Raw genomic sequence first — 144,179 nt, 5'->3', positions numbered from 1 at the left:
CATCCATGTTCATAATGTTGCATGTCAGAGACGTATAGTGTATATGAATAACATATAGTCAATAAATAGAAATATTCTTTCACCAATAGAGTTAATGATGGGCCATCTATTGATGGAAAAAAAATGTCTTAACTAAATGTAAGTGACTTTGGGACACTCTTGAATACTTTTATGCTTCCACTTTGTTTTGTCTTCTTGTTTGCTGCAGGGACCAGTCAAATGACCATTTTACACAACATATCTATATTAGTTCACTCCCAAGCTACAATTTATAGCAATCCAATTAGTTCTCTTGATGAAAAAAAAATTGTTAAAAAGAGAAAACTTTTCTGACATCTGAGTCAGTTCTTTTATATTATCCCAAGAGGCCACATTCCAATTTCCCTTTGACATAGTCTTATAGGTATGATATAAATATGCAAATATGGTGGTCTGTGAACCAACCATTTCATTATTCATGCTTTTTTTTTTTTTTTCAACATCTTCTGTTGAGGAAAGCACATGCAGCTTCTCACAGCCTCCTTTCACAGCCCACTAAAGAGAATTTGCTGGGTTATTTGTGAGAAAATTTTCAAGCCTGCTGTGTGTACTTAAGCACCCTGGGAATTTCACTAGTCATAGTTGAAAAGTGCAAAACCTGTCAATCAGAGTGTATTTATCAGTTTCACTTCTTTGTCCAAGGTTGATTCTGTTAGAGGAAGATAAAGATTTTATGATGAGACAAAAAAAATCCAAAATTTATGGAAAATTTTGCACTCTGTCTCAAAGTTTCCATGCTACTGACATGCAACATAAAATAAATTTATGCATAGCCCACAACAAAAAAGGCACATATGACCCATTATCTTTATATTTCCAGAAAACATATCTCTACCAATTTTCCCTTCTTTACACAATTTTTTTCAAGATAGGTTTGAGAGTATTTATGTTTAAATATGATATCCCATCTGCCTAATGGAAATTTCCATTTAAAAGGCCACCACTTCATTCTGCTGTTGTAGCACTTCTTACTGAGTGATTTGGCTTCCTCCCCAAGTCTGAACTTTACGTCTTCTTAATAGAGGTAATAAGTCTTTCATTAAACTATTCAGCTGGTCCTATCCCAATTCTTACTATACTCATTTATTTCTGTCTTTTTACTCTATCATATTATTATCTGCCCATCTCTCTCACTGAATGCTTGCATTTGTAACTACAAAGAGCTTGTATTTTTTCTTCCAGCCATAACAGAGTGATTTGTTGCCCTGACATTCTCATCCTTCCAATTTTTCTTCTACATTTATTAGAAATAAAACTAAAACTTATTCGGGAAGGACATTAGTGTTTGCACCTGCTGACAGTAGGTTTTATTGGGATGTATAATACTATTTCTTCCCCAAATTTTTCAACAATCTGAAAGGAAAAAAAGCTTTTCTCAAACATCCTTCAGCAACATATACTCTACCTTATTTTAATTAAAACATTTCACATCTAGACAGAAAAGATATTAGCATTCTCTTCCAGTATGCTTTTTCCAACTGCCTAGCAGAGAAGGTAAATTGAAAACCACTAACCTACTTCTTCAAGAGAAAGACACTCAGCAATAATGTTTTCAAGAGCAGTCAGACAGATAGTGGTTGCGGATACAATGCTTTCCTCCCCCTCATGAACCACATGGTCTTTTGAAGTTGTCTTGAAAATGACTGGCTCCTACAACTCCACCACATCTACAACAAAATCAAAACCTGGTGAATTTATCCACACTAAGAAGCAACGGAGATCTTCAGAAGATCCAATTTTCCTGAAAAAAAAAAAAAAAGCATTTTTTAAGTACTTTTTGGAAACTTATTTGAGGGGTGGAGTTTTGGAAACAATCCTTAACGAACTAAGTAAGGTTAGTGTATTTAAATCTGTGTAAATCAGTCGATTATTGGGACTTTAAAGAACACTGCAAAATTTAGCTACTTTGTGGAAAAAAAGGTTTTTGTTTGTTGTTTTTGTTGTTGTTTGTGTGTGTGTGTGTGTGTGTGTGTGTCCTTGTATTAGACAGTAAAATGTGTCCTAAGTCGTCATTTTAGAACCGACAACTATGAGGACTTCTTAGATGTTCCTTTCTGTAGCAATATTTTCTCATGGCTGAAACACGTCAAAAGCCAAAAGTCTAAACTCTTACATTATAAATCTATAAATTCAATTCAATATAAATCTATAAATTCAACTAAGTTCCTTTCAGTACCATACATGTAAGTTATACAACTCAGACAAATAAACATTGATGTAAGTATTCAAAAATAACTTTAAAGGATAGGATCATAGAGATTACAAAGAATGTGGGAGAAAAGAACAAAAGCTGTATAGTCAAAAGGAAAAAATATTCAGCATCTTTTGGGGAAAAAAAAAAAAACAAAACACAATGTAAAATGGTGGTCGATTCAAAAGAATCACACATTGAAGATAGGAAGTGAGAATGAACTACTCTTGTCCTAAGCAATGAAATATTACAAGTTATATTAAAGATATTTCTGTCTAGGCATAAATAATTAGTACAGGGTAAAATAATACTTATTTTTCAACTATCATAATATTATTTGGAATTAAATCTCAGAACTACAAAAATATTAATTCATCTTCAATTTCCTTTCAGACTTCTTTAGCTAGGGCCTCCTTGACTGACATTTCAGTTAATTGTTTCTGTTAAGTACAGTACAACAAGAACAATTGCATATTTTTTCAGCAAACATATGTGACATAGTTTTGGAGAATACATCAGTGTATTCTACCAAACTGCCGTATTTTACTCTGAAGCTCCAGGATGAAAATATTTATTTCTGTAATCATGTCAATTCATTATTTTTCATTAACTATCTCTTCTCTTCCCACCTCCTCTGTCTCTCCCTTTTCCCACATCCACATTACCTGCATGGTATTGAATCTGTAGTCCAGGAGAACGGGGAACAAGTGTCTTTAAATGACATTCACAGTTTTCTGACTGAATGCAAGTGCTGTAGATGCTATGGGAGTAATTTGCACTTCCAGTTTAGCTAAATGATCGCTCTCTGTTTCGTTATCAAAATCCCTGCAAAGTTAAGAAAGATACAATCTTTCAGATTTAAATAAGCAGATTTAAAGAGCAAATAAACTCAGAACACCAGATGCTTTTCTGCTAGGATATTTTCTGCTGCTTTAGATCTCTTACCTGATGAACAGGAATGATACCAAAAGTGAAGATGTTGCTGTTTGAGGACCATTGGGATCACCACTGGGATCATAAAGAATTTGGGCCACCCTCTCACATCCCAGTAAAAAAATAATATTCCAGACTTCACAGCAAATAAATATTATTTAATCTCCTTCCTGCTGACGAGTTTGATACCACAGCAGTGACATCAATACAGAGGTGACTAGGGAGGTCCTGCTGTGTCGTTCTCATATGAAAATGAAATGAATGGAAATGAAAACAATTTCATTATATGTGTTAGTTGTTGGCCAATGTTTTGAAGCTTCCAAGGGGCAGAACCTCTTCCATATGCATGAAAACATTCATCATTTACTTAGATTCTTGAAGGTTGTATCAGACAAAGCATGATTACGTGGTTTGCCTAGAAAAGTTGCAGAAAATGAATTCAGAATAATACAATACATCTGAAATGAACCAACTAAAATCTGGAAGTTCTGAAAAAGCTGTTGTCACTGATAAAAATGATTAGACTACCATTTCAGAAAGCTTGGCCATAGTCAACAAGTTGATGATATCAGGCAGTTTTTAGTCTAACCGTGTACATCATAATGGGTGTATTCAAACTCATATTTCATAATTGAGCAACAAAACAAGATAAAGTTTTTACTGATACTCAGCAAAATGAAGGGCTATGCAAGTTTATATATCACTGCTGGAATAATTGACTGTCTGATCCAATTTCCATTAAATAAAAAAGGTAGTCAAATCAGGGTTCTATATTTCAGTAAAAAATGTTTTCAATTGTCATGGCCAATATGCAAACCAGAAAGAACTAAGCTGTATTTTTATGTTCCAGTTTGAGGGCTAAAATTATGTTTTCTTTTCTTTTTAAAGAAGCAAGTTCAACCTGGAGACAATTCCACACAGTTATCTCAACAGGTCATTCATTGTGAAACAAAAAACAAAACAAAACAAAACAAACAAAAAAACAATACCACATATAATAAATCCCTGTAAGAGTCCTTTTTCAACTGTCCAGTTCTTAGTTTAGTGTTTGATTCAAATAAAGCTTTATTATTAGCAAGAGTACTTCAGAGCTCTTCATTGCAAAATACCTTTGTTTTTAAACAAAAAAGTTGTGGCCTGTCACAAATACAGTTAGACTGTTGTATTTTTCGGCAAACATCTAAAGACTCTTTCACCAGGTCTTGCAAAGTCAAATATGCATTTTATGGCAGGATATTGTGACCTGTGCAGTTATCTAAGTGTGACTTTGCACCCTCCTCTTTTGTTTTCTTAAAATTGTCTGATGTAGGCACAAACACACTGGAACATATTATGCAAAAAGCAGAGCCCAAACTTCCTCTAATATGAAATTTTCAGGGAAATAGATATATTTCACTATATATTAGATTGGATTTTATAACTGCCAGGAAACTCCTCTTACCCTGAAAGTGAAAGCAGAACTTCATACGTAGAATAGACGATTTTATATTGTAAAACACATTATATTCTAATGGTGTAGACAGGGATATAATTTTCTTAAAATACAGAGAACATAAAAATATTTTTCTATAGAAACAATTCATATGCTCTACATGTATTTAATGAACATTGAAATGGAGGTTCAGAAAAGGTGAAACCCTTTTGGATTTGGATAATGAACAATTCTTGGATAATTCTTTGGATAATGAACAAAGTCTTGGTGAATGTATTTAACAAGTGGTAAAAACATCATGATTTTCAAAGAATCTTAAAAGGGTACAGACCTCTTCTGGTAGGGAAGCCACTTCCACTGGGTCCTTTGCTCATCCTGTATTTAATAAATGTGCAACTGTCAGGCTTGTCTACTCATGACAATCTGATGAATGTATCCTTTAGACAAGGAGGCTAGCAATTAAAAAATCTGTTCTCCTTTAGACCTTCATTTTAAAAATATTAAATAAAACAACAAACAAAATTAAACTTAGTATCCAAAGGTAATATCTTGTAAGAAATCCCTATGCTAAATCCTCTCCTATGGCATCATAAACAGTCTTCAAGGCATTTTAAAGGCATACTTGACATCTAAGACACCAGTTTATGGTCTCTGATGACAAATGTACATGGTGACCACTGACTCAGAAAGCTGGAGTTCAAAATATCTTTCAGAACACAATAAACAATACATATATTATTATAATCTCAAGAATCAGGTTTTCTATATGTGTATGTGCAAACTGTATGTATAGAAACAAAGATGTATCACATATCATGTTAGGAAAAATTGCACTGGTAGTAAACAAGTAAACAAAGACTGTTTCTGAATACAAGTGTGATGTCTTCTGAAAGCTGCTGGTTTAGATATCCCAGACTGACACCCCAAACTGCCATAAACCTTTAACCTTAAACAAATTCTATACAGGTTCTCTTACTGGGAAAAAAAAAAAAAAAAAAAAGTTAATTTGAGCTTTGTGAGACTGAATTAATTGTTTGTGAAGCACTCCAACATTCTAACACTCTAGAGGAAATGAATAATTCTACCTTACAGCAGTGTTTGAATAATGTGAAGCAAATAAGGCCATGGGGTATACAGTGAACAGCGAAGAGGCAAATATAATATACAACTGCTCACTGTTGGAGTGCCATCTATTCTCTGTGCTTAATGAGGCAGGGTCCCTATGTAATCACAGTGTCACAGTGTACTCAGCAAAAAAGGGCTGAATTAAGGTTTCCTGGGCAATCTTAATTCTGAAATTTCATATCTTTTGGGTACTTGACACTGCAACCTTAATAATGTTCTTTTGTGTGCAAGATTATTTGTGTTTTAAAGACATCAATCATTATAGCACCTAGGCAACACCTCATGAAGTACAAAGAGCAAATCCTTCATTACAGAGGAATTTGCTTGCTTTCATCTCTTCTTCCTCTAGAGGAAATAATCCACAGCACAGTGTTTCCCTCAGCATGTTTCCAGGAGCAACTCTGTCACTAGCAAGGCACCTGTAGAAAGCAGTCTGTTGCTGAAAGCTCCCTTAGATTTGAAGACAAGCTTATCTTTGGCAGCAATGTGCTCCAAAGGGAGAAACCCTTCACTGAAAATACTCTGCTTTCATTCCCAAGGCTGAAGCTTTTCTGAACTCCCGTGTCACAATCAAATGCAATAGCCATGCAAAGAAACCAGTGTAAGGGAGCAAGCTGGAGAAGCTGAATAGGAAGAGTGCGTAGGCACATCGTGATTTTAGGGTACTGCAATGAATCCAGCATTACATAAATAGTCACTTTACAGCAAATTATGATATAGCGTATTTTCTTCCATCCATGGTAGCAGCTGGATCACCAAACAACAAGAAGCTGTAGCCTTTGAAGAGCATTTAGCTTTTATTGGAATACATTATAATCCATTTCTGTGGTAGATAACCGTATGCCTTGCTTCCACGGAGACCTGTAGCAAAAATCTGACTGGTATGAACCAGGTAGGAAAAGTCATACACAGTTTCCTATGCTTTGGGAAGCCCCTTAGTACATCCCAAAATGTGTCTTCATAAATGCTAATCAGAATAGGCACTGAGAAAGATAGCTCTCCAGGCAGACCTGAGTCTATCTCAAATAAAGGACTTGGTCAAGAGGGTTTTGCAGTCAAGTTCAAAGCTGGGCTATGTGACAACTCTGGTTGAGGCTGGCTGGAAGGAGGAAAAGTTAAAGCCTTTTTGCTTTCAGTAGACCTGTGCCTGACACATAGCCACACATATACTAAACACACTGTGGGCAGATTAGAAAACAACACTCTTGCCCAGATGATCCTATAGGCTGATTATAACCTGTAATAGAGGAAGATTACTGAGAGGACTCATCTTTCTTTTTTCTTTTTTTTTTTTTTAGAAAGGCAGTGAGCAATACAGAAGAGTTCAGCTTAGTGCATTCAGTTTCATTTGATTTCTTACAGAAAAGGCATTATGACATGGAGATCACCGGGTTACTTCCTATTACTGCTCCACCAGGACCTGAAGACTATGAAGTCCCCCATACCCTCATTTTGAAATAGTGTTTTCTCCCTGAAAGAAATTATTGTCTATCTGCAAAACTGTCTTTCTCTTATCAGCCTCCAGTATAACTGTTTCAGGATGTATAGAACTGGGGTTTTGAGGAAGGTATTTTAGACATGTGAACATATCCTCTTTTATAATTTGCTTTTTGCTCTTCAATTTCTATGAAGTGTTTAGAACCAGTCAGTGACTTCCTCCCCATATATAATAACATAGGCTATTTGGAAGGATTATCGGCAAAGCAAGAACAATTTTTATATACTGTTATTTACTACTTCATAGTGAATTATAAATAATAATAATAATAAAAAATAGAATTTATTTTCCTTTTTACTACTTCACTTTTACATTTGGGATACCAAAATGGAAGTGTAAGAATTAATATTATTTCACCTTCTACTTCCTTTTTTCTCCATCTCTTTAAGGAATGACTGCTGCAACTTGATATCTCAGGAGAATTGTATGGTGGTCTCTTTATCAAAGACTGACTCTGATGTGTCTACTGAAAACCAAAGAGAAAGATATTAGTCTTTTCCCTTATTTAGGGCTAACGGAGCAATGGATTGGTCTTATTAATACAAGAAGCATTACAATGTAAGACCAGGTTTATTTTGTTATGCTGCTATTTAGCTTTTTGCTCCAAGTGGTGAATGTTTAAAACAGAAATGCAAGAAATATAAAGTAAATTTTGTTGTTTGCTTAGATATGCTTCAGGGAAAGCAAAACAAGACAAAATAGTCCCACCGCTGACAAAATATTTAATTCTATCATTGGCAATTAATTAAATCTTTCTCTGGGTAAGGCAAAAGATTCAAATTAGAGCCCATCTGGAGTCAAGAGAGGTGCTCCTGGAGAGTGAGAAGAAATTACTCAGAATCCACGTTGCCAATGTAGATTGAGGCTGAAGCTGGAATGAGGTTGATGATGAAAGGAAAGGGCTGCATAGTAAAGTAACCTCCCACACCTATAATGGGAAGTTCCCTATATCAGGTAGTGCTAGTGGGTGGGTGGGCAGAACAATGCCCACTCTTTTCTCTCACTGCCCTCTATGTCAATCTGTGCTGGATCTTCACAATACAGACTGCTGAGCTGCTCCTGGAACAATTCCAAGCATGCTTGCTGTGCATGTCTAGGAAGAGATTCACTTTATACACCTTGACTGAAGCTCTTAGATGGTACCATAAAATGCAGAAAGAATAAAAAAAGATGGCATGTATTCTTGTCAACATGCATTACACAAAAAATGTCTGTCCATTTGATCCAACAGGATTTCCCGACAATGCTAATCAGGCTGGCTACTGCACAGATGTCTTCTGAGAAAACTGGCATGAGTAGTCTATACAGGCTGATTGGGAAATAATTATTTACCTTTTCTTGTAACACAATGCAATACAATACAGTATAAAACATTTAAGAGTTACTCATCTAAATGAAAGACAGTCACCCTTGTTTCACCTTATGGTCAGTGGGAGCTCCTACAAAACAGTACATTTTGTCTGTCCTAAACAATTACATTAGGATAAGCTGTTTAGCCCTTGGGGAGTGTAAATTTTTTTCCATTAACTATATAAAAGAGAATTAGTGATGATTGTCTTAGACAATTAAAATAACTTTTAGGAGTATAAAAGAGGTCCATTCTTGTTTTCCTTATGAATAATCATGAAATCTGAAGCTACCAGGGTCCTAATGAGAGTCAATGGGATTTACCTTAGGTTTTACGTCTGCCACATTAGGACTAATCCATATGTAAATTGAAAATAATGACAGAGTATTAAACCTTGTTGAACATTTAGGGTGCTACAACTCTGGCTGAATAAAAAATGCTCTTGTAAATGTTTTCTGATGTAATTCTAATGTGAAATCTCATTCATGTGCAAAATAAGACTGCAACATTAAATGCAAAATATTAATTCATATTCTGCTGGCACACACACACACACACACAAAAGTTTAAATTAAGAGAAAATATAACTCAAGGAAAACCCTGTGTTTATTTATATATTTATTTATTTTCCTGGATGCTACTATTTCCTATTTCTGTCATAACAGTACTAAAAATTTCCATTATTATTACAGTCCTATGGAGCTAGGTACTGTATAAATTTAAGAAAACAAATTCTCTCATTTGCCAAAGTATAACCCTAAGGAGGAAATCAGAAGTATTACTGATTTTTTTCCTCACAGTCTCATCACAATAACTTTTTTTTTTAATTCAATCAGATAGATGTGAAAGACTAGATATAATAAATATTACATAGTCAATACTCTGATCCTTTTAATTAACAATTTGTAAAGTTCTGAGCATATTCTATGGCTGACTTTGAAGAAATTTTTCTTTCTGATTATGTCAAGGCAAATACTGGGAGGTGACAGCATATCTTTCACTTTTTTCCCTATCTTACTAAAAACAGAAAGTGGAGTAGAGAAACTACCACTTTGCAAGGTTAGTTTTGCAAGTTTTCTCTTTTCTTTGGTCACAGAACTACAGGATTACAGCTGAGCTTGGTTATAGAATTTAACAGCTTGCTGGTGAAACTGATGGAGCTTTCATGGTATATGAACTGAAAAGAAAATGAACAAGGTGCAAACAAGATCCTCCAGTTAATACAGAAGAGCTCTGCAGGTCCTGCACAACTTCCAGAACCTCAGTCTATATCTGGAAAAAACTCACAAGACATTGCATAGCAACTATTTCTCACTCCTATTTTTATTTGTTTCTTGGAACTAAAAGGATCAGAAGGAGAATAATAAAAACCAGCCATGTACTTGAGGTTAATACGATACTGACAGAGCTTAACTAAAATTACAGAAATCATAAATATCCTGTTGCATTTATCTTGGTAATTGTACATTAAAATCATATCATAATCATATTATAAACTTGTATTTTCCTATTAATTTTGAAATAAATCTTCATGTGTATTGTAAAACATACATTAAAAATTACCTCCTGAATTTGCTGGATTTTTTTAACCAGAAAACCTCTTTCCATCTTTACTCCATGGGTGAAGGAACAGGTTCTATTTAATATAAAGAAAATGCCTATCACAGATCTTCTAGCTGTCACATTGTTTTGTTTTTTTTTTTTTTTAAATTGCCTATTTCTCACATCGTCGTTGAAATACAATCACAAGCGATGGTTAAAACGTTGCAAAATGCACAGTAAGACAACAACAACAAAAAGCATTGCTCCATTTGGTTTCTGGTTTTGATTTTAAAAATAGAAAACATTATTAGTAGATGGAAAAGGTTTAATCCTAAATATAGCTTTCTTAAAATGTTAAGTAATAGTCGAAAGTGGCAAAAGTAGAGTTGTGTCTTCAACACAATTATTTAAAATAGTTTTGTTCCTCTCAGACACTCAGTATATAATCATCATGGCCTATTACATTTTCATTACTGGATGAATTCCCAAGACTTTCCACATGTATCAATGTTCAAATGTGTGTTCCTAAATCTAAGCTCAATGCTGCATGATGCAGAATATTTTGACCAGTCAAAGAACAAAAGGAAATCAGAAGAACAGTAATCTTTAACAAAGCAAGACACATTAAAAAGAATGAACCAACTTTGGCCTCATTAGACACACGCTTATAGTTCAGTTATGACTAGATGTTTTGCCATGTCACATCTAACAGTTATAGTATCATACACATACCACTAAGATTAGGTACCTAAATATTTATTTTTGTTAACTGGAGCACCAAAATGCATAATCCATTGGCCTTTATTTTGGCCATTCACTGTCTTCTTCCAAGATTGCTGACTACGATAATGGATAAGGAGAAGGTTGGTTGGTTGGCTTTGATTTATTTTTTTAACTTGGCTTATTTGACTTCAGTACTGCAGTAAGCAGTCTTTTAATGCTTGGCACTCTATCAAAAGTTGCAATTCCAGAAAAATGTCAAAACCCTATAGGCTCCGGCTGTGTGCATAGTCTTTTTTTTTTTTTTTCCAATAGCTGTTATGAATAAGGATGATCATCAGGTATGAGAAAATTCAATTGGAAAAGTACTGATGTTAGAGAAATATTTTTTCCATGTTGTAACATGAATTTAAAGATTCTTTACCTAAGTATTGAGTTACGCGTGAGTACGCTGTGAGACAGCTACCCTTGAGGCACAGTACAGCTGAAGGTGCAGAGGAATGAACTCACCAGAAGAGTCATGATTTACTGCTAACCACACCTACAGCATTTATAAAATGTTAGTGCAGCACATCTTTGTGTGGGAGAGAAAAAATACATCTAAGCAATGTTTTCTTTAAGAACTCTCATTTTCCATGGTTTATATCTTTGTTTCCACTGAGTTTGAATGTTTTTTGTTTGTTTGTTTGTTTGTTTGTTTTCCCAAATCAGAATTATCATGATATTTACAAACCAGCTGCTATGTACAACTCCTCCGGAGGAATTTTGTGGGAGGATTTCAAGTTCTTTCTTTATATACATGAAAGGAGTTCTAGTGTTTGTGGATAAGATAGAGTTGGAACTGCTTGCATCTAAAGTATTTTATTGTCTACAGAGAAAACCTGGATGGGTTTCTGTGTTTTGTTCCTCTCTCTCTCTTCTGCACTAGTGTTAATACATCTTCTTCATAACCAGTGTGAGACTCCAGTAATGTCAAAGGAGAATGTTTCATTCTGACTTTTAAGTCTACAGACAAATATGCTAGTAGAGATACTTTTGTCATGGTCTGTTTTGTGGGAGGAATAACAGACAACCAAGAGATCATATATGAAGAGCTATATCATTTTAGATAACCTTTTAAATAACTTCTAGAGGCTAGCAGCTTCTTATTGAATCATAGAATATCCTGAGCTGGAAGGGAGTTGCAAGGATCATTGAGTCCAACTCCTGGCTCCACACAGTACCACCCAAGAATCAGAACTTATGTCTAAGGGTGTTGTCCAGCAGGTTTGGTGCTCTGACCACTGCCCTGTGTAGCCTGTTCTTCTGTCTGACCACCCTCTTGGTGAAGAACCTTTCCCTAACATCCAGCCTGACCCTCCCCTGTCCCAGCTCCATGCTGTTCTCTTGGGTCCTGTCGCTGTCATCAGACAGCAGAGCTCAACGCTGCCCCTCCACTCCCCTCATGAGGAAGCTGGAGGCCACCATGAGGATTATTAACAGCTGAACAGATGAAATAATGATCAAGAAGAGGTGAAAGGATTCACTTTCTGCTCTATTCCTCAAAAAAAAAAAAAAAAAAAGAACACTTGTTTTTCAATGAATACCTCTGAAGTTTTGTCTGGAATTATCTATAAGTGGTGGGCCTTTTAAAAGAAAAAACCTTAGCATGAAAACAGATAGCTCAAGAGCATTTTTACTTACAGAGCAAGTTTGTTCCTCAGTCAAAAATAATCATTGTGTTTTAAAGGTATTCAGTGAGGATCTGTATGAACATGTTTACAAGTCGAGTCACACCCTGCTGCATGGGGTTTACAGCACACTTCCCTTGCTATGAATCACAGAAGGAAACAGTTTGAAAGTTTGGCCTGCTTTTTGCAGAGTGCAGTCCCAAAGCAGTTGAAAAAAAAATATGTACAAACTTTACCTGGGAACAACACAAGGAGGACATTTCCTTGCTTCTGTAATCTTCAGCTTAACAGGAAACATTGCCTTTGGGAGGCAGCTTTTCCAATTAGTAAATCCCAAGACAGATGTCACAGCATCATAAAGTGCCAATTAAGTACTCTATCAAGGGAAGAGTATCAGCAGATGACTGACCATCTACAGCAGAGGATGGAGAAAAGAGCTGAAAGATTAAAAATTAAATGTGAAAAAAATGACAGAGACAATTAATTAGGAATCACCCAGAATCTGATTTTTTTTGCCACTCTAGAGTTAGTCTGTAAGTACTCCACTTAGATGTCTGCTGGAATAGCTTTGAAGTTTAAACTTGTGTTATTGCTCAAATTCAGATATTTTGAGAAATAGATTTAAACCAAAACTCTTTATTCATTTGATTAATTGCCTGACATTTATGTTTATATCTTGAGTTTATGTATCTTTGAGCAGTAAATGATTCCACAGGTGAAAACCTCATTTTCATCCTAAATGTCCTCATCTTCTTGATTCCAAGAGAAAGAAATAAAATATCCCTGAAAAACCTGGCCAGGAGAGCTCTGCAAAGGGAACAGAATATGCCAATAAACACAACTGCAGATGACAAAATCAAAATCAGAGAGAGTTGACATGACTTGCACAGGGAAGATAAAAGGCCAAAAGCAGGATGGAGATTGGTTGTTGGTCTCCTGGTTCGGGTCAGTTTGTCTGATTCACAGTTGTGTGTAAAGCTTGGAACATTACCACAGAGAACAAATCCTTGAACTTACACTTTCAGGACAAAATATGAAATTCAATGAGGACAAACAAAAGCAAATAACCTCTGGCAATGATCCAGGCTGGGGCCTGCCTGCCTGTAGCTGCGCTGAAGAGCCGTGGGAGGCTGTGGTGGGCAGAAAGCTGAGCCAGAACCATCAGTGAGCCCTGGCAGTAGGGTTGACCAATAGCATCCAGGGCTGTGTTAACAGAAGCATGATCAGTAGATCAAGGCAAAGGTTTATACCCCTTTATTCAGCACTCATTAGGCCACATCTACAACATTGGATCCTCCCTCAATAAAAGACAAACATTGATAAACTGAAGTGATTTCAGTGGAGGCCAACAACATGGTCAGGGATGGAGCGCTTGGCCTGTGAGGAGAGGCTTAAGGAGTGGGGCTTCTACAGCCTGTAGAAGACACAACTCTGGAGGGGACCTAACACTAGCTCCCAGTGCCTACTGAGAAGTTACTGAGGAGACAGTCAGGCTCGTCACAGTGATGGATTGTGGGAGTATGAGAGAGCAAATTGAAAGTTGAAAGTTCAGAGTGGGTATAAGGAGAAACTATCACCATAAGGGCAGCCTGGAGCAGAGCAAGTTGCCCAGAGAAAGGTTGTGCAGGTTTTCAGACCTGCCTTGGTCTAGCCCTCAAGAGCCTGGCCTGATCCTATAGCTGACCCTGTTTTGACCAAGAGGCCAGACTAGAGACCTCATGAGGTCCCTTCACACGTGAATTACCATGTGATCCTATGACACTGACTGTGACTATTTATACCTTACGTGAACATTCTGTACTGGCAATAACACTCATAGCATGCAACATCCATTTTTTGTACAATATTCCCAAATGTGTTTTCATACCTACCCTTTCAGACTAACTGAAGTGAAAACATAAGCTTAAAAATATGAATTACTATCTGTTAACATTGTTCAAAAAAATGAATGTTTTCCAATGTTTAGTTTCAGAAAAAAATTCATAATAGGCATTGACTTCATGATTCCCAATAAACAATAACTTAAATCATTCCATTAATGACATTTTAAAGGTAGCCCTTTCATGTCACTTAGTACATTTGTTGGGTCTCTGCTTTAGAAAAACAACATTCTTTGTTGCAACCACAGTGAAAAACAAACTTACTGGCTGTCAGTAAAATCCAGTTACAAAACACACTGGGAATTGCTCCACATAATTATGGGTGCAATACTGCTAGTATATATTTCTGTAAGTGCTCAACTATGTCGGCACTGTTTGTGAGGACACGCCATTTCTAATGATTTTGTTGTTGTCATTTTTTCCAATTGAAGCAACACGTACAACACGTAAAAGTGGATGGCAAAATTCTCATTGACAGTTTGAACTGATGCTTCAAGGATAACATGGAATTTCTCGGACAGAAATGAAATTCATTCTCTGGCAGTCCAAAGCTACTTCTAATACTGAGGTCCGTTATCAGAGATAATCCCTTCAGAAGCTCATAGCTGGCAGAAAAGGGCTTGACTGTGTGCAACTCTGTACTAATTTCATACTTCTCAAGCTTCTACTTCCCAAAACTTGCCATTACAGTCCTTTTCAGAGATACAGCCCATGATACTGTGCATAAGCAAAGGCAAAAAGGTTCAAATCTGCTAGACAGAGATTCAGATACATCAATCCACAAATGATGTACTTCCAGTGTTCTTGTGACACAATGAAACTCTTTGCTACAAGCCATGATGAAAAGAGTGGCTCTCTACTAAATCTAGGATTTTGCAGGTATCTTCTCGCACATTTACTCAGCATAACTGCTTAATTTCCACCCTAATCAGACCACAGTGTAATCCTGTACAGAAAGGATTAGCAACAAACTATTGGTTTGAAATATATTTATGCATAATAGACACAAAAACTTAAACAAAAACTGAACATCTTCATGTGATTTCTTCCTTCGCTTTCTTTTTGCTTTTTTCTGGGTGTTCCAGAAAGATATTAATATTGGTATAAAGAGGGATTCATTGCTTGTATAAGTGACTGAAACACAAGGCTGTTTTTTTAACTGAGGCTTCTGTCTTTTCACTTGTTACTCCTATGTATTTCTTTGGCCTATTTGCAGTGGTCTTCTTATCAGACCACTGCATATACTATACTGCTTAAAACTTTATCTCTTCTGAGCTGACTCAAGTGCTAACATCTATCTACTTTTGTTCCTGTACTGCCAGCTAAATCAATAAAATCAGTGATGAATATGTAATTTTGGCTAAGGATAACAAACCTTGTTCCAAACTCCTTTAATTAGCCAGGATCGCAAAATCAGGGAACCTAAAAATGAAAAGGATGAGTCTTAAAATTGTTATTATTTCAAGTGATTCACCCCAGGTTCAACCTAATATTTGCATAACAATTTGTTCTTTTAATCAGTCCCCTTCAAGCCCCAGAAATAAATTCGTAAGTTAGTAAGTTTGCTTCTTTTCTACTCTCAAGAAGACAGCAGCGTGAAATATGTTTAAATTTAACTCCTTTCCTTATTTGCAAGCTATCACAATGACTAACTCATCTACATGTGAACAAAGCTGTCCTAACAAAGGGATTCGCTAAACTTGCAAGCAAGGACATGGTACATTTTCTGCAGTACCTAAAGGCAAGTACACCACACCTGTCACCCTATGCTGCGACTCTTTGAAGCTGCTCCCAAGTTGAGGAAGCGCTGAAAGAAATGCTGTCCCTGGTCTCTATATCCCAGAAGATGCAGATAAACAGCCAGCAGCTGCAGTTCAGAGAAAAACCCCAGGATAATAAATCTCCATATAGCTCCTGATAGTGATGACAGGCAGCGAACCATTGCGTACTTATCTGCAGACAGATGTAGCTCATGTTCCTGTATCCAGAGGCCCAAATGCTGTACCTGAAAATTAAAACACTGTAGGTTTTTATCTGCTTCCTACCCCAACTACTGGCAAGCACAGGATGCTGTCATGTAGAGTTTTCTCCCAGGCAGTATAAGATTAGAAAAAGAACAAAGGATCTTTGAATAGAGTTGTGTGAAAGTGTGTCAGATGCATAAGCATATTTTTATGTTTTACTCCGAGATTAACCTTCCATTTGACACTTCTATTGGCTCTGGTTATCAAAGTATACGTGCTCGCCTTCAGTTGCTGTCCTTAGCCTTCTTTCTGTTCCTTGTCATCCCTCTTATCTGTGTCTCCTCCGAACTTACAGCACTGTGTTTAACCAGGAAGTGATGGGGTGCTGATATAAAGATGCATGTGATAATCAAAACCCTGCTAGGTTCTTCTGTGGTGGGATGACATAGCACTCTACCTCAGCCTGCCTTCCTGCCAGCACTGCCTGGAAATAACCCTGGGATGTTCCCAGGAGTCCTGTTAGTTTAATCACATGCATCAAACATTTCATTTTGCAAGAAAACCAGCTGCAACTGTGCTGCTTAGCATTTTCCTCCTGGTAACCAAATATTTTATAATTAGAGATAAAATAGATCCTATAAAAGCGTTGGTTAATTAATAGGGGACAGATTTTTAGGTATCTGTTTATAATCCAAACCACTGAAATAGTGTTAAATGGCCAAGTCTATGCCTAAATGTGAGGCTATGCCTCCTTACATATGTTATTTTAAACACCTGATACAGCTTGTCATATATCAATGAATACACATGAAGAGGAAAGTTGTAATTTTAGCCACTGAGAGACAAGCCCCGTATAATAAGGAACAGGGTCTCCATCTGTAGACACTGAAACCCCTTAAGTGAGAGCAATAAGAAAGTTTAATTTTCATTGTTCCTGGGGAGATTGCTATGCCAGCGAAAGATCAGAAGGAACATTGACAACTGACAGTATTTTATTATTTGTGTTAACTACAGTAATTCTTGGAGGGATGGCAAAGTGCCAATGGATGCAAGACTCTGGGCAAAGAGATTGTCAGAAGCCATTGCCAGCCATTGCGAACCACCAGAAGCCACTGAAAAGCAGTGAAAGCCACTAGTGTGATCAGCATACACAAAGTCTTAAAGTCTTATGTTTTTGAACGATTTGAACTAGATTTTTGCCTAGAAAGCATTGGGAGATAAAGTATTTATGGCTGGTCTTACCAGTTTTGGGTTAATACAGTGTCAAAATATTTGTTTATTAAGTATTAACAATAGCGATATGCATATTTCATTAGAAGTCTCCCTCAAAGCTGTAAGGTAAGTTTCAAAGGAAACTCTCTTTCCTGGTGTCATACATGTAACACAGCCTTCAATAGAGATATTGCTAGAATGGGAAATCCCCTTAGGAAATGAGTCTGGAGAGATAAAACAAAGGTGAGTGATCAAAAAGGGATGAAAGGGAAGAAAAAAACGAAATGTCCCCTTTGCTTTTTAGATACATGTTGTGACTTTGTTCAAAGCAGCAGTCAACCAGTGATTCCTTAAACTTCTAAAAAGTCATATTTTTTGCCAAGACAAACATAAACACCCCAAAGTGAACCATATGTACGCGGAGACTTTTCACTTGGTGAAATATCACCAACATTTCATTTTGTGGAAACAGTCGTCTATGCTGTAGGTGACATGTAAAATTTGTACTTGTAAATCAGTTGAAAGCTGCACAAATATACTTGCATTGGTAGTGTGAGCAGTTCTGCTAGCATCAGCTGAGCTTCCTGGGGTGTGGAAGAGTCAGAGGTTGCTTCGATCAGAGAATTCTAGCAATTCTGTTTGCAACAGAGGTGACAACGATGATGTTATGTCCACCTGAAGTTCATATTCTCTTGAGAAAGAGATTCTTTAGCAAGAAACAGTACAGAGAAATCTGTCAGATCAGAGCCAGCTCCAGAAGACTCCAAAGGGACCTGCCACTGGCCAGAGGTGAGCCAGGGAGTGACACTGGTTATGCCTCTGGGAGAACAAATTTAAGAATGGGAAAAAAACTGCTATGCAACAGCAACTGGGAGAGAGTAGAGAGAAGCAGCCCTGCAGCCAACAAGGTCAGAGCAGCAGGAGGGCAGGAGGGGCTCCAGGCACGCAGCAGCAGTTCCCCTGCGGCCTGTGGAGAGGCCCCTGGTGGAGCAGGCTGTCCCCCTGCAGCCCAGGGGTCCCACACGGAGCAGATCTCCACGCTGCAGCCCGTGGAGGAGCCCCCGGTGGAGCAGGTGGATGTGGCCTGGAGGAGGCTGCGGCCCATGGAGAGCCCCCGCAGGAGCAGGCCCCGGGCCGGAGCTGCAGCCCGTGGAGAGGAGCCCACGCAGGAGCAGGGGGTCTGGGGGGAGCTGCCGCCCACATGTGGGGGACCCGTGCTGGAGCAGTTTGCTCCTGGGGGATGGACCCCATGGTACGGAGCCATGTGGGAGCAGTTCTCGAAGAGCTTCTGCCTGTGGGCAGCCCCCCAGGCTCAGTTCGGGAAGGACGGCATCCCGTGGGAGGGACCCCACGTGGAGCAGGGGCAGAGAGTGACAGTGAAGGAGCAGTGGAGACAAAGTGTCAGGGACTGTCCGCAGCCCCCATTGCCCCTTCCCTTGTGCTGCTGAGGGGGAAGAGGTAGGAGAGGGTGGATGGGGTCTGTTAGCAACAGGCAATAAATTACATTAATCTCCCTCACGCTGAGTTTGTTTTGCCTGTGACAGTACGTGGTGAGTGATTTCCCTTACCTTATCTCAAACCATGAGTTTTTTTCATTGTATTTTCTCTCCCTGTCCTTCTGAGGAGAGCAAGTGAGAGAGTGTCGTGGTCACGTTGAGCTGTCCATCGGTGTTAAACCAGCACAAGTATAGAGAAAGAATAAAGGACATCAGAGCCTGAAAATACTCAGAAGTTGTAAACAGAGAACATCTTTATCGGTACGGTGTTAGACTTCCCAAGAGACCAGGTCTCCAAAGCTTGATTCATATTCCCTGTTGACATTCTTCCAGCACTGAGGGCAAAGAGAAGGTGCATTTTAGCCCAGTAACTGTGTCTATGCATAATCCTAGAATCCTAGAATACTATAATGTTTGGGGTTGGAAGGGACCTTAAATATCATCTAGTTCCAACCCTCCTGCCATGGGCAGGGACATCTCCCAGTAGACGAGGTTCTTCAAAGTCCCCTCTGATATGGACGGAAGAAATTCTGTCAGATTAATCCACCAAAAGAAAATGTGGGAAAACATTAAGGAGAAAAAGAAAATTCACATTGCTTGGCATATTTAAAATTAACCGTGCTATTTTAACTGATAAAAACAGTTTTAAGGATCAATCCTACACTTCTGGAAGGTGACAGGATGACCTAATATTTTATTTCAGCTTGCACATTCTTTGACACTAATCTGTACTACTTTACACCAGTTTTACACGAGTCAGTATTACTCATTCTGAGACTGAGAGGAAAACTGAACAACCTGATCCTCTGATAACCCATTTGATAATACGAAGTTATGCATGTGACTTTCCAATTGCTTCTTTTCTGGATGAAAGGAAGATATTTCTTGTTAAAAGCTAGAAAGGTTGCTAAATGTGTGTAGCTTATATTACTATATCAAAAACAGATATCTGCACAAATGAATAAATAAATAAGTAAAGCTTGATGCCTTGAAAAATCAGGACACTGACCAAATCTAGGTCTCTCTGTTGTCAAATGAATGCTTGGCGCAGGTAGGGGAAATCAATATACTGGATGATGGGTGGTCCTATGTCCTGTCCTTCACCCTGTGTTTGACATAAGGAGGCTACATCACACTGTTGGCAAATGTGTCGGAAATTCAGCTGCACCTGCATTACAAACCCTGTATGAAACATGTCCATATGGAGCTTCAAGAATCAGGCAGAAATGTGACAAAGGGAAAGAAAGTAAAAACTTCAACTGTCCTTATATTCCACTATCTTTAGGTGACTTCTTATCCCTAAGGGTACTGTGGAAGTGACAAGTGTAATCTGCCCTAATAAAGCTCAGTCTGCCACAAATGGCTGCTTGAAGGGGCAGTGTAGAAATGCATGAATCAGACAAGGCCAGCTGAATGGCCAGCGGGAGTCAGAGCTAGCAGACTATTTTTCAGTTCTCATTTTTACCAGGAGTATGCTCTTTCAGGAGCAGTCAATTGCTGCTGGCAAAAAATAATAATAAAAAAAATAATAATAAAAAAGTTTGTATCATACAGTTTCGTCCTGTTTGTTTTTCTTTCTGTGAAATAGAGATAATTTCATGTTCTTCCTATATATATTAAGAAAACAACACTATTTACTCTAAAATTGTCTTAAATTAATATAATAATATTGTATATACAGCACAAATGAAAGATGAGTTCTCACTAAAGTATTAGAGCTAGCCCAAAGTTTTGTGGCATCCTATATTATAACACATGGCAAGTCAAAACATTTTTTCCTCATGCGTGTTTTCTTCCACATTTGCATTCCTACTTCAAATACACAAATTGCCTGGGGCTTTCCTCAGATGATGAGGACTCTTCAGCCATTTTAAGGATTTCTGTGGTCTGTGGAGACTTCCTACTTATGGCCAGAAATGAGAAAGAAGATGGAAATTGCACATTCAAACTTGGGAACTGAGAAGGGTGGAAGATGGCCAACCTTTGGTGCAATTTCCTGGTGTTGGAGAGTGAGAAATCGGACAGAGCAAGTGAAAACAGCATGCAGCTTCTGACTGAAAGGGACTCCTTTGAGGTCTAAAAGGATATATAAGTTTAGTGCTTTCTCCAGACAAGGATGCAACACCTGTTGAAAAGATCATATGTTAGAAAGTAAGAGAATTTAGTTTTATTTTCACATTGGCTCAGGAGATAAGGAAGCTTCATTTAACATCTGGGTCTGATCTCAGAGATACCAGGGATGTCTGCTCTGAAAAGAAACTTCAAGAGCAAATTGAACTGACAGAAATTGTAGCCACAACTATGCCATCTACCTGTATGGTAACAAGTTTTTTCTGATATTTTTCCTTCTCTTTGTCTCTGTTCAGTACAGTTGAGCAGAAATAAAAAAATAAAAATTAAAAAATAAAAAATAACACCCTTTGACTGTAAAAAAATGGAGAAACATTCCTCTTGGAATTTTGTTTCTAGAATTTGTTTCTGCTGAAAGATTAAAGTCTCAAGTTGGAGGGAAGGGCAAGATGAGAAAAATCATATTTCAGCTACTAGGATCTGAAAATATTTTCATGTTCTGAGTAAAACATAAAAATATTGACATTTTTGTAGATATTACTTTTTCAAAAAAAAAAAAAGGTTCAAAAATCATCTGAAGTCTTTCAAGTATTTCAGGATTTCAGGATTTTATTTCTGTTTGGTTTTTTTTTTTTTGAGCAGAAAGGGTTATTATTGATCACAACTTACATTATCTTCATTTATAAATCATATGATATGTTCTGCATTATAACTACAGATTTAAACCATTGGAAAAGTTCTATAACCTCATATTTCTCCCCCATTTTTAAATTGAGATGGTTATAAAGTACCTAAGCTAAGACATCAAGACATACATTTTCAGAAAAAATAAAAATAAAAATGAACCTAGCTTTCAGAACTAGTCATAAAATGAGTTGAAGTAATTTCTGACTAAAATTCAACCTATCTGAAATGTTCCTAAAATATGCCAACTGCTTTACTTGACAGGTGCCGGAGCATATTAAAAAAGTCAAAAGTAACTCTGAATGTTCACTTGTTATTACATTTTGAAGATGATTACAGCTCAGAGGCTTCCAAGTCCAGACGAAGAAAAGATGACAGTTTTCCAACCATTTGTTTTGAGTTGCTCTTGCTATACAAGGTAAGTGTGACTGTCACAATGTAATCATGAAAGTCTGCATAAACTGTCTTTGATTACCTCCCACAGATTAGATTAATACACTCTGTTCATGATGAGCACACTCATTTTTTCACTATGAACAATGCAATTACAAGATGATATCAGGAAGAAAGTACCAGGCTCATAATTATTTTTAACAGAAATACAGCATTTTTGTCAGGTATTAAAAAGAGCTGACTTTCTTACCATCTAACATCTGAGTAGTTTCTTGAGTAAAAACTGATTTTAAAAATAATTACCTGAGTTCAGGTTATATTATGTTATCAAACAAGGCAGACAGGTACAGGATTAAAAAAAAAAAACTGTGGAAAATCCATTTACACTTTATATTGTGTACGGAATTGTGCACAGTACTACAGTAGTAGATAAGGTGTTTTCCCTGCCCTACAGAGCCTTAACATAGCATACCAGAACATGGGACTAAAGCCCAAAATAAGTAAATGTGTGGGATTATTAATGTGGATTATAAAGGAGAGAGTTGGCTTGGAGATACGCATTTGGGGGAAGATTGCAGAGTGAGTGAGAAGAGGGTCTGATAAATGAAAGCAAAAAATGTATTCTAGCAGGATAGAAGGAAGGAAGCAAAGCAGATAAAAGGAGCAGGAAAATGAAAGGATTGGGAAGAACTGAAGGAACACGAGAAGGAAGATAAAAGCAGGGGCGAGGTGATGAGATATGCAAAAATCTACACAGACACTTCTAAAATTAAAAACACACCCTGGTGTGTACAAAACTCACCCACACCTTCTTTTCACGCACAGATCACTCTTATGCTACATGATAGTCCCATAGATATGCACTCCATTTCACAAGTATAAAGGCAAATAAAATCCATGTTCAATTAACTTCCAGTCTAAATCAGATAGAGCCCTCAGTTGAGTGTGATTTATATACACATTGAACTTATTACCATAAGACATCTCATTGATTACCGGTGGAGCTAGACACAGTCCTGAAGTTTGATATGTAAATAACTGCAGGTGGAGACCTCTGTGTTTATGTTTCCCACTTTATTTCCAATCTACTGCTATGCCTATTACTAAGAACCTAGCTTCCACTAAAAAAATAAAAGTGCACTGATGGTACCTACTACAATGCTGCACAGAAGCGTCATCATGTGAGTTCTTTGGTGAAAGATGTGCAGTGAGAAAGTCCAGGAGCAGTGTTTGGGAGACGCTGCTTTCGTGTATACTCAAGGCTGCAAATGTTAGTATTTGGGTGAGGGTTTTCTTTTTGTTTCATTTGGATTGGTGGTCAAACCTACTTTGCCCCCAGGGCTCACTGGTGGCTGGATAACAGTGGGTAAGAAATTACAGCAGTGGGCTTGGAGATCATATTTGAGATGTAACAGGACAAATGGTTTCAAAGCTTGAGTGTCGGGAAAGTTAACTACTGGAAAATGCTTTGAGAAAACCCATCATCCTGGCTGGGTAGATGTGCAGTAAAATCTGAGAAGGGATTTGAAGACTTATATGAATGAGAATGGTGCATGTTAACATAGACACGTATTCATATGATGTGTACAAACAGGGTGTACACAGAGAGACAAACATACATGTAGATGTAATAGTTAAAAAAGAGGGAGTGATAGCCATAACTAAGCACCTACACATTTTGATCCTAGGAACATTTCATCAGCTGCTTACATCTCTGAGACTTTCATTTTTACTGTTACTGCATGTGTTGTTTGCAGCAGGGTGAACTTGCACTGGAAAAGTTTATTATGACCTACTGCATGCATGCAATCTAACACAGCATGCGATTGCAGGAAGAGGTAATATCACTCCGAAAAAATCCTGCCCCATTTTGAATATCTATTTTTAGGCTCCCAGAATATAAATAGAGAGTGTGGGCCACAAAAATCTGTTCTTTTGTGACAAATAGTAATAATAAACCCTGTATATATTTGCAGTAAATCTGGAATAATTCCAGTGAAGTCAAAGTAGAATCTCTTAGTTTTTCGAGGTGAATTTCAGAAGCAGTGGTCCCGTAGTGCGTAGGCATGTCTCCTGTATTGGTCAGGATGGCCAACTTCTTTGCACTCAGGGCCACTCATTTTTCATGAATCTGATCAATACACACAGCACCTAATTAATCTAATAAACGTTGTCACACTTGTCCTGGCTTTGTACTTCTCTCCTAGCGATACAAATGCAGGAGTATCCTCAATGTTATTGGCCTGCTGACTCACAGCCAAATAAAATTGCCATGCTGCGTGAACCTGACCCTTGGACCACCTTGGACCATCAGCTCTGTAGCTGATGAGGAAGAGGAGATTGCTCACCGTGAAGAGCTGAGTCTTTCCTGCTTTCAATACAGACTGCTGCCTGTCTGCTGAAGCCCCAAATGTTTGCTGAAGCCTTTGCCATGGTCTGGTAAGGAAGGCTGGCTGCACTGCCTGCCTGTCCTGGGAAGTGTTATATCTGGAAACCCTTGGAGGCAAGTGCATTGGAGGACTGCAGTCCTTTCCTGCATGGAACAGGTGAGGATGGATGGTTAGTCCTTTCCATCTTTATTGACTCCATTTTCTCTGGATTTTTTGCTTCAGAGAGGGCTTAAAATGTAGTCAATCTGGCATATGTCTTTCATGCACTGAAAACAAGCATGTTAAAGATGCTGGTATTATGTACTGTTGCTATGTCTTCCCCAGCTTTAGGGCTTTTCTAGCAATTACAGGGAGGTGCCTATCATTTTGATTACAGGCACTGTCAGGTTTGCCACTTCCTCTTATTATGAGCTTCAGCTCTGTTACCCCAACAACAGTGGAGGAGATATAGGCAAAGGAGATAACATCACATGCTCGTTCCCTCTCCTATCGTCACAACCCAGATTTTCACAAGCAGTTTAGCTTGCTTAGAAGTGATGGTGGTAAATTTAGCAGGCCAGAGTAAGAACTGCAGCAGCAGCTGACATTAAGAGGGATTACTACAGGACCAAAAGGGCTCTTGTTTTAATCTTTGTCAGTACAGATTCACACACACAGTCTCAATGCTTGTTTAGAAGTTTTGAAAATGTCCAGAATACCTCTTTGGAGATCAAGAAGAAATATGTGTCAGATAATCTTATCTCCTAACAAGTAAGAGATGCAGAACCATGAGACATCTGTTCCAGAAATAGCAGAATTGGACTAATGACTGTCCACAGTGAAGAGTTTGGTAGTAGATGGTAGGAAAGGAGTGCTTCTGTCATAACATCTGTAAATATTTGCATATTTGTCTGGACAATTTAAGATTCAGGAAGCTGCTCCTCTTTGAGGAAATAATTTCTTGAAGGTTTTGTGGTATCTTTTTAGTGGTAGTGGTTACACCACTGAAAAAAATGACAAATGCATCTGAAAACCATTGGTGCTGCAGCCTGTACTGTCATCCTGCATATCCAACAGGTTTCATGTAAATGTTCACGGAGGGAAGTTTATAGGTTTCTTTAAGTAGTGTTTTGTCTGTCTATTACCCATCGCTTCTTTGTGCTCTGTTGGAAGGTTTGGCTAACATTGCATCATATTGCTCAAGTAACATCATGTTGCTGGGTTAGTGTCTAAAAGCATGTGAATTAAAAGCTGCAACAAAGTCTATTAAATATATATATATATATTATCCATAGGCAAATAATGTTCACTCTTACATGCTAATAAAGATTTCTTATGTGCCAACTTCATGAAATGGATTGTTTTGATGGAGGTCGCCGATTATTGGAATTCAGTAATTTTTACTTTCTGTGGACCTTTCTTTATGAATCAAAACTTCGATAAAACTTTTTGGTATGACAGAGTCTAGTTCCAGTTTATTTTTGTAGAACTAATACAGTTCTACACTTCTCAAGTTTATTGCCAGTTGAATTTTGCCAAAGAAAGCATCTTTTTATGGCTTTTAGTTTTTAAGGACAGTTATAGGTATATTGAGCAAAACTGTATAATACAATTAGCAGGAGAAAAATTATATATCCAGAGGACTTAAAAGAGAACTTGACAGATAATATATGTTCAGTTGGTATATGCAATTTCTATTTAACATCTTTTATTTTAACAACATACAAAAAATCATGTCTTCTGTTTCAAACCCAGAACAATTGTTATAAATGTAGATATTTGACAATTTACTATTTGAAACAGTATTAAAATGGTTGTCTTTATATCTAAGTCTACATATAGTAACTTCAGCTTAATAATTTTCAGTTTAAGTCTATTATTGGTGTATTTTACTTCTCTCCAAAATTTTTGTACAGTTTAAAACAGTAGAGTTCTGCTTCTGTTAGAGACTGAAGTCTTCAAAACATCAATGAAGACATTTTAATGCTTTCTGACTCTACGTGTGGGTACATAGCTGCTCTAAAACTTTCTCATATGTCTATTTGTTTTAAGCTGCAATTCTTTTCCTGAGTATAATAACTTCCACAACATCTCATACAAAAAATATATTTGTGTAATGCATCCTGGATGGCCTTTCTAACAACTATGAAATTGCTAGTGTCTAATTGGTCGACAGATCATTTTAACTGAAATGATCTGCTCACCAAAAGGTAACGTGTAAAGTTTATCTGAATTCATTCACTTTGCAGTGTTACAGGGCCATGACACACAACAATCTCTCTCTTTCTCTTGATTTTTCAATTGCAGGTAGTGACTCTGACTCTTCTCTCTACCACCGCCAAACTCCATTTTGTAACAGCTCCTGAGCAGTACTTGCATCAGTGTCATCCACATGCTAAATGAAAATATAACTTTAGGTATATTTCTTTATTTTTTTTCAGTGCTACATGAATTCAAGCTTCTGTTGTTTGTACGTGAATTGTTACCCCACTGTCTCCCTGGCATTGGTGGCTGTGGGAGAGAAATTCATGTGAGGGATACGTTTACACTGCACTTTTGTTTACACTGCTGCATATAGTGCAGAGATACCTGAATGAGGCTGCAAAATCCACCAGGAAAGCCATGTAAACAGATTATAAGTCAACCAACACACCCAGCTTCATGCTGCTGCCTGAGTGGCAATACCAATCTAAGTTGTGTAAAACTAGCTTGAATATGTCTTTTGAGCCTGCAGTGAGCCTTCTGAGTGAAGGCATTCAGTGCAGTCAGGTCTATCTTTAGAAGAAGTAAAAATAATTCAGGGACTAACATGCCCATGAAATTGGTGAAGTAACCAGAGATGCTCTGAGTGCAAACATGATGGGCACTGCTGAGGCTGCAGCCTCCCAAATAATAAGTTAAGCTTGATGGAAAAACACAAAGCAAGAGAAGGCATTAGGCCTTTTCACAGGTGCTGGACTCGAATTGCCTATCCCAATTTATTGGGAAATAAAGTAACAATCTCTATTATGTGATTCCCTAATTACAATGGGATTGATCTGACATTGCTGTCCAGATTAGTAGTTCTCAACAGATCTCAACTATTCCAAGTCAGTTACTACATCAGTTTGATCAGTGGATTAAATTACATAATCCTTTTTTAAAATATTTCATTTACATAGCTAATTTTTATTGTCAGGGTTTATAGCCACCTTATTACATGCAGCCATATATCTCTGTGCCTTTAACAAGCACAGACCCTCCTCCTTGACCAGTATCACTGTAAGTTACGGGTGTGTTCTGAATTAAATTCTTTGTCTAAGAAAATATTAACTAGAAGTTTTCCTTCTAGCTTATTTCATATTATTGAAATCACAAAACTTTCCGGAATGGTAGCTTCAGAGCCCAAAGAAAATGGTAGCTGTTTTTTTTCCGATTTCAGAGAAAACCTACGCCAACATTTGCTTGTGCCTGCTTGACATAATTCAGCCAAATAGCAGAATCAACTGGGAAACACTGTGCCTGCCAGAAGTATTCTTTCTCTGTTTTTTACTCCATGCAAATTTCACTTGCAGAATAAACGTATTTCTTAATGGATTAGCAATACCCAAACACAATTTCAGCCTAATACAAGCGGTAAAATCCATGTAAATTACTGCCACGCTAAAAATGAAGCACAGTAACTTTTAGCAGCACATTGTCACTGCATAGGTCATGCTTTGTAGATATAAGAAATCTCAGTCATCTTTTATGATCTGAGAAGAATAACTTCTCAGATTGTATCAAAGTGTCAGTAAATGGCACTTTTTATCACTTTTATCACCACTTATATACAGTTCTAAACTCCTAAAAACATCAAACACCCTTTGTACAATTTGCCGTTCAAATACCTTACATTTTAAAATCCTTGAGCTTAGATGAGCAGCTACATTTGCAATGTTTCTTTCAGTTTAAATTAAGCTTGCTTCCTAGTTTGTAATATTGGGCAAAAAGAGGATTTAAGCCTACTCAGTACTTACAAAAGAGAGCACAACCCAGGGAGGAAGCAAGGCTGAGATTTCACCATTCTTAATACCAGACGTGTGCATTACCACATCACTGAACAAGTCAGACTTGTCCTAGGTCGCACAGGGGTACACAATCCCATTGCAGGTAGCCACAAGACATGATGCGCTGATTCGGTCAGATTAATGTTTTTAATTTTGGCTTGATGCCGGCTACAGGAAGACTGTCAATAACATGTGGTGAGTATAAACATTAAATTCCATACAGCATTTAATCTGTTTACCAGACATTAGTGTTTGTTCATTCCTATGAAATCATAGTCAAATAAAACAAAGTTTCATAAATCTTTACTCTTAAGAATGGCTATTACACATGTTGACTTCATTTGTAGTTAATAAGTACATTGATCTTGCTTGGGCAGGTAATAATGTCTTTATTTCCTCATAGCCATATAAGAACTGAGTAAACTAAAAGGTCACAGAAATCAATTAACCTCAAACTGTTTTCAAAACAACAACTAATCTGTCTTTTAACACTGCAAAATCAACAGAAATAGATCACTGAATAAATGACAAAATATTCCTACGATATGTGAAGCTCTTTTTAATAGGAGCCCTACTTTAGCTTTTACCAGTTCCAGTGTAAATCAAAATATCTACCTGAAGCGGTATAAGAGGTCACTCTTGTTATGTGCACTGAGAATTGTAACCATTTTCCAAAACTCCCGAGTTCTCCAAAAGTTCACCTGGTAATAGGAAAAAAGCTTCATAGATAATGGGCAATGTCTAAGTGACTGAAAGTAGCGCCACCTGTTATCTGCTGACACGTCCATATAGGCACAGAGTTGTTTACTCCCTCTTATTGACTGAGCTCATCAGTTGCTAGTAATGAATTGTGTTATTGCTTCAATGCTTCACCCAATGCTTCACCCAGGCAAGAAACCTGGGGTGCCAGTGCTGAACAACACAACCCATCAGCAACACAAAATGCTCTTACAAGCCTGTGCGAGGCTCTTAGAGGTGAAATAAGCATTGTGCCACAACATTATGAATGTGATGGAATTGTACATCTACAGACCTGTACAGGCCTACATCTGTTATATAATCCTGTGAAACAGTATCTCTTAGACACCAGACCCAAGTGCATCAATTTAAAGAAGTTGACACTGGGAGGGAATCATTCACATGTAAATTGCATCCTAACCATTTTACCAAAAGCCTGTCAAAAGGATTGGATTGTAATAATCAACCTTGATCTCATGGGCTGAGAACTATGCACTGCATGGAGGTAGCTCTAGTGGCTCCAAATATTTTTCCAAGTTCTGTCTTGTCTACAGACTACCATTCTTGGGCAAAATGATTAATAAGAACAATGCTAAATTTCAACAACCTGTATTCTAGAAACAAACTCCAGGTTCCAGCACGTCACATCTGTCAACATCCAAGACACAATCAGTGTTTGTGACCCTGGCAAAGAATCAAGGTAGCTCTAATAGCTGTAACAGATTATAGGATGACAAGCAAGATCTCTGTGCCAATACTTACAAATGAAAAGAGTCAAAACAGAAAGAAAGCATTTTTCATGCTACAAAATGTGATACACTTCTGTAAGTCTGTGCTGGTTTAACACCGATGGACAGCTCAACGTGACCACGACACTCTCTCACTTGCTCTCCTCAGAAGGACAGGGAGAGAAAATACAATGAAAAAAACTCATGGCTTGAGATAAGGTATGGGAGATCACTCACCACGTACTGTCACAGGCAAAACAAACTCAGCATGGGGGAGATTAATGTAATTTATTGCCTGTTGCTAACAGACCCCATCCACCCTCTCCTACCTCCTCCCCCTAAGCAGCACAAGGGAAGGGGCAATGGGGGCTGCGGTCAGTCCCTGACACTTTGTCTCCGCTGCTCCTTCACAGTCACTCTCTGCCCCTGCTCCACGTGGGGTCCCTCCCACGGGATGCCGTCCTTCCTGAACTGAGCCTGTGGGGGCTGCCAACATGGCTCCATACTACGGGGTCCGTCCCCCAGGAGCAAACTGCTCCAGCACGGGTCCCCCACATGTGGGCGGCAGCTCCCCCCAGGCCCCCTGCTCCTGCGTGGGCTCCTCTCCACGGGCTGCAGCTCCGGCCCGGGGCCTGCTCCTGCGGGGGCTCTCCATGGGCCGCAGCCTCCTCCAGGCCACATCCACCTGCTCCACCGGGGGCTCCTCCACGGGCTGCAGCGTGGAGATCTGCTCCGTGTGGGACCCATGGGCTGCAGGGGGACAGCCTGCTCCACCAGGGGCCTCTCCACAGGCCGCAGGGGAACTTGTGCTGTGTGCCTGGAGCACCTCCTGCCCTCCTGCTGCACTGACCTTGGGGGCTGCAGGGCTGCTTCTCTCACATTTTCGCTCTCTTCTCTCTCCCAGCTGCTATTGCAGCAGCTTCCTTTCCTTTCTTATATCTGCTGTCACCGACATGCAGACATTGCTTATTGGCTTGTCTCTGGCCAGCAGTGGGTGCCTTTGGAGACAGCTGAAGCGGGGTCTGATCTGATGTGGCAGCTTTTGAGCTCCTCTCAAAGAGCCCATCCCTGCTTTCCCACCACTACCTTGCCATGTAAACCCAATACAAAAACAAAGCTGTTCACTAGCAGCACTAACTAAAGATGTAAAATTCTTCAGGTATTTTCAGCAAGATCCCATAAATTACTCTGCAATACATAGTAATACATTTCCTTTTCTTTATGTTTTCTGCACTGGACACTGCACTGAACTAGAGCTCAGACCACACTTGATAAAATCCTTAACAATGGCAAAGAAAAAAAAAAAAAAAAAACGTTGCTATTACACAACAACCCAGATATGCCATTAGCATGCTAACAATATCACTGTTTTTTATCAGTTCTAAGAGTGCATTTCAAACTGAAATAATAGCAATGATAAAAGCGATCCCATATGACTCTGAAGAAAAGCGCACTAAAACCTGATTGTGTATCATCACACACAGGCTTAGTGATTCGTTATTTAGAAATGTGTAAAAGGAAGTATAGTACAGGATATCTGTGGAAAAAGTATCACTCACAGTTTCCTTATGGTTAGTCCTCCTTTCCCTCCTACACATCTATATGGAGGAGCACAGGGAACTGAGGACAGGAACCAATCTTGCATGGCCTACATTACGTCAAACAAACACAGCAGTTAACTTTAGGGCACATTGGAGCTACTCAATTATTAATGCAATTTAGGAGCATGGATCTTAAATTGAAATGTAGAAAGAGATAAAGATGAGCTGAGCTTGGTTTCATCTTTCCCAAACATCATGCAATAGCGGCAGCTTTCCACACAAGACAAAGAAAGCTGTACTCCAAAAGGCATGTAGTGATGGGTTCAGAGAAGGCAGTCCTTGAAAGCAGGTAACCAAGTCCTTCCTAAGGCAGTGAGTTTTAGTACAGCCCCTCTCTTAGGCAGGTGCCAACAGCATGTAGTCACAAGTATGTGGGAGAAAGAAAAATTTGATTATTTTCTGTAGAAACTTGATACTGATAAAGGAAAACTTTAAATCAAAGGTAGACATACTAAACATCTGTAAAACTTGGTGGAAAATGCATTTGGGTAAGTGAAATAACAATGAGAAAGATACAAAATGTATGTTCGTACATCTAAACTGAATTTCATAAAAGATATGAAATGGTAAGACACGAGAAGAGTAGACATCAGTTTAATATGGTTACCAGTACAAGAAAATACAAAATTCTACCACCGCCAAAAACAAAAAGTAAAGCAAATAAAGGAAAGCAAAACTAGTAACACCTGAAAATGATAAAACTAAGGTTTTTAAGGTACCATAGTAAGAAGACACAGGGCTTTTTAACATAAACTTTAGCAGAGAAGAGATACAGAAATTTGAAATTGAGTGAAAATACTTTAATTCAGGCCCACGCTCATTCATTTAAGAGGAGAGAGAAAAGAGGTTTTCCTTGGTGCTTTCAGTTAAAATAATATGTTACTATCACTTTCCCTTGTAGTAACAGCTTTTCTGTGAATAAATTTGCGAAACAGAAGATCACTTCCAGCAAATCGTAAAAGCTGGCAAGTTACGGATGTCTTTCATAGCAATAAAATGTTCACGTCTCAAATTAATTGAGACTGTTCAGGTGCTAACATAATTAAGCATGTCTGTCTCAATTAAACTTTAGACTGGATTCAAGTTGGGACAGTAGTTATCAACAGATCATCTTTCAGATCAGTTACTTTAGTTTCCATTAAAGGCCACAAAAGCATTAAAAAATAGGTGTTGTGGTTAAACTCCATCTTAATTTATTCAAAAAGGATTCCCCCTTTACCTACCTATTTCTTTAACAGGAATTTCCTGATACACTACTTCAAGTTAAAAAATAAATAAAAATTAAAATTAAAAAAAAAAAAAAAGTTTGAGACATCTTTTTGTCTTTTTTCTCTTCTCATTAGCCAGTTTCCCATTCCTTAGTGTGACTAGGCTTTACTACTGTAAACACTAGTGCCAGTACATATCTTTCACAAATTCTAGACACTTTTGGCATTATCTCCATAAAGGTTGGTAACATAGTCATAAAAATGGAAAAACTGATTTAATGAAAAGCTTTTGTTTATTTCCTTCAGTGATCCAGTTTTAATTCCAAGTGAATTTTGAGCCTATTTTACCTAAGGACCAGTCTGTCTGTGATTACTCTATCAGTCCACCTGGTATCCTCCTCCCCTCTCCATTCCTTCAGTACTTTTAGTATATTGGCTAACTGCAAACAAGCCTGTAGATAACACCTTATTGAGTTGCTGTGAATTTTAGAAAAACCGGCTTCTGGGGAGGGAAAAGAAACCCACAGTAATTCTGTTTCTGAGTTAAAGCTTCACATGTCCTCTGTTTCCCTGCCTGAATGGCTAATCAGTCAGAAGGAAGATGTATTGATCTTGCCCTGACAGCATGCACATTATGGTGGAAACATGGGGCCTTGAGAAAGTAGCTAAGGTTATTGTGTTAGATGGAGTCTCACATGAGACAGATATGCACTAAAATAAATAAATAAATAAATAATTATCCACTAAAAAAATAAGAGTTGTAAGAAAAACCTTGTGGCACTGAGGTACTTGGTTTAGTGATGAGAATCAGTAGGTCACGTTAGTGGTTGGACTTCATGATCTTGAAAGTCTTTTCCAGACTAAATGATTCTACAGTTCTATGATTCTATGAAAATGACTCTAAAGAGTCATAAGAAAATTAGACAACTTGGTTTTGATTCATGGACAATGGAAAATTTACAAACATCATCTCAAGTTTAGTTCACAGACTGTCTGTGGAGCTCCGTTATCTACAGAGGCTCACTTTTCACTGTTGATACCTTCAACACCAAAACCAGAAGACTTAAGTATGGGACACTGTGGTTGAGTCAGCTGTCCTAAGACGTGTGATTCTAAAGTCTTTCTTAGAGGTCTCATAAACAGCTTTGGGTACAGACGTTGCCAATTGGCATATCCCCTTAAAAGACCCCAATTTCCATTGCTTCCAATTTGGTCAAATGTTAACTGCTTGGAAGGAAATATTAATTTCCTTGACAGGAATCTCTTCTTTTAGGTATCTTGTAGATCATTTTTTTACTTTTCCATCTCTGTGCTTGCATTGCCCAGTAGAGAAAGATGCCTCCCTGTGCTTTACCATGATTCTGTAGTTCTGAGCAGGCTTGCTTTTGTTCAGTTCACATGCCCCCTAGTCAGCTGGCAGGTCAAGCAGAAAGAAACTGTGAGTGGAAGCACATGGACTCTTTCAGAAATGGGAAGGAATTGGTGTTAGAACCCAAAGGAATTGGCAAGAAGGGATGAAAGAGGCAGAGGTATGGAGGAGGGCCGGACTTGGCTGTTCCACATGGCTGGAGCAAGAAGCCAGGGAACATTAATGGAAAATTCAGACCAGAAACGGAACAAGGCACATTGAGAGAAGGTAAATTTTACAGTACTCTGATCACATGTAATGATAGAGGTAGGCATGAATTCTGGGACTGGTAGAAAACTACGAGGAAGGACCACATGCTGCTGTGACATGATAGACGCAAGTGCGGGGTATCAGTCATGATTCAGGAGAGCTGGAAAAGATATTTCTATGGGAAGGTTACCCTGTGAATGGAGTGAGACAAGCGAGCTGGCTCCAAAACAAGGTAACTACTGCCATTAAATTACTGTGTGAGATAATTAGTCTATCCGAAAATTGAGGCTTGTTACTAGAGGTGTGTCACCATGCTGATATAAAGATACTACTTATCTTACACCACAGGATCTGTGCTTGTATTTCCTAATATGTATAACCTCATGTAGACATGTCGGCTCAAATGACACTATCTTGGGGTCTCTATAATCCACTCCATGCTATCAAAGGAATACCCCAAACTGTTAAAGTATACTCCCTTACAAAGCACCATTTTACTCTTCTGTCAATGAGTATTTGTGACACTCGGCATACCTCATCTCTCAGATGCAGAACTATAAATCCATATGCTATAGATCCAGTCTTGGTCTCTCCCTAGACTGAGACACAGCTACAATACTGTTATTAAAGTTGGTGCACTTGAGGATGATTAAAGCTGTGCTTTGAAGATTAAAAATAAATATAAATAAATAAATAAATAAATAAATAAAATCATGAATAGAATCATACTTTGAAAGTGGAGTATGAGATAACTGAAATTTGGCAGCCAAAATTAGGGAATGCTTTTGACTATTCTAACCTTAATTTTTGCATCTCAGTTTCCCAGTTATATAATGAGTGCCTATAATGGCACTTAATTGTGTTGAGAACCATACATCAGCTAATTTTATGAAGTACTCACATGCCATGGTGACAGCACAGCACAATCATCCATGAAGATATTAGTTAATTTTACATTCTATGCAGGATTTGCCTATTGGATGCTGAGTAAAATCTGATATCAAATATTGAAGGAAAAAGATAATAAGAAATATGGAGTAACTAACTCTTCACTGAATAAGGCAGAATTTCCCAAAGAGGAAAAAACAATATCTATATAATCACATAAATTAAAGCTGCCTGATAATGTATAAAAAGAGCAGAATCAAATTTATTTGCACAGGAATCCTTTATTTTTACATTCCTCAAATTTTAATTTCATTAAATTACATAATGGATGAAGTAGGATGAATGGACAAATAGACTTTTTAAAAACAATTTAAAATAACACTTTTCGATACAAAAAGATCCAAATGGTATCAAAAAGTTTTAAATGAGATTTGTTTTCCAATAGGATGCTCTTATGCATGTATGTGCATAACAATCTAACTTTCTGCATAAGGATAGAGTGAGTTTCCAAGAAAAGGAATGTTTTGCAGGTCATTCCAAAAAGAGTGAAATTATTTTGGACAGAAAGTAATAACCATCGCATGTTTAGCAATTTGCATTTCATAAGCAGAGTACACCACTTCAGTCTTAAATTTTCTAATCAAAACATTCCAGTTCATTCATTTTGTTTAAACCCTAGTTCTCTTCCTTGGAAAAGTCCTGCAAAACCAAGCAGCATAAAATCTAAACAACTTTCCTTCTGAAAGAAAAGAAACAGAATGAGCTGTTCATGCTGCTTAGTAAGGCTTATTCAAAACTCTGTGAGGTGACATAAAATGATGAAAGATAAGAAATAAAATCTGTATTGACTAGAAAATGGTTTTCACTGTATTTATGAGCATTTAATGTATGTATCTGTATTTAATGCAGATAAATGTGTAGTTCATACACATTCAGGCTTTAATATATTTACTTTCATCGTGTCATTTAATATCACAGAAATTCCATTGCAATTAGGGTACAACATGTGAAGCATAAAGCTTCCCAATGTAAACAAATACACAAAAATATTGTCCTTAAGTCACTACAATCTTTCCTGCATTACAATATTTGTTTCTCCTCTTAATAACTAATCCTAATCAGAAAAACATTATAGTCCAAGTATAAGCACCAGTATTTTCTGGACAAATGTGTTTGGACAAACCACCAATAGCTGCATTAATAAATTCAGCAGTTTTTCTTATGAATTAAATCATTCTTGTCATATGATGTCAAATTGTCCTTTTTTTTTCTCTTTCCACTAAATGTTCTATGCACTTCATTTTTCTATTAAATTCACTGATCTGAATATTTTAAGCTCTAACCTGAATATTTTAAGCTTAGTATGGATCATTTGTATTTCCAGCTCTACTTCCATTTATTGTGATGTCAGTAATTCATTGGAGTCATCTACTCAGTTCCACTGCAACAGCAGTCCTCAAGTTTGCCAGTTGCTCTTATACATTTCTCAGCATTCTGGTTAATGCATGTCCTGCTTATTAACAAAGTAGATTCAAGTAGTCTTTACAAGTTATAGCACTATGTTAATACTTTTATTTTACACTATGCTGAATTTAAACTTATATGAATCTCCTTTCTCCCCGTCTTCAGGTTTCCACCTGAAAATCCAGACCTTTCCACCTTTACATCCAGACAGTTTAAGAAATCTTTCAAGGCTTGTTCTAGGGATAGTGTGACTCCTGTGTGTCAGCTGACACCATAATGTTCTGTACTATCTATCTGGCAATGAACTTAGTAGAATTCAAACACATAGTCAGTCAAGCACTTCTTACCATAATGATCATAGATGTTGTGCTTGGCTTTCTGCAGTATCCAAACTGAAATAAAATCAAACCAAAATGTACTGACATGGTACCCAGCCTCACTATAATTTGCATTTTTGCAATTTATCAGGATATGGAAATGCTATCATGTGACAAGAATGGACAAACCAACAAGGGAGAGGAGAATGACAATTTAGTTTTTCAGAAATGGCAGGCTTTATTGGGAAACTGAATGTAAACAAGGAAAAGAGCAAAATACTAACGGTGAAAACTATTTTGTTGAGAAGGTATGTTACAACTCTGTGTGTACACATCTCAGGTAAGGGGATAAGGGAGATTACACAGCAGCCTATTAAGTCATTTGCCTATAAAATAGCCCTCAAGGAACACTTTTGTTCTTATCACATCTGCAATTAGTTGTATTGATATTTCTCCTTCATCCTTTTGTCTCTCTCTGTGTTACTTTTCACATAGACATTGGTCTCCCAGATTCAGTCCATGATTCTTCATGACAAACTTTCTGCTATGAATAATAAAGGAATTAAATGTTTAATGTTACTGCCAATTCTGAGGTTATTGATCAAAATCTAAGTACTGTTGTTTACTTGTCTTCCAAATCCAATCCACTATTCTTTTACTGCTTCCTGCTACTAGGATATATATCATAACAGCTGGACATGACCTTGTATTTGTTCTTCTTCCTGTAGGTGTGGACACGTTGCATGCTGGTTCATGATGTAGAAAGTCACTGGTACTGTATGTTTCTGAGGTCACCGGAAGCCTTCCTTACTCACTGCAGTTTATGCATCAGTCTTCTGATAAGAAAGATGGTGAAAGATCTTTTACCAGGGCCCACAGTGGCAGGACAAGGAGCAATGGTTTTAAACTCAAAGAGGGTAGATTTGTACTGGATATAATGGAGAATTTTTTTATTATGAGAATGGTGAGACACTGGAACAGGTTGCCCCATAAAGTTGTGGATGCCCCACCATTGGACTTGTTCAGTCAGATTGTATGGGGCTTTGAGCAACCTGATCTAATGAAAGATGTCCCTGTCCATGGCAGTAAGACTGGACTGGATAATCTTCAAAGGTCTCATCCAACCCAAACCATGATTTGATGATTCTTTTATGTGCTCTGTTCTTCAAAATTTTCTACTACATTTTTTCCCGTTTACTGAAGGCTTGAACTAAAGCTGATTGAAGGAAATCAAAATGGAAGCATTTTCTTTCATTTCACTGCAAATCAGACAGTAAATGAAAACTGAAATATAGCTGAGAGGACTAGATGCAACAGAGGACTTAAGTACCTAAAAACCTTTAATCCAAGCATCATGTGGTCTGTTAGAGGAGGAAATCAAAGCTTCTGGATGTTGATCGGGCTTATGAGTTAGGTGTGAATGTGCCCACAGGGGCAAAGATCTGTGTATGTAAAGGCATAGAATGACAGGCACCCCGGAGCTTTCAAATGGAAAAATAAGACCCTGTGGAGTCAGTTTAAATAACAGTTGAGTAGGGCTTATTAGATGAGCAATTTTCAGCACAGGTGCCTGAGGTCCCGTGTTAGTCATCAAGTCCCTTCTTAGAGTTGAAATCATTTTGGCTACTTCATTCAGAAGTTGCCTAGGCTTTGATAAAAAATGAAAGGATAGCATTTATTTCATTTTCAGAACTTTTTATGCTGCCTTATATTTTTTATGATATTCTGCTTCATTTTAGCTTGCCATACATTTATAGTTCTGCATAACTGAACTCCAGAAATTTTTCAGTTTGAAAACATTTTTTTTTTCTCTCTTTTCTGTGTAACAATTCCATTTTAAAACAAGTTTGATTCTTGGCAAAGGCAACTGCCAATTTCCACATTCAGAACCAGTCATTTTTACAGAATGACTCCTTAGTCTACAGATTTTTTGTCCTGAGTTGAATTACCCTTAATTATTTACTTACTAAATACGACTCAGTATAGGATTTTCACTTAAATATTAAGGCATTTGTTTGGTCAAAATAAATTGTAAGTACATGTCTGCTCCTCAGTGAATTTAAAATTATTGTTTGAATGCACCTTTGGACTTTTATCACAAAAGTTAACAATTTTCCATTTCAGATAGCTAAACGGACTTGAATCCATAAATGTTAGAACTTAGGAGTACGTTTTGCCCAAGATACTGTTTATGAATTTGACTATTTCACATTAACCTTCCAATATTGTATAGGGCTCAAAGTGTTCAAGTATTTCAAGGTTTGTTGCATAATAGTATCTTTTGCAGCTCTATCAATGTTAATGATAACATACAGAAACTTTTCACCTTGTCTGTCTGTATATATTTGACTTTTTTTTTTTTCTGACATGAGATGGTCCAAAGATAAGCCAGGAGTTGGACTTGATGATCCTTGTGAGTCCCTTCCACCTGAGGATATTCTATAACTCTCACAGTATTTACTGTAAATTTACAGTAAACTCTCACAGTATTTACTTTGATTGACTTGCAGTTTCCTAAGCGATAGTCATTCATAGTCCATTTACAAGGAATCCACCTAACACCATGGAATTAAGGTTTCAGACTGAAGCACGCATTTAAAAATAATACATATTTCTGGGCTTCAAGATTTCAAGACAGACCTTAAGAACATGTGCTACCTTAGGCTGAGTGTTGCCAGCAGATCAAGAGAGGTGACCCTTCCCCTCTACTCAGCACTCATGAGGCTGCACCTGGAGTCCTGTGACCAGTTCTGGGCTTCCCAGTAAAAGAGGCATGGACATACTGGAAAGAGTCCAACAAAGGGCTACCAAGGTGATTAAGGAACTGGAGCACCTTTCCTATGAGAAAAGGCTGTGAGAGCTGGGACTGTTCAGCCTGGAGAAGTCTTGGGAGGATCTTACCAAAAACCTGAAGGGAGGGAGCAGAGAACAGAGACAGGCTCTTTTTTTTGTGGTTCCCAGTGCCAGGGCAAGAGGTAATGGGCACAAACTGGAACAAAGGCATTCTGTCTGAAGGAAAAATTTCTTTATTTGCAGGTGACTGAGCACTGGCACAGGATGCCCAGGCAGTCTGTGGAGTCTCCTCCTTGGAGATCTTCCAAAGCTGCCTGGAAATGGGCCTGGGCATCCTGCTCTGGGTGGCCCTGCTTGATCAGGGGGTTGGACCAAATCACCTCCAGAGGTCCCTTCCCACCTCAGCCATTCTGTAATTCTTTGACAGAGCTAACCGATGACTCCAGTGTTGGGAATGAATAGTTTCCATTACTCTTGATGTTTCAACTCCAAAGACAATTTACATATCTGAGAAATTAGCCATTCTGCACTGATAATAACAATAGACACCATCAGGTAATAACATTATTTCATAATCTCACGCTATTACTTTACTCAATATCTCTCTCACTTGCTTCTCTTCAGAACTGGCAAGTCCATCAGTTTCCTTGTGGTAGCTTCTACAGTGCTCTTACATGCTGATAACAGAAAACTTTTATGCTGGAGAAACCTAAATTTTGCTTATCACCAGGTAATTCCAGTTAAAGACTGGGGACTTAATTTTAACACACAGCAGAGAGAAGCATAATGGAAAATTGCTTTTTATTGAAGTTTATGGACCACTTTATTATTATAGGCATGAAGTAAACTGTCAGAATTACAGTTGTTATAGGAAGGACAGTAAGTGTAGAATCACAGTATCACAGAAAGAATAGTTTGGAAAGTGTTTTTGGAAGTCCTCTAGTCCATACTCGTGCTCCAAGCCCATCTAACAAAAAATTTAGGAAAGGATGGCCAAGGCCTTGACAAGTCACGTTTTGAAAATCTCCACGGAGGCGGATCTCATGGTCTGTCCGGGAAGCACACGCTAGTGCGTAACCACCCTCCCAGAGAGGACTTCCTTCCAGTGCTCAATTAGAACTTCCTTTGCTGCAACACGGGAGCATTGCTTCTTGTCATCTCATTGTCACGGACAGCACTGCCAAGGAGCCATCACGATGTATTTGCTTCCTCCTACAACCTCACAGCAAGAGCTTTTAAAAACTGATATTGAAACAAGTGACTCTCTTTCTCGCTCTCTACTTGGAATTTCAGTTATGCTTGGGTTTTCAGCATACCTTACCAATCATCCTCAATTCCTGTATGTCCCTGAAAAAGCCGACAACTGAAGATGTGAGACTGCAAACTTGCCCAAATCTTTTGTTCTAACCACTTAATAGGCACTGTCAGAGACACGATGTTGAGTTAGATTGGCCTGGTGCAGCTACTCCTGTATTGGTAAGTTCTTTCTCACCCATACATCTCTAATTCAACTCAGAGCACTTGTTCACAATTTGTTCCTGGATTTGACGTTTGCTTCTGCTTCAGACCTGGAGAAGCTCAAGCATCCATAAGCTTGTATACTTTTTATAACAGTGTTCGCTGACCTGATGAAAGATTAATTCACCTACTTAAAACTCTGCATCACCTATATCCTTCCTTAATCATAGTCATGGTAACATTATTTCTACATTATTTTTGAGGACAGCTCGATAAAAGCAGAGTAAACAATGCTTATTTCATTAATTGCACATGTCAATTAGCAACCCTAATTGTAAAACAACAGATTTATGGGAAAGCAGTTGCTGAGCTTATGTGTGAGCATATATCATTCTTCTAATAAAAGAACCCTTACGGTAAGTCATTTGTGTTTTCTGAACAGGTATGTGGACAGTTAAGAAAACCTTGCCTGTAATGTTGGAATATTTTGGAAATTTTTTTCAGCTTATACAGTTGATTGAAATTTTCTTGGCTATAAATGCATTGACAGCTCAAGAATCTACCCAGAAAAGAATAAGCCTGCCCTTTGTAGCAGCTGTATTCAGACTTACAATGTTGTTGATCCATTTAAAGATTAATGGACCTTGCTACGTTGGTGAGACTTTTATATGATTTTATTATTTGATGTGGGTTGCTTTACTCCCTGGTTTATTCTTCGCTTCTACATCCGCCAGTATTACTATTGACGGCCAGAGACCTCCCAAGGGCATCTAGAAACCTTTATTCCATTCTGAATGTTTGCATTAGAAAAAAGTTACAATGAAAATGGGCTTGGGTTTACAAAGCTCACTAGGACCACAAGCAATCAAGTAAACACTATGGTAACATTGAAGGTTCCAAGCATCCACTGTAACCAGCACTGAGAGGAAAACTAGCTTCAGGCGCTTCTGGGATTGGAAGGAGACAAAGACCTTTCATCCTTTTGCCAACCTCACCTCCAAGCACAGAGGTGAATACTAGGCCAAAAGTGGGTCCTTGTAAGTGCCAACACAGGCCTGTCAAAGTGGTAATAGCTTTGAAAATAAGCCATGTGCAAATCGAGCAACAACTTATTCCCTCTAGCCCTATTTCATTTTTCTCTTTCTATGCATTTATTTACAGGGTTCACCTTTCTTCGCAGTCAGAAACAACAAAGGAGCTTACTTGTAAAATTTCTTGACTAGAAGATCCTTATGGCTAGAGAGTTCTTACATATTCTTGTATATGTCATATCCTTGTTTTGGGTCCCTGGCCATGGCCTAATGCAAGATTTGGGGCCACAGTTCACTAAAACATTAAGAACAAACAGCAGTGGAAAGCTCGCCATTCCTAAAGGAAATTATCCTCCCTTCCTATGAAGAGCTGAACACTCACAGAACCTGCACCGAGGTGACACAGCTTAAATGGGAAGACATATTTTCCATTACTAATGTATCAACGGAAAACTTTGGTGCCAAACTAGTGTCCTGAGTCTCAGGCTACCTTTTCACAATTTGATTCTTACTTATACACAATACCAAGTGGTATATAATAGCTTAGATATTATTAAAATATGTATTATACAAAATTCTCTGTAAGTTTCCCTTTTACTCAATTAATATAAAATTTTCATTGTTAGTTTCTGCATTACCCCAACTTATGTCTGGCTTCAAGAGACAAGTATATGTGTTCCTTGTTTCTAAAGACTTGAACCCAGATCGCAAAACACAGACATGATCTTGTCATTTTAACTCCAGCAGTACACAAGTTTTTGGGAAGTTGTGGTGAGAAAGACAGGCTAAGTCCAGTAACGAAGTTACTTCAGAAAGTTTAGTTTCCTGGTAAAGTGAGCAGGTGGAGAGACAGATATAAGAGAGGTTTCCAACTAACTGGAAAAAAGATATACATACATACATACACACACATATATATAGAGAGAGAGAGACTTTACTTTCTGTTCTATTTTGCATTGCTGTCTACTTGTAGAGGTAATAGTAAAGTAAGTAATAGTAAGGCAAAGGTGGATGTTAAAGTAAAGGCAAGTAATAAAAGGAAAAAAAAAATAAGAGCCACGTGAAGTATGTATGACAACCACATAGCTATCATCACCTGGGAGAAAAGATTACTAATATTTAGGCTGAATCACAAGGACACAGAAGACCTCAGAAAATATGAAGGTGTTGGTAAGCTTGAAGAAGTCCTAACTGGTAGGTACAAGAGCAGATCTCAGAGAAGTTTCCTTCTCTGTATTCAGCCCTGCTTTACAACAGAGATACACATTATGTGATGAACCACAACAGATGGCCTCAGGCACCAACTGCATTCCCAACCTGGAGAGTCCCAGTCTGTGTTCTTTCTCAGATGGAAGCTGTTTTACCACTTTGATCACCCCTCTTACCCTGCTCTTTAATCCTATCTGTAAGCTATATATACTAGGGGCAAAATATAAAGACCGATACATTTTTATTTATGTACTTGTGTCTCAGAAATAAAATATTTTGAATAATTTTATGCAGCTCTTACCACACATTTCTTACAGGAAACCCTCAGATTATCTTCACAGTTGAACTTCCTGAAGTAATTAAGTTTTTACAAGGCTTTGATACAGGACCTGACCTAGGACAAAAATCTGCCATACCATATATAACATATATATCTGGCCAAAATCTATGGGTTAGGAACCCTCTCTCAGTCATCCTTCGTGAAAGATCTTGAGTTTAATTCTTTGTACTGTGAAGTACTGACCATTTCTTGATAGAACCTCTAGGGGTGACTGGAAAACTAATTAGTGTTTGGACATTCCCAAGAACTTGCATTATGTCCCTATAACAAGTTATTGTATCCCTGACTAAGGAATATGATATCAAAAGAGTAGGTTATGATTATTTGATTTGGAAAAGTATATATTGAGAGTAGGATATCAACCTTTTCATACTCATTTGTATTCTTCTGTGTCATTTTTCTCTCCGCTGCTTTATGAAAGGTGGGAGTTTCTTATCAGTACAAATCAACCCTTATAAATACAGTACAGCTCATTTTATACCCATATATATGTCCATATCTGTAATTATACATTTTCTCTAAGGTTACTGTGCAAAGTCTCTTTTCTTATGCTTCAGATGAGATGGCCCTTGATTTTTAAATAGAATGAATCTTAAGGATTGTACTCTTTCTTCATCTATTTAAAATCTAATGAAGTTCAAATCCTAAACATCATGTATTGCATAAACATCTACTGCTCCAAATCAAAGCCCTCTTTAGTAAATCTAAATTAAATTATATTAAATATGCAGTAGGGATAACATATCATTCATATAAATATTTATCATTAGAAAGTACTCATATCCTAACCTTATGGGCTGGTGTCATTGTATGTGCAATTAAAATCTGCATTCAGCTAGACCCAGACAAGGCAAGATGTTCTGTCTTACACTTGACAACTGAAAACTGATGGAAGTCACAGAGATGACCATCCATCAGCACCATCATCAGAGTTCCTAGGTCACTTCAGACAATCAGTGTTCTTTTTGATTATATTCTCAACATGGTGATATCAGTAGTTTCTTGTCTCCCATGAAGCTACTTCTAGAACATTTTTTTGTAGTTTTCATGAATTGATGGGGTTCTAGTTACATGGTTACAATCAATAGGATGGAATTTTGTCTTGCCCAAAATTCTATTTCCAAAAACTGAAATGAAAGTCCATTTAGGCAGATGAAAGCCTGTCCACTTTCTGCAGTCCATTTTGCTCAAACTGCTGCAGCTCCACAGCCCTAGGAGTAAGGATGCTAAAAGGCACATCCCTACCTAGTCTTTTTAGAATCCAGTTTTATACCTGTTGTTCAAGAATTTGTCTTACTGTTTATTGAGCTTGCTGATAGCCGTCTCCCTTCATCACCTCCTGTGGATGCAAGACACAGAAGTTTGCTACCTGCTGAATTAAATTGTTCCTTATTTTAACAGTCGACTATAGGTAGCTGGTTTCTGAAACACATTATCCTAGCTGGATTTTATGAAATGTCAGGCCTTGTACAGCTATTGGAGGGCTTCCACTGAAATCTCAGGCAGCCCCTAACTGCATGGAAGAATCTGCATCAGCATTTGACATCCCCTTTTTCTATCATCTCTGTAAAGGCTTGCTCATGATTTATAAAGATATGTTTAAGATTCCTTCATCTCTTTTCTCATCATTCTGTTTACCCATCAATTTTAAAGTTAGCGTGGGGTAATGGCTATGTAGAGAGCGTGTGATTCTCCTTAGTAGAAACAGCAGTAGTAATAATGCCCTGTTATTACTGACATTATTGTTGTTGTTTTATACTGCATTGTTCATTTGTGTTGCATATGTGCATGTGTGTAGCTGAAGATCTCAATACCAGACCAGTTTCCCACTGAGCTGGACACTATAGAGGTACATAAATAAATAAAATAAAATAAAATAAAATAAAATAAAATAAAATAAAATAAAATTTTTCTTGTGCAGATGCTAAGGTTGAAAAAAAAAAGAAGTTATTTTTCATGTAGATTTCCTTATTTAGAAAGCTACTACTCCTTACTGTTTTTTGTTAAGCCTGTACTCAAGCACTGACTTCTAAAACTGAGACCCAGTGACACTTGTAAACTTCACGTAAAGTTTAACCAATAAATTTGAGATCAAAAGTCCTTTTGGGATTATCTGTTCACCTTCTTACCTTTCCTAAAATAATTTTAGAAAATAGATCTACTCTTTTAAAAATTTACATGGCCACCTCTTAATGGACAAGTTTCCACTGAAACATGTTCTTCTTCCTGACCACACATTTTCATGGGATAAAAAGCGCTTCATCAAAAATGCAGGGAAATACTTTTGGGGATGTAAGAAGGATTAAATCAATTAATCCAGGTGATCCTATGTCTGTAAACAGTAATTCAGAAGTATACTGACACCAGCTATTTCCGCTTGTGAATTGTATTGCCTGAATTCACTGTGTAACAAAAGTTACTGCCTGGCAGCCACCAGATACATACACAACCATGTATATTGTTGTGTAGACATTGTGTATTTTTACACATACACACACAGACATTCTTTTTTTTTTTTTTTTTTCCCTTACAGAAAAGCTGAAAAGTCCCAGTGGAACTGTGCTTAGCTCCAGAAACAGGACATACCCTGCACTTACAACTGGGCAGGGAAGGGTAGGTGTTTGTGTCTGAAGCCAGACTGGGCAGTGAAGGGTAGAAGTTTGTGTCTAAAGCGTGACTGGACAAATTATTACTGATCAAGTGTCGTGTGTGACACCTCATTGTCTGCTTGACAAACCCAGCATGCTTCAGCCAAGCATGGGCATGATACATTGATCCACTGGCAGTTACATGGTCGTGCTACGAGGATGGCCGTGCTTTGGAAGGGCCTGAGTGGGATTTGGATTGCAGTTGTGCTATGAGGATGGCCATGCTTTGGAAGGAATGGCCTTTCCGAGTGGGACCTCGATTGCAGCCGGGCAGAGGACAGCCGTGTTGGCATGCCTGGCCGGCTGCGCAGCACTGAGGGGGCTGCAGGAAGGCCCAGCAGGCATCACCACCAGAGTGGGGGGCTGTGGCGTTTCTCAACCAGAGACATGAAGCAGAAGAGCGTTTTAATGTAATATAGCTATGAAAAGCGGGCTCGTTCACATCACCTAGTGTACAGGTGTGGGTACAGCCAGGTATAGCTCCCTTGCCGTGACAATCTCCCTGCAGTTAACTTAGAAACTGCGACTCGAGGCAGAGGGGTGCGCTTTTTCCCCAACTCACCGTTCAGCTTTAGGCTTCATCTCCCAAGTGCACACTCCCAACAGACACACAGACACTCACACACACCCTCACACACCCACACACACCCCAGGGGCTGCCGGTGTGCGCGGCTCCGCGGGGCCGTGCCGAGCCGAGCCGTGCCGTGCCGGGGGCCCCGCCGCGCCCCTGGGAAGGCGCTGCCCTTCGCTCCGCGCTGGGGCCGGGCTTCCCCAGTTCAGACAAGTTCTCGCCCCGCTTCTCTGCGGCGGCGGCGGGTTGTGGTGCGACACCGTCCTGACATGTTGTAACTGGTTTCCACACCCACCGCGCCTCAGAGCGACGGACGGGAAGTACCTGCGAGGAGCCGTGCGCCGGCCGGCCCCGCTCCCCGCAGCCGCGATCGCAACGAGCCGCGACCCCCCGCCGGCAAGGAGCCGCTCCGGAGGCGAGTCCTGGGGCAGCCCGGCAGTAAGTGGCTCTCCCTCCCGCTGCCCCGACGGGGCCCGGCCCGGCCGCCCGGCCCCCCGCGGAGCCGAGCCCTTGGGGCGCCGCCTCGTGTCCCCCCCTCGCCCCGTAACCGCGAACGGGGGCACAAAATGGAGGCGGCGGCGGCACCTGAGGGAACGGTTGGGGATGGGGTCGGGGTGGCGGGGGGCTGGCGGCCCTCGGGGGCTTGCTCACACCCCTCCCGGCCACCCCGCGTCCCTCAGGGGGTTTGCGGTGTTCCCTCCCGGGGAGGTGGTGGCGGTGGCCGAAGGTGGCACCCGCGCGGTGTCCCCAAGGCTGAGGCGTGCCCGAGCACGTGGCGGCGCCCGCGGAGGCCGTTTGGGCTGGAAAGTGAACTTCTAGCCCCAAAAACGGGGCGAGCGGGGAGCCTTCGAGGGGTTCCCTTCGGGTCTGGTGCCCCCGAGTGAAACGATTAGCTGCTGCTGGCCGGTGTTGGAAATTATTGTCTGTGACTGATACGGTTCCTTGACACAGTGGAGAGCAGGCGTGGGAAAATCGCCTGTTTATTCCCTAAAAGCCTGGCCACAGCTGCCCCGGAGTGCCGGGGAGCCTTGCGAGATCCCTTTAGGGTGCCCCAAGGAGCACACAAGGGCGATGGCGACACGATGCCCCCCGTGGCTTAAATTCCCCTTTACCGAGGTGGCAAGATGGCAACTTTGTGCAGAAACTGGCCGAGTTTGAGCGGGCTTCTTTCAGGAAAGAGATAAGGGCGTCCCTAGGAGAGCACCACGGCCAGGGCCTTCCCGTGGACCGGCTGTGCGAGCCTGAGGGTAGAGCTGCTCCCCAGAGTTGCTGAATAGGAAATTTTTCAAATCCTGAGAATATTAGCAAGGCCGGGAAGTTGCTTGTCTTTAGCTCTAGCCTGGAGGACTGTGCTCCGGGAACCACCGCATAATACTGCATCATTTTCTTCAGCGGGCTCTCGTCATCTGTTGCTTTTGTGGAAGCTGGGATACTCTGTATCTTCCCATAAAAATACAAATATACTTTTCTTTAAAGCTTTTCTTCTTGCTGCATTCAAAATGGCAGATACACTGGATTGGAACTAACAGTTAAGCTTATTTCTCAGGGTATGAACAACAGCTTTCCTGGTAACATTTGTGGTCATGTATACAAAACCCTTTAGAGCATAGATGACATCTACAAAGGTGGGAAGATGGGTTTAATCGGGCTCCCCGGAAGCCTCCAGAGATGGGCCTCATTCTACACAACCTTGCTGATAGCCTTGTGTCTACCTGAGGAGGTTAAATACTGATCTTTGAGGAATCGAGTCGATTATGCAGAAATCATTTTACATGGGTGAAGAAGACATCAAAAATAAATATTTTAGAATTTTGTTTAAACCTCTGTCACTCCATCAAAGATTTTAGTGGTGTCATAGATGAATTTCTTACAAAATAGCTCTTGCCTCCCAAGGAGGAAAGTCCCTGTTTCAAGACCTCTAGAGCTTTTGTCAAATATACCTGAAGCCATAATTTTAATTTGAGAGTTTTCTTTTGTTTCTTCTCATGAATGTATCACATGCAGATATCCTTAATTCAAAAAACTAAAACTGGAATTATTTCATTTGTCTCATCTTCTGTGATTTATTTCCATGCTGACAGATTTAACATTTATTTTCTTAAATAAATGTATACAGCTTTAAACGTCTTTTATAAACAGCACTTGTAAATCAAAGATCAACATCAAAGATGTTCCCTGTAACATAACTATTCTTGTTTGGAAGACACTGCACTAATGTTGACTAAAGTCTCACCTTTCTGAGATGACGGTATATTTACACCTTGCTTTCAGCATATATTGTATGTTTAAGCCTACGTTATTGCATTTGATGCATGCCCCAATTAATTAGTTCACTGGTTTTAATAAAAAGTCAAACAATATACTGTACCATTACAAAAAAAAAAAAAAAGAAAAAGAAAATTACAATATTACAAAAAAATACAAATATATATATATATCAAAAGAACAAAACAAAAAAAAGGCACATGAGTCAGTGTATACACCTGTATGGACACACAGGCACATACATGCAATCATTTTTATTTGTTCATAACATTCAATATTTTATATTGCACAAGCTCACATACTAAATACAGTCCTGTTCCCTTACATTATTTTTCAAAGGAAAGAGAGAGAAGAAAAAGGGATTTAGAAAAGGTTTTGAAATAAACACTTAGCTGTCTTTCTCAACTATATATATGCAATAAGTGGCAAAACTCCTGTTCAAGGACTATATCCATTCTAAATTAATAATAATTTCAGAAATATCTCTCATTTGCCTTAGTAAAATCAGGATTCAGCCTTTAAAGTCATACTAAGACTGTTTTCTTACATTCTTTGGAGTGATCCTAGTCCTGGAAGGTCCTACAGCAAGGGGTATGTTAGGTTCTCAGGAAAGTTACTTATATTTGTGTTCAGGCTCTTCAGAAGAGCTCAGCTCAGTAACTTTTTGTACTTCTGGTAGTTTTTCACCATTCATCTAAATTTTCTTGAAAAGCTGTTCCTTGTGGTTGCCTTTCATGGCACACTGATATGAAGCTTTTAGTTGTACAATATTTTAAGAGTATGACCTTAGAAATGGTCTATTTTGGCTGTACTGCATGCTTGGTTCTCTGCCACAGTATACCATAGGTTGTCATCTGCAACAGAACAAAGTGTGCATGGAAACAGTCTTGTTCCCATTTGGTAACACTGTATTTCTATCTGTTAATGCAGTGAAGAATGAAGCCCTGAATATCTGTCACAGGAATACATATAGTTCTTGATCAGTGGAGAGCCATCAGATCCCTTTCACTTGCTGCTTTCCAGTTCACCACAAAGAGCTACTCTAGAATCAGCCAGAAACACTCCTTTCCCTGAGGCTCGAAAGCAATCCTATCTGGGAAGATCTATCCTGCTACTTGGCTGGGAGACAGGATTCAAATGGGATTATTTCATATGACATGCTGATGCCAGCCTCAGATCTGGATTTTTCTTTCCTTGTCTTTTTTTTTTTTTTTTTAACCTCTGACTTCCCAAGTTGCTCAGAAATCTCAGTTTCATTGAACATTTAATTGCATTTTAGAGTATCAGTAGTGTATGGAGATTTTGATTTTCCTTCCTGTAGGTTAATGTAGCTAACTTATATTTCCTTTCAAGAAGATTTAAAGTATTCCCAGCAGATTGTGGAAAATGAAGTTTGCAAAAATATCTGAAAGGTCTTGAAGTGAGAATTATGTTTATATGCCAGTAAATGAAACACCATGCGACTGTTCCTATTATACTGCTATACCAATAATTAGGCTTGCACGGAAACCCAGTGTTAACTTTCAAACAATACTTTGTATATGCTTATCATAATTATTCTGGCTTCACTGGCTGTTCTTCCTACTTCTGCTGTCTTTCTCCTAAGCTTTGCAATGATGCAAGCCCTATGCCCTAGCCCTGAGAGATGAAACACTGCTACCATGCATCATCTTTCTGTTTCACATGGCTGCGGTCATTCCATTCTCATGTACATCCCTCTTTCTCTGGCTTTCCTGCCCAGTGCAGAAAATCATTGCCGTTCAGGTTTTAGGCGAACAGTGGCTGCAGTTCCATAGGGTTGTACAGGCGTGAGGGAAGAGACATTGGCCATTTATCCTCTGTCGACCTTAAATCCCAAACTGACGTAGCAGGAACCAAGCCTTTCAATCCTTGTTAAATGAAATAAAAAGATGGTAAGAATGAATTTATAAATCATCAGCACTAAACAGCTTACTTATTATTAATGTTTTGAAAAAAAAAAAAAAGGTAAGATTAAAGCAGCCGCTCCTTTTGGCAGAAGGGATGAGCAGGGTGGAAACTAGACATCAGATTGCTGATTCAGAGGTTGATCCCAGATGTGGGAGGAGACATCATTCTGGAGTTCCTCATAACTCCCTGAAATGAGGAAGGTTGGTCCTGCTTGGGAGCAACAAGTGGATTAGATCAGCATGGGAGGACATATAGATAAGGAGAAGGGCCTGAATGACTGTGGTTTCAAAGAAGGCAGAGAAAAGGTATGTGTTGCATCAAAAATTAGGAAATATAATTGAGTTCTGAGGTGCCTCTCTCAACACTACTCTGTCAGTTATTACAAAGAGTTTTGAAACAGTACCTGTAGTCATGAATTGAAATATACTCCAGGTACGTATTGGTGTTACTGGTACCTTGTATTATGAGTTCTGCTGTAGCTTTTAGTACAAGAGCTTCACCAAGTCACTTAGTATCATATGTGTTTAGTATTGCCTTAAGTAGAGGAGGCTTTTTAACTAGCTCATTAATAGTCATTTGGGAGTGGTCATCCCCAAGGATTTTCTAAACATTTTTAAGTTCTTGGAAGGTGTTAGAAAAACTTACGGCAATATTCTAGCAAAGTATTTTGTATAGTATCTGTGTATGTGTCTCAGATTACTACAGATATTCTGATTGTTGTCTTACTTTCCTCTCCTTATAGGTATATTTCGTCAGCTCACGAATGGAAGTGTAAGAGGCTTTATACAAAATATATGTGAAAATGGAAACTTCATCTTTGCTGTCATCTCTACATGATGAATGCAGATCAGACAACTACATCGAACCTCATTACAAGGAATGGTACCGAGTAGCAATTGATGCTCTAATTGAAGGAGGTTTAGAAGCCTACAAAGAATTTCTTTCCAAAGAGAGATGTTCAGAGTTCCTTGCAGATGAGGAAATTGAATATATTTTGAACAATGTTCATAAACTTCCCCAAAACACAGTTTATTCCTCTAACCATGCCATTGATGACACCTCTTCCTCGGGAACCTACTGGCCTATTGAATCAGATGTGGAAGCTCCAAATCTTGACTTAGGTTGGCCCTACCTGATGCCTGGAATTTCTGGTGGCACAAACATTGATCTGCTTTTTCATCCTCCACGAGCACAGCCTTACACCATAAAGGAAACTATTCGCAAGATGATACGAGATGCGAGAAAGGTAAACATGAAAAATACTGTGGAAAAAAAAGGTAGCAATAATAATCTAGTTGGTGCCTTATCAGAAAATGTTTGGTTTTTTTCTCCCCTGGCAGGAAAAAAATATCTGGCTGCTAACAATTTAAACTGAAATCTTCTCCCAGACTGAGATCGGTCCCTTGCTATATCATATGCACCAATGTTATTAATCTCATTTACAAGGGATCAGGGATTAACTAGAGGGATTAATGAAGAGTAATTACCATTTTACTATAATGCTGACCAGTCCATGAGAAATTTGTAGATAATCAGCATACCTTTTCTTTGACCTCACTTGAATATACCTCAGATGACACAATTCTACCCAACTTCAGGATATATCCTAAGGTTTCTCTCCTGCGTCAGTGGGAATGAATATGTACAGTTGGAACATGCATCGGTTTGGTATGCTGGCCTGTTGTTACAAGAAAATAACAACTTTATGTATATGGGACTCATGTACCTTAAGGTTCTCAGCTTTTGTGACTTTGCATGCCAACTGTCATCATGGAAATTAGTCAGGAAAGTATTAGAGAGAGCTGGGAAGAAAAAAAAATAGATTTAGGAAACAATGAAATGAGTGTTAACTAGGTACCTTACCTTCATTTTTGGCTAATGCCTGATTTATAAGATATTTGAACACTTCTCCAAATGTACTTGTCTCTGCTTAGGGGCACTTCCATCCTGAGTTTCCTAAGACTTAGGCCTAGATGTACAAAGTGCCTCTTACTTCCTAGTGTCAAGTGTGTGCGTTTGGATTTTTGTTTTGTTTTGTTTTTAAAGCATGTAAGTGTGCAGTTCTGTTTGACCCTGCACCAAATTACCTCACTAAATAGATCTTACAAGGTTTCAGAAGTATTCCTAGCAAGTATGACACACTCTTCTTTCTTCAGCTTATTTCTGCATATGGGCTCTGTGAGGGTTTAACTCTGTGGGACATCCAGCTCAAGTGCCTCTGTAAACACTATAGTGACTTGAATGTCTGTGTAAATGGGTGTAATAGAGGTGGACTGACTTGGCCGTGGAAGGGAAGGACGTCTTTTTATGATGTCTCTTTTCTATTTAGATAAAGCATATAATTTGTTGCCACAATAGAGTTATCACTAGACCTTCTGTCGTGCAGTTTACAGCGCAGAATTAGTCTGCTCTCATCACAAGGAAGAGAAGAATTGCTTTTTCCCCTCTGTGTCCCTTTCTAAATAACAGTTGGTGTTTTCTGGTTTTGGATGTAGTAAGACTTGACTTTTAACCTTGACTTGGCTGGCATACTCTTATCTTTTTCAACGGCAGCTCCTGAGCTATGAATGTATCTATTGTAAGGGAAACAAGGAAAATGGAGTTAACTCCAGTGCCAAGGCTAGTTCAGTTTTGTTAGGTCTCAAAATGCCATAAAGAAATGTTGTTTCTAGTCAATTTTTACTGTTTTTCTGCCTATCTGTTTTGTTTATGTGCAAACCAGGCCCTCTCTGAGGGCTCTGTTGGCTCATGGTACTGTCTTGTTAAACATCATTTTAGGGAGTATAGTATGCCTTCTCTGAATTCAGTTAGGTAAAAAAATTAGGTGTGATTCTTACCCCTTTCTGAAAAAGAAGTTTAATGTATATTACATTAGCTCTCTGATACGCTGTGTCATTTCCACGTTACAAAGAGGATATAATGTATGTGTCACTGTCAAATCTGACAGCTGAAAGGCTTGTTTAGTTGATCAGTAAAACCTCAAGATCAACAACCATAACACTTTTGATACAGTGATATGGGTTAGTCGCTTCGGAAGCAGCAATTAAATCTAAAAGACGTTGTCTCTTCTGTCTGCAGATACAAGTGACATGCATAGAAGAGTTTAAAGGATTTCTAAGTAAGGTAAAATAAGGCATTTAAAACATGCCTACAGCAGGAAAACACTTTGTAAACAGGCTAACCTACTTCTCCTAAGCCACTTTTAAAAATATAGCTATATTAAACATGGTTCTTTGTTATGTAGCAGTGGAGATGTGTAGTCATATGAGAATATTCAAAGGAAATAGAAAAAGGTCACACATGAAAAAAAGAAACCTGTAAAGAATAAACAAGTTCTTCAGCAAATCACATTAAACCAATAAGCAAAATCTATGGGAATTTCAGCATACTTCTGTGGGAAAATAAAGAGGCTGTTGGAGATGGGAGTATTTGTACCACCTAACTTTAAGCACCAAACCTGCGTGCCTGGGTTCAGGCACTGATTTCCCTGGGCTACCCAAGCTTGGTGCAGTGGGAAACCAACTCCTACAAGGGCAAGTCAGAGAATGTTTCTGCACCAGTTTGCCCAATGAAGAAAACTATTTGATATGTTTATATGTATATACAAGCCCCAAAATTAATAGATGAGACTGAGCTAGTTGAAACCTAGATTCTTTTGAATATTTGAAGATATACAAGGATAAGATGACATTATTAGTGGACTTACTCTTGACCTCTTTCATGCTTGATGCATCACAGTGTCACTCCTTAAAATGATTATTACATATGTTAATTCTGACCTTAAGAAGACGTTGTAAACAACATTAGGCAACTTGCTGGCTGACAGCGATTTTTTCCTGACTAAAGAGGAAAATCATATGTAAGGCTTTGCTACACTAGGCTGAAAACGGTGATTATGAAAAAGTGTCAGAAGGAAATCTCGTCTCGTGTTTCTTAGATGTATAAGATGTAGAAAAACTATGCATATCACCTTCATGGTAAGTACAGTCGATATAATAATGGAGTTTTTCTTACAGAAAAGGGTCAATATTATTGAATCCTAGAAAATGAGCCTGCCACTTCAAGAAGATGAGCCCATGTTTGTGATGTGTGTTTGTGAACAACTAATAGGGGAGCTGTGTCGTACACAGGATGACATTACATTACAGTCTATGCTACAGCACTTCTGTGGGATAGGCACGCTGTCAGAGTGAGGTTAGCAGAGTGCCTTAGGTCAAACCTAACATGCCAACAAAATGGGTTTACTGTTGGTGTAACTAGACCTCATCTCCAAATGATAGAGCTTGCCAGCCGCCCTCCTCTGTCGACATAACTGGTGTTCATACGCGGAGGCTGTTCGGCATGACTGTGTCAGCTAGGGAAACAGGAGTCTTTTTCAGATGTTAATACAGCCGTGTGGGAAAAAAAAAAAACACTGCAAGGTCTGTCTGACCTTGATGATGGACAGACTTTTGCAAACAAACCGGTAGCCTTATTTCTTGTGTGTTTTGGAGGCTTCTGCCTTTAATCATTGGCAGGTTTCCGGCTTCTCTGAAGCTTGAGGTGCTCCTGCAGCCTGACTCATCCCAGCTGGGCTGTCTGAACCACAACTGATAATGTTTAGCAGTTTTTCCTGACAAGATTATTCATCTGGGAAATGGTATCAAGACGATTAGTCATCTGTGTCAGGTTAATGTGAATCTTCCTTCTCTCACTATAAAGTAACGCAGAAATTTCAGTAATGAAGTGTTTTTTCCCTGCATGACTTCTCATAAGAGATTCCTCAAAACTGTCAGTTGTGAGGCTTGTATATGGGTGCAACAAACATCCTGTACTGTCTCTCAAGCGTGATGGACAGGGTGAGGCAACGGGGAGAGGACAGGACAGAGCAATAAAGGGTCCTTCTGGCTCTGTTTTTCTCTCACTGCATTAACTGGATTCCCCTCTCCACCACTGAGACATTCCTACATAGTTTTAGAGAGAATGCATAGCTCTGAGTCTTTTAGATTGATATCCAAATAAGGATCAGCTCTTCCTGGAGAGAATTCAAACCTGTTTTGTAAAGAACCATGTTGTTTAGACAACCCAAGGGTTACTGCTTTGCAGCACAAGCCAGAAAACACTGAAAGACCTCCCTGACATACTTTGGGGATTTCTGATGGAGTGTTTTAAGTTGCTGGCTATTCAATAAACATGCAACCCAGCACTCATTTCATTTTATTCAAATAGACTAGCAGTCTTAAACCCAGGTTTATAAAATCAGTGATAGTTGTAAGACTTTTTAAAAAGTTATTCGCTAAGAAGGTTAAATGGAAATTTAGATAATGTATTACCATTTTAGAAAATCAAAAAAGGCAGATATTTTAGCTGAATTGCTCATGGTTGTGCTTTTTAATGGGAGAAATGTTTGCAAAACTTGGACCCTTGGGAAGGAATTAAGTTACACTGTAAAGGAGTGTAATTTGCTATTAAGTCTTGCTGGACCCGCTGCATGTAGGCCTTTAGTAAGTCACAGAGGACTTTTTTTGAGTTCTCATGAGAGAGAGCTATTGTACAAAATCTAAGTATGATTTCTGTGTTGTGTTATAGAGCCCCAGCCCAAGTCAAATAAACAAAAACAGTTGACTCATTTTATAACCATATAAAACGAAAAATATTTTCTTCTGGTTTCCTTTTGTTTTGTTTTGTTTTTCATTTGGTTTGGTTTGGTTTCTTTCAGGCAAGAGTGAGAGGTTGTGCATAACAGAAAAAATGATTATTCACAACTGATCTCCGTGTTTGATTAGATGTATAAATACAGTAATCATGATCTAGTACTAGCTGCATTCTAGTATGAAAGAAAATCAAGCTCTTTGCATGCCTACATGAAGAGTGATGCCTCTATACAGAAAGAACCTTGTAGAATATGGGTGTGGAAGACTGTTGTGCAATCATTTCTTACTCTCTCAACAATACTCTTTGCCAGCTATTTTAAATACAATTTGAACAGAGTCTGGAACAATGATAATGAATCGTGCTTGTGGCAATGCTTGTCTTAGCTCATTAATTGCAACAGTCCAAGCAGATGAGAGAGGGGCTACAATTTATTGTTCAGAAAAGCTAGAGAAATCTGCTGAATCCAGGGAGAGGACAGGTAAATGAAATAGCCATCCTACTCAAAAATGCTCTGTACTATTTTTAGAGCATCTGATAAATGATGGATATGTTTTTTAAGCTCTCAGTTGTAGATGTATAGGCAACATTTTCCCTGCTAAAATATTCTGCCACACAGCAGGTGCTTTTTGATTATGGTTCCATGCTGAAAGGTGCATTCAGCATTTGCTTCTTCTCACCTTCTGTTAAATGGTTTCCCCGTGTCTGAAAACCAGCATGGCAGTCACGTGTATAGTTTCCAGGTGAAACACGGTGGTTAGTCTTTGACAGATTTATTAGAGAGAGTGAGGTTGTGTCCCAGCTTTTCTAATCACATAGCGCAAATGCCATACACTGGACTAGGATGTGTCAAATTCTTTGTGCTCCTACTGTGTGATTTGGTGTCAATTTTTTATCTGCTCATGAGTAACCATGTCAGGTGTTTTACCTGCTTGGATTTGCCTTTGGAGTCTTCACCCTTTTTATTTACTTGTCCCCTTCACCCCTCACCATCCCACTCTCTGCATAAGCATAGTCATTCAAATGGTGATACATACAAAGAGAAGAGGCATCCATGGGACACATCTTGTCCTTTTATATGACTCTTCAGATTTCATAGGAGAAAAGTGCAAGGACTTAATTATCAAACTGTCCTTAAAATTAAAGGGCAGGGAAATTTTAATTTAATTGCCAACAGGAAATTGTCTTAATACGTCCTGAATTTTTAACGTATAGCAGAACTTTTATAAGTTTTCTGGAGAAGAGGTTGGAACAGTTTTGAGACGTGAAAGTTTAGGAGGGCAGGGATGTAAAAGAGCACAAATGATTAACAGAAGACCTGGGACTTCTGTTAAATGCATTTCTTACACATAGTTGCTCTACACATTATTCCCCCCTTTTTTTTCCCTTGGTGGCCCTCCCCATTCAGGAGAAGGATCTAAAGTTAAAGAGCAGACTAAGGCTGGGGCTAGCACAGGGAGGGGTAATCTGACAAAATAGTTTTCATCAGTTGTGTTGTTTTTACTCACAGGTTTCTGTCAGATCAAAGGTTTGCAAGACTATTTAGCAATATTTGACACATGCATTTTATATTTAAAGACACCATGAGTTTGAGTATTGCTATTTTTATGTCACCACTGTGCTAGTATGCTATGAAAATATTGGACATCTATCATGAATTTCAAAATGGAATAAAGAAAATTAAAGAACAGATCTTTTAGGCAGTTGTATTTATTAAGGTCTTTCATTCACATATATATAAGAAGTAAGCACATACATATGTTTCGTAGGAATATTTTTCATTAAAACCTGTTCTCTCATTGACATAAATCTTTGTCAGGCAAAACAAAAGAGTGCTATTAAAAAGTCATTCACACTTTTTGTGCATTCAGTAAAGTGTTCTTTACCATATTCAGCAATACTTCTGCACTACAATATGCTGAAGCAATTATGAGTAAAGATCTGGTATAAATACAAAACCGTTGATTTTGCCCAGGCAAAATGCTTCATCTAGTGCCCAGTCCAGTGTATTTGCATTTTCCCCCTCTTATTCTTGCTTTTCGAAAGAAGACTGATAATGTTGGAAGTGCTATTTTTGTTCTTCTGAATTCCTATCCTCAAGAGATCTGAGTTTTCTTAATTTTTTCAGCCAGAGAACAATCTTGCCTGAAGAACTCTAGGCTTAATCACTGCACATTCAGTATTGCCGTCGGCCTTTTTTGATCTCTTGCAGACTTAGCATAGCGTTTGATCTCTAATAGCTTTCCAACATAGCCAACGATGCTCTGAGGGATGGGGGACACATTTGGGGCAATTTTAATCTTTAAATTCATTTATCATGAATCAGAATTGGGAAACCAAAATATTCTACTACCCATGAATGGATTTTAAAGGAGCATATACAGACTCTGCCCTGCTGCAGGAGTATTTGTGTAATACAATACAACAGAAACTACACGGAGTGTGGAGAACTGCTGGTGTGAAGCAAAACAGTCCTGAAGCACAAAATCCTACTACCTACTATCAGAAGTTCCCATTCTCCTGTTCAGTCAGGGTGGGAGAGAATGCCACTGAGTTATTTGTATTTAGTTCCCTCATATGGCAGATCTGACTACGAGTATATACTTCACTTGTAATTATTTCCGAACAGCTCTCTTGTAGCTGTGTTATTTTCCCCAAGGAGCAGTGCAAGAATTCCAGTTCAGGCGCTGATAGTCAAAGTACACGTTAGAATTCACTTCTTCAAAGCAAGTTCAGACCTTGCCAATGATACCAGTGCAATCACTATTTTCCTTTTAGCCTGCTGTTAAATTACGTCTGTGACTGTTTCCCAATAAAGAGGTGCTATTCTGTACAATAAAAGTTACAGTCCTCGTGTTCAAAAAGGTTTTCAGCATGCTTGAGATCTCACAGGGCTTTTATACTTAAAAATCCGACCCTGATTTACCTTAGAGAGGAAAGAAGCGAGGGCCACCAGAATAATCAGGGAGTGTAAATGGAGTTGTTACTTCAGAGGAGGTTCTACTGACATCCATAAAATGACTCACCTCAGTAGAGCTGTTCAAAATAAATAATTGCAAGGCCCACCCAATGATGGCTTCCTTGATCAGCAAAGTTAATAATTTTTCAGAATACAGTTCACTGAAGTACTGTATCAGTAAGCCACTTGAATTTACAGTAGTATTATTTACATTATAAATATGTAAGTGGAAGCAACCAAACTAGCTGTCTGTGCTTCTCTTGCCTTTGTTTGACATCTTTTCCCATATCCTGGGTGTTTGTTTTCTTAAGCTGTAAACATCATTACGTTTTGCTACGAGTCTGTCTATCATACAGTTCAACTGATATCTCAGTCGTCCCGATTGGTGCCAGCCTGTGGAGAAATGCCACTGCTACAGTATAAACAGTAGGTTCACAATTTATATGCTCTCCTTTATCCTTAGCCATCAAAGAACATGACCAAAGTGTTTAGAGTTTAGTAGATGAGAAAGCTAAGCCACAAAGGCATTGAATTAATATATATCGCAGTTCAAAAAGAGCCAATTATAAACCAAAAGCCTGAGAGTAATATACATTAGCAAACAAAGCAAGTAGGGGCCAGATAACAAATTTTTATTTTCTCGTCTCTGTGGTTTTGGTTGATAAAACATCGTAATCGTGCATTTACTGTTATATTTATGAAAACTGATGCCTGAGGAACATCAGTACTTCTCCAGACATGCTTGCGTCAGTATATGACAATAGCTTTGTAGTGCTTACTTTACAAAAATATTTTTTTAAGTGTAAAGGTCTTTCTTATCTTCAGATAAAGAGGGTGTTTCTTCAAGACATACCCAGGCTGTTCTCATACCTTAGGTAAGAGCAGATTACCTTAACCAGTTCTGTCTCTTGGTCTGGAGCGCTTGCACTCGCTGCCCAGAAGATGTAAGACCTGAGAGACCCAGAACAAATTCCTCAAAACCAGAGTCTATGGTGACCCCTGCCCTCATCAGTGAGGCATGCGGGCACAGAGCTGCCTTCGGAAAACTTCTGTGCTGCACCTTTTATCCAGGGTTTTTTTGCTAACTGCAGCACCAGATCTCCTCGGGCCTTTTCGCTTCTGCAAGTGATCTGCTGTAAGAGATGAAGCCATGCGATAGGATAATATGAGAAGTTATGCGCTGTATCTTAGAGATGAAAAGAGAACTTTGATATCTGCTTCATCCCCTAGCAGTCAGGCTTGAACAGTGGCACTGGATTGTGCATTCAGGTGGCCAAATGGGTGTGCCTTCAGTTCAAACAGCAGATATAACATCTTAGCCTTATTTTCATGCTGTTTCCTGGAGCTGCAGGCACTCTTTGCCAAGCAGGCTGCACTTCAGCTCAATAAACTTATTTTATGGGTTGAGCACTAGATAAAGCACCAGACATCATATTTTAATTCAGGTGAATCTGAGTGGCATTGACCTACAGAAGGTATTGGAGTTAGTGTTTTCCCACTAGGCTTTTGATGCTCAATACGCCAGACATAAAAATGGTGAAATAAGGTGAAAAAAGGTGAAATAAACAGCACAGAAGAAAACCGGGTAGCTGCTGATTCTCTATGGGACCTTCCCAAGAAGTAAGAACATAGTCACCAAAGGACAGCCCTCTTTAAGCCAAGCAGAATTCACTGCTAGTGAAGCGTACCTCCTGAGCAGTGACCATGTCAGCCAGCAGACCAAATGCCAGGGATATATCGCCTGTCACAGCAACCAGGTTTGCAGCCAGCATGACAAACACAATAATAATAACAACAATATCTGAAGCTGTCTACTCTGCTGATAATTCCTTGGCACTACCTAATGGCAGATTAGCACATGCACAGAATAATTGCCTGGAAAGTCACTGTCAAGGCTGTGGATTTGGTTGTTGTTGTTGTTGTATTTTTGTTTTGTTTTGTTTTTATAATAGACAGTATAAGTGATTGCACAAGGACTATTTGGTAAGGTTCTGTAACCTGTCTTTGCTGGGAAGGGGAAAAACATCAGCCGTTCATTGGATCCAGCTCTTCAATATGTGCTGATAGAAATCTACAGAAAGTTGCTTTAAAACATAAAGAAACTGCGTTGTTTTGCTCAGAGGAAGTTCTTCTGAAATGAGGAAAATAAACTTAGAGATGAAATGGGGAATTATGACTGATTCTTGTATTTATTTATTTTCTGTCACTTTGTTTCACCTCTTAGCACTATGTGATCACCAGGCTGACACTTTATGTGAATGACTGGAAGTAAATTTTTGCTGTAATATCAGTATCTATTTTGTTTGTGAGTTCTAGGCTTACTGAATTTTGGTGACAGTCACTTGAACCAGAAATCACATTAATCAGATGATTTGATTCCTTATGGATAAGTTAAATTTCATGATGAAGGTGCAGCCCTGATCTGAAGTGCTGTGAGGAAGCATTACAGTCTCCTGATCTAGGAATTTTGTCCCGAGTAGGGGCTTGGCAGTTCTGACTTGAAGTTCAGAGGAGTTAAACAGTGCCTTTGCAGTGGGCTCTCAGGAGCCCAAGGAGCTCTTCTTTGTAAACTTCAGCCTTGCTGAGTCAGGGCTCTGAGTGCGTTTTGCAGGAATAAGAGCAAAGGAAAATATGTGCAGTTTTGGGGACTAAGAGGAAAAGATCTCTGTTAGTCTTTCAGCTGCTGGAGGCCTTCATCTCAGAAACCAGTGCAACAGCTAAACGCTGTTCAGACCTCCTGAGGGACCATCACTCTCTGGAGCAGTCACCCAGGGTGAAAATGCTGGCAGCTTGAGATTGCTTAAGTCTGTCCGTGTGGAAAGAAGGGGACGGCTTAGGATGAATGCAGATGGGCCAATATTTGGTTCAGCTGGGCGCTGTTCTGCTCGGTCACGCTTTGATCAGCAGTGACTCCGTGAGAGTCAGTATCAAAGGGAAGGCAGTAAGGCATGCATTCAGGGAGATCTAGATTGGACATCTGGAAGAATTTCTTCACAGAGAGGGTGGTCGAGCATTGGAACAGGCAGCCCAGGGCGGTGGTGGAGTCCCCAGCCCTAGAGGTATTTAAGAGACATGTGGATGTGGCACTAAGGGACAGGGTTTAGTGATGTGACTCCGTAGGTCACATTAATGGTTGGACTTGGTGATCTCAAAGGTCCTCTCCAACCTTGATGGTTCTGTGATTCTATGACTCCTCTATGTGTACAGTGTCTGTAAGATGCAGGCATCTCTGCTGCCATCCTCTGAAGTGACTGTGCTTATAGCATGACAGGAAACCTATACATTTTGTTCTTATTCTCCTCCCTCGTCACCCTGCCACTGCAGCTCTTCCTATAGACAACCCTCTCTCCTCTGCCTTTTTTCCTTTCATCATGCACCTCAGCCAGAGGCGAGCGTTCACTGCCTGCTCCAGGTACTTTTGTCATCCTGCTTGAATGCAGTTCCAGGTGTGAAATCTGGGAATTTAAGCTCCCTCCTAAATCACAAAAGAAACCTCATAAATCACAAAAGAAACATGGGTGCCTTTGAGGATGCAAGCCTGCAAACCTTATGCGAGTGCTTGCGGTACATGGTTTCTTTCCCCCATCCCTTATCTCCCCTGATATGTGAAATACCATTAGGGCATTAGAAGTACAATAATGCTTTTAAATCGCTGGTCAGATCACTTGATTTTATTGGCAGGTGTCAGATAATTTATTATCAGTCATAGATCTAAAAAATTAAGCACTAGAGTAGATATTTTCTGTATAGGACCATCTTATTTGTCCTTTGTATTATTTAGCAATAAATTAAGATTTTAAATGTTATTTTTGATTATTTATTTTGGGGGGGGGGGACAGTGGTGAAGTTTAGAGATTGAGCATTTGTGTGTCAGAAATTACAATAGATTCATTACAAAAATGAATTGTATACGCAATTTTTTTCATTTTGTCAAACAATGCGTCTAATAAAACTTGAAAAGAAATTTTATAGGCATTTAGTAAAGGGCAAAGAGGGAAAAATAATACTTGCTCAGAGAAGACACATTTTTTTTCTTGAAGCAAAATTAGATTCCTAATCCTGAAAGGTTTTAAATACTTCTATTTATGTACATGAGAATTTCCATTAACTTAATACGCTTATGTGTTTGCAGGATTGATGCCTAGGGATCTGACCGTATATCATTAAGAACTGGATTTTAAATATTTAAATAATCGTCTTCTATTAAATTGTGCCACAAGTACATTTGTAATACAAAATGAACATGCATCTTTAGTTGATTTTGACTCTGAAAATTAAAAACAGTAGCACATCCCCAAGCAAACAGCCTTCCTTTTTTTAATTCTAAATAAGATTTGAATATCTGAAACCCAAAGAAGGCATGGAAACTGGTGGAAGGTCTTCCCTTCCCAAAGTGCTGTTGCACCACCCAGTTTTTCTTTACTGATCCAGGCATGCGTGCACATGCCCACGTGCCACAGAGTCTAACCTGAGGGAATGGACGCACACGTTAATGTTGCAGAAGGAAAACAAAAATCAGTTCTAAGAGCAAGACTAATTTCTCATGTTGATGCAGAAAGAGCAAGAATAGGTTTTGCCCATGTAGAATGTTTATCAAAAATATTTTTTTCCTCTAACTTCATATGAGTGGCCTGAATTGAAACGATTGAGTTCTCTGCCAGCAAACCTTAAGAGCTTGTGCTTGGGAAGGAAGCTTCGTTATCTTCTGCTACATTGCACATGCTTGCTTAGCTCATTCGCAGTGCAAGGAAAATTCCTTGCTGGAGTTTCTCAATTTGTACTCTGAGGCTTTTGAAGTGGTTGCAAAATAGATATTTAAAATACACGTACTTTTTCATGCATGCTGACATGCAAGCAAGCAAAATGAAAAAAAATTCAGTAAGAAGTGAACATCTAAAATCTAGCTATAACTATAGAACCGTCTAAAATAAATTATGGATTTTGATTTTTAAATGACACATATTCTTAAATATTTATCAAGACAACACCTTGAGGAATACTTTCATGGACAGTTCTGACACTATGCTGATACAAAATGGTGTGCACGCAGATAGACATTTATTTTGAATTTTGTTAGTGTTGTTTCAAAAAATCCTAGAGATCAGAATTTCATACTCTGATAAATTCTATGGAGAGACATTGTTTATACTATTTGAGGAGGTGACTTGCTACATTTAATTATATTAACAATTCCCTCTTGAGATATAAAGTAAAAGGAGAAAGCATTTCAGTTCAATACGTTACTCACTAGTTCATAACACAGCTGTCTGTGTTGAAGGTAGTAGACCACACATAACAAAAATACAGACATTTTGAAAACAGAAAAGCTTTAATTTCTGAAATTTGTAATAATAGTACTTAAGTACAGAAATTGAAGTTACTAATCGGAGTAGGATTCCAGGCAGGAATTAGGTGATGATCTCTGACAGGCTTTTTTTTTTCTATTTTTTTTTTTTTCTCCATAATCTGTAATTATTTTTAAAAAAAAACAAAAAAAAAGCTAGGTGTTCTGTTTGTTTGTTTGTTTGTTTTTGATTTACAGCAAAGTGCATTGACTGAAATGTTCTAGCAGCACAACTGTACAGCATTGCATGGTATGATATTATTGTGCTAAATAAACAATAAAAAGTTGCAGTGTTTTCAGTCCAAATAGAGAAATCTCCTGGCCTTGTTTTAAAGACATTCAGAAGTAACAATAACATTCTGCTTGGTGCTCTTCAGTTCTCACTGGTTTTCACATAGACATTCTAGTTTTAAAAACCAAAAAGGAACTTACTCAAAACAGCTTGAAAACACAGTTTGTGTGGGATCCATGGAGTCTGATGTGTACAAAAATAAATGGATCTAGGTTTAAGCATAAGTTTTTCTTGCTCAACAGCTCTGAATTTTGACAGTCTTCTTGACTGGTCTTGGCTAAATGTAAGTATTTCACAAAGTTTAGGAAAAAAAATCCCCGATATGGCACAAAAGTACAAAAATCTCTTGGCAATACCTGTTGGGAGTATTGCTATCCCAGCATTGGAGATGTTACTGATACTTGCACTAAATACTTTCCTGTTTGGAAATTTGGAAATTATATAAGGATGGCATTTGAGTTTTTCCTCTAGTGAGGAGGATTTCAGAAATATGGAAATTTTGGTAACATATAAATTAAAAGTAACCTAATAGGATGGATTTTTTTCTGAATTACTCTTCTCTTGAGTTCTATAGTGCTGAGTTACAGTAAAAATACTGAATTATATCTTTGTATCATAGTATATATATTTTTCAATATATATTTTCTATATATATTTATTTATTTTTTCAATAGCTATGAATAAAGTCCATAGCAATTGGGATGTAAGTAACAGGCATTTATCTGTTCTGGTTTTGTACTTAAATTGCTTTGCTGTGGCTGTGGAAGGGGTTTTTAGTCTGAAACAGTAAAACATAAAGCAAACTGCTTGGTTAATCTTGTGAGTACAGAAATCTGTTTACCTGTAAACAGAGGGGAAAAAAAGTGTCTTTAAATAATTTTCAGAAGACCCGTGTAAACAGGTTATATAATATTTGTATAAATGAATATGCACACACACACTCTGGAATTTGAAAAGCTGCCTATCAGCCGCTACCGAAACAAGCAGAGCACCACTCAGGCTGAAATGTGGAATGCTTGGGAATATGACGTAGGTGAAAATTCTTGCGTGATAATTATTAACATGTTTAACTAAATTAATGCATTATGAAAACTGACAATGGCACGTCACTAAGGACATTTTAATTTCAAAGTCGTGGCTGGGTTCTGCAGGTCAGCAGGCTGTCCAGGAAGGATTTCAATGTTAACAAAGCATACCTTATTTTTCCTTCCTTTCTCAAATTTGCTAAAAACCACAGAGCCAACAAAATCTCAAATTAAATACTCCAGTTGTTTTCAAGTTGCCAAACATTCCTCAGTGTTTTGGAGGATCATCCATTTGCATTATTTGCTGGCTTGCTCGCTCTCAGGCATGTTTTTGGGTGCTTTGTGACTGGGATTTTGAGGGCAATGAATCTTTTGCCCTGCATTCAGTAAACTTGCTGTGTTGCAGTCATTTCTCACCAAATCCCAGTGGCAAGGCTTTAATTTCGAGCTTGTTCTTGTAGCCACAGTCTTCCTCGCTAGACTAGTCATCATTCTGATATTTTAATTATGATATTTTTTGTGTAAGTCGTTCTTAGTTACCTTTTGATTGTAGGCAGCTGTTTGTACTGTGTTCATGTGTCCTCTCCTTGGGCCCTGTCATTGCTTTTAATTTCACGTATATTTTTCTAATTGATTTTATTGGAAGCTGTTTTGGAAAATAACTGTGCAAACATACGCCTCTACTCAATATTTGCGTCCTTTAAAATCTGACAGTATGTTACGTGTTCTTGATGCCCTCCCTTTTCATCTCCACAGCCACTTCCAGGTCACAAAATCAGCTGAGGTTGATAAAACGAACAGATTCATGGATTTTGATGCCAGAAGGGACCATTATGATAATGAAATCTGACTTCAGGCTTAACGGAGGCCTAACACTATTGCATCTTCAAAGAGTTGATGCTAAGAATAAATTTGACCTCAGAACACTTGGGCACTGGCCTTGCAATCAGCACTGGGAAACTAATCCATAACTGCTCAGGAGATCGGGTACTCTGTACTATCCCTTTTCTCTAAATTACAGAGTTTGCTTGAAGAAACCCATTTTGCAAGTCCAGGCCAGCCCTGCCTGAGCTTTGTGCTTGCATATCTCATCGCTCTGACACGACAGTGAGCCAAAAGAGAAGGTGCAGAGAATTGCAAATGCAGGACTGCAGGGCGAGGCGAGGCTCGGGCTGCTGCGTAGCTGCAGGGATCGCATTCAGAGGGACTTTGGGATGCTCAGCGTCTCTGTAAACACAGGCCATTAGCTTCTGAGGACTCGTTCACATGGCACGGTAAAGTACAGTGAGGAGATTGACAAGAAGCAGGGCGTTTTCGCCTTCCCAGAGCATCATGTTAGTGTGACTAGACTGTTTCCAGTAATGAAACTAATTAGTCACGAGCTGACTCAGATGGCCTGGCGCAGGACAGCAGTGTGACACGCACACACACACACCCTGTTAATTTTCAGTTTCCCAGATAAAAATAGATGTAATAATGTTATTCCCACATTTATGAAATGGTTTGTGCTTTACATATGAAAAGCTTTCAATAGGTACTTAAGTGTTGTTGCAAGTAATTTAAGAGGAATTCAAAAAGCTGCTTGTTTTTCTGGTAAATTTGCTAAGTCTTTTATGGCAAAGAAGTAGCAGACTTCAATAAGTTTTAATTTTTATAGGTATGCCAGAGATGATTTAGAAGGCCATAAATAACATTAGTCTATTAAAAATATATTCCTATGCTAATATGCTCAAGAACTAGCTAAAATGCTAGAATGCCTTCTCTGTTCCATGCATTTTTATAGATTAAAAGATCTTTTAAATACTTAAACAACAACAAATATATATATATATATTATTCTTTGTATATTTTGTATTGCTGAATATGAAGGTCTTATGATTAAAAACATTGGTCTATGACTTATAAAACTTGCACACAGATTCCTCTTAGGACACAGACTTCCTGTTTATTTTTCAGCAAATTATTCAAACTTAGTTTTTCAGAAGACTTTTATGTTCTCTAATACCACAAAAATTAAAGATCTAGGTTCCCATCTATCAATGCGAATATTCGCTCAGACTGATTTGTGGAAACATACATAGTATAGGGCACTGATGTACTAAGAATAGTGAACACAGTATCAAGAGCTTAAGCTGGAATCCACCTTCTCAAGTTCTTCTAGTAGTTTAAAACTTCGTAATTTGCGTCAGCCATTCCAGCGTCTGTTCTTGTCCATGAGGTTGTTTGGGTGCTTGCTTTGGAGCAATCAAGCAGAAATATTTCTGTTGTATCCAAATACAAGGGGGAGAGCAGTTCACTTCCCCATTTCCAGGCCGTGTTCTGCAGTTCCTTTTTTTTGTTACAGTATTCCTTCTGTGCAGCTGCAACACACAGGAAAATAATTTTGTTGTTCACTTGAAGTACTGTTTCTGATTTAGGCTGCATTTCAGGGAACACTCAGTCATCCATGTAAATGTTGTGTCTTACCCGTTGCATACCTGATGCTTGCTTCACTGCAAAAGATTGTTTCTGCCTCAATTATGATGATACAGATTGTATTTTTTATCATGGATAAGAGACTGGAACATCTTCCAGTTACCAACTACTAGTCACAGTTGACCAAAAATAATAAATTCCCTGAAAAATTCCTGCCTGACAGCTGTGCCTCAGATGTCTAGCGAATGTGGGTGTTCCAGCACCTGACAGTAGATTCAGAACAAGGAAAGACTCTGAAGGACAGCAATAGCTGTATGCATTTTTAAGGCAGCAAGAAAAAAAAAAAAGGAGAAAAGCAGCCTATTGTTGCATCAGAAATGAGTGCTGTGTTTTCCACATTTTCATATAATGCTGTTTTTAATTTTTTATGTAAAGAAGCAAATATTAGAATATGTTTTTCGCAGTCGGTGTGTGTGTATGTATGCACATGCATTCCTCTACATGCACACATAAAGACTGTGTTATAGAAAACACGTTTTTAGCAGTGCACACAAACACAGAAGGCCTAGTAGCCAGGCACAGAGCCTTATTGCCATGAATCTGTAGGTTACTCATGGGAAGCTCTCTTTTGAGATCAGAGGTACTTCATAAGAACAAATGTTTATTTGAAAGGTACTAGTTTGCATCAAAAAGCAGTTATTTTCCAAAGTGTTCTTGGAATAAATTTTTCAACTCTCCTCCACAGAAGTATTGCAGGTTCTCATCTTCATACTTATTTCAAGCAACACAAGTCAAGTAGTATATTATGCTATTACCGTGCTTGGTGCATTTTTCAAGAGCAAATTTTCCATCGGAATGTGGCTTAATTGGAGTCCACGAGTGGCTTGCTCAGTGGTGTTTCTGCCTTTGTTCCTTACAGTTAGGCAGAAAAGATTGTTACGCAAAACAAGTGAATTGATATGGCAGGCTCTCTACCCATCGTGTGTGCTTACATATTACATATAGACCCCTGAGGTGTACACCTATTCAGCACAGGAACGTTTGGTGGCTGCAGGTGCAAAACTGACACAAATATGCAGCCAATCTCTCAAAGGAAGCTACTGTAGAAAGTTCCTGCCACAGAGACTGTTTTTCTTCCTCCTTCACTCTTAAATCCAGGTGCCTTCTGTGATGTTTTGGAAGAGACTCCTTTGCCCTAGCAAGAGCTTTGTATTTCTTGCAGGTGTTCAGCAGCTTCAGGATGAGATCTGTGATTATCATTACCCAAATGTTTGGGGGTTGCGGGTATAACTGGCACACCGTGCACATCACGAAGGATATTTTGTAGAAAGGAGAATGATCTCACGTACGTGAAGCTGTACAACGGAAGACTTGTGATAACCTGTTTCTTTGCTACCCATTAATAATATTCTATTAATTTAGGATGTTGGTCGCTAGCTCAGTTGTGTATAAAGGTTTCAGCTACCTGCACACTGACAACTCATTTATTTTAATAACTGTTTGTTCATTTTATTCACTCACAAATTAGTGCTTTACATTATTCTTGTGAGGATGAGAAAAATGAGAGGAGTAGACCAGGAAAAAAAGATCTCAGTGCCTGTCCATGGCTGAAGCGATGGACTTCAGATCGCAGAACTCTCTCCTGCAGTCCTGCTGGGTCTTCTCTTCCCTAGATGCAGCCTGGACTATTGATTTAAGAAACTACTGTAAATACACTGAATAAACTTCTAAACATTGAAAATAAATTTTTACATTTAAATGAAAAGACTAGTAGATATTAAAGATGGAGCATTATGGTTATCCGATCTGACTGTGTCACAAAGACCAGGGATTTTTGCATAATTACAGTATCAAATTGCAAATGATGAATTAATACTTTTCCTGTGGCCTTGCTGAAGACCTGTATGCAGATCAGTGAAAGCTGATGCTAATTGCATGTGTACACAGTGTCACAAAGATCATTCTTGGGCTGGTCATCGAGATCATTCTTTGCTTTTCTGGCAAAGATGATTAGTCAAAAACTGAGCTCACATTAGGACCAAAAGATCAGTTTAGCAAATACCTTGCAGAAATAAATAAGAAAGAACCATTTCTTTCTATTATTTTTTCTTAAACTTGTTTCTATTCATTTCCTTTCTTATTTGTTGACTGGCTACTCCCTCAAATTACACACCTTCCTTGGAAGATTCACCTTTGGACAAGAATAATCAGGTTTATTGTAAAAGTTTTCAGAGGGTTTTAAAATTGAAATAATTTTTATAAATACAGTATTTTAAATAATAATATTACTATTATAAGTTTTTAAACTAGTAGTAATTTTAATTGTAATTGTAGTTCTTTTTTTATTATTTATTTTTTTTTAATTGCTACACTTGATTCAGGAATTGTATTTCATTTGCTACATTATTCCATTCTCATTTGCTATCCTCTCCCCTAGGGTCTACAAGGATTCTAGAACTGCTTATCCACTTCATTTCAGTTTGCTCCACTGGAGGTTTGAGCTTTTTTTTTTTTTTTTTTTTTAATTGTTTCCCTGCTATTTCAGGCATCTTGCTTCATTTGGTAATGTGCATAATTATTTTTTCCCTGAAAAGCTACACGTAATTACTTATGAACTAGCTTAATCTTTTCTTATCTTTAGGACATTCTGCTGATGCTTTCAGAATACTCTGCAATTATTTTTCATTTTTCATCTGATCTGTAATAAATAGTCCGGCATGCCAGGGTAATGGATTTCACTTGAGGATCCCAAGATGATTTGCAGACAATAATTAATTAATTAGTTTCACAACCTGTCTTTAAAACAGGTGAAATTGAAATGCGGGCTGGCAGCATGCGGTCATTAACCACGTGTCGCACCCCTAACTGTAGCTGCTGCACAAGCAGGTGACATCAGCAGTTCCTCCCTAATATCAGCGAAGGTTCCTGAAGCAAAACAAAGGAGAGCTGAACTCTGCTCAGTGACACCCTGTTAAAAAAATAAATAGTTAAAATCATCTGGTTCAATCATCCGACTGGTTGTTTACCCAGTGTTCTGATGTAAGGGCGTGCTGCTATATGGCCATATGCAGACTTAAATTAGTCTGTAATATGTGTTGCAAAATGCTGATCTGACCAACCATTGCTGTTGGTTTTGTCAGCAACGCAGAAGTTACTGCACGTATTTGTCCAGGCACAGTAGTTTCATTTATAAATGCATTTTACTATGTCACGTAGCTGAACTAGAAAAATATTAAAGATGACCCTGCGGGATATATGTATAAGATGAATTGAGAATTTGTCAGAGTTAAGCCCTGGGGAAACTTCTCATTATTCATCCTCTTCTGTTTGTTCAGGAGGATCATTGGCTTGCCTTCTTACTAACCCATAACTGACTGCCACCAGTAATTTTAAATGGCCTCGATTCTCTACATTGCTGGTTTTCACTACTGTATTATTTCTTGAATTGAACTCCTTAAACGGAATTTGGTCCATCTATGGGGCTTGAAAGTAGTGGCAGTGAAGATAATAGCAGGAAGCAATATTTCTGTTGTGAATGTCGTAAAGATACATAATACATATGGTCATAAAATTTGCAGTAAAACATTTTAAAGTTTATGTAAGGTGTGTAGGAACCCATTTTAAGTCCACATTCAGTATTCAAAATATTTTTTTCCCCAATCCTAGATTTAACTTAATTTGACATTCTTCATGAAAGAGAGAGGGAGAGAGAAAGGAAGGGAACAAAGGCAAAGGGAAAAGAACAGGAAAGAGAGAGGGAAGGAAGGACAAACGAGATAGAAAAAAGGGGAGGGAGGTTAACAAAAAGATAACAATCTGTAAATCATAGTTATCTTGCTTGCAGCTTTGTGGCATTAGTGTGAAAATCTTTGAAATCATTAAGTCCTACAAACTGATAGAAATACTCCTACCCTGTCATAATATTCTTAGAGGACAAATGCCTTAAACATCTGTCCCTTAACCAGTTGGCCCTCAAATTTGTACACCTCAGGTGTCTATTACTGACTTTTTAATCAAATATATAAAGCTAAATGCAAAAAGTGGAATCTTGAAGAAAGATTAAATAAGTGATATTTGAAATGATGTTTTTCCCACTTACCCTTCCCCAAATACATGATTAGCCTTTATTTATGTATGCGTTGAATCTTGTGTTGGTTTTCCTTTCAGAAGTCAGAGCTCCTTGGTCATCAAGCTGTTCTATGAACATTGAGCATGAGCACTGTTTCAGTTTTCTGGGATTTCCCTGATACTCAGTTTTATGAAAAGTGACCAGCAACAGACCAGGGAATTGCTTCACGGAAGTGCAGTTGTTCTCAAAAATATTACTCTATTGCTAATGGATTGTAATATTCCTTATTAACCATATGAGAAAAGAACATCATCCCATTTCTTTCCAAATACTGACAGGAGCCTCTGTTGAGGACTGCTTTTTCCACTTTGGTAATTACCTTCACTATGCAGTGAACTAAGGGAGGTTTTTAACCAGAATTGGTTCTCATCTCAGTTGTGGTTCTGTGGACATCTAATAAGGTCTTGTGAAAGGACATCCAATTTTTTATTCCACCTTTTTTTTCCCCATTTATCTCCCAGACAGTTTCACCAGCAGTGTTCCTTAGGATTATGAAATATACCTTTTGGAAGAAGAGGTTTTGGGTGTCTGTAGATGACTAACTACCAACTACTAATTATATAATTAGGAATTGCTTCTCAGTATTGAGTATAATCAGGTCATGCTCATTGGTCTGTAGGCTTCCACTAATTTGAAATCCAGCAATTAAATACTTTTTTTTTTTTCCACTGGGCACTGAAATCCAAAATAGTTTTGTTTTCTTTTGGATGCAATGTCTTTTATGTAAAAAAATAATCATTTTTAAAAATTTCTTATGAATTTCTGTTAGTTGCTGCAAGGTCGCCATGGTATAATGCTCAAAGTCTTCCTGTGTAGCTTACAAGTCCCTCCCAACTGTATGTTTTTATTTTTCTGGATACTAAAAATGTTTGGTAGACCAATATTTGGTGAGGTGTTGGCACAGTTTGCCCAGAGAAGCTGTGGATTCCCCATCCCCGGAGGTGTTCAAGACCAGGTTAGATGAGGCCCTGATCAACCTGATCTAGTGGGTGGCATCGCTGCCTATGGCAGGGGCTTGGAACTAGGTGATCTTTAAGGTCCTTTCCAACCCGAGCTGTTCTATGATTCTATGGCCATCACCAAGACTGCATATATGCATTCAAAAGTCTATCTTTCTGATATATAAGCAAGTCTGAATCATGTCAGCTTTATGTGCTGACTTGGATCCACCAAAATCTCTCTGCTTTTAGAAGCATTTGACAAAGGCATTGTTTTTGAAACACTTCATCTACCTCTGTTATTTTCCAGGGTCTACTACAGAAGTGCTGTTTCCACCTCTGCCTTAAGCCCTCGCCTGTCTTCTTTGATTATTTTCTTATGTGCTGAATGCATCTGTAGTACATACTCGTTCTTTTAAGTAACAAGGGACTGCAGGCAGTATTATACTACTGAACAATATACTTATGGTTTATTGGAATTTTTTAATCTAAATAATATATATACTAGCAGGAGCACATAAGATACATTAAATATGCTGCTTATGTATAAAATATGAATATTAGATATTCAACTCTTCCTATGTCATTTCAGAAACATATGTTTACTATTAAGGTCTTGAAGATGACAAACACTGCACAGCACTTGCATAAGCAAACTTAAAAGCAAAATTATTCTTCCCAGTCTAGAAAAGTTGGTCTGAATCACCTCTTTTTCCTATAAATCTGCCTTTAACTAAAGAGGATCTTTCTTTGTTTCCAAGGGTCTAATTAACAACTGCCAGCAAAGTTGTCTACTTTAAAGAAATATTGCTTGTTTTTATAGGTTATAGTCTACAGCCTGTAAGTATTTATTAATATTGTGGTTTTCTATACATTGTCAAGTTTTTTAAATATGTAAACTCTCAGGAAGTGGGGTTCAGTGTTGGCAGTTTGTTTATATGGGATAGTTGAGGCCTCTGAATGGAGCTGTGGGAAGGCAGACTGACCCAGAGCTTCATTCCATTTCCCCTCTGAGAAACTCCACCAAAACCTTTTTTTATATGTGCATAAAAATTCTCTTAGAGAATTTTATCCACTTTAGTTCAAATCTCAGGCATTTACTTTGATTACTTGATGAGCAGCAAAGACTTGATGAGCAAAAAAGACGTCCAGTCTGGTTTTCTTTGGCATAAAAAATATTTGTAAGCAGGAGCAAATTGAATGGGCAATTTTGGTACACTTTTTCAAACGTTTTTGCCACTTAGCATTTTTTTTTCCCAGAGTTTGAGGAGGCTTTTCCCCACATACTTAGCTGTGCATAGCAAAGCATGGCGGCCATTCATAGTTTCAAGTATTGAGAGGCTTCTCAAATGTGTGGTAGTAGACTCATACTTCCCTGGACAAGGTACAAGCTTGCCCACAACATCTGCTGCTCTTACTCTGATTATTCAGTGGAAATCTCAAAACTGAGAATCATCGCCAAGGCATGAGGTTTTCAATGCTGCAGAGCACATCAAAAAATACAATTTATTAAGAGTTTAGCAGAAAGCATGTTCTAATTACTGTTGGCACTTTATAAAAAAATAATTAAGGCTCACATCACATGGTCACGCATTGTTTGTTTTTAGGCAGTCACTAAGTAATGCACACATGTATGAGTAGTACTTACAAGCAAATTTAAAATAAAAAGTATAATATTATAATATTTAAGCATACCGAACATTCTCCAAATATTAAGGGATCTGGTGAGAACCCACATATTAAAGCTGCTATTATTCTTTCAAATAAGAAATTATTTCTAAAGCAGCAAGTCTTTGAAATTCATCGTAGAGAAAGCCAGAGGCTAGAGAAGTACCTTTTGTTTTTTGTCATGAATTTCCATTCTGGTCTAGCTGGGTCGCAGGCTGTCAGAAAATCCTGGCATTTCCTTTCTGTTTGCTTTCCTCAGGAAAAGCTTGGCAGCCTCCCAAAACAACAACTGAATAAGAACATTCTGAACAGCTCAATACAATTATTAAAATCCTGCTACCCAACCAGCTGCAGCACACATGGCACTGAGAATGAGATCTGATAGAGCAAGGACATGAATGGCAAGAGAAGAAAGGGCAGAGCAAGCTCCCAGACACATTCCCTCCATAATGCCAAGGATTTTCTGCTCTGCGTTATCTGCCTCTCTGTAGGACCTCTGCCCACTGCTGTTCACAGTGACGGAAAACAGCTTGCTCATTAAATACCAGAAGTGGTTTACTTATTTATGGGAGCATTGCAAGAAGGAAGGAAAGTGTTAAAACTGAGCATTGTGAGTGCTTGTTGCTTCAACCAGGCTTGGCAGTTCTCTTTGCAGATATAAGTAAATCCTTTTTTTTTTTTTTTTTTTTCCAAATTTTGGTAAATCTTATCCTGTCTGTGCTGTGCCAGTCACTGGGCAGCTGCTGTTTCTCCACAGAGTGTTCTAGCTCTTTCCTTTCTTCCAAGGGTTAGGCTTATAAATGCTTCTTGGAAGGCCCCCAGGAAGAATCCTCCGGCTATCCCCTTCCTCTCCCTGACTTGCAGAAACTCGAGACTGCCTGCATAGAAGTCAGCTTCAGAGAAATCATCACCTCTGCTGCCGGCTACAGTGAGGTAGCGCCTCCTTAATTCGGTCAGATCAAACTGTCTTCTTACTAATCCGTCAGCCAGAATAACAACTACCAAACCCATAGATACAGATCACATTTATAGAGTTGATGCAGCTCACTCCCATATGTTTTGCAAGATACCTATAAATTTAGTTGTGCGTGAATTCAAAGTGACAGCACTGAAGGTGTCATTTTAAGACACTACATGGTATGTGACAAGCTAGCTCAGCCTGCGATAGCTCTCTGAAAGGTAGTGCAGAAGGCTGTTATACATTTACTTTCAGAGAAAACAGTATTATCTTCACTTCAGAGAATTTTTCTTCTCTGTTATTTTTATTTTCATTTGTAGAAGAGCTAATCCTGACCTTCTCATCCTCCTAGAGACATGCTCAGCAGCACAGAAGTTACCAAAGTGAGCAAAAGGTAGAACTGTCAGGTGATTAGAAGATGGCACATTGCAAAGATTGGATCTTCCCAGCGTATTTTAAAGTTAAATCATGTCATTTTTCAGAGCTGCTGTTACCATTTCCATATCATTCCTTGCTGCCAGCATCAGAACATATTTTTCCCCATTACTGATTGCTAGAAAGTTCCCCACCACACAGCTTTCTGACATGTTTCTTGGGCAGAACAGATTAGGCTTTGCCGTGAGGGCTAGTCAGTTAAGCACAATTAAACTATTATACACTGCTTTATTCCACTGTTCATAATTTTGGGAGAATAATTTCCATTGGTTTCCCATGTTATATTGCAGGAGATTTGTAGACGTTTTTGGTTTTCCTTCCTACACAGTGTTTCTTTTCCTCCTGTTTTTATTCACGCAAGTTTTCAGTCATGTTGAGCATACCTAACATCCTTTTACAGAGAGAAGTTGTTGTGGTTATTGAAGACTGCTGATGTGCATGTTGAAGTTAATTTTTATTCCATTTAAGCGTAGTTTTCACTTTCAAATACTTTTGCTGTGTAGGCAGCACATGACACAATAAGCTGGGGCTGGATGATCAGAACAGAAGATTCATTCAGTTCTGAGGTGTGTACTTTGCGTGTCTTCAGAACTGATGGCACAAATGTGATTTTGGAGTAGCACAAGGAAAAGAGGATAGTGAGAGCTAGGAGGGCTTGCTCTGTGGTTTGCGTAGCTGCTTGTTGGAGTGAAGTGCCAGACTTCAGCCTACAGTTCATTAAATTACATTTAAAGAAGGTAATAATGGAAGTACATTTCGCAGTACACTGTATGGTTATGGTCTATTGCTCCCTGAATGCAGAGCCAAATTAAATAAATCAAATATGGTCTCAAGCAGCCAATTTTCCTGATAAGCCACTACAAGTAATGACATTAATTTCATGGAAGTTGCATAAGTATAAATCACCTATTTGTTCCATTATATTGCCACAGTAATTGTAGGAGAGTGGGTCGTACTCAGATGTTCGTTTATTAGTTGTGTGTACGCTCCTGTTTACAGAGGAGGGCTTCCCCCATTATACTTTGCTTCAACACTTAATCTCAAGACTTCTGATCTGCTACATTTGCTATGTGAGATCTCAGCAGTTCTGCCAGCCCAAAGGTGACCTGGGATATTCAGGTGCAAGTCACAGTGGCTTGAAAGTACGCTTTGCAGTGGAAGAATGTGTTGTGCAAACCATTTCAGAGCTGTGTTAAATTTTGAAAATTAATATGAAATTATTGTCTTAGGAGCACTCTGGTTTGAACAACGGTGACAGAAAGTGTGCACATCAGGAGATCGACTGCATACTGCTAACAAGAATTGTAGCAAGCATAAACTGGACCTGTCTTATGGACTCCCAGCAAAGCATGATAATTTGTAACAGACATATTTTACAGCTTTCTGCTGGGAAGGCTGTCTGTAGTGGTCACAAGATTTGTCTCTTTTTCTTTTATGGCACCCAAAACCCGTGCAATCAGTTTACACACTGTCTCGTGTTCCTAGCAGCAAGGTGTACAGTAGTGTATCTTCCTTCTGCACTGTGTTGCAAGGGTTGCTGGCTGCCTTCTCTCTGAGAAAGGCCAGATTCAGGCAGCACCATGCCTGTGCCACAGGGAGATTCTCCCTAATACAGAGAACTGTAAAAAGAAATTTGAATGGAGTACCAGGGAGAAGGCTGACAAAAATAGAGTTAATGTTTCTATTTGAAACATTAGTTCTTTGGTCCTGGGGTGAGGAAGGGTGGTGGTGTTCAGAAGCACTGCACAGATTTTTGTCGCAGGATGTAAACCCAAAGTAAGCCTCCTGGAAGTTACAAGAAATCAATATTCTTGCAGTGTAGGCAGGTCCTTAGCATTATTCCCTAATAGGTTATTGATACCATGGTAGGTGTCTCCAGTAAAGCCTGACCTAAGAAAGCAGCTGCATTACAGGATTCCTCTTTTTTACCGTTTATAGGAAAGGAGGTGTTAAATGACACACTCTGCAAGATACTAAGCAAAGAATGGTAATTAGTGCTTGTAAAAGGAGTAAAGATACTGGGATAATGGAACTGTCAGTAGCATAGACCTAAAGATCACTAGCTGTAAAAGGCCTTTAATTACATCTATACCTTAATGTCAATACACATGCATAAAAAGGGTTGATTTTGATGACCTAAAATTGAACTACAAAGGTTTTTCTTACCAAATTTCTTATAAAAAATGGGAGAAAAACTTCTCGTTGTTCTCTATTCATAGTCTCTGTGTTGTTTCTTTAAGCCTTATAACAGAGTTTATAATTATTATCAAATATGGCAAGGTTTGCTTGCATTTTGACAAGGACAGAAATTGAGATCTTAGTCATCTAACTGCAGACTTGGTAATTTGGGAAGAACCTCAGGAGGTCTCCGGTCCAACCTCCTGCTTCAAGCAGGGCCAGTGTTAGGACTTGACCAGGTTGCTCAGGGCTTTATCCTGGTAGGTCTTGAAAACCTCCAAGGACAGAGACTACAGAAGCACTATGAGCAACCTGCTCCAGTGGTGAACTTTCTGCATGGGGATAAGGATTTTTCCCTGTATCAAGTCAGAACTGTTTGTTTCATTTTGACCGTTGTCTTTTGTCCTGCCACAACTGTGAAGAACCTGGCTGCATCTTCTTGAGACGCTCCCTTGTAGGTGCTGGGGACTGCTGTAAGGTGCCCTGAAAGCACCTTTGCTCCAGACTGAACAAGCCCAGCTCCTTCAGGCACTCTTCACAGGGCAAGTCCTCCAGCCCTGATTATCTTGGTGGTCCTCCTCTGGCCATTTTTCTGCCTGTAATTAAATGTTTCTAAAATGTTAATGTATGAAGCTCTGCTTTTCTACTGCAAGATATATTCTTGGTTTCAAGACAGTACTGAGGAAAATATAATATGGCATTGCTGGTGCCTTTATTTAAGTTGATAAAACTCTCAGCTTTATTAGAAGTAATGTTGTGTTTATTGATTTCAGCAGATTTTCTTCATCTGTAAGGATGCCACAACATCCAAAATATAACCTTAAAAAACATTCACCACTTTGAAAAAGAGTTTGAAGATAATAAGAAAAGATCAGTAGTAACAACCTAAGATGATTTAAATTTAATTTGGGGGGAAGAAAAGTAGTATAAAAATTGTTTTCTGCACTGGCTTCACCTTTAATTGGTCATTGAAATGTTTGTTTGGTTTTTTCTATCTAATTTCAAGTCAGGTGGCAGTACTCCACTTTTGCTGTGCATAATATCAGTGTGTCTGCTCTGCCAACTATTCTCTCATCCCTGAAAATGTGAAATGTTTAATTATTCCCGAGGGCCATTTTTGATCAGGGTGATGATCAGTTTCTTACATTTGGCAAGTTCTCCCAGAAATCTGGCGCTTTCAGCTGAAAACTGCTGCACCTATCCAGTATCCCCTGCATGGCTGGATGGCTTTTGCATGTCCTTATAAAAGCATTGATGCTTGCTTTTGCAGAGAGCCCTGCCTTTTGGAAAACAAATATGTTTTGGAAAGAAAATTGCAGCTTATAAGGAAGCCTGGAAGTGTACTGTAAGACACTCAAGTGTTCTGTCTTGGGGGATTTTCTTAACACAGGATAGTGCTCTTATGCCCAAAAGAAACAGAATTTGTGGCATAGCCAGTTTTCTGAGCTCTTTGCTGCTCTTTGAATTCTATCCCTTGTCCTTTTCCTTGCTGGATTTCATTGTTACCTGTCTTCCTCTTGTAAGTATCAGTGTGGAAATTCATTCTGCAATTTCAGAAACAAATGTATAACACTGTAGTGACATCTTTTCTTCCAAAGTTATGCAGCAAATAACTAATCCTGCAGCTGATATTAGAGCTTTAAGTAAAGGTATTTTCACATTACAGAATACCTATTTTGGAGGAACTGCCTAGTCTTGGTATTCTTAATCAAAACTTGGGACTCTGAATTGGGTTTCTCTTTATCCAAGCTCAGTACTCCCTTGTGCTTCAAAGTTGGCAAATATACCCAAGGAATTAAAAATTAAGGGTAGTTTAGTACACTTAAAAGCCTGAATATTCTGATATTTATGGGATCCACTCTCTCTGCATCAAAATATGTAGTTTGTGACCAAATATCTAGTTTGACTTATAGAAATCTACATACAGAAATAACCTTATCTCTGTAAATTACTGCTTTTACTTATCAGTGTATGTTGATACATGATGCAAATTTGGCACTCTTCTTCCGTTCAGCAATTTAGCCTACTAAACGTTAGTGTTGACAGGATTAATTGTGTTGCTAAAAGTGAATGGGCAGACTAACAAGGCTATACTTCATGAGTAACCTTTGATTTCCAGGGAATGGAAAAACAAATGTCCAGCTCGTTGTCAAATCACAAACATGGCTTTGCAAATGTCCTTAAATCTGTTGAGGATTATTGAGTTAGCACAAACTTCAGGTTTCAAAGTGTAATGCCTATTCAAACTTTGGAAGTGAAACCTGCTTTTTCTCACAATAATAGTTTGGTACTTCATAGAATTAAGTCTAAAATTTCAAAGTTAAAAGGGTTAAGACCTGTTCTACTAGTGAAGACAAAGAGGGGCACTCTGTTCATTTCCAAGGTTTGGTGTATCTGCATATCTTCAACAGCAGTGATTGTTTTCACTAGTAGTGCACAGCCAGCACTCTCATACCTGCTTGTTTTTTCAATTCATCTCTCCCTTCCTAAGACAAATATGGCCATTCTAGTCAGCTTTGGTTTCAATTTGTATTACTCATTCTAGCTGTTTTTTTGTTTGTTTATATGTTTTCTGTATGCTTCCAGTATAATAGTCGTTGTAACCACAGATGCTGCAAATTAGCATCGTAGATATCTGCCATAGGAAAGTGTTAGAAGGATTTTTGAAGTCTGTACTGTAGATTTTAAATATTTCATGTATTTATGTCAGTTTACACTACTTACTCAGGATTTGTCCCATAATTTAAATATATTCTTTAATATAACGAGCACCTATTTCTGAAAGATCTGAAGAAAAGGAAAGATTAAGAAGAAATTGAGGAGATCAGAGGGAGGGGGACACAGATAATGAAACAAACCTATTTGGGAACAGACTTCTTTTTTCTTCTTTTTCTTTCTTCTTCTTTCTTCTTGATCTTTTTACCTAGCACACTTGATCTACATTGGCATACTTCTGTTCAGATGTAAGAGAAACAAGACAGATGAATAAATAGGGTTGCCATGTTCAGTTAACTTTGTGTATCTGAGTCAAGACCAAGCAGAAGTGATGAGTCAAAATAAACTTCTGTGGTTTTCATTCTTTCCTTTCAAATGTAGATGAAAAAATAATTTGTACTGTTAAAAAACAGTTGTTTGTGTGTTGTTGTTTTTTTTTTTTTAATTATTATTTTCCCAAAAAGTCAGTAAAAAAAAGTGAGGTAATACATAGGGCATTTGAAAGAATTCAGTTATTTCATGCTATTCAGTTCCTCTCTGACTGGTGGATTTGTAAGGAGTCTTTTTACTGCCAGGTGACATGTTATTGTTAGCCAACTCCTTTCATTTTTATTGCTTCAGGAGCTGTCTTTACCTTTCTTAATGACATTGTTATTTTATTTTTTATTCTTGGTCAGCTCCCATTTGTATTTCTAGTGTTCTAAGTATATATTTGCCATAAGTGAATCTTCTGGTTCTGAGCAAGCACATTCAAAAAGGCAATTCAGATGACTGACTGGAGACACAGCATTTACCTCTGCGTGTGCAACATCCTTTACCAAATTTTGTGTGTAAGATAAATGTTTCAGTTCCAGAATAAGATGAGTGATTGTAACTTTACAATTACACCATTATGGTTTAAGTATATGTTCAAGTATGGAAAATTTAAGGATGAGTGAAATTGGTAAAGCAAGCTCACTATCAAGCCTACTCTTATACCTGCGATAGGCTTTATTCGATTTGAATTTGCACCCGAAAAGTTTCATTGGGACTTTTTGTGAAGACTCTAATGGGTAAGAATAGTATTTTTTAAAGTTGCACAGGCACCTGTTCTCCCACTGTTATTTCCTCTATTTCAATATTACTTCATTCCAAATTGCTAATGATAAGTAAATTGTCTATCATCTCCAAAATGCGATTAGCAGGACATTGCTTTTCCCAGTCAGAAATACCTGCATTTTTCCCCTAGGTTGAATGGCTGGTGTTCAGCACTCTCTAATCTTCCTGAACCAACCCCTCACCAGCTGAGGAAGTTTTGTCCCAGTGAGTGTGCTGAGTCAGTATGGGTGCTGAAGTCTTCATCAACTCCCCCAGCTTTTCAATGTCTGCTTATTGACTCCTTCAAACTCCCAAACTATTAGTTTTAGGGAAAACTGTGAAGATAAAGAACAGCATTTAGAATAGGTTGAACAACCGCCTTGTACAAAAACAGTGTTATCTGAATTTTCTATTATGCAGTCACACTGCAGTTGGCTCCATTTTTTTCACTGTATTGCTTCCCATTCCCTTCTGTTCCACTGGCTTTCCTCTTCCCTATAACACCCATTCCTGAACTCACACACAATACAACAATTTGCCAGAGTTTGCAGTTTGTAATGACTGTTGTATAGGCAGTCACCTGACCTCTCAAAAAGAAGATCCAGTGCTCTTGAGAAGCCTTCTGGGTTAAGTGGTACCCCATGGAAAATATTAGAACTTTATGATGCACGAATAGCATTCTTATGTTAGTTGCACAGTGCAAACTTCAGTGAAGAGTTTCAAATGTGTGTTTATACAACACAGTAATTTTTGTCTTTTCTTTTTTTCAGGTCATTGCCATAGTTATGGATATGTTTACAGATGTGGATATTTTTAGAGAAATTGTAGAAGCATCTACAAGAGGGATTGCAGTGTATCTCCTGCTTGATGAGTCAAACTTCAGTCACTTTCTGAAAATGACGGAGAAACAAGGTTGTCAAGTTCAGAGGCTCAGGGTAAGACTTCTTGTGTTCCTGTGCTTGAACATTTGCTAGTCATTCCTCTGCAACCCAAAGAAAAGACACTATTATTCAAAACCTCATTATCAAATACTGCTATATCAAATTAACTATGAAGTATAATCTGGTAAGCTCTCAGCAGGAACTTCTCTACAAATGTTATTCTCTTTAGAAAAGCTTTTATCCTTTTCGTGTGCCAAAACAAGAATATTTGATAAAGTTACATAATTTTTCCATATTATTTATAAAATATTTTTCCATTATTATCTCCTTAGGCATACTACAGGTTTGAAAAACTTTGCTTCCTATTGCTTTATGTTAAATTAACCTGCAAATAAAATCATAAAGCTTATGCAAATTGTTTGGAATAATAAATGGTATGCTTCATTTCATGATCTTTTTGTTAAATGTGATTACTATTAAAATGCATTAAAAGGACTGGGATTCTGTTTTAGTTTCTGTTTAGAAAGCACTTCTTATTATGTCTGTCTACAGCATACAGTATGAGTAGGCTTACTTTTATACATTACATATGTAATTTTGCCCTATGAGAAAGATAATTAAGAAAGGACTGATGTTTACATTTTTCACCCAATGTCCTGCACCACCCTCCTATATTAGGGAATAGAATGCTAACCATATGCTGCACTGACCTGACATAAATGCTTCATAAATACTTCTAGGTTTACTGTCATTGTAGATAGCTCTGAAAATGTTCCAAGCACAGTACCAGAGTTTCTCTGTAAAGCCTTAAACTCTTCCTTGGCTGAACTTCCATATAGCTCTATTTGCAATTCCTTGTTTCTTAACTAGTTGGGCCATGTTTACTCCTGGTAAAAATATCTCAGAAGCTCTTCTTACAAGCATGCATTTTAAGAACCCAGTCTGAAAAACAGATGGAGGTAGAGTGTTTTTGTGAGGATAAAGAAGGCTTTTTTCTTAAAGTTTTGGAACAAACCTGTATTTTATACAAAGTTTTGCTCTGGAGTGTTGACTTAGGCCCTTAAAAGCATTACCACACCACTTCCCATACTCATTTCTGGTGTGGGGGATTTGAGCATGTGGGATTGCCCTCTGGTGGCCTAATACACAAAGGTATGGGAATTTTTGAAAAGAAAATGTCACAAATATTGTGGGTCTGTAGACCTTGGTAGTAATTGCCCTCATAAAGTCAGTATTTGGCAATAGTTCCATACACTGGAACTTCAAACAGCATTGTTTCCTAATTACTTGGGTTAACTTTGCCATAAATGTTGCTAAAAACAGCATACATTTCTTTTTAATGGCATGAGTTTTATCCTGCCAATGTAAAAGAAATTAGGAGCATTTTTTTCAAGCTCTATCTTGAAAAATGTGGTAATATGCATTTTCAAACTGATTCTGTATAATATGTATCTATAGCTGTTTCTAACTCTTGGGGTTGATTTGGAGGTTTTCTTTTTACTGTGGTTTTATAGACCTACAGACATTTACACTGTAGTTGAAAGAACTCACATTACATACATTAGACTGGATTTGGTATGGATTTGGTATAGATTAGTGTGGGTTGGAGGGGTTTGGATTTGGCCTCTTTAGTGACATTATGTTTTATATGTTTCTGTCCTGTAATAATGGGAGAAACATTTTTAGGCTGAAAGGTTTACTTGGAATGCTTCAAGGTTTATCAGAAAATGAAAAATGTATGCCAAAGAGCTAAACAGTAATCCTGTTGTGTGCTGGGTTTCCAGTTCAGCTTGTAGTAAAACTCTTCAGGCTCCTCATCAAGGTGCTACTCCCCGTGACTGTTGCTCTAAAAATAAAAGCTTACTACTCTCACAGTAATTATCCTGTGTCTTTCTTCAGGATGAAGGGAAGCCACTGGTGACTGTGAAAGAGCAGTCAATACTTTGGCAAGGTTTCTGTCTCTTTTTTTCATTGCCTCAGTGCTTCATTGCCTTTTTGTGCTTTTGGCCCTCCTCTTCTATTCAGTGAAAGCAAGAAGAGGACAGATGTAAGGATATATTTCTTTTTCCTTAAGATGTAGCAACAGCAGCACTGGCCTTGTTATTTTCTGGCATGATTTGGTTCGGTCTTGAGTATGGCAGACATTCTTCATCCTGTGCACTCATGGGGAGGAGTTACTCTCAAGCTTTTATGACTTAGTCAATATACTCACTGGCTCTTTATCTCTTCCTTTGAATCAGTAAAAATGAAATGCTGGCATGAGAGAGACTGTATTTTTGAATTCAGATTTACAATTCAGTGGTCTTCTGTATGGAAAAAAGAGGATTTATTTGTAAATAAATCTACATTAAATGTCTCATATGTAGTGCAAATCCATACCAGGGCATGTTTCCATCTTTTTTTGAAAGAGTATATACTGAAGGTATTGATAGACTATGTATTATGTGACTACGATGTGAATTCCATACAAAAGAATATGACACCTTGAATTTACGAGGAGCTTTTCCAGTCTCTTGTACAACATTTCTTCTCGTGGGTTGGTTTTTACTTAAAGTTCACCTTAACATCATCAGTGGAACTCAACTCAAATAAATAATTCCTTTCCTGTACTCTCCCATTTCTCTTTCCCCATTTTCAATTTAATTTATCTGTTTACTGACTGTCCTACATTTCCCCTATTAGCTAATGTATTTCTCTTTCTTTCTTTTCTCTATCTAAACTTATTTTTATTAACTTTGTAACCAGTTAGACTTGTTGTTTGGTCAGTAACTCCTTTTGACTGAAAGATGAAGAGTCAGTACAGATTATGACTTTTTTCAGGTACATTTTCAAAAAAATAATCACGATTTTTTTTCTAGAGATGTTTTTTTCTGCTGCTGACTGGTGCTGCAGCAAACCAGGAGATAGATTTGCACTGCAAAACGCAGCACTGAGACAGCAATCCCCAGTATCACCAGAATGCTTAAGTTGGATCTTCATTTTTGATTACAAACAATGAACCAATGTAGGAAATGCTGTTTAATACCCAAGAAGACAACCAAGCTCCTCGGCTGACGTCACATCTTAGTGTTCTATTTGATGAGTTGTGGCATGTGGCAGAGGCTCCGTACTCTGCAGAAACTTATTTTTACTTCTCTGGAAATTAAGAAGAGTCATCTTGCTACAGGATATATTGAAAGCAATTTGGCAGGAACTGTTTACTCCCTGATAGTCCTCTCAGTATTTATAACGAATGGGAGAAATGAGAAAATAGTACCAATAAAGAATTGACTTTCCTTTTGTGAAGTCTACTCCCAAATACATATGCTTAAATGCACAGGAGGAGCTGTTCATGAGAACTGATTGCATGCCATTTTATCTCTTTTATCTTTTACCAGTTTTATCAAAATCATCAAAAGTTTTCTAGTACTTCCAAGTCTAAGTCAAATTTGGTTATTAAATAGGTGTGCAGTGTCATATCAGTGAGCAAATTTCTGTCCTAAGGACCAGACTCCAGTGAAGTCATTGAGAATTTGACTTCAGTGGTCACTGAACCTGCTTAGAAGTCATGACAGAACCTAGCTGGAAAGCTGCTTTGCATTTGCACATAAACTACTATCTAGCAGTAAGGACAGAGGCCTAGGATAACAGATAATATTAGAAACAATGAACAGTATAAGAAATGCGACTTATTTTTCTTTAAAGCTGCTAGGCTAAGTATTAGATGGACATTCATTCTCTTCTTTATGCATATTCTTGACAGCAAGTACAGGGTGAGTAATTGAACACTGATGAAAACAGACTCTACAAATAAAAAGTGCTGAAATGAAATGTTTGAGACCAGTGTATTCACTGTACTTACCTATCACATTGGAGGTTTTTTACTGATGAAAATAAATGTTTAATGTTGAATTATACTTCCACATTTTAAATCGTGGTTATGTGGTTCTCTTGGGGAAGATAGTCAGTTGCACAGTCATACATAAAAAGAGAAGTTAGAGCTTGTTTCCCGTTCATCATTTAGCTGTCATTTAATTGGATAGCCCTGATGGCCATTCTCAAACTGCAGCTCAGACATCCAGACACTGGATGTTTTAAACATCAGGAAGGCAAACAGTCCCTGAGTCCTACAATCAGTTCTTGGAGGAGGGAGAAGATCCCGTTTTTGGCTTCACAAACCTCCTAAAGATAGTCCTCAATTAAATTATTCCTCCATACGTATCCACTAGCAGTCACTTTCAAAAACTGTTTACAGAACCAGACAAACTTTCCATTTGACTTGCTACAGCTGATCTCACAAACTTTTGTGTGTCCTCTCAGGATAGATTCCTCTCAAGGAATTCTTTCCTCTCAATTCCTTCTTTATGTGTGGATTTGTTTGTTCCAGATGCCCAGGATTTTCTCTCAAGATTCATAAGTGAATTATTGCTTTATCCACAGTGGTGCTGATTACTGATCACTTCTGTATTGATCAATGACATGTTATTGTTAGTGCTGTTATCATGGCAGTCCTGTAGCCTGAGGATAAAACCAAGTAGGAAGGAGAAGCCTAGAATTTCATAAAAAAATAGGGCTTGCGATTCAGTTATGTGTATACATGCACATAACTAATCTTAAGTGGAACACCTTGTTCTTTTATGTTCTCAAAAATAGTACGCATTTTGGGAGATTATTCAAAGGATGCGTCCCTGACACCTAATTAGAGAGTTTGAAGTAAGTGAAGAATGCCAGATGAGCTGTGGAGGAAGAGGAAGTGTTACATGAGAACAGTGAGCGTGATCTCTGGCACATGCCTTCATAATGCCATGTTCCCATCTTTAAGTGGATGACATACTGAGACAGGGAAAGATTTGGCAGGATTAAGGAAGCAGGACAGAAATGCTGCAGGAGGAATAATACTGCAGAAGAGAAGGAAAACTCAAAATAACAGAGGAAAGAGTGACTAAGATATGGAAAAAAAAACAACACAGCAATTTAATGTGAATTATAATATTTTTTTGAGGGTTTAGAGCCTACTTGAAGTTATATTTTAACTTATGAGTACCTAAGGCAAAGTTTTTTTTTATCCAGCATGGTAATTTGAAAACCATTAGCTTTGCTTGTGCCTACAGCATTCCAGATTCCTAAATGATATTCTGTCCAATACCCATCAGGCCTTATCTCAGTAACACTTGATGGGTTCAGCTGGCATGTCGTTAGGTCAACATTATCTGTTATAGTTATTTGAAAATGTATAAGCTGAATCTCAAGCGATCATCAAATTATGACAAATATAAATATAGTTTAACGTAAATATAAAGCTGACATACAAATGCAATTAAATAATTGATCTAAATGCTTAATCATTGAAGTAAATGCAAAATTCATAGCTAATTCACAATTTTAATTTATAGTGAATAAGGGCTTACTATTGTGATAATCTTTAGAGAAGTTCTTTTTTTTTTTCTTCTTTTTAAGTAATTACTATCTATGCACTATTTAACTTCCCAAAAAACAAGCTTTTTATTTAACTACTTCTTTCTGCTAAAGTAGCTGGTGGGGAAAGAATAGTTTTCTTCACTGGAATTGGCTTGTTCAAAGTTCAACAGTACTGGAAAAGCAGGAAAAATGACTTTGTTCTTTTAGATTACAAGTTAAAACTCAAAGTGGTGAAAATGTGTAGGACTGTGGTGGTTTTACCCTGTTGGGCAGCTTAGTTCCAGCACAAGTCCTCTCTCACTCTTCATCTTCAAAGGGAAAGGGGAAGAAAATGCAATGGAAAGGGCTCAAGGGCTGAGATAAGGACATGGAGATCGCTCAACAACTGTCATCATGGGCAAAACAGATTCAGCATAATGAGATTGATATAATTTACTGCCTATCACTAAGAGACTAGAACAGTGAGAAATAAAGGAAACTACAAACACCTCACCTCCCCTCCCATCTACCCTCTTCTACATCCTCTCCCTGAGAGGCGCAGGGAAACGGGGAATGGGGGCTGCGGTCAGTCCCTAACGCTTCCTCTCCAACGCTCCTTCACGGTCATCCTCTGCTCCTGCTGCACGTGGGCTGCCCACAGGCAGCAGCTCTGTAAGAACTGCTCCCACATGGCTCCGTACCACGGGGTCCATCCCCCAGGAGCAAACTGCTCCAGCACGGGTCCCCCACGGGCGGCAGCTCCCCCCAGACCCCCTGCTCCTGCGTGGGCTCCTCTCCACGGGCTGCAGCTCCGGCCCGGGGCCTGCTCCTGCGGGGGCTCTCCATGGGCCGCAGCCTCCTCCAGGCCACATCCACCTGCTCCACCGGGGGCTCCTCCACGGGCTGCAGCGTGGAGATCTGCTCCGTGTGGGACCCATGGGCTTCAGGGGGACAGCCTGCTCCACCAGGGGCCTCTCCACAGGCCGCAGGGGAACTGCTGCTGCGTGCCTGGAGCCCCTCCTGCCCTCCTGCTGCACTGACCTTGGGGACTGCAGGGCTGGTTTTCATTTCTCTCTCCCAGCTGCTGTTGTGCAGCAGTGTTTTTTTGTTGTTGTTTTGTTGTTGTTGTTTTTCTTGTTTTGTTTTGTGCTTTGTTTGTTTTTGTTTGTTTGTTTTTCACTTTCTTAAATCTGCTGACCCAGAGGCACAAACAACATTGCTTATTGTCTTGGCTCTGGCCAGCGGCAGGTCCCTGTGGAGCCGGCTGAAACTGGCCCTTATCTAACACGGGGCTGTTGCTGGACTCTTCTCACAGAAGCCACTCCTTCAGCCCCTTGCTACCAAAACCTTGTGACATTAACCCAATATATGTACACAGTGCAGGACAGTGAAAGGTGATTGAAGTTAGAGATGCAGTTAAAGAGAAAAAAATGTTAGCCTCCTCTGCAGTAATGCAGACTGGGTTGTTATTAATCATTTTTTAACTGTTTCTGAAAATAATCTAAGCAATCATCTATATTTTCACTGAACCCAAGTACTTTTAAATTTTACAGGACTACTAGATAACACCTATTTATTGAATCAACTTGATGCGGCAAATTAAGAGATAAACTTTATGTTTCTAGCACTTTTTTAGGACATTTAGGTCACAAATTTTGTTTTTTTAATGCTGTCTTTATACATTTTAACTTAGTTGTATTTTTTGTTCAAACAGCTTGAAAAAATGCTGTGTTAAACCTCATCTTACAAAATTTAAAGAACTTGAATAGCTTGAGTCAAACTATAACTTGCCAACTCAGCAGTTCTTATGTGCAAGTTTTGCTTCTTTGAATTATTTGTCTTTAGATTAAAAAAAAAAATAAGACAAACAATGAAATATATAGGGTTTTGGAAAGGATGTGTTATTTGGAAATATCATTTCATATGGATTTCGTCTCAATTTTTGGAATTTTCTGTTTGGAGAGAGTTCAGTGGAATGTAGTAGAGACTACAGTTATAACTCCTGTAACCTGATTTTATGCTGTACAGTCTGATCCATTCTACTTCATAAACAGATCTAATCATTCTCCTGTACCTGGACTTTGCAGAGCACACTTTTGCTGTGATTTTCTTCTTGTAGCAGCAGAATTTGGGGCAGAAATGAACCTTGGCAGTTAATGAATAGTCACAAGAAACAAGCTATTTGTCTGTATTCAGAAGTCTTATATTCCACTATTTCTGTGTATACAGTTTAGGCAACAATCATATAGATTCTGTTTTCTTACCGCCAATGCTAAATTACACATTTCACTCCCAACTGGAATACTTGTAAATTACCACAAATTAACATCACTAGAACACATATTGCAAGGCTAGAAACCACAGTAAATGTTGTGGTCATTCGCAGACGTATTCCAAGATCTTTTTATGTCTTATGAAGCATTTTGTATCCAACAGTTACAGGAGGTAGATGCTGTAGGTTGGTTTGCGTTGAACATAAATTTTCTTTTTGTTATAAACACCTTTCTGTAACAATTTATGATAAATGCTATTTTTTTTTCCGTGTCCATATAAAAACTTTTTGAAAATTATTAGTTTGTTAACACTTCTTTTTATTTTTTTTTTTTTTTTTTTGCTAAGAGCTTAAAAAAACAAGGGACACTAAAGCAAAAAAAAATGACTTAAGTCATTCAGAACTGCATGTGTGGAAAAGATACTGGCTCAGCTGAGGCAACTTCATTAACAGTTTGGGAGTAAAACTGACCACATTTTTGGGTTCCATCCTGGCAAATTTCCACAGTAGAATTTACTTGAGTTTGCATGAGTAAAACAGAGAGCTTATGGACAGAGTCTGGAATTCAAGCCTAACTGCTTTGTAGGGTTTGTGCTAGCTATACATGCTGTGATAGCATCTCCAGATTTAGAAATGTAATCGATCCCATGCTGAAAAGCCAATTGAGGAATCTTAGTGGTGATGGAACGGCAAGGCATTCTGGGGCCAGGTGATATCTTTTGATAGACCATCTCAGAGTGAAATATCTATGTTTATAGATACAGTACTCTTGTTCAATTAAAAGAAGTGATACTGGTGCTTTAGATGTTATTTCTGACTCGCTGAGATACTTGGAAATCACATATAGTATATCAGATGCTGAAAAGATTTTTTTCACTACAAAATCTTTTTTCCTTGTCAAAGTCCTCTTGTGCCAGAGCCTCATTTCTGAGAGTGATGGTTATGGAAAAGGGGAAATTCATTTTTCCAAGGCCTAGGAAATTTCATCATTCTTGAAGACAAAGCAATAACTTGCCATAGTGGGTCCCAAGGGGACAGGTTTGATCGGCATTTACTGTCCTGCAGAGTTTACTGATATGCAATAATGTAACTCCTACTGTACCTCTGACATTTAAAGCCCTGGATGCTAAATGTAGAATATAGTGTACCAATTAAAGTATTTCAATTATCTTTTTCAGAATATGAGGGTGCGGACAGTAAAAGGACAAGATTACTATTCTAAAACAGGAGCAAAATTCCATGGAAAAATGGAACAAAAATTTCTTCTGGTTGACTGTAAGAAAGTCATATATGGTTCTTACAGGTAAGGTCAGTCACTGAGGTACCCATAGAACACGTGTCATCTCAGTATTTTGCCTACTGCAAAATATGTATATTTTTCTATTTCTGAAAATTCTTCCAGGAAACTTCATGGGCAAATCTGATTATCTTTTCTGTAATTTATCAAGTTGTCATAGATGCTTAATGATAGTTAACATAACATGGAGCCAAATTTTGAGGTCCCCTGTTAATTTTTCATAAGTAAGAAATAAAGGATATAGCTTTTGATTTAGGCAAAGTTTTGGTGAAAAGAGAGAGAAATCCCAATTTGTTTTATATTGAGTTATTCTTGTTTAACAATAACTCCAAAAAAGGCTACCAAAGTATTTCATAAGCTCTCTTGGATAGTTTCTCCTCGTAATGTTCTTCTAAAGCTAAAATTGCAGACCAGGTTTATAGCATTCTGTACTATAACATGGTCAAATTCAGAATTGTCAAAGATAAGTTGACATAGTCTATATTTGGTTAAGCTTTATTTTATTTTATTTATTTTCCATTTCATTTCTAGTATATTTGCAGAAGGCATAGCTCAGAAGAATTTGCATCTTTGCAGAGTTGGAAAAAAATTAGGTTAAAGCAGGGGCAGTTTTATCTCACACATTATTAAATATTTTTGTTCTTGTCATGGTATGCTTCTCTCTTTTGGTCTACTGAATTAATTTATGCCAGCCTAATGCCTGGGTGCCAGATCCACAGCTGCTGATTTTTTGTAGATTTCAACTACTTTAAGCTTTTGAAAATCTGTCTATTTCCTCTGAGAATTGAGCAGCCCCAAATTCAGATTGATGGGTATAAATGGTAGTGAGGTAAGTGACAAGTTCATAAATGAGTCAGTGTAAGAGAGTCCAGAGAGAGTCTGCCTGCTTTGACATCTACACACAGTGTTAGAGTCTGTAAGAATGTGATAGTTTTTCTCATTTCATTTTGAAAAATAACACTGCTTTAAGATCTGGCACAGGGGCTGGAATCATGAACTTCTGTAGAAATTAAACTTGCTTTGAAAAAGAATCTAGTGATTTATAACAGGAAAGATGAGTTTTTCTGAATGCTTGCTCTCTGAACTCAATTTAAAGTTAATTATTTACAAATATTGTAAAATATAATGTTCTTAATAAGAACTTTGTGAAAAAGAAAGAAAATAGAAACAGAAAAAAAAGGTGTCATGTTTTAATTTAATCTCAGTACAGTATTATTTCCTGAAAAATAATTAAAAAAAAAAGCAAAACAAATAAAACGAAATCAGCAAGCTATTTATGTGAATACAACCAACCTTCATCACATACAGAAGACAAATGCAAATAGAACATGTTCATTGATTTCATTTTTTTCACTTACATTTCTTCACATGAAATTAGGGTCATAGGACAGATGTTTTTGTTTGTTGTAATCTACAAATTACATGGTTTCAACACCATGATATCAGGCTTTTTGAAACATCCTGAATGTACTTGTTAATGTATTTTATCTCATTTTGTAGCTATAAAGTAGTTATAGCTACTTATCTTTGAGCATGTGTTCAGCCTTTATAAGTACAGTAGAAAAGAGGAAAACTTCCTTCATCAGGATAGAGTACACTGCAGTTAATAGAAAAATTAATATCCAAGCTGGTGTGCATAGTAGAAAATGAAAACTGTCTAACAGTTTTGAGGTGCATCTTTTTGAGAACATGTTTAGAGTGAAGTATATTCAGACCTGTGGAAACAGTTCTGTGTATTATTTCAAACGTACTTTTTTCACAATTTAACCACACATTGTCTCTGATTTAGGAGTGGGTCTAGTCAACCTTGGCTTAGTCTTTGTAGAGGTAATTTTCACCATTAGGTATTTGATGTTGCACACTTGTGAATACCTTTTTGCAATATCCCCTGTTTATAAGGGCAATTAAGTAGTTATAGACCCAGTCCTGCTCCCACTGAGAGCAGTGGAAGTCTGCCACTGAGTTCAAATTGTATTAGATTAGACCTTTCAAATCCAAATTACATGAATCATGCCACCATTTATTTATTGATTAAGAAAGTATTTGTGCCAAATCCAAGTGTGTGTGAAAACTTTCTATAATTTTTTTGCCTATCAAGAAGGTCCAGTGAAATACATTGGTTCAAAAGGACTGTTTCTAATGGTCATTTGTTCTTCTTTCAGCTTTATGTGGTCTTTTGAAAAAACCAACCTCAGTATGGTTCAAGTTATCACAGGACAGCTGGTCGAATCCTTTGATGAAGAATTCAGGACACTGTATGCTCGTTCTTCTGTTCCTAGTTCATTTGCCCCAGAATTAGTGCGGGTTAACAGTCGCAGGATACTCTGGGATAACGACACATACCAACACTCGGTGTCTTCCCTAGCTTCAGTTTCTAGCCAAAGAAACCTTTTTGGTAGGCAAGACAAGATTCACAATTTAGATCCTGTTTATCTGAAAACTCGAGGAAGATATGCAGTAAATGAAATAGATAAATTTGGATTGAGAAATCAAGCCTATAATAAACAACCATTTCATCCAGGTTTTAATATGCAAAATCCAATCCAGCAGTATCAACCTAGTGAAAAAAACGAGCACTGGAAGAGACATAGTTATGCTGGGGAGAAGCCAGAAAGGACACCTTACCTATTGCTTAACAGAGCTATTAATAGAGCCAATAATCCATTGAATACTTGGAAAATGCCATCTGATAGCCTTAGTATTGTGTCTTCATTACGAGGAGGATATGCAAATAACTGCAATCCACCCCAACAAAGTTTCGCTGATCAGTTTTCACGACCAAAGGTAAATCTTGCAGAAAGAAATTCAATTGTGAGGAGGTCTTTTAATGGGACAGATCATCAAATCCGCCATCTGCAGCAAAGGATGCCGACCCTCGAACACACAACGAAATCATTCCTACGTAACTGGCGAATTAAGTCATACTTAAATGACCAATCCGACTATCCAGTGGAGTCTAATGGGTCAGCCTTGGGTGACAGATATGATAGCTATGACACAGCTGAAAATATTAAAGCTCATGCCCTGTACTCTCATTCTCGCTTACGATCGTCGTTGGTGTTTCAGCCAACTTTACCCGAACAGCAGGAGGTAAGCAGCTGTGCAAGTTCTTCAAATTCAACTATAATTGGGTCAGAGGGAAGTGCAACACCTAAAGGGACATCAAATCATGCACCAAGTGTGGAAAATGGAACAGATAATACTTTAGAAGAGCTTAGCGAAAATGTCCAGCTTAAATCAGAGGCACCAAAAAACCACAGAATTCATACTGCAGACAACAGAAAACCTATGGTAAATTCACATGCAGCAGGGGACCCATCTATCTACTTATACACAACCCTCTGTGCCGACAAACATGCAGAAAATCTGAAAAATGTTCAAAATGAAAATATACTTAAAAGGAGAAGCTTTCCCATGTTTAATTCAAAGTCCATATTAGACCCTGGTGCCGACAAGCAAGCATCCAGTTATGTTTACAGCACATTGACCAGGCATAGGCTTAAGCAGCCAGTTAGTCCAAAACTTCCAGAAGACACTCTCAAGAGCTCTAAAAGTTTGCATAGTGTGACCAACCATTTGGCACAGGAGGAAAAGAACCTCAAAGGAGAGCTAAAGATTCCAACTGCTACCAAGGCAATCTCTATGGCTGTTCTTGCTGAAGCGAGCAAAGAGGAGTCTAGTAAGGATTGCACATCAAAGAAAGAAAGTAAGAACTCCCCAAGTTTTCTAAAGAAAGGATCCCAGAAACTGCGGTCACTTCTTAATCTCACACCAGACAAGAAGGAAATCTTGTCAAAAAACAAAGGTCCTGCCTTTTACAGAATGTGTAGTAGTTCTGACACTTTGGTTTCTGAAGAAGAGAATCAAAAACCAAAGATCTCTGAAAATAAGACAGATTCTTCCCCAAGAAGAAAGAGAAACACATCAAGTTCCCAAGGTAGCTTGAACAGAAGTAAAGAAGATGTCACTGCAAGCCCATCAAAGTCTCCAAAGTCTCCTAAATCACCAAAGCCTCAAAAACCTCCATCTGATGAAAGCAATAAAAAGTGTCCTGTCTTGTGCCCCCTTGAAAGTAAGTTCATAGAAACTGCAGGAGATGCATCTACCCCAAGATTTAATACAGAACAGATTCAATATCAAGACGTAAAAGAAATTACCACAAATACTACCCCTGAAAGTCCTGCTGTTTGTGCTCTACAAAGAGCAAGTTCAATGACACCACAACTGGCAGGCTCAAAACATCAAGAGGAGCTAAGGTCTCGTTTGAGTGAAAGGCGTGTTTATAGTCGCTTTGAGCCATTCTGTAAGATGGAAAATCCTAGTCAACTTGTAGGAAATTTACCAAATAGTTCACATCTTCCAGATATCAAAAGCAAGACCCTAGGAAATAACTATGGCAGGAGTAATCACCTAGTCAGCTACAACTCAACTGCTTATCATCCACTGCAGCCTAATGAAAATAAACTGAGGGGATTTATGCAAAAGTTTGGGAACTTCCTACATAAAAACAAGTAAAACTTCTGTTGATTATGTTGAAATACAGCAAGAGTAGCAAAGCTGTACATTCTTAACTGGATAAGACTGACAAGCAACTTTTGTAGAGCTTACTTGGGTTTCTTCAGGGTCTAGGACATTTGAATGAATGTACATACTTTTACATAATTATTCTAGAATTATTATGCTTAAGTCTTTACAGAAATTCTGTGTCCAGAAGATGTCTCAAGGAAGTTGTTTATAGTGTTTATATTGTAAGATTACTTTTATACATTTTCCTTGTGAAGAAAGTATGTGCTAGTACATTGTAAGATTAAATGTGGAAAAAAAGATGGAGAGTGTTTTTAAACTTCAAACAATACTGTTTCTGAAGATTTGCCCTTTAAAAATAGGATAGCACTAGGAATAGTGGCTTGCATCTTTTCAGTGTTTATGTACTTTTTCAAATGTTAAACACAAATGTTAATGCATTGTATGTTACTTAACTTCAGACTCGTTTTGAAACCCTCTTTTAGATTCCATCTTGGTAATAATTTACCCCTTAGCATTTATTGAAATGTTTAGGCAGCAGATGGATATTACTTTATTGAATTTTCCATGTAATATGATATTATTTTGAAGTATTTGGCATACAAATCTTAAAGTGACCTTAATCCCAGCTTTCTCAGACTTTTTTTACATGGCTAAAGTAATGTGAATGTAGGATGAAAGTAAAAAAAATATATATTTATAAAACAAGGTGCCTTGAAAAGAACTTAACTGGTTTAAATTTCAATGGATTAATTACATTTGTATAACATGCCAGTATTCTGTAATGTAGTCTAAAAATGGTTTTTGTTAGATTTTTCTGTTTGGTGTCTCCAAAAAAAAAATAAAAATGTGGACTTACATTTCCCAGGTAAGTTTTTGAGTTTCACATATAACAGTATGTTTTAGGTGTTGGCAGATTATGTGCAACTCTAGCTTTAATAACCTTTTTTTGTTTTTTTTGTAATAAGGTTGTAAGTGCTTCAGACTAGGCATATGACGAAGGTTGTAAGCTCAATACTGCAATGGTTAAATTTTCCATGCCCTGTTGCCTTACGTCAGGATGAATGTTACAAGGCCAGGAGCAATTAGGCATCTAAAAATGAGGTTGATGAAAATCACCACATAAATCACTACCTCTCCTAAGCCAAAAAAGTATCAGTGAAGAGCTATAGCAGCAATTGTTTAACCTTAGTGAAGGTGTTTAGGCATCTAACTACAATTTAAGGGGACATATCTGTGTTCATCCAGACCTCTCATTCATAAGAATTTTCCTGATATTAAGTGCCTACACCAAACTAGTGTTTACAGAAACCACAGAGACGGTGATGTGTTTAGGCAGCACCATGGCATCCACTTCTCATCTGCAACCTGTAGCCAGAGCATCCAGCTGGCTCCCGGCCCTCCTTGATGTGGACTCTGTCTCTTAGCAGAGACCCTTAATGCCCATAACCAATTAGCTGCGAGATGCTCTGGGACAGTCTTACTCCAGTTAAACTCGGTAAGGCTGTTCCACCACACATCAGATAATTACATATTAAGAAGGCTGGAGACAAGCAGGTAGACGTTTCTCTGATGAGGGCACTCAGCATATTAGAAAAGCATATTCACATCCTTGCCTTGGTAGCACTGCTGCCCCTCTCAGGATATGTTTTAGGCTTGCTTTGAGAACAACTACTAAAAATTAAGCTTCACAAGTAAGATCTTGAAAAATACTTTTTTTCTTAAAAAAAAAAAATAAAAATATGATGGTGGTTTACACCTGCAGCAGGCACCAGGCAGCTCAGAATTTTTGGGATTTAGGTGGTATTGTAAATTTTCAGCAAGAGAAATTCAGAAATTTGGGTAACTTCATTGCTGAAAGCTTATATACCTTATACAGGGTCTTCATGTTTCTGAAGCATCTTTTAGGAGACCACTTCACTCTTAGATCTGAAAGGTCCTGCAGCGTTCTACGGTGGAGTCCCACTGTGAAGGCCTTGGCTTTGTTCTTTAAAAAGAAACACCAAAAAAGCATTTAATGCACCATCTCCCTCAAGTTCTTGCGCATCACTGAAAATCCTTGCTGGCTCCCATGAACTCACCGCAGCTATTGGCAGTGATTTCAGTGAAGCAGTGCAAGCTTTTCATTCAAACTGTTTCTCAGGCAGCCTTATTAGGTTGATGCATTATAGCAATTATTTCACCATGGGGATAGTATTTATTTTTAAGGGTGACTAGATCTGGTGTCTCAATCCTATGCTGAAAGTTTCACTCTCCTCTTTACCCCTGATTGTAGAAAAGATTTTATGAACTTCTTAATGAACATTGGTCACTTTGTTCACTCCATGCTAAAATGCCATAGCAGGTATTTTTCCTAAATGGCCATTCACACAGAAATACTCTGTCCTGCCAGAGGCAGCAATTTCAGGCGGATCCCAAGGCAAATAGTGTCTCCTTAGTATTCCAGGCATATTATCAGTACAGGCACAACATAATTCCACAGCTACCCAGCCAACAGCAATGCAGCGGTGCACTTTTTATAAGTCTTAACACCTTTTAGCAGGGCAGACAGTTATTCAGGATGGTGCCTAAATTAACTGTACAGCAAATGAACTTAACTGAGATGCAGGTGGTGCTAAAAATGGTGGGGGTAGGTTTGGGGAGGATATTTAGTTTTTCCTTATACTCTTATGAGCTCTGACATACACTTGTAGGCAATACTAGATTTGGGAAGAAAATAAGGGAGGGAGGGCAACGGCCTTCTGGCAAGTGTTGAAGTGATAGTTCTTTGCATTTTGTAGTAAAATTGGGCAAATGTATCTGATAAAAAAAAAACTTTGGAAATTTTTTACTTTTTTACTATTTTCCAGAGTGGGTTGCTAATTAGAGAGTCCTGAGAAGGCAGATATTTTAATTTACCAAGTCACTTATATAGATATATAGCTATATTTTGTATTTATGCACAGAAGATTAAGAGCCTTTAGTGAAGATCCTGCTCATACACTTAATAATGCAATAAATTAATTGTAGTAGAATATCCTTTTTCATTTTCAGATATCTCCTCAGAGAACCTGCGTGAGAATGAGTGCATACAGTTCTGATCCAAGATTAATTGATCTGAATGAAAAAGACCACCACTGACCTCGGTGGCAGTTGGATCAGACACTTAATGCACTGACACCTCTATTTTAGAAGTGTTACAAGGCTGAAGGCTGCTTGGGGAGGATGTGGCTCAGACACCATGCATGGGAACAGCAGCCCGATGCCTTGCCAGCAGCTACTGCTTTAGAGATGGGGGAGCACACCGGGGAGCTCCAAGGGCAGCTGGTGCAATGACTGGCTGTTATTTTGTTCCCTCCAGAATTGTGCATTACAGGTGGGAAAACAGTGCTCGCCCGTTCATGTTTGATTTGCCTCCTGTTTGTGTGGGAACCCAGCCATTTCAAAAAAAAAGAAAGGAAAAGTGTGGAAAAAAATGTACATGCTCTTTGCATCTGCAAAGAAAAGGGATATGTGTATGTTTGGAATAGAGTTTATATTTTTGATCTTCCTTTTCCCAAAGCTTGTTGTGATGTTTCTGCTTTTCCCAAGGAGATGCACTTTGTTCAGTGTGTCCTAAATGTGCTCTGCACGTTGCAAGTTTGTAACACCCCCCACACACCCAATGCACTCCCAGTTTTGTAAGGCTGTGAAGTAATAGTTATTACTGTGCGTGACAGTCGTTTGGCCAAATGGCTTGGGAGTTGGGAAATGATGTGTCATTTCCACATTAAATAAAACTCCATTAGCACCCTAATAGATTCAGGTGATCAGAGTTATGCAGTGCTGAATGTGGCCCTCAGGAGCATGCAGCATTGGGCAACGCAGCCAGGAGATACAGACCCCGCATACGGTGCACATACAATTAATGTCATAAATAAACCACCCCGATATGTGGTCATAATATCCAGTGAATTAATTGCTTCATTTCTTCAGCCTTGTAATAAACAGTTTTTACTGCCTCTTGGATTGCAAAATGATAGTCATTTTATTAATGATCTTGCGCAGCACTCTTTATTCATGCTAACAAATACGAACTTCTTGTAAAGAAAGGTTAAAAAATAAGACAAATTAAATTTCCAGCTGTCTAATACATGAGGGTAGTATTTATTATTTGTTACAAACCTTGAGAGAACAAAAGCTTATCAGGCCATAGATGTTTGTGCATTGATAGGTGCAGGAGCAATATCATTCACAGAAAAAAAAAATATATATATATATATATATGTGTTCAATTTTCTGAAATGTATAAGGAAATGTTGTGGTGTATAAAAAAGTCATAAGGAAAATAATACCAAAATCTGTGGCAAGATAATGTAAAAATAAAATGTAAAATGGCTCCACTAAGCTGTATGATAAATATATATATATATATTTTTTTTTTTCTCATTTGTAGTACTTCTTCCTTGCTCTTACCTGGCATAAGCTGTACAACTGACAAGTAGCTGTACAACCATGTAACACACGGAGATCAGTAAGAACTTATTCCCCAGATCAATATTGTACTGTGCAGCACAATATTTCTAGTGACTTTTGTTTGTTTGTTTGTTTCTTTTGATTTAAGTTAGAGTTAGACCAACACAAATCTGCAGTAGTTTGTTGGTAATTAAGAGATGTTCCTCCGATTGAGTCTTCACTTGCATGAGTACATATTCCATTAGCACCCCAATGACAGGGGAAAAGTCTGCACTGCTCAAATGCCATTTTGCCATTTCATTCTTTATTTCATGTAGGTGCTTACAGATGTCTTAGTACCTTTCTGCAGAGTCTGAAATTTTTCATTTTCAACTCTTTACGAGAAGTTTCAGTTAGGTCTCCCTTTTTTCACATTTGGACATGATGCCAAAAAAAAATGTTGCATTTTGAGAAACAGAATTGAAGAAGAAGCCATTTGCTTTTGGACAGCTCAGAAGTGAGCTGCTTTACTCTTAGACAAAGCTAGTATTTTGAATTTCTATTGTAGTGACACGGACTTGTTAAGTTTTGCTTAATCCCCTTCTTATTTAGAGCGGTTCCCTCCAGGTCAGTATTTAAAAGCAATTTCCATATATTGCAATGCTTTAAAAAGCAGGCAAGTCCTGTTTCTGAAAATCCAGGAGGATTTAGGGTGCTAGATTACCAAATCAATTATTTGTATATCTTGAAAATATATTTGCATTTTTCTGGAAGTGAATCAAGTTTAATAAAATACTGGATATCCCTTCAGAAGATGCCGCTGGATTCTGTGAGGACTATGCATCTTTTTCCCATCATATGTGTTAGGCTAACTAAAAATTCCATGGACAAGTACACAAGATTTTTTTGGCAGAAAATAAGCATTTCTGATAAGAGGCGCATGATTCGTGTTTACTTTGATAGTATTGCTTCCAACAACAAATAAATGTAAATATAGATGGGAAAAAAAAAAAATCTTGTCTCTCTGAAGCAGACAATTTATGACAGTCCAAGAATTATTATCCTAAAGACTAACAACCAGTAGCAATATTTTGTTTTGTTTGAGAAATGAATGCATTTGTTAGCATTCAAACACAGGCCTCTTACATGTCAGTTGTACGTTGTCTGTTCTTGCCTCATTTAGCAATCAGCATGCTCAAAATGCAGACTGGTTATCTATAGTTTCCTAAGTCCCAGAAAATCCAGTGAAGCATTAAACACCCACTTAGCTTTAAAGTAGAAGGATGGTTTAAACCCTCCTGGGATAAAAAAATACCACCAGCCATACGTTTATGTGTTTTGTTAGATTTTGGTGTAAAAATCTCAGTGTAGTCCTAGCTGATATATTTTGGGAAACAGTTGACTATATAGTTTCATTGTTTTCGTTGGGCCATGTCTAATTATCACCCATGGTGATGTCATGGCTGCATTTTGACATCGTGTTGGTCATGTTTCTTCCAAGTCTCACCTATGTGTGAGAGTATCATTGCTCTTGGTTTCAGGTTCTAATTTTCCTTAGTGCAGAGTCTGTGGATTCCTGGTGATCCATAAGGTTTCACAAGGTGACTTGGAAGTGAGTTCTGATTACTGAAAAAACATGACCAGACAAAAAAAAAAAAAAAAAAAGAAAAAAAAAAGCCTATATTTCCACATAAAACAAAGGAAGCAAGTAGAATCAAAAGATTTGTGTAAGAGAACATAATATAATTTTTATCAGTTCAGACAGAGCTGGTTTTTCAATACTGCGGAACTGAAATAGGGATTCAAGTAGTAATAATCATTAGGTGGTCATTGAATAAAAAAAGCTGAGGAACGCTGATCTAGAAGATGCAAAACAGTCATGAGGGGTGCTGCAAACACACAATACCCAGAACAGGTATTACTGAGTAATTTCTGAGGAGAAAAAAAAGGAATTCTGTCAAGTTGATTTTAATACTGATATGTTGGTTCCAATACTGACAGCAACTGATTTGGTTTTCATCTAAAATAGTTACTTGATATGTAAATCCTTTTTCTCAGATGGAATTCCTGGATTACATAGCAACTATGTTATGGATATACTGTGTATGTACAGATACAAACCAAAAAGTGTCTTGAAATAATTTATTACTTTTATTTTTTACCAAATAAAATGTTTCTTTTAAAGCTCAGCTCATTTGTGTGTTCTTGTTTTCACTGTCTCATATTGTTATTAACATTTTTCATTTAAAAACTTAGAACATCTTTTTTAAAAAATGTGGCATCACATATGTTGAGTGAAATGTAAACTGAGGTCTCAAGGCTGCATGTGGCAGCATCAGCTTTTGCAGAGCTGCTGCACCTCCTACAGGACCCACAGTCCACCCAAACGGAGAAAGGACCAAAGCTGACTTCACTTTAATGTCAAATTTCTGAAATAAAATACAAGTAGCAATAAGCTGGAGCAAAAATTAAACAGAGTAAGGTCAAATATATTTTTATGCCATGTTTACTTGCCTTGTATCACTTCCTTGCTCTGATGTTTGGTTTTGTTTTACTTCCTGGCAATTCTGTCATGCTCATGATGTCAGGTTGAGTAGTCTTTTCAGAAGTTTCCTACTTCCATCTCGATCTTAATTTTCTGTTTCCTATTTACATGAACCATCCTCCAGAAGTCTGTTTTCCCTACCTTGCCTTGCTAATACTATTGAAAAAAATCACTTCCATCACATTGCTTGCCAGAATTAGCTTCCAGCAACTTCTCCATGCATGAGTGCATGCCACTACTGAATGGCTAATGAGAAATTGATTTTCAGTCATGAATATCTCTTTGGTTCCTTTGGAAAACAAGTAGGAAACAGTAACCTTTCTGAACAGCTTACAGTCTGTACTTAATGGAGGAAGGAAATGAAGAGGAGGAGAGGAAGTGAAAAGAAAAAAACAAAGGTTACAAAACAGTGAGGTGGTTACCCAGTGACCACATATAAAAACTTAAATGGTTAGAGTTGTGGTGATGCATATACAGGCACACATGCATGTACCTTTATGCATAATACTGAGGCTCCAACTTAGACAGGAACTTCTACTTATATAGAAATAAAAGTAAAATTCATCTCATTTAATTGAGCTCAGGCCTTTTCTCAGCTCCCACCTACAAGAACTCTTTGTAATTCCTATCTCTACTTTTCTTCCTGTTTCCCTCACTTACATCCAACCAATCCTCACCCTGCCAGTCTGCAGCATTCCAGCACCACTAGTTAAATATTGAAAAAATGAAACCTTTAATTTTCTCGATGTATCAAGTGGATCAAATAGGAAGCTATGCCTATAGCCAAATGAAGACAAGACTGAAGACCACAGGAGCTGGGAGTTTCTGAGAGGAAAGTATGTGTATGCCATTCAGTATGCAAGTTAAAATGTGTCGGTATTTCAGAAAATGTTGAAAACTAGATTAACTAGGTTGAGGTGTATTGCAGAATTACTTGAATCTCCAAGAACTGTCCATAGCTGAGTTAGAGCTGCCATCCCTGCTCGGTGGATCGGGAGCCTAAGGACCAGAATCTCCACTGAAACCACAAGCAGGAGCAGCCATCAGTTCAGACACATGGTCACCTCGTTCTACCTCCATCCAATGCCAATGCCTTGGATTTGCCAGTAACACTCATGGCTTGGAGAGCCCACTAAACTGGCTCTTGGTTAGCAGAAAGACAAGCACTTACAAACTGAAACACTTGCTTCTATTAAGTGCCTCTAAAGCTGTTACTTTTTATAGTGCACATCCTTGAATATGGCAGCTTTTCCCCCTATATCTCAAAAATGACTGACTCTTGTACTGTATTTGAGACACCCAGCTATTTTTTTTGTCCAGGAATGGTGGCTAGTGGCACTTGAGGCATTATATTGTGATAAAAGTCAGTAGGTAATCAGCTCTTCAGTAGTTAAAAAGATTAAACATCACTCTCTGTGTATAATGGCCAGTTTCAAGCCCATCAGCCACAGCCCTCACAACTGTTCTTTTTGACTTGCTCTTCAAAACAAAAATATCTCTGTGCTTTCCAAGGTGGGACAGACTGTCAGCTCTTACAGTTTAGTACAGCATTGCTGAGGTCCATGAACACCTGCATCCAAGCAATGATGAGGACTCAGTCTATGAATGAAGAGTCAATGAGGCAGGCAGGGGCTGGTGCTCCCAGAAACTCTTCATGATGTTTTCCCGTAATTAAAAGCACTACAGCAGTCAATATAAGCAGGTGGTTGCTGCATTATAGCATAGTACACTAATAAGTGGCGTGCATACCTCGAGATTCATATCCTCTGTTCATATGTTCTTCTGAGCAGGGCAAGGATTTAGGAAAACACAGAAGGAACAGGAGGAAAAAAGAACTGGAGAGATCAGAAGCCTAATTGTAAGCAGATTTTGTTCTCTCACCTCACATAAAGAGGCTTTAGGAGGACAGCATCTGTCACTGGTTACTTGATAATTAAGTAAATAAACAGTGCTTTTCTAGTTATTTCACTGAAAACCACCTCTGGCTGAGATAGTCCCTGCACTGCAAATCTTTAGCAGTGGGGGCAATTTGCTGGAGAAATTCTTGTTTCATTCAAGAAACTTAGAGCAGCAGAGCCCCTCGGCAGTTGTCCAGGGGACTGTGCCGTCATCCTGTGATGTTTTAAATGACCAGGCAGAGACAGGATCACAAGTCACAGATCTAAAAGAGTGTCCTTCTCACTTTGTGGAAGAATAAGACACAAGAGAGAAGTGTGCCTCCCTCTGCAGAATTTGAGAATGGATGCCTGTGGCAGTGTACTCTTCCTAGCCCTCTTAACCTTACCTGTCACCTGTAACCCTGCCTAGGCGATAGCCATAAGTGATGGCTGTGATGAACACATCTGGTCATGAGAGCTGTAATCCGCCCAGGCTCCAGGTGGATTCTGAAGAGACAGATCCAAGGGCCACCTGAGCATGCACTAGCCAGATATGGCTGGTATGCACATATGATGGTAGTCAGTCATCTTACCCCATAAACGGGACAACCCCAAGCCTGGTGAGCTCCCCTGTACTGCAGTGGGCTGTGTGCCAGAATCTTACCCTGGAGCAGGGACGCCTCTTAAGGTTATTCCTTGAAGTCAAGAGATTCCTTACCTGCGACAGATACTCCGTGACTAATAGGTAGCTTGTTGAAACTTTACAAGTAATTTGCTAAGCAAGCTGAAACTTTGTAATCCTAACTAAGGGATATAAAGGATTGATTGTGCATGCAGTCCTTCAGACACAAACCATCAAGTCTGGGATTGGAATACGATCTGATTGTATCTAGGCTCCTCAGAGTTTCAGTGACAAAAAAGACCTCATTCTGAACCTCATGACTCAAGGTAAGGGTCTCCCTGATGCTTTTAGTCTAACCCTGTCCTCTATGCAGTAAATAATCAAGTGACATTGCCATCACGGAACTTGTTAATGTCACATTTACCATTAGAACTTTGTTAAATCTCCATCCTATTCATGATTGATTTTTGCTAAATCACGATTTTCATCAATAAATATGTTGACCATTCTCACTTACAAGTGAAGTGCATAATTCCTTTCATGACAATGTCCGCAACACAGGATGTGTTTGACTCTGTTTTCTTTTGGTTTTGTTGTGCAAGAAATACTTGGCAGTGTTCACACTGCTGCTCCTAGTGCACAGGGCCTGTGCACTACCGATTGGTTTTATCTCTGTCTCAAAAACTGGTAGGCTTGAGTTGCACCTCATACATTGATCTTCTAAACCACTTTTCACAGACTGGTTTAATACCCTGTTTATTGCACTATTATTTCATACACCCATCTGTGGGATCTACACTGAGAAATATTTTTTCTGGGGAGTATCACTTGTTACAGAGCTGATATTCATTGTCAAGGCTCACCTGATTTTGAAGTTTATATGTTTATGTATATATATATATATATATTTCCAGTTTGATCAGCTCCAAAGACATCAAATATGTTTAACAATGTTCTACAGTTTAAAAGAGAAGACTTTCTCAGCAGAGAATTTACAGTTTATAGTATTTAGGTTAACAGACAATATATAATTCAGTTTGCAATACTAGAATTTATTTGAATTATTTTCACATCAATTATAACAGTGCTAATCTCATGACCTTGAGAGACTGATTAATAGCAAGTTAAGTTGATGGTTGACAATCTGAATGCAATCAACATCTATTTCATTCCTGAGTGGAGGAAGTGCAAAGGGAGAATGCTATTCCCTTCTCCCTGGTAGCCAATGACAGGACACATGAGAAAGGCACAAAGCTGTATTAGGGGAGGTTCAATTTGGACATCAGGAAAAGTTTCTTTACTGTGGGGGTCAAAGACTGTGAGAGGCTTCCTAGAGAGGTGGTTGATGCCCCATGCTTGTCAGTGTTCAAGAGGCTTTTGGATAATGCCCTCAATAATATGCTTCGAATTTTGGTTAGCCCTGAAGTGGTCAGGCAGTTGGACTAGATGATATTGGTAGGTCCCCTCCAAGTGAACTATTTAATTCTATTCTATTCTATTTACATCATTTACTTGAGCAGGCACTATTTAACCTCATCAAAAAGAGTGAGCATTACATTACATTATAAACTTGCATAAAGGTCTAGAATACATGAGCTTTTAAGAATTAGTACAGGAAAAAATATTATAAATCTCTCATGCTCCATTTTGAAGTAAAATACAAAAAATCATGGCAGGGATTTGGAAATTGAAGTCCCATTTTCAAAACCACTGAAATAGATAAGATTTTTCTTTCCGGGTTGGAGAATTAAGCACTTCATCTGGATTTCTTATAATTTGTAGACAAGCATATCTTGAAAAATAATCATACTCAGTTCTCACTGTTGTTTAGGGGAGATAAGTAAATGATTTTAAAATCTTTAAGGCCTTAAAATTACTTGGGTGATTTTGATGCCTTCAGTCACACATTGGAAGTCCCAGGGATGCACTTCAGAGGGGGCTGTTTTCTAGAGAATAACATACTGAATTTTGGTTACATGGACAACTCAGACAGTTTATTTTCAAAAAATGCATTGGCATCTTCAGATGACAAGTCTTAGAAAGTCTGAGTAATAAATTAATTAATTAAATATAAATATATAATTTCAAACACGAAAAATACATTTCCTTTAAAAAATAAAAAAATTATTTTTTCATTCCCCAAGATCAAACACATTTTATTACTTAATAAATCCTCTTCCTTTGAATTTTAAATAAATCTCTTCATTAACACAACTGCCTTGGGTTCCAAAATTATAGGAAACACAAAAGATATGACCTTGTAAACTTTGGCTGCCTCAAGTTTCAAGAAGTACACCATAAAAAATATTTTAGCACATTCTGTACTAGCAGTTAAATACCTTTTTCCTCTTACTTGGAAAGCAGGAACCGTTATGCCCTTGAACTCTTTAGAAATTGTTTTAAAGCAAGAGAAAATATGGGTCAAAGTATTCATATCATAGTACTTCTATACTCCCCTATAAATTTCTTAATTAAATAGGAAAAAGAATCAGAGAAGAGAAAAGAGATATTAGTGTCTCTATCTGCCCAAGGCAGCTGAAGTTTGCGTTGGCATATTTTAATTCTCTGTTAGCAGCAAACCACATTTGCAACCCTTGAAGCAGCCAACGAAGTAAGCTAGCAAGTAAGAACATCGTAAAGCACAGGCTACCATTTCACACAGAACACCATGACCACCTGCTTCTTTCGTCTTTAAACAGGAATCTCAGAAAGCTACAAAAGCGATTTATGTGAGCAGAGAGCTGCCACCCCACTGAGCACTGCTGGTGTGAGCCAGAACCTGTGCCACCACCGCGCTCAGGGTGCCCATCATGCTGCCTCACCTGGTGGACCTAATGCTTCTCAGCACCTAGTTGGGCACTTCCCATCCTAATCCTCTGTAGGTATCCCTATAAGTCTGTCTATTTATTAATCTCAGGTGTGGAGCTCAAGCCTAGAGGTAGATGACCTGCATGGTGTTCTGGCTTATTCTCTGTCAGAATAAGCCTGGGGAGAATTCTGATACTTAATTATTAAAAGGCATTTGGATAATGCTCTTAGTGGTATATTCTAACTTTGGGTCAGCCCCAAGGTAGTCTGACAGTTGGACTTGATAAGTTCTCTTCATAGGTTCCTTCCAACTGAAACTATTCTATTCTATCTTATTGACTACCACATATACAGAAAGAGTAGAAAAGTTTTACCACCCCACCTCACCCCTATATTTTTTAAGTCCCCCTTTTAAAGCACCAAAGAAGCAGAAGGGAGCACCAGCGCAATTTGTCAGCTCTCCATTAGAAAACACAAAGTGACATAAAAACATAAGAAGCAGGAATCTGACCTTGTCAGTAAGGTGAGATAATATCTCTGTTCCTGTAAACACTTCTGAGAAGTCTCAAGCAAAGTGTGGTCCACAGTGTTCCTCCTCTGATGAAAACTTCACGCCTGCAATCAAGATAAATTACCTGGACTTCAGTTTTCCCTCATTTCACCAAAGAAACTCCTTCTCTCCCCTCACTGTTACCCATGTGTCTGTGAGTAAAGAGTAGTGAAGGTCACTGCTGAGAACACAAGGATACACTACAGAAATGTTCAAGGTACAACCAACTTCATAGTTATAATGACATTGCTGAAGTATGTGAAGAACCACGGGTCAAAGCCTGCCCAGATACCTCTCCTCTTTTGCTTTGTCAAAAATATAAACACAACCACAGAAGAGACAACTAAAACGGTGTTCGGGCCATCCATGTTTTCTGAGATTTGGTACCAATGTGTTGGTTTCATAGTAGTCTTCATATGATAATTGATTATACACAGTGATTGATATATATACATGTATATAACCTCTATAATATACAAATAATAAATACATATTTAATATTTATGTACTCGGCCTAGCAAAGTAGCAAAATGCCTCAGAATAAAGGGCACATTAATAAATAGGACTGGTTTTGCAGATGGTTCCTCACTGGCCTCCAAAATTAAGAACAGAGCTTTCTTTGAGGTTTGCTTTAGCTAGTAATCAATTATATGAAATTATACTTAGGAAACATGTAATTAATTTGCTTTCAGTATGATGATGGTGTAAGCATAAAGGGATGATCATCAGAAGAAAGGGTATAGAAAAAAAGAACCTGATGACAGACTTTTTCAAACATCTTTTTGTGTTGGGTTCTTTTTTTTTTTTTTTTCATGTACATGATGCATATTCCCTGTATAGATGAGAAAGTAAAGATGATTCATAAAATGAAAGCAGCATGAATGAATGGATACTGCTGGCTGTACAAACCAGTTAATAATGTATTCATTTCTTCCAGCTAATACTAGAGCGTACAGCTGCTACATCTAAATAACACTGAAGCAATTTCCATGCTGATTTACACCCAAGAGAGAGCAGTTCCAAGTCCTGATTTTCAGGATGGGCAATATGTTTAAATAAAGGACTGGACGAGTGCTTGGGAGATTAAGGCTCAGCAGTTCTTCCACGGGTTTCTTACGTAACCAGTTAGGACTTGATTTCTAAATAGACCATGCAACCACATTTCTGTATCTTTCATTTGGCCTCTCAGCTAGAATAAAGAAGCAGAGCTAGATGGAAAACCCTGACTGAATGCCTTAAGCCAACAGGCACCACTTTCTTATGCTGGTTTGCTACCTGATTGCTCAGATTCAGTAGTGATGTTCGACAGGGGAAAAATTCCTGAGGAGCTCCTGGTTCCCCCTCAGCTTGGTATGAACCTTCTGCATCAACAAGGGATGCACACAGACCGTGTGTACATTGACCAGGTACTTCAAGTACAATAAATGGAGGAAAGCCTAGCTGAGAAACTTTAAAAGCACAGATGTAAGAGAGACGATGATTTTCTCTCTGCCAGAAAGATCTAAGTATGCCTTAAAGAACATTTTAATGGTCAAAAGAGTAAAATAATGACAACTGACTGCTGTCCAATGCTTTTCCAGCTAGGCTGGAACCAGGAAGTGATTTGAGGCTTGAAATCAAAGAATCATAGAATATCCAGAGTTGGAAGGGACCCACAACGATCATTGAGCCCAACTCCTGGCTCCACATAGGAACACCCAAAAATCAGACCACATGTCTGAGAGAGTTGTCCTAATGCTTCTTGAATTCCTGCAGGCTCAGTGCCATGACCTGCCGTCAGGGAAATGATCTAATCTAACAGATCAATGTGATCCAGAAAAGTTTGTATCAAGGTGAATATAATGAGTGTTGTGCAGGTGGCTCTTTTGCTGATATAAATTCTGGTCCATGTTTGCTCTTTCCAGCACATAGTAACCCCAAGGAAAAAACAAACAAACAAACAAACAAACAACAAAAACAAACAGATAAACAAACAAAAAAGTCTTCCATTTACCTATCTTCATCATGGCAGGAACAAGTTACAATATTTTCCCCGTGCCAGTGGTAACTAGCTACTGCTAGATGGTAAAAAATCCTAAACGACCCCTGGTATCCACCTTTAACTTTCTCAGTTGTATGTATCAGCGAAGTGGTGGAGCCACCACCCCTGGGGGTATTTAAGGAAAGGTTGGATGAGGTGCTTAGGGACATGGTTTAGTGGGTGACATTGGTGGTAGGGAGATGGTTGGACCAGATGATCTTGGAGGTCTTTTCCAACCTTAATATTTCTATTATAGCCTTTGAAACACAGTGGTGAATATGTTCCTTCTGCTTCATCATTTTGTTAAATTATTTCCGTAACTTACAACTAGGCTTCTTTGTATAGGCTGGATCTAACTTTTTAGGTTCATGAAAGAGATGGGAACAACTGTGCTGTGTAAATCTCTTTTAATATTAGTCACCATGATTTACAATACTAGCAGAAGTACAGCTCTGCATATCTTTGTCCTTTTGAAATTTTAACTAAGAAGGCTTGCATATGACTCATTCCTCAAGCATTGTACTAGTTTCAATGGTGCTTTTAAATTAGTGTTTGAATTTGCTTTAGGAAATCTACCATGGCAATAAAACACTAATTCTGTTTGTTTTTCAAGAAACATTGCTTAACATTTGTAGAATTAAATGCACTTTGGTATCTAACTTTTTCCCCATGATTTTTTTCCAAGATGGGAAAACAGATGGACAAGTGATAGGGATGCATGTGTCTTCTCCTTGTGGGACTGAGAGTGAAGCAAACACAACACTGCAGAAAGGAGGCAAGTTGCTGGTGAGCGGAATTATGGAGGTTGTCAGGGTTTCAGCTTGAATAGAGTTAATTTATAAAGATATGCACACCTTCTGCAGAGTCAGGAAAAAAGTTTCACCTTACTCTTTGTCAGTCAAGTATTGTTTTGCTGGCCACAGCCAGAGGCAGATGGCTCTACGAAATGGCTCCAAGGTGAGTCCAAATTTAAGGAGCCCTTGTTAACGTGAGGAGGCTGAGAGCTGAGCAGTGAGGAGGGCTGAGGTGTGCCTGGATGGAGACCCCACACTGGGGAAATGGCATGAGGTCTGGGGCTGGTAACCTCTCCCCAGGACCTTGGGTCAGCCCCTTGGGACATGTGGAAACATCCATCCATTGAAAGCCTCAGCTCGTCTCCTCACTGACTTTGCACAAAAGATGTAAAATCAGCCACCAAGACTCTGCCAGCAGCTCCCAAACCTTAAATGCTTTAAGGAGCTTTTTGTTAAGCCCTGCTGAGGGAGTGGCTGCACTAATTGAAGAAATTACTGAAATACCTGCTGTAAGCCAGAGGCTAAATTTGACTACATAATGATGTGCTACACACCCTTACTGGGCGCTGTGCTAGAACAGATAAACCCCACCATCCGTTGGCAGCTTATTTCAAAATCAGAAACTTCATTTTCTTGTTACCTTCTCAGTTTCCTTTTGTTTGTAGAGCTGGATATTGGACTCAGCATTCTCTGAAGCCACGAAAGTCTATGTAAGTATTTTAAGAAAACCAGTAATAAATCCTTTGGAAGAGAGAGATTTTCATGAAGCACTGGGCACCTCTCTGATAGTAAAACTCTTTGAAAAGTGCTTTGAACGGAGCAACTACATGGGACCAGAAATACTCAAAATCAAAATGTTTTTTGAGTTCTTATAGGTTTTCCTATTTGACAATGTTCATCATTTATTATGCCAGCAACCTACTCCCATTCAACTAGTATCTCTAGCAATACGTCATTGCATAAGAGGATCATTTAAACTTGCATCCTGGTAATTAAAAAAAAAATAAAAAATAAAATAAAATAAAATAAAATAAAATAAAATAAAATAAAATAAAATAAAATAAAATAAAATAAAATAAAATAAAATAAATAAAATAAAATAAAATAAAATCTAATCACTCCTTAAAGAAAAAGAAAGATCATAAGTAGACTGAATATAAATTGCACAGACTGTACCTGGTGAGGGATTTTTAGCTGAAAGCTTTTAGGAGGGAGATACTAATGCTCTGAAATGAAGGCACTTCTATTTTGATTCTCATTTTTATTTTGCCCCTCTAAGGTGATCTATTTCAGTGAATTTGAGAAGATTTAGAACAGTTTTCCAGAACAGGCTGACCACTTCATTTAGTCATTGTGGAAGTGGAAATTCCAGCACATCCAGTTCAGAATGAATACCGGCTTTCAAATAAGAGTGTGCATACAAAATTGAAAGGATGAACAACAGTCAAACATGATTCCATAGAAACTCTTTTTAAATATTATCCTGAAACTTATTTTACTAGAAATATTTCACTTTTATCTTAGACTTTGAACTGAAATTTATTCTCTATTGTTGGTCTGTGGGGCAGATTAAACACACATAACACACATAGTCACTAACCTTTCAGATTAGTGACGATTTGGGGTGAGCATTACTACGAAACCTTCCTCATGTTGCTTTGCAAAGGAGATCAGTGTCACTGCTAGTTAGTATATAGGAAGGTGTGAATTGAGGAGGATGGACAAGGGAATAAACTGAAACAAGAGATGTTCAGACTAAACCTAAGGAGAAATTTTCCCTTCATGAGTGCAGCCCAGAAGTGGAGGAGGATGCCCACAGATATTGTTCCGTTTATGTCCTCAGAGGTTTCCAAGACCCAATTAGATAAAGCCTGGAGCAACCTGGCCTGACTCCACAGCTGGCCCAGCTTTGAGCAGGAGGTCGGATGGGGGACATCCTCAGGTCTCTTCCATCCTGCATTATCCTGTGGTCCTAATTAATCTGGAAATCTAGAGGAGTTGCTTTTCCACTTGCTCACCAGCACTTGGCCCTGTTTCTCATGATCCCATCTCTCTGCTTTTCCACTGTAATTTTGGGTACTTGCAAAGAAATGGCTGCTGTGTGGCCCTCCAGCATTCATGTAGTACTTCTGGAGCTTTAGGAGCTGCACTTCTGGGTAGCAGCTTCGTGTGGTGTGTCCCATTCCTGCAGCTGATTGCCACCCTCAGCTTTGGGCATGTCCCCAGCGTGTGACAAAGGAGGCAGAAAGTCCTGAGAGGGGGAACCCTCAGTTCTCCCCTTCCTACAAAAAGTCTGAAGCTGTACCTGCTGCTGAGCACAGAGACATCTCTATTCTTCTCACATGGCAATCTGCCTTCTCTGAGAAAGCATCCTCAAGGGAGGTAGACTATTTATTTATGTTAACCTTTGGGTTTAATATGCAAGCTGCATTCTGCATTTTATAACTTTATCTTCCGCAGAATATGCCTATGCAAGGCATCTTTGTGGGCACTAGGTTTGCACTGCATTCTTATTTGGACAGATTTAATGTTTCCTGATTTATTTTAACATCATTATAAGCCCATGATCTGTGAACTGCTGTTGCTTCATAGAACATCACTTTCCAAAAAATGATTGAACATCACTTTCGAAAAAATGATTGTGGACTCCCTTCCCCCCCCCCAAAAAAAAGAGGAACCTCTCATGCAGTCAAGCACAAAATAATGCAAATGATGGAAATCAAATAACAAATAACTACTTAAAATTTGCACTGCTGTTCTGGCTTGAAAATGATTATCATTGTACTGGCATTGCATGAGATAGTCTTTTCTTTTTCTCCCTAAATAGTAGATGGGGAGAAATTTTAATTAGTTAAGTTAGTTGACACTTGAGTTAAAAAAAATATGTTTAGATTTATGTTTAGATTCTCTGGAAGTGTTTTTGCACCTTACTGATATTCCAACATCAGCAGAGTACCAATTTGGGCAGTTAAAATTTCCAGAAGTATAGCTTGCTAATGCCAACTATGCTAATAAAAAGATTTTTTATGAGTTTGTAAGATAATGGATAAAACCTACACAATATTCTTTTAATTGTCTCTCCAATGTTTCTGTAATTACCAACTGTGATATTGCAGCTGCATTAAACTCTTCTGAAAGAGGAGGAAATGATAGCTTGCGTTCCATTCTGTGTTAAGAATATTCTGTAGAAAGTTGTCTTTGAATAAGCTTAAGGGAACGTGAAGGGTATGTTGTGGACTTATCCCAAAGAATAGTTTCACTCTCAGCTAGAGTTTTATCAATATCCCCTCAAGACAATACCACAGTTAGCCCCAGATGCAGTTCCTGTAGATGGGCAATTTCTTCTAAGCTTGATTCACTCTGCAGCTGCTCCCAAGAGCCTCAGGACCCGTCCTTCACCCCGTGGCCTCAGAGCAGGTCAAGTGTGAAGACACCGCTTTCATGGGGTGGAGACCATAAGCAGTAAAGAACATTTTTCTCTATGAAAAAATTAGCGCAGATTGAATACCTGAAAACACTTGATAACAGAGTCCTTGAATAAGGCTGTTGTGTTGACCCTCAGCATCAGTTGGAGAGTAGAATGGCTGGCCAGGCTCCTGTCTGCAACCCCCAGCATATCCTTCCATCTCTCCCAGCCTCTCCCATTCCACAGGGTCAGCCTCTCCTTGCTTCCTCTATATGTTTTAATCACCCAGTATCTTCAAAGTCGCTTCAAAGGTCTGTTGTTAAGAATTAATATCCAGTATATAATGCTTCCTATGGTTTTAGACAGAAAAACTGCCTCAGGTAGTGGTCCTGCTCATGTCTTGATGCTTCATTCAACAGCTGGGTACATTTCCTGCATCTCTTTGCCTTCTAACTGTACAAAGTTAACTCTTCATAGCCTTATAAAAAGCATGTGGGAAAGACAAATACTGAACAAAAGTATTTTATTATTCTTAAATGTACAGCTATTGTGCAAAGTTTGCTAGGCATTAAGAATCTAGGTATATTGCATATTAATGATGATCACAGAATCAGGAGGTATCTGCTTCTTCTCCCACTAGTTTAACATCTAAATAAATCCACTGGCCGTCTTGCAGATATTCCTTCATTCAGGTGTTATGAGATCACACAGAGGAGTTGTGTGTTCGTCTGATATACAAGATTTGTTTTACCATTGGATAAGTCGGGAGGACCTGCACTGAAATCGTTAGTCACAGTCATAATCTGTACAGATCCTTTCATTGCTGTGAATGTTACTTTGTGTGAAGTTGGACATGTAGTCATTTAATATCTGTAATTAAAATCTTACTCAGTATTTTCTAGGTATAACTGTCAAATGTGTAGTAATGAGATGGTTTTATAGGTGTAAAGCTGAGAAGCCTTGGATCTATCTGGTGAGTCTGACCAATACTTCAGAGGACTCTGTAAGGCCAAAGGGAAAATTTAGGCTTCAGATACATCTGTTTTGTCCCAGACAAGTGGCTACAAGTGGCCAGACAAAGATTCCCTCAGTATTCCTTTCACTCACAGCAGTACCCACTTCTGTTTCAATGTGAACACCTTCCAGGATGGGTATCTGAGGAGAGATCAGAGAATGGAGCTCCACTGACCTAGCTTTCAGTTCATAAATTCCTCTTCCAACTGCAGCTAATGTAGTTACCTTCTTGCTTTATTCTCAGTTGTGCATATCTCTGCCTTAGGGAAACATGACTCATTGTGCTGGGAGTCTTCATTTTACCACTTCTGCTTAGGAACCACACCGCCTTTGTGCTCTAAAAGGGCATCTTCATGTTTCTGAATCCAGATTCAGTAAAAGCTGCTAACATTTTGGCTTTGATCTTATTTCATAAAGCGCTATGCTGATTTATATTGAATCACAGTATTCCTCTTAAGAAAGCCTCATTCAGATCTCAAATGCAAATGTCAGTAAAGTCTAATAAATATCTAATCTGCAATATAGACAGTTAAGGGAATGAAAACTATCAAAGTAGAATTGACAAATTCTTCTCTAAAATTTCTTATGTGAATCTACCCTGAAATGACCTAGGATATTTCTTTATTCATGTCAGAAAGTGTGACCTGGAGACCTCCTTATTGCAAAATATTTCAATTTAATGAGGAGAAAAATGAAGAACAAGTTCATACTAATGACACCAGCATAACTACACAGAGGTTTAGCTTTCAGAACAAAAGAATCATTAAAAAGGGCTTTCAATAGAGTTACTTTAAAAAAAAAATCTACCCTGAACTTTCTTAGACTGCCTTCAGAGATGGCACACCCCATATGGACTATGAAGCCTACAAGTCAAGCCTCATGTTTATGAGCATGGCTACCCATTTAAGGCTACTCCCTGTTGACTCATCTGAAAGTGCAGCTTACAAAACATCAAGAAAGGCTCGTATTCATTGGAGCAACATGAACGCACAGAATTTCTCTAAGGTGGTTGTTTTTCATGCTGCACACCTGCCTAATAACAAAGGAGTGGAAGTCATTCGGGGATGAATGTGTTCAAAACCTGCATCTCCATGGAAATAAATGTAAGATTAGGACAGAATGAAGAACAGACCTTCAATTAAGTCATGAGGCATGAAAGTTGACCTTAGTTATCTCTTTGCAATACTTCTCAGTTACTACTGTAGATGAAGGAAGTGTAATTCATGATCATATGTGCACCTCCTCACACCTGCAGGTCCGCTCTGCTAAAGAGAGCTTATATTCTGACATCACAGGAAAACACTTAAATTCTTTCAAAAATATGAAAAATGTTAGTTCCTACTAGAGATCTTGAACTTAACAGACAGGTTTTTTGAGTGGGTTCATCCTGAGTTTTACCTCAAGAAGGAAGGAATATGCATAGATCATCCTTAATCAGCATGAAACAATTTCCAAACTGTATTACTCAGGGAAGCTGTATTTGAAGTAGTAAACAAAATCTGAAACAGATATGCCCTATATGATGTGATAGCTCATTCAAGCTCTGAATGAGAAGAGAGAGAGAGCATACAGAAGCAACATAGCTTGACATGGAACAGTTCTCCATTTTTATTTATTGTTGCAACCCTCTTACAACTCAGTGAAACTCAAGCAAAGGTGTGTCATGAGAACAACACAAAGAGAGCAGCCATAGTATTTATCTCACTGATAACTGAATCACATGTGACTTTTAAAGTAAAATGTCTCAAATGGCAAATGCTGTAGACTAATGAAGACTACTCACCATTACACAACTTGTTTGTTAAGCCATGTGTTAGATAATTTAAACAATGAGCAAGCTAACATGAAAAACTCCTCAATTCAAAAAGCTGACTTTGAAATGCAGGTGACCTTGCCTATGCTTGATCAACCTATTTTCTATATTAGGTAAGTGTTGGGGTGGGAAATGTTCACAGTTTCTCACTTTCCAGAGACCTCTGGATTTGAGTCATGTCTACCCACTTATAAGCTTGTGTGCACAAAGCTGTGGGAGGTCAAGAAATGCTAACTAGAAAATGTTTGAATCCTGGCTTATCTGCGTGTTTAGACATATCCTTTATCTCTGTGTCTCTTTGTCTACAGCCTAACTCTGCTTGACTCCCTAGATAGTACCAAAGTCAAAAGAGAAAATTGGAGTCTTTTACAGCAGACTAAAGTCCTAGGGATCTTTATTTTTTTATGATTATTATACTATATTTGTCTTCGAGAAGCTCCTCTTTTATCTATTCTTGAATGCTTCCTTTCTTCCAGAGAGACAGTTAGAAGATTAATAAAAATATCCTTTCGAAAGAAAATAGCTAGAGTTTAATTTGATTACCACCTCAAACAAGGTCAACTTACTATAAAATAATAAGTTAGCAGATGTATTCAAATAATATTCCATTAACTTTAGGAAAGTTCTAGGTAAAAGTAAGAGATACTTTAATAACTGTTTTTATTAGATTGCTTAGTCTTTTACAGATAGAATAAAGAAATTGCTAGTCCTGGAAAGTATACTTTAAGTCAATATCTAATTTTCAGGCCAGAGTTCTTAATGGAGATTAAGTACACATTTTGCATAGCAAAATCATAAGCAAAATGGTAAACTGTGAAGACTGATGTGAAAAAGGATGTTTATGTGATCATAAAATACAACAGTTGAATGAATTAAGTGCAAATTCAAGCTAATATGGACAAAGAAGGCACTGTAAATTTGGAAAATGAATTCCTGCAGCATTGGAAAGATCCTTTCTCACAAAGGCTGGAGCCAGAGTAGTAGGTAACGTATCAAACACTTGCCCTTCTATGGATTTGTGTTCTATGGTATCCTTAAACACAAGTTTTGTACAACCAGTATTTTCAGACACATCAGGAACGTTTCCCTTTTCCTTATCCTAAAGGAGAGGATTTTTTTTAGAAAGATTTAGGAAGAGATTTTTTTTAGAAAAATAAAAAACTACAATTTAACAAGCATCTTACCACTGTAATATTTATACTCACTATAAAGTTCATAATGCTGGATCTCAGGGTAGTGTTTAGAGTCCCAGGTCAGTATCCTCAGGAGTCAAATCTTTGCTTATAGCAACAGTATTTAAAAGTTCTTAAGCTATTATTCTCTTATTCTAAAAACAGTCGTTAAAAGTCACGATTAATTGTACAGAACAGTAGAGGAAGCTCTGTTCAGATATGAACAACTGATGACTTCATCTTAATTCTTTTTATTATACTGTTGCCATAATTTTCCTGTGAAAAAGCTCCTGCCATGTGACAGTTTTATATAATGTTGTAGATTATAATATATGGCTTTTTAAGGTAGATGAAAATAAATTAACTGAGGTGCCATGTAGTTGTTTTTATTCTGAAATTCTGTTGTCTGAAGTTAAATCAAGGTGTATAGATATATATATATATATTCATATATATGCATTTATAGAGCGGGTAGGAATAAAGGAAACATTGATTGTTAACAGAAACTCAAAAAAAAAAAAAGATACACTGAAGTAACAAGTCGTCTTCTGCTCTACACTAGGGATCAGTTTTCAGAACTAGGACAATGCTTCTAACAGCCTTATGGGTTTCAACTGGTTTCATGCCTTCCTCACACAAATTTCATTGCCACAAAAGAAAATGTATGTCAATTCTGTTCAAACAAGTAATTTGAATTTGTCAGTTTCCACTAAAACTGGAGTCTGAAAATTTGCATTTTGCAAAGTCAGATGCTTGCTGATGTAGAAAAGACACATCCCAATGTGGTGAGTGTCTCTTATTTGAATTACTTACCTATTTTCTCTCAATGTCAACACAGTAATGAGAAAAGCTCTTTAATCCAATAAACGTCAGTGAAATTCATCAAAAGTTATTTGAATTCCTCTGATATACCACAGGAAAATTTTAGGACAGAATACAAAATAATCTGTCTTTAAAAGTATCAAGATATTCAGTCTATCTAGATTGTGACTACTTATCTGTCTTTTAGCATCTTGACAATCTGAGTTTTGTTACAACATATGCCATTTGGGTCTGCTGTTGGAATGTGTATCATTTCTATGGCGTAACATTGCCCTGTCCTTCAATTTGCCTAGCAATGAAGAGCTTTTGTTGTTGTTGTTGATTCCTGAAGGTTTTGCTCAATTAGTCTCATGTTAAGTTGGTGTTTTGTGGTCTTGAGATTAGAGATGGCTTGCAAATCCTTTTCTAAGATCGTAATCATTGTGATCACCGTAGTCTACTACTATATTTTCCATTAAATATGTTCCAAAATGTATTGGGTACATTGGGCAATATGTAGCATTCAGATATAGGTTGCTACATTGGGCAATATATAGGGATAAACATGGGAGAATGACATCATCATTCATGTTAACAGAATATCATTCTCTTGTGAAAAATAGCATATATTTACTAGGTCACTTGAATATAATTTTTGCAGCATCCTATGTCACATAGTTATTAGAAATCCTTAATGAAATTCTTTATGAAGAAAAATACAACTATTTTGAACACACAAATTTTGTTCTGAACGTGATTTAAGAGTCAGCTTGTACAGCACACTGTAGTGTTCAAGTTAGCAATGAATGAGCCAGCTCCAGGACTAGAAGAATGATAGATGCATGAAGGCAACATGCTCCAGCCATACTGAAACAATATTTATTATCTTGGGTGCAGTGTGAGTTAAAGTGCCTATAGTAGTTTTGAGACATAAATGGTGTATCCCCACTGGCCTACATACGTAATTGACATAGCAACCAGTTAAAGGTAATATGGGATTTTTTTGTCTAGCACTCCATTGCATTTAGGCACTTGTGATAATGTTAACATTCAATCCAGATCTCCACTTTATTTATTGTGTAGCCAGCCATCAGCTTATCTCATATCTGTAACTCTGAAACCATTGTCTTCCATCACAGTGACGAAGATGAGCTTTTGTCTGCAACCAGTGGGCGTGCACCCCTGACCTATGAGGGTCAGGTCTCAGATCTATATATCCTATTTGGACTTCCTTGTCATTTTTCTCTGTCTGCATGTGGGTGGTGTGGTTCCTGTTTTGTGTACTACATAGGGAATAATAATGTCAGAGGAGTCAGTGCTTGTAAAACTAAATTAAGTAAGGTGGTGCAGCTGCAGGTAGGTTCCCGTCAGCTCTGTCTACATAAATTGCTGTCAGAGTGGCACCTCCAACCTCTTCCTTCCTGCAATCTGTGTACCTCCCACCAGGATCCAGTATTTCTACATCCTTCCCTTCCTTTATTTGATTGCACTCTCTATCATTTTCTTACTTCCTGAGGTCAAAGTTTACTAGAATTAGTCACTCCATAAGAACCTGAGAGAAGCTGATAAGATTCATACACCTTTCATTATGTTGTTCTAGAGCATGGCTTGGGCTGCTGATGCTGCTAGTGAGGCTGCTACTGCAGCTGTTACTAACAGTGCCCCAGGAGGATTAGGCCTTCTGTTTTGCCATTTGTGCCTCTCTTGTGACCTGCACATTTTGTGTTTTCTTCCTGCCCTGATCTGAACAGTCTGTTAGTATTCTGCAGTTTTCTTCAATTTTGCTTTTGTTGCCATCATCCGTCTGTGGTTATACATTTATTACCATCCTACATATTGGCTTTTGCTTGCTGGGATTTTGGCTCCCATCTGCTGTGTGCAGAAACCTCAGGTTCTTCAGTTTTGCATTGGAGCTCCACCTGGTTCTCTCTCACAGACTTTCAGATCAGATCAAACCCATACCTGCTCTGATGAGCTACTGCAGATTGCCTTTAATTTACGTCACAAGGGTGTTTATTTAGTACATTAGTCTCTGCAATGGACTATTATCTATTTCACTGGATGATGTTTTATAATGTTTCAGCATTGTCAGCATCTTTTCCTGTCTCTTGATCTTTGCCATCAGTTTCTGGGATGGAACTAATGCCAAATGTACTTTTCCATTGCTTTGTAAGAGCCTGGGGGATCATAATTTATTTTTGCATCTTGTTTTGTGCTAACAAGTTTGAAATAATCTGACATGTACTATGACCATGGTAAACTTAGTATGCTATACTTTGTTAAATCTGCCAGCAATACCTTATCACAGTTCTTGCTGGCATGATTTAGCGTTCACAGGACAACTGTGACCATGCTGTTCTCAACCTTACAACTGTAGAAGCCTGTCCACACATTTTCTAAAAAACTAGGCTGTGATTTCCCAAATCTAAAAAGTTTCCTTCTGTGGGTGATCAAAGACACACACCTTGCACATTTCCCTGTGTGTTTTCAACTAAGTGTCCATGTCAAAATGTAAGGTTGTTCTCTGGCTCGTTTCAGGTATAGCGTTGTCTCTAGGTGTGAAATATGCAGCTATTAAACCTTGTCAGCTCTTAAATCTGGTAATATTACTGTCTGGATCCTCTTAGAGATTTCCTTTTCCAACCACAGTGCACAAATTTGCTATAGAAAAAAGCAACTTCATGTGACCCAACATATCTTGGGTTCTGGCCATTGCTGGATTTTGAATTCTTCACTGTTTGGAGTAACCCATCTTTGCAGGGTTGACTGGAACTGCTCATCAGCGGTGAAAATGCAATCCAGTATATTAATATGTGTCCCATAGTGCCACGATGTTTTGTCATGCTCAGAATTCTACTGCTTATAATAATTTTCCTTATTATGGATATTGTAGCAATGCAGCCTTAAAAATAGCCACTACATTCACTTCATTGTAGTCAGAAAAGTTTGTCTGAGATTTCTTCTTTTCTTCTTTAGTAGTTTGTGACAATATTGTCCGCCTTCTCTGTGAACTGGTGGAAATATCCCATTCCGGAAACCATAGCCCTGAGTGCTTCTTCTGTCAGTGTAACTCCACTCTGGGACTGTCACAGTTAGGAAATCCTTTAATTAAAAATAAAATAAAATAAAATAAAATAAAATAAAATAAAATAAAATAAAATAAAATAAAATAAAATAAAATAAAATAAAATAAAATAAAATAAAATAATAAAATAAAATAAAATAGGGGCAAAAAATTCAGCATATATTTCAGGTTGACTTAAAGCATTTTTCCTCTGTTGCATACAACATAATTTTTTCTCCTAATCTTGATTTTTTTTTTCACTTTTGACCTTATGATTTTTGTTCTGCATTTTATCAGCATCATAGTTTTGACCATTGTTATGATCTTTCACTGCCAGTTCCCTTTAATATTTGGAGGCATAGCCCTCTTTCTGTCAACAGCCTCTCCTAGAGATGCCTATTTACTTCACAAATGACCATGCTTCTCATTGTCAAGCTTTTGTCCTTGGTTTTCAATGTGGACAGCAGAATGCCAGACTCTGTAGCCTATCCATTCTTTCCTGCTTCTTGGTGTCAGTTTTATAAGATAAGGCAAAACAGCAACACATTTATCTCTTTGTAGTCTCTCTCATTAAACATTTCTAACACAGTTGCAGTGTTCTCCATACCCTTCTTAAGACTGTAAAGTCATTCTTTACTTTTTTAAAACTTCATTGTCTGATCTTTATCCTCCATGGGCATATCTGCGTTACAAAGAGAGTTCTTGCTCTTACAATTGTGCAGCATTTAGATCTGAAATACCAGCATTCCCAGCAGTCTCAGTCCCTGCATGCTGGCTATTTGCTCTGCTTCTACCTGTTTTGTTTCCCCATGAATCACACCACCTTTCTTCTTTGCAGGTCTTTCAAAACTGCGTGGTGCCTAACAGCTAGCCTACAGCACAGGATTTAATTTTTTTTTTTTTTGATAAAATTGGTATTTCATTTAAATGATGATTTGCAACAGCTTTAATTCAAGTAACAGTCATGCAGAAAAATACTTTGAACACCTTCTTACTTATCCCTCCATTAGGACTTGCTGTGGCCTTCACAGATGATGCAGCATCCCAGAGTTGGTCAGCTCTATAACTGTGGGCCAACTATGCAGTTTGCTTTAAGGCTGTATAGTCCTGTGATTCCAGACATCAGTTCCGTGTTTGTTTCCTGCTACCATCAACTGACATGCAAATCTTGTCGTAAAGTAATTGCAGTTTAATTAACATTTCTTTTCAGCTTTGCTTAGCTATAGATTAGACCATGAGCTTGTTTTCGCAGCTAAGCCTTCCACCTGCCTTGACACTCCCTCTTCAGAGAGCAAACTGGTTCCATGACAGCACTGCCAAGGCACAGGGGCAAATTCTTTGTTTATTTAAAATGCTTGAATTCCAATGAATGCAATGCATTGATGTGATTCATGCATCCTTCAGGTGCATGTTTTTCTCAATACATATTTAAATTAAATTAAAATTAAAATAACAAAGAAAACATCTGGGCATGCATAAGCATAGACATTTTGAAGGGCAGCTGGTGCAGACATTAGGGTACAGCTTTAGAGGTGTTTTTCTCCATATGTAACCAGGTCTATCAAATGGTATGAATTGCAGTTGCTGTATTTGAGAATCTGTCCAAGACTTCAGTAATGATTTTGCCAGAGCAAAGATGGTAAGATCTGTGTAGATACTTTTTAAAGATTAATTTAATGCTACTTATTTTAGTCTACAGTGCTCAGAAAGGCTTTATACTCTGCCTCATGCCAAAACATACAATACACAATTAAAAATCACTAACATATTTTATAGGGCATGGGGTATTTCCATGTTTGATTAGTAACTCTTCAGAGAATTGCCCAGTATATAAGCTAGAGATATTTTATGGAATATGGCCGTTAACCAGGATTGTATATTTGCAATACTTGATATGCTTGGAGGAGGAAATAATTTGAAATAGTGAGAGGGACCCTGAATTTTACTTGGTCTTGTTTTGTGGCATACTCATCTAGAAGCTTTGGATTTGAGGGAGGACTCATACGGAAAGTTGATTGTTTGTGGCCTCAAGTTCCAGATAATGACCTAGTTTGGATTTAGAATAGATACCTTAATTTATAAAATATACTGGAGCCCATTGCTCCAAAAGAGCAGGGTCAGGGTATGTACACCTGTAGAAAAAGCTTTACCATTATAAAACATAATGTCACATAGTCACTCCAACTTCTCACCAGGCAATTCAAGGCAGAACTTTATTCTGAGCTACAAATCTCAGTTTAATACCCATGTAAAGGCAAAGACCAGATTCTACTGACAGTTAGGGCTCAAAACACATTAAAATAATGTTCTTCTTTGGTTTTGTATTTATAATTCAGATTATTATGCAGAACAAAAATACATGGCAGTCCAGAAATTTAGAATTTCAAACCTGATTGGAAGATTTTCTCTTGTGAAAACTTGGTATAGGCATGTACACAGCAAAAAAAGTGATTATGTCTATCCATTTTTAAAGATGAAACTTGACTTCCAAACACTTCAATTTCCATAATACATGATCAATATTGCAATATAAATACCTGATTTTCTTTATCAAGTAGTAATTTAAAAGCCTTACTTCCTGTCAGGCACATGGCTTCTGTTACAGCTAAAAAAAAAAAAAAAAAATAGAGAGAGAGGAAGAGTGGAAGATGGGGCAAAATAAAGATCCTTGAATTTAAGGGATTAAAGGATAAGGATTACAACGTATATATATATATATATATTTCAGTGCAGTGTTTTATTACTGCTTAATTCAAAGATGTGGGGAAAGACTCTTTATGCAGATCCACTGTGGAAATGAGGTTGTCCAATAAGGAAGTCATTGTAGGATCTGTGTCATTGATTATTATATGCAAAAACATATGGGGAAAAAAAAAAACATGAATTAAATCATTAAAAACAATTGTAAGGAGCAAATTAAATAATTAAAAACCATTGTAAGACATTATAAAAAATTAATTAAATTAAAATCACAAGCAATGCAGACAGGCCAGATGCCAGACATAAAGATCCATCAGCACCTTCTTGGCTGTTAAAATCTGTTTGTTTCATGAGTCCAAAATTGTAGACAGAAGCACAGTAACCAGAGGAAAGGATCTGACCTCCTCTTCTACAGTGAATTTGCTTTGCTCACTTGCTGTAGCTGTTTCACCTAGTATGTTATCTTCCAGGTAGCCATAATCTTATCCCAGGTGCTAGTTGACATTGGTGTGCAGCTGGTCCACCGGCCACCAGCAACCTCTTGATTCTCTTTTTTTTCCTTAGACTGTGAAAAAAAATATTCTTTAAGTATAACGTTATTATATTATCTTTATGTTTCCTGTTTTTTATAATGCTATTATTATGGTTTTTTTATGTTCTTAGACTCTGGTAACATCTGTTGTAAGTCTTTTGTCTTTCTGTTCTGCATAAATTTAGCTTTTGCATCTTCCTTTCCCACTTTCACCCTGTGGCTTTTTGATAGGTCTCCTCCATTTTTTCATTTTGTCTATTCACGTAAACTGTGGACATGCAGACAGCACTAAACACCACAAAGGAGGTTGTGAAAATTAAATTAATTAGAATACTGATTGGTAGTAAGTTGTGCAGACAGGTACAGACCTATACACATGCTTGTGACTTAATTCAAATTTCACCAGAGCTCTGAAAGAGGAGTGCGATTTTCCCAATATTTTAAGAACATCCCAGAAATAGATTATATATGTGAATGGCACTGTTGAATTTGTTCTCGTGTTTTTTTGTGTGCATTTTTTTTTATTTTTTTTTAATTGGTTTTGTTAGTCTATGTTTATTCAAAAGTAAATAAAGCTGCAAGATTTGCCTTGATTTTGTGTCTACACTCAATATATGATGGCCTCTTGGTTTGTTGGTTTCTTTTCAAAATCATTACTTTCTAGACTTTGGCATTCCTTCCTTTATAAATACCTAACAGATCTCATCTAGACAATATGTTCAGTCTCTATCCTGAGGCCAGAAATTCTTTACCTATCCTTTATGAGGACTAGGGGAAAGAAGATTGAACATTAATTTTCCAGACATCTGAACAGGTACCTGGCAGTGCCTGCTGAAGCGTATAGCTAGTGAGCAGCACTGCCTGGCTGCAGAGAAATAAAAAAGGGCTCTAAATTCTGCACTGATTTAAGCTCCATCTCACAAAAGACAGTCCCATGCAGAATGAAGACTCATTTTTCTTTTCTCTTTCTTTCTTTAGAATGCATTCCAGGGAATGTATGAAATTGCAAGTAATACTAATCATGAAATGCAAGCAAAGGCAATGGTGTTTGTTATATTACTTGCTTTCCTCCATCCCACAAGCCAAGGTACTGCAGACAAGTGCTTTAGCTCCACCTAGGAGGCAAAGAGACTGTTACTGCATCTACCTAAAACCAGATTCCACAGATGTTGTTCTCATTTGTAAGCTGCATTTTAAAGGCTCTAATGAATTAATCTTGCTGTATATCCCTGAGTCAGATTGACATTTCTATCGTCATTTCTGTGGATGAAGTTCTGCAAGGCAAAGAGCCTGATTTTGCCCAGTACAGCAGCAGCTAAGTTTACATTGTAAACTGCTCAGTTAAGATGAATAGAGCTAATAGAAAATAAAACATTATTTGGATGGAATGAATTCACCACTGAAAAGCCTGAAAAGCATAAAATTAACTCTAATTACATTCATGAAGGGGAAACATCTTAGTGGAAGTAGTAAGAAAGGGATAAGAAGTAAATTTGGCCCTGAATGGTTCATTCAAGGTCACACAAAGTCAGGTAAAGAGATGGAGTCAGTCCCCACTCCCCACTGGACTTCCACCACTTCACCCAGCAAGCAATCCACTCCTTCCCAGTTAATAGGAGTCTGCCATGCCAAAGGCTGAGGTGAAGAAAAACCTAGAGCAAATTCTGTCCTACAAAGAGATGAGATTTTCCATTCTTTAATTTTATTTTATCTCTGAACTGCCAGAATTCCAACACACACACACACAAAGCCCTACAAACCTCTCTTTCAACACTTGTAGCAGACTGATGTTGAATTGCTGTTTTACAAAGGAGTAGTTGGGTTTTACCCATCTGTTGTAGCAGTTATTTGGGAACATAAACATCTTCTAGCCATCAGTATCCCCTTTTCATTCTTTTCAAGACAGTTTATCAATTTAATCAGTGAATCATGAAATCAGGGTTGATCTCCTGCTTCTATGGTTTTCCTGCTTGCTTCATCGTATGTATTTTCCTCTTCAGATATTGTCTATTCCTTACACAACTTACAGATTGTTCATGTTTCATCCTTTCCTCTGCTTAAGAAAGCCTTCATTTTATTCCTTTTTTCTAAGTCTTAAAAGAGACCGTAGAACATCTCCAACCTCTTTATATATCAGTGAACCGATCCAAATTACAGAATGTTTTTCTGCAAGCCCAGGAGTGTATCTGCAGTTTTCCACTGTCTTAATAAACTGTAATACGTGACATTAAACTCAGACAGAGGCAGAAATAAGAATGTTACCGCCTGCTACCTAGTGCTTTTCTTGTAGTTCAGTTAAGCTTACAATTTTTCATACTATTCCTTCTGTATACACACACACCATCAAAACGTAATTTCCAAATTAAGAGGGTTTTTAAGAACCTGACGATTTGAAGAACTTTTGCTTTTTCTTTCCTTTTCTTATGCTTACAATTATACTCTAAGCATCTCATTGCCCTGAAGCCACAATATTGTGGGAGCCCTGAAGAAACTTTTCTGGTTTGTTTGTTTGTTTGATTGATTTATGTCATGCAACGCTGTTTTTTTAGATCATGCAATTGCAGTATACTTCTACTGCATCTGAGCATTCTCACTCAGTAGCTTCACTCTGCTACCAATTACTTTACTAAATTCGATGGAACCATTTATGACTAGCAGAGATATCAGTGTCACCAGAACTTTCTCTCAATTTCTGATCTCTGTTTCATTCCTAGCCTCCATGTCATTACTACATTTTGATAATGGCTTCTTTTCACTACTGTGTAGAAACAAGAACATGTAAGAAAGTTGAATGTCATACGTGACTAAAAGCAACATGTGGATATAAGCAATAACATCACTAATCTGGAGTAACTGTACTGATTTTCTTGAAGCTCTTCCAAATTTTTCAGCACAGCTGAGATAACAGTATAAGCATAAATACCACCTAGGGAGCAAAAGAACATTGGATAATGGGGCTTTAATGACATTCTTATACATAAAATTCAGAAGATAAAATAAGATTAAATAATATGCATTTGGGGAACAATGATTGCAGTTATAGAAATTTATATTCTAGACACTATGGTTGCTGTGAAAGCAATATACCTAGTACATAGTTGACAGTGACTCGACAATGCCTAAATAAAATGTAAATGGGTTCCTCAGGCCTCAGTGCTATACTTAGCAGCAGCCAAAGTGAGCATGTTTAGAAACATTTCAGAGGACTCTAATGGCTGCATTTATGTGGAGTTTGAAAGTTAAAAGATCCTGCAGGGTTTAGATCAAAGCTCTGTTCTAACTCTCTGCATGGGACTTATTCAATCTATATATGATGGATGCCTGCAGATTAAACTCTTCTTTCTAAAACATATACAAATGACATTTTATTATCACTGTTTTTTAACAAGGACCCTGCCTCTTCGCAGAATGAAAGTATCCAGCTAAAATCCATGGTTAAGCTTTGTTTTCAGTCACAAATATGCAAGCTCCATATACCCCCATACTGCTTAGTACTGTCTTCTCACTGTGACCGTTAAAGTTTGCATCAGTGTTTGCACAATAAAACCTCTTCACGGCAATTTGTAACGAAGGTTGGAAGTACTTCTCTGGTACAGTATTTATTAAAGAATATGCAATTATAAAATGCGTAGGAGGGGTTTAACTAACTCCCTTGGTTTGCATGGCAAATATTTTATTTCTTCATGAAGAAGAGTTAAGTAGGGGCCTTTCTTTAAAATTTTCAGCTCACCTGTATTTGGAGAATAAAAACGGCTTACTATTAAAAGTGTGACCATATAAGTTTCTTGTCTATTCTATTTGCCTTTTTTTTTCCAAGACCAATACAAATATCATTTTGTTGTTGTTCTTGGTTTGTCTTACATGCTACAGAGGTTGACATTTTTACAAGTTATATTTTGCACTTTTAGTATCAGTATCCTTACAAACACAGGTACACAAGAGACTAAGATGCTTTTATACCTTGAGTAAATATCTGATTTTTTTCCTCTTCAAAAGTGCAATTTTATGTGTTTATTCAGACAATTAGACCTACCTATATATCAATATATCTTTTATACTTTTCTATGAAGGGCAGAGTAACAAATGGTCAAATGAAATAGCCATATTAATAGCCACATAGCCATATTAAGACTACAGTTAAATATGGGCAGACACATTTAGAGAGTACAAGACAGAGAACAGTTAATTAGTATTAGAGATTTTTTTTTCTGTCAACTACACAGTCTTTTAAACTTTCAGATTTCCATTTCCAATGAATCATTTTTTGATTTGTAATGTTAGCTTTAAAAAAAATACATGATGCAGCCAGCAAGGAAACCAAACTGATAAACAGAAATGTTAAGAATGAACAAATCAGAATAAAGTCAAGGGCACAGGACTCATTCCTGGGAAATCACTTTTCCAATGATGTCATGACCTTTAAATTTATGCAGTAGGAGCTCACATCTAACTATCTATATGCCCCAAATGATCCAGTTTACTAGAACAGAATTACCAAGTATAAAGACACTCAGTGGGCTAAAGTAATTTTAAAAGCATAGTTATATGTGTTCTATTTATGCAAAATCATTTCATTTGGAACATTTGCATAAATATATATTTTGCCATCTGGGATTGTCTGTATATGTTAAATTTGAATGACTACAGAATGCATGTCAATCACTGTTTGACACAGTGTGTGCTAATGTTTAGCTTTCTCCACCATATGATTGCAAACTTTATTGAAAATGCTCAGCAAAATATTTGAAGAAACAGATTCCATGCAAAGAGATTTTGAGGGTGTTCTGCAGATGTTTAAATTTCCCAAAATGTAATCATTTTCACTTAGTTGTGTGCGGTCATGATTTCCATGATCTCTTTTTTTTCCCTACCATATAAGATCCCAGAATATTTTTCACAGGGAAAGGAAGCTGAAACCAATTTCAGGGATCAACAGTATTCATGCAAGCATTGAAAAGAGCTGCTTCCAGGAGAATGTATCTGGTCAAAATATTCATTTTTTCATTTCCATTTTCTTATTCTTACTGGAGAAATGTTGAGCCATATTCTCTCTCCTCTGTGGTAGCTACAGTAGAAAATTAAAAACAGGAATTGTATTTACTCTTCAACTTCTGCTACTTACTAGGGATCAATCTGAGCACTGAAGAAGGAGTCAGAAGCCTGATAGCAATATTCAACATGAAGGGAATACAGACAGGGAGAAGAGAAAGGGTGGCCACACCAGTCCATCTGGCTCTGCATCATGGCCATTGGGAGATGCCCAGTATACAAGTGCAAGTGCATACTTCCTCAGGATGCTCTCCAAAATTTCAGTGCTCTGCAGCTCAAGAGTTTCTTTATCAAGAATTAGATTCATATTTAATAAATCCTTAGTGAAATCCTAGTGAATTTTGCTTCCTTGCACATATCCAGTTCCATTTTTGATTTATATAAAATTTATCATTCACATTTTTTAATCATGTGCACACAGGGACATTCTCAGTTTACACCTGTATTGATAAGAAGAACTACTTTTTTTTTCTAATTATTCTTCTTTAACCAGTCACCCTTTAGTTTTATTTGATAACCCTTACTCTTTTGTTGGCCATGTAATGTGCCTTCTGTTATCGTCTCTGTTGGCTGCTAAGGCTTGATCAGGATGAGTTAAAGAGCTGTCTGAAGACAAATCAAGGGAATCAGTGAAGAGGAGGTACACATCACTGGCGTTGTATGAGTGCACAAACCTTTATAATGCCTAAAGAGTTTAAGGGAAAGGAAGTAAACTGCAGCACACCTCTGCTCCAGCTGATAGTTCAGAGTAGATGATAAGAAAAGGGTTGCTGCCCCTTTTGCAAGCACAGTTTCCCATTTTTCACTCATTCTAAGTTGTGGGCTAATAGTATTTTTCAGCTACTGTTTTTATATAATAATGGTCTACTTAACTTTAAAAGATGCTATTTATGGCATTATTAATATCATTAGCTCTTATCTCCATTTTGTCTCTTTACTCTTCCTCTTTTACTTCAGCTAACAAGCTATCTAGTCAAGAACTAATCTCTAAAATCAATGCTTGCTTGTATCTCAGCTGTATGTTTTCTCTGCTCTGAAAATTGACAGCTTTAAAGAATCTCCAGTGTACTGAATCAGTACTACCTGCAGCAAAGTACTGTATAACTTCATGTAAAAATTAACTTAAAATCCCCTGATCCCAACTGGTAAACAGGAACAATATTCTCCCTGGTGGGAATTTTAGTATGAATGTTAACTACTATTCTAAGAACTCTACTACTCTGCCAGTTCCACAATGATCTGAACATACTGTGGCTCACTTTGCAAGTGGCAGCATCCTAGAATTATAGCATAATAGAATCATAGAATATCCCAAGTTAGAAGGGATCCACAAGGATCATCAAGTCCAACTCCCGGGTTCCCAAAGGACTACCCAAAAAATCAGACCATGTGTCATCTGTGCATCAGATCTAATGAACTGAAACAAGCACAAATTGAAGCACAGGAAGTTCTATCTGAATATGAAGGGGCACTTCTTTGCTGTGAAGGTGACAGAGCACTGGAACATGTTGCCCAGAGAGGCTGTAGAGTCTCCTCTGGACACATTCAAAATATACCTGGATGTCATCCTGCACAACGTGCTCTTAGTGATCCTGCTCAGCAGGGGGGTTGGACTAGATGATCTTCAGGGGTCCCTTCCAACTTCAGCCATTCTGTGATTCTGTGATTTTAAGAATTTAAGAAGAAATCTATTTCTTAAGAATGTTATTATTTTCCACTCTTTATGCAAATGTTTCCCCATCTTTTCAAGAAAAAAAATGCTTTATCTTTAAGGTGCTGTTGTACAAGAGCAAAGAAGATGGCCTAGAGGTATTTTTTTCTTTAAGTTTATAACGTTCCTGTGGCACGTTATTAGTGAAGCCATTAGTGAAGCAGAGGTGACAGTGTCTGTGCTTCTGTGCCTACAGCTGATGTGGGAATGAAATGTTTCCATAGATCGCAGACAGAGTGTAATCTATCCCCATAAAAGAAAGGTTTTATAACAGCCCGAGCTAAATTAGGGTCAGAAAATACAAAGATTTGTCACATTTCTTAATTTTTAATTAATTTTTCTATTACATAATAGTGCACTGTGCCAAAAATCAACTTGTTTCTCAATCTGACTACATTATTTCTAAAGTTCCTGGTTATTCAGTCATGAACCCTTCTCCACAATTCAATATCTGGAAACGCTGTAATGATTTCTCTGATGTATCTGGCTATAGTTTCTCATAGTTTCTCAGTACTAGGTACATTTTTCCATATATTTTTCTGAACTTATAAATGAAAAAAGAATTAAACATGACACGTATATGGTGAGATAGGAACTTGGAGAGATATCTGTTCTTCTACCCAAAAGACTTCAAATACTGGTTAAATGTCATTGTCCTTACTGAAGTCACATCTCAAACATCTCTAATAAAGCCTAGTGTAAACAAAAAAGATCTAACACAGCTGCACTTTACTAAATGTTACCATGGAAGTATTAGTAAACAAATAAAAAATGGAAATCTGGAATTCTGGTAGTTTATCTTTCTCAAATTTTAGATTGTTTTCCTTAGTTAAGAATAGAAGCTGACATATAATACATTTCCATTATGGAGAACTTTATTGTAGCCCACATATATTCCCCAATTACATTATGGCTTTGCTAAAAGGATTACTTTAGTTCTAGTCCATGACCTAGTTTGTGTTTGATTTAGGGTGTTTTTGTTTGTTTGGTTGGTTGGTTTGGTTTGGTTTGGTTCTGGACTGGAAATGGACGCATGGCTGTCTTGACTGTGAGGCAAGAATGGATTCAGGCCTCGTGTACTGCTTGCTATACATAACTGTTGTGAAGTCTCATCTCCTGTCCTGAAACAGGAACTTAGTATCCAAACTAATCTTATGAATAAAACATTACAAATCTCCTCAGTTTTGCTATTGTCTACAAGTGTAGATACTTTATGAAATCCTTTCCTTCTTCCTACTCAAACTTTTCCAGACTAGGAGCAATGTCCACATTTTTCTAAAAATTAAACTCTTACATGATGTTCTCAAAATTGCATGCAAAGTGTATAAGGGTGACATTGAACACAGCAAGTTTTGGACAGTTTTCCAAGCATAAGTGTAGAGAAGAAACTATTGCGTTCCCAAGTTTCTGTACCTCTGTGTTTATGCTATTATCAGGCATGAGGTCTTTTAATATCAAATATATATATATATTGATTAGTTACAATTTTTGCCTCAATTTTGCTGTTAAAAGGATGCAAAAACATCTTCTACTCAGAGTTTGATCATCTCTTATTTTTTCACTATTTCAGAAACATTTATTGGAAAACCATCACAAGTGTAAGTGCTTGAGTTTTGAGGAGAATTCGGAGTTCCAAGTGAAATTGGAACTGAACTGAAGAATTGGAGTTCCAAATGAAACATTTGGAACAGGTTGCCCAAAGAGGTCATGTAATCTCTGTCCAGGGAGGTTTTCAAGACCTGACTGGAAGAAGTTCTTGAGAAACATGGTCAGGTCTCACAGCTAACCCTGCAGTGGATTGGAATAGAGACCTCCTGAGAACTCTCCAGCCTGAGTTATTCAATTCTGTTCAACTCTGTCTAATCATTCTATAGGCTTCTGAAACCTTCTATCACCTAAAATAAAATATAAGATAAATCCCAACTAAGATATATTTAGTTGCATCTTATTCTTAACAGCAAATGGTCTGCTGTATAGCATGTTCTTCTTACTAACTACAGAGTTTTTGTAATGTCTTTTGGGGGCAGGATTCAGTTCAAGACTCTCATTTAGATATCTAGTGATGCCATATGTTTTGAAATTCTCATTATCACTAATGGAGTGAGTTACCTGATCAAGCATTATGGGAAGGGTTCATCTGCCTCTGTGTATTCCCCTAGTGCCAGTCCAGACACACTGGGACGTGTAAGACACTTGCTGAGGGAGACAGAATCTATGGGAGATTTGCATCCTTCTGGAAAGACAACTGAACACCAGACATTAGTTGCAATGGTACTTGACAACAATGTCTAGGCAACTGAGTTTCATCATAGGTCTCTAATGAAGGCTGAGATGAACTGCTTACCCAGGGCCAATGACAACAATAAGTCTATTGACTGTAATGGGAAATGGGACACTTTATGTGCCAATAGATACCTATAAATTTATTTATCTTCATCTAAAACTGAATCCCTGCATACACAAATTCATCTCAAACTCAATCCCACTTTTAGCATAGCTAATGAAATGTATCCTCATTTGGGATAAATATGTGTAGTGCTAATAGGCTGTTTAGTCTTTCGGAAGGCAGATAATAATAGTCGCAGAGATGTTCTGGTTTTATTTTGTAATTTCTGATCCACAGTAAATTTGTTTCCTATAATGAGTTTAGAAAGATTAAAAGGGAATTTAAAAGCTTGGGAGTTGGAGGTTTCTGAGAAAAATTATTTATTTATTTGTATGAGAAAATGTATTTACATTCATTTATGTTTTAATTCTTTTTGCTGCTATGAAGCTGCTAGGAGCTGGCCGAGCCGCTTACCATCATTTATCGGCAGTCCTGGCTATCGGGGGAGGTCCCAGTTGACTGGCGGCTAGCCAATGTGACGCCCATCTATAAGAAGGGTCGCAGGGCAGACCCAGGGAACTATAGGCCTGTCAGTTTGACCTCAGTGCCAGGAAAGCTCATGGAGCAGATTATCTTGAGGGTCATCACGCGGCACTTGCAGGGCAAGCAGGCGATCAGGCCCAGTCAGCATGGGTTTATGAAAGGCAGGTCCTGCTTGACGAACCTGATCTCCTTCTATGATCAAGTGACGCGCTTGGTGGATGAGGGAAAGGCTGTGGATGTGGTTTACCTTGACCTCAGTAAGGCTTTTGACACAGTTCCCCACAACATTCTCCTCAAGAAACTGGCTGCTCGGGGCTTGGACTGGCGTACGCTTTGCTGGGTTAGAAACTGGCTGGATGGCCGGGCCCAGAGAGTTGTGGTGAATGGAGCCAAATCTGGTTGGAGGCCGGTCACTAGTGGTGTCCCCCAGGGCTCGGTACTGGGGCCGGTCCTCTTTAATATCTTTATCGATGATCTGGATGAGGGCGTCCAGTGCACCCTCAGTAAGTTTGCAGATGACACCAAGCTAAGTGCGTGTGTCGATCTGCTCGAGGGCAGGAAGGCTCTGCAGGAGGATCTGGATAGGCTGGAGCGATGGGCTGAGGTCAACTGTATGAAGTTCAACAAGGCCAAGTGCAGGGTCCTGCACCTGGGGCGCAACAACCCCAAGCAGAGCTACAGGCTGGGAGATGAGTGGCTGGAAAGCTGCCTGGCCGAGAGGGACCTGGGAGTATTGGTTGATAGTCGGCTGAATATGAGCCAGCAGTGTGCTCAGGTGGCCAAGAAGGCCAACAGCATCCTGGCCTGCATAAGAAGCAGTGTGGCCAGCAGGGCTAGGGAAGTGATTGTGCCCCTGTACTCGGCTCTGGTGAGGCCGCACCTCGAGTACTGTGTTCAGTTTTGGGCCCCTCGCTACAGGAAGGACATGGACGTGCTCGAGCAAGTCCAGAGAAGGGCGACCAAGCTGGTGAGGGGTCTGGAGAACAAGTCTTACGAGGAGTGGCTGAGGGAGCTGGGCTTGTTCAGCCTGGAGAAGAGGAGGCTCAGGGGCGACCTTATCGCTCTCTACAGTTACCTTAAAGGAGGCTGTAGAGAGGTGGGGGTTGGTCTGTTCTCCTATGTGCCTGGTGACAGGACGAGGAGGAATGGGCGAAAGTTGCGACAGGGGAGTTTTAGGTTGGATGTTAGGAAGTACTTCTTTACCGAAAGGGTTATTAAGCATTGGAACGGGCTCCCCAGGGAGGTGGTGGAGTCACCATCCCTGGAGGTCTTTAAAAGACGTTTAGATGTAGAGCTTAGCGATATGGTTTAGTGGAGTACTTAGTGTTAGGTCGGAGGTTGGACTCGATGATCTTGAGGTCTCTTCCAACCTAGAAATCTGTGATACTGTGATACTGTGATACTGTGAAAGCTTAACAGGAAATGAAAGCTTAACAGGAAATTTCTGTACACTTTCACTATGCTCTGGAGTAATACAATGAGGTTCACTCTTTCTCTACTGAGAGTTTAGGCTAGTTACAGTTGTCAAATCCCTCCCACTACATCCACTCTGCATTTAAGAAAGCTATTTTTGGGGGGTTTCTTTAGTAGAAATTAAAAATAGTGTTGAAGCACTGTGCGTTTGAATTTGACATCTTTGGTCATTTCTTTAATTTAATTAGTGCAGATTGTCAAATAATAAATGGACATGACATAGTCTTCACTTCTTTTGATAACCTTGGGGTTAGACTGGGTCAGATGCTTGGCTAGCTTTGTTCCCAGCCATACATCTAAAATCCCCAAGCCCACACCACATATTCTCCTCCTAGTAAACCTCCTGTCCAGAATAGTACTTTAAGTTTGGGCCCACTCCCTTCGAACAGGCAAGTCCAAAAACACACTGGATTTTATTACAGCACTGTAATATAGTAGAGCTCTGTTAATGCTGCTAGTGTTGTGCTGCTGAGATGCTCTGCCTTCCTCTTCTTCGTGTGCATTCAGATCTTTAAAAGGGCTGGTGCACGGACCCAAACACCAAGCTGTTATTGTGCTATTTTCCTCACCTTTATTTTCTTTGCACTGACCCTGGCAGGGCTGGGTATAATAGGACTGTCCCAGCTTAGGAGTTAGCATGTGCCATATAGAGACCACTCCCAGCATAGTTTGGATGTGCCCACCTCCTGGTTTTATGGAGAAGAGAACTGAGCTGTATGTATCAGCCATGGTGTCCGAGCTGGCCTTCGGATGATGCAATGTCAGTCAATCCATCCACGTTATTTACTATGATAGGAAAAACTGCAGCATTTGCCAAAACCCTTTCGTTAGGATCCTTAACTAACAGACTGCTAATGGTGTTAGCAATGCCCTAGCACAGCCACAGCATGCTGGGGGCTGATGGGAAGCTTAGGCCTGGACAACCAGAAAACATTTACTAGTTCAGAAGAGAGGAGAGAGGATTGGATTTGGGAGCTATATTTATTTACAACAGGTTGTCCCTTAAACTGTTGCTAATACAGTTCTTTTTAGTGTTGTCATCTGTTCTTAGCAATCACTAATGTGTTAATTCTATGATAAAATTTGCTCATTTTCACAGCCACAATAGTTGTATTTTCAGTTACCAGCCAACAGTTAGCCATTTCTAACTGCAGAAGTATTTAGTTGGTGTGGGAGAAGAGGGATTGTTTGTTTTTAACATGTAACCTGAGCAGTTATATTTTGGCCATGTACACAGTGGGACATAAATTAGAGCTGAAAGCTGAACAGTCTTTTTGTCCAAAGACTGATGTGGATGGCAGCGACAGGATGAAATGCAAAAGAATCCTACAGTGCTCCAAAATCAAGACTGTTTAGCACAAGCTAGAATTAGCCCCCTTAGGGTTCACTAGCGGCGTGTGTAGCTCCAAGGATGGGACTTGTCTTGCTGTGGTGGCTCCAGAGAGACTGGCTGGTATTAGGCTCTTGGGCAGGATCTGGGCAGAGGACATGACAGGACACTCTGAGGACACTGACCCAGGCTAAGGTGCCCTGTCCTTGTACTGGGGAAGCTCAGCACAGATGAACTCAAGTGTTGCCATGGGATGACATGGTGTTACACTCTGGCTCACTTTGTATGCTAGCTACAAAATTGCACCCAGGAGATGGATCAATGACTGGCTTTTAAAATGAAATTCAATATCTTTGTGAAAGCTAAACATTCCCCCATCTCCTTTGATGAACTGTTCTAATGTTTAGTTTTCATCCTCAGGGAAGTGGCCTGGCTTCAACTTCTAGCAGCATGCTCTTGTCTGTTGGATTGAAAAACTTCTCTATTTTCCACACTGGGTGAGTACCTGCTACCCATGGCAAGTGACCTCCATAGTTACTTTCTGACTAGATGGATAGAGTGTGCTTTTCAATCACCACATCACAGGTCTCTCTCTTTTTTTTTTTTCCTGAGTCTGTCCTCTTTTAAGATTCTCCTTTGAGCTTCTTGCAAGGGTTGAAGTGTGATTGTATACTATCAGTCACTCTGTGCTGGTCAGATAATGTACTAATTCCTTGTTGCTAGCCCTGAATTAGCTATTATGTTGCTTAGAAGTGATGCTCTGATTCACCCTTTTTTACCATATCTAAATGTTAGATATGATAACTGTAATAACTATGTGAAATATGTGAGCAGCTGTCTTCTGGATTTCCTGCTATTTTCAAAGATTAATTCCTAATGTATCATTCATTGGACTTTATGATGATCCACTGAGCTCTCTGGCTACTTTCTTTAAAACCATTAGGTGTAATTTGTCTGGGTCACATGATGTCATGACCTGAAACTACTTCTCTGACAGATCTCTTTGCTATTTGTAAAACATAAATACATTTTTAAAATAAAAATAAAAACCAACATGTAAGTGTAAATTATTTTGTCTTTCTGATGTAGCTCTGGGCTACAGGCTTTTAATTTTTCCTATATTTTAAAGTTCTCTTTTGCTGTGTTGCCTGCTGGAATTTGTTTACTTTACTGGACCTTCTCAGACCCTGCATATTCTATATTAGAAAATAAAGTAGCACGGTAAAAGGAATAGGCTTGGCAACTCAACTGTCTAAACTACTTAATTGTTACAACAGTACCTGGCAGTCTTGACCAGCTAGCACTGTCCCAGGCAATTCCGGAGCACAATTCAGAATTTAGTCCAGTCCAGGGAAAGTTCCTGAAAGACAGTCGACAATGACCTTCCTCAGAGGTCTGAGAGTTTTAATAAATAATATATATAATATCATTCTTTGATGGCCTTTGAATGACAAAATTGTTCAATTTGCTAATTTAGAAGTATGTTTTGTTTTGAAAAATAAATTTGTAAATAAAAAAAAATCTTGTTTTGTAAATTGTTTGTAAATTAATTTGTAAATTAATTTGTAAATTAAATTTGATTATTCAAGTTGTGTGACATACTTAAGAAAAATCACAACTTCGAGCATGATCAGCTAATGTTCTCAAGGTGCACCAGGTGAGGTTTAGACTGGATATTAGGAAGAATTTCTTCATGGAAGAAGGTTGTCAAGCATTGGAACAGGCTGCCCAGGAAAGTGGTAAAGTTGCCGGCCCTGAAGGTATTTAAGAGACATGTGGATGTAGCACTAAGAGACATGGTTTAGTGATGGGACTCAGTAGGTCAAGTTAATGGTTGGACTTGAAGGTCTTTTCCAACTTTTAATGTTTACCTTAGCTTCATAGCTGTTGTATTTAACAGAAAATCTGTTCTATAGAAAGTCTGTTCTTCTGGATTTAGAGGTGGGTGTTTTTTTTTGTTTGTGTGTGTGAGCAAATATCATCAGATAGACAGAGAAAATGAATTGCAAAAAGCATAATGTTCTGTTGTTAGTACCTCTGCAAATTAGTTTGGTGAAAGAAGAACAGCAAGTTCTGCACAAATTAATTTATAGTCAGTGGAAGTGGAATTGCCTTCAGTACTTCCACACAAGGCCAACATAATTTTAAGTGCTATGGCAGTCACATATCTTAATGTTGTTCGTAAAACATTACGGTTGACCATGGTACTCAACAAACCTTGAATGAAAATCACGTTTGTGTTTGCGTTTGTAGTGTGTTTCTTTTTTTTTTTTTCATTTTTCCATTCTCTGTGAATTCATCCCAATTTATAAAGAAAAAGCCTCAGTTTATAGTTACCTTCACAATGGGCTCTTTGACTCAGCACTCAATTTTATAAAAATGTTTCAAATAAGGTCATCAAAATTATTTTCATTTTTTCTTGCCAAAACAATACTTCGCTTCTTGTGAAGACCAATAAAAGCGGTCCAGCCCCTGACCCACTTTCAGTGGCCCAATCCCCTGCAGACATTTTCCAGAAAAGCAAACAAAAACCAAGTTAAATCCACAGTGACGGTGATAATATAAGCAGTCTTCCTTTGAACAGGCACCTAGTTGTTAAAGAACTAGTCCAATATGTGTAACATCTGTATTTCATTCCATTTTCACAATGAAGGTGGGCTGAACTCATATTCTGAGCTCCCAGCAGAATAATCTACCAGGATAAGTATTCAGTAGGTTATCCTCAGTCATCCCTTGTGGATACTTACTTGTGAAAAAAAGCTTTCCAGAATGGGAAAGGGAACTCATTTACAGAACTCCACTTTTCTTATGACTATCCTAATGACAAAGTCATTTCAATATTATTTATACGTTTAAGCACAACCTGAAAATGAAAGAGTTCCAGCAATTGAATGTCAGAGCTATACATCTCAGAATCAAGCTTAAGATATAAGGACATTTTCATGGGAACTCTTTGGTAGGTTGGTTATGGTAAGCTCAAACAAGACCTATGCAGAGGTGGATAGTGAACAGAGGCCTTCTACCTCACAGAAAAGTGTTCCAAACACTTAGCTGTTGCATTAAAAAAGCCCTTGCTACCTCATCCTCTGATGATTTTTTCCATGTCTAGAAACAAAACCCACATATAGCACAATCAACAAAACTTTCCAAATGCTCTGAGAATGACAGAAACAGCCTTTTTGATGACTTACAGAATCACTGAATTACAGAATCACTGAGCTGGGAAGAGACCTCTGAAGATCATCTTGTCCAACATCCTTGCTCAAAGTAGGGTCAACTGGAGTAGGTCACCAAGAACCATATCCAGTCAAGTTTTTGGTATCTACAAGCATGGTAACTCTACATCCTCTCTGAGCAACGTGTTTCAGTGTTTCACCACAGACGGTGAAAAATTTTTCTTCTATATTTAAGTGGAATTTCCTGTTCTTCAATTTGTGTTTGTTGCTTCTTGTCCTTTCATTGAATATCACTGAGAACCAGGACACCCAGCACCTTCTCTGCAAAGGTGCTTTCCAGATGGCTGCACTGTAGATCTGGTATCTCTCCTCCTGTGACAAGTCTCTTTCCCTGGCACCTCTTTTGTATCTCCTAGTGGTCACTGCCTTTTCTTAAATGTTTTTGCAGAGGCACCATAAAATTTTCTGATTTGTTTGATTTTTGGCACACAATGGGTCTACTTTATCTGTTCTTAAGCCAACTGGAGCCAGCTGTGACTAGCACAGGACAGTCCTTGACCTCTTCCTACACAGGTCACTCCTGAAGTCCCCACACACTACCTGCCAGTTATGCTCAATACACTCCCCAAGGACAGGACTCTGCCTTTAGTCATGTTGAATTTCATAAGCTTCTTGTCAGCCTATTTCTCCAGCCTGACCAGGTCCCTCTGAATGGCAGCACTACTCTCCAATGTATCAGCTGTTTCTCCCAGTTTTGTAACATCTGCAGACTTGCTGAGGGCACATTCTGTCTCATCATACAGATCCTTAATGACAGCATCGAACAATATTGGTAGCCTGGGGGATTCCACTAGTGACTGGACAGAGTGTTGCTGGATCACAGCCCTCTGAGCCCAGCAGTTCACCTCACTTATGTAGTCCAAACT

General features: G+C 38.3%; 1 protein-coding gene and 2 long non-coding RNA genes across 5 annotated transcripts in view; 2 read left to right on the top strand and 1 right to left on the bottom strand.

The window, feature by feature from the left end:
• Window positions 1–66: 66 nt before the first annotated feature.
• LOC308193252 lies at window positions 67–13,008 on the bottom strand. Its single transcript, XR_013949494.1, has 5 exons — window positions 12,735–13,008; window positions 7,576–7,684; window positions 4,927–4,970; window positions 2,896–3,578; window positions 67–1,780 (listed from the first exon to the last, which is right to left on the bottom strand). It is a non-coding gene; the product is annotated as an uncharacterized lncRNA (long non-coding RNA).
• Window positions 13,009–46,725: 33,717 nt separating this feature from the next.
• On the top strand, window positions 46,726–104,111 carry FAM83B (family with sequence similarity 83 member B). Of its 3 annotated transcripts, none has more exons than XM_080585675.1 (5): window positions 46,726–47,621; window positions 52,143–52,646; window positions 83,935–84,099; window positions 92,872–92,996; window positions 95,153–104,111. In XM_080585675.1, the coding sequence occupies exons 2-5, from the start codon at window positions 52,203–52,205 to the stop codon at window positions 97,503–97,505; spliced, it is 3,087 nt and encodes a 1,028-aa protein (XP_080441801.1). In that variant the 5' UTR covers window positions 46,726–47,621; window positions 52,143–52,202; the 3' UTR covers window positions 97,506–104,111. The 3 variants fall into 3 exon arrangements, with proteins under 3 accessions (XP_080441801.1, XP_080441799.1, XP_080441800.1); XM_080585673.1 differs by having other exon boundaries at window positions 46,727–47,644; XM_080585674.1 differs by lacking the exon at window positions 46,726–47,621 and adding an exon at window positions 47,699–51,705.
• A 15,306-nt stretch (window positions 104,112–119,417) lies between these two features.
• LOC308193691 overlaps window positions 119,418–144,179 on the top strand; it is a 39,151-nt gene continuing 14,389 nt past the window's right edge. The window contains exons 1-2 of the long non-coding RNA XR_013949853.1: window positions 119,418–119,489; window positions 140,498–140,574. This is a non-coding gene — a long non-coding RNA (uncharacterized lncRNA). The remainder of the gene's footprint in view (window positions 119,490–140,497; window positions 140,575–144,179) is intronic.

Source organism: Anser brachyrhynchus (genome assembly GCF_964034855.1).
Source record: "Anser brachyrhynchus genome assembly, chromosome: 3".
NCBI classification, from domain to species: Eukaryota; Metazoa; Chordata; class Aves; order Anseriformes; family Anatidae; genus Anser; species Anser brachyrhynchus.
The sequence above is the reverse complement of the archived record's forward strand: the minus strand, read 5'-3'. Positions and strand labels throughout refer to the sequence as shown.

Bases quoted from the DNA above. Each gene is read 5' to 3' on its own strand.
- FAM83B (XM_080585675.1), top strand. From the start codon at position 52,203: ATGGAAACTTCATCTTTGCTGTCATCTCTACATGATGAATGCAGATCA. The intron at 84,100-92,871 runs GTAAGACTTCTT...TATCTTTTTCAG, and splicing joins GTCAAGTTCAGAGGCTCAGG to AATATGAGGGTGCGGACAGT. The intron at 92,997-95,152 runs GTAAGGTCAGTC...TTCTTCTTTCAG, and splicing joins GTCATATATGGTTCTTACAG to CTTTATGTGGTCTTTTGAAA.